General features: G+C 38.5%; 3 protein-coding genes across 9 annotated transcripts in view; 2 read left to right on the top strand and 1 right to left on the bottom strand.

Annotated features, from left to right (window-relative positions):
* The first annotated feature begins 22,736 nt into the window (after window positions 1-22,736).
* Window positions 22,737-23,169, top strand: LOC119246531 (40S ribosomal protein S15a-like). The gene has a single exon (XM_037512896.2). The coding sequence runs from the start codon at window positions 22,756-22,758 to the stop codon at window positions 23,137-23,139; it is 384 nt and encodes a 127-aa protein (XP_037368793.1). The 5' UTR covers window positions 22,737-22,755; the 3' UTR covers window positions 23,140-23,169.
* A 32,637-nt stretch (window positions 23,170-55,806) lies between these two features.
* Window positions 55,807-123,235, bottom strand: SMARCA1 (SWI/SNF related, matrix associated, actin dependent regulator of chromatin, subfamily a, member 1). 7 transcript variants are annotated; one of them, XM_037511973.2, is made up of 25 exons: window positions 122,934-123,235; window positions 117,831-117,917; window positions 115,846-116,012; window positions 115,261-115,361; window positions 115,064-115,164; window positions 112,119-112,298; window positions 108,848-109,003; window positions 107,601-107,732; window positions 106,430-106,498; window positions 101,213-101,322; window positions 99,312-99,538; window positions 98,348-98,469; window positions 95,726-95,761; window positions 94,644-94,796; window positions 92,836-92,968; window positions 92,070-92,218; window positions 90,006-90,125; window positions 83,849-83,959; window positions 83,477-83,590; window positions 76,132-76,254; window positions 73,442-73,574; window positions 70,380-70,498; window positions 70,035-70,247; window positions 57,624-57,734; window positions 55,807-56,608 (listed from the first exon to the last, which is right to left on the bottom strand). In XM_037511973.2, exons 1-25 carry the CDS (start codon window positions 123,114-123,116, stop codon window positions 56,603-56,605), a joined length of 3,156 nt encoding a protein of 1,051 aa, XP_037367870.1. In that variant the 5' UTR covers window positions 123,117-123,235; the 3' UTR covers window positions 55,807-56,602. The 7 variants fall into 7 exon arrangements, with proteins under 7 accessions (XP_037367870.1, XP_037367866.1, XP_037367875.1 ...); XM_037511969.2 differs by having other exon boundaries at window positions 55,807-56,539; XM_037511972.2 differs by having other exon boundaries at window positions 56,504-56,539; window positions 57,593-57,734; window positions 122,934-123,232.
* Window positions 123,236-139,192: 15,957 nt separating this feature from the next.
* OCRL (OCRL inositol polyphosphate-5-phosphatase) overlaps window positions 139,193-144,179 on the top strand; it is a 38,280-nt gene continuing 33,293 nt past the window's right edge. The window contains 4 exon segments of the mRNA XM_054695957.1: window positions 139,193-139,219; window positions 140,539-140,808; window positions 141,072-141,126; window positions 141,129-141,150. Of these exon segments, the coding sequence (XP_054551932.1) occupies window positions 139,193-139,219; window positions 140,539-140,808; window positions 141,072-141,126; window positions 141,129-141,150 (374 nt within the window).

Genomic DNA, 144,179 nt, shown 5'->3' with positions numbered 1-144,179 from the left:
CATGCAATGCTAGCTCAAATACCCACTTAAGAAAGTAGATTCAGCTTACCAGGTCCAGTGGAGGGCTTGAGAGGAGTTTTCATGAAGGACCTGGTCTTTCCTAAGGCTAATTGCCACAATTAGTAGTGACAATGAACTATGCTTGCATTTTTTTCTAAAGTGGCTTCCGTAAACTAGGCTGTATCTCAGCAGCAGGGGAACCTGGCCTTCCTCAGAGATTAAAAGGCAGGAATAGCAATGACAAAGGAAGGGCTGGCCTTCCTAGAGGCATTTCACTTTGCATCAGACTTGGAAGAACTGTTGACTCAGTCACTGGCCAATCCTAAAGTAGGCCTGAGTGTCACAGGACCATACTTGGACCAAGGGTAAGGGGTCTTAGCAGATGAGAAATGAACAAAAGCTGATCTAAAAAGAAAGGGACATGAGACAGTATTACTTGAAATCATTCTTTTATAGAGAAAACAAACAGTTGGGATGAATTGAAAAAACAGGTTTCTGGAAGCCAGTAGCTCTGATTCCAAGGTCAGCTTTGCTGCTGTTGTTCGACTTTATGGTCCTAGACTGAGCCCTGATCCCAGTCCTTCCTGAGTTCCCAACCAAGGCTATAGTCAAAGCCCTAACCCAAAAGTTACATCACAAAGTGAATGGGCGACCACAAGAGGGATGGCTAAAATTATGTAAAAGATGCAGAATAGACCAGTACTTCTCAGGCCTCCCCTGGTGGCGCAGCGGTTGAGTGCTGGGTTGCGAAGCTGCCCGCAGCCTCTGTAGTGCTGGTTGGATCCCAGGCTGCCGGCAAGGGTCCCACATGGTGGGCAGACCTCTCCTGTCATGCCCACTGGTCCCCTCAGCAGTGTATTTCATCAGTCTGCCTGTTCTGCTCCCCGCTCTGCCTCTGGTGAATCCTCTCACCCTCCCGCGCTTCTGACTGTAACCCAGTGCCTGTATAAATAAATAAATAAATCTTAAAAAAAAAAAAAAAGAATAGGCCAGTACTTCTCAACTTTAATATGCATTTGAGTCACCCTGTTACAATGAAGATTCTGACTCAATAGGTCTGGGGTGGGGCCCAAGACTCTGCATTTCTAATAAACACCCTGGCAGTACCTCAACCTACTGATCCAAAGATTACATATGAGTAGCACAGGTCTAGATCCAGACCTCTTCTTCCCAATGCTCACCTCCTGGTTTCACTCAATTTTGATTGCTCCTATGTGAGCCCTTGAGATTTCAAAGGAAAGGTGCAATTTGAATTTAAGGCAATCAATTTTTACTCCATGCTATCATTATACTTAAGTGCTTTTTATTGCGCACTACACACTACAAACAATCCTTTCTCCCTAGGCCTAAGAGAAATACATCTGGAGCAAAGAAATCAAGCTATAGGCAATAAAAACAATAACAATTTGGGCATAATATTACCTCCCATGTTACTAATGTTCTCTGGCCCAAGACACTAATACCCATATAACACAAGCCTGGAGAAGAAAAAAAGGAGTAAAATTTACACTATCTGCTATTGGAGATATCTGCAAGTGCTCCATTATGAACATTGACAAAGTTAGCTTAGTTAATACAACCACCAAGGGAGGTAAGTGAAAAGGCTCAAAGCATCCTTCCCAGCACACAGTAACTGTTCAATAAATACTAACTTCTCAATAAATCTTAAAACTGCCAGAGACAGTTTTCAGAAAGGCAAGACTGGTTTTGACAGAAACACAGATATCTAATGGGAGCCAGAAAACCTTAGAAATACAAGAGAAGACTATCTGTCAGGGTCCTCCAGAGAAACAGAACCAATAGTAGTATATACATACTACTTTAAAAAAAATTTATTTTAAGGAATTGGGTCTCGTGATCATGAGAGTTGACAAGTTCAAAATCTGTAGGGCAAGCTGGAAGACTTAAAGTGAACTTATTGTACATGTTAACAAATCTACCAAATACAGCAACACTTAGATTACTGTTTGATTAAATAATTGGATAAAATAAAACAAACTGACACATCAAATTAACCATCAGACCATCCTAGCTCATTGTGTCTGTCTTAGAAGACATGTGAATCACCTGAGGTGTTTTTGTTTTTGTTTTTTACTTTTTAAATACTTTTTTTTCAAATACTCCCAGGAGCCCCTTTTGCAGTCATTGCTGAAGCTCCAGCTGCCAAAATGAAGTTCAATCCCTTTGTGACTTCTGATTGGCACAAAAACCCTAAAAGGCACTCAATGCACCTTCCCACATTTGTAGGCACGTCATGTCCTCACCTCTTTCCATACAACTGAGACGGAAATGCAGTGCCCGATCCATGCCCATCCAGAAGGATGAAGAAGTTTGGATTGTTTGAGGACACTATAAGGGCAGCAAATTGGCAATGTATCCAGGTTTACAGGAAGAAATACATCATTTACATTGAACAATCACAGTAGGAGAAGGTGAATGGCACACCCTTTCATGTAGGCATTCACCCCAGCAAGGTGGTTATCACTAGTCTAAAACTGGACAAAGACCACACTTAAACACATAACCTGTCTCTAAAATAATAAATAAATATGCAAACAATACAAAAAGTAATCTCAATATCTCTATAAATGTTAGTAAGAAATGGAAAATTGCCTATTAAATAGAAGTACTGAAAAGTCAAATGCATAAAATAAGTTTGACCTTACCAAGTTGCAAAGCACTACAAAACAAGGCACCCAATATTAAGCATGAAAAGATTTTCCTGCTGTTGTTGGGTGGATTAATCTACAGATGTCACTTAGGCTAAATTGGTTGATAGTATTGTTCAGTCCTCTATAACCTTGTTGATTTTCTGCCTACTTGTTCTATCCATATATTGACATTTCCAAAAATTACTGTTGAATTTATCTATTTTTCACTTTAATTCTGTCATTTTTTGCTGGCTGTATTTTAGAGTTCTGTCGTTAGGTCTCCATATGTTTATATGTGTTTTATCTTCCTGATGGATTAACCTTTCTATCATAAAAACTTGACCCTCTGTCTCTAGCAATATTCTTTGTTTTAAATTCTATCTGTGATGTTGGTAAAGTCATTTCAACCATCTTATAATTCCAACTTTTTTTTGTGATTGATGTTTGAATGGTATTACTCTATCCATTCATTTACTTTCAATTTATTTGAATCTTTGAATCTAAAGGGTATTTTTTTTATAGTCAGCATATAGTTGGATCTTGTTTTTTTAATCTAGTTTAACAACTGAATTTTGGTTTAAAAGTTTAATTCATTTACATTTATTATAATTACTACCATATCACTACCAAATAAGTAATTACAATAAATATAAATGAACTAAACAATTCATCCAAAATTATGTCTACCATTTTGCTATTTGTTTTCTATGCTATGATTCTTTTTTTACTTTTTTTATTAATATTTTATTTATATAATTCTTACATCATTTTTCATTTTTGCACAATGTATGCATTATCATTTTGGTTATATTCCCCATACAATTGCACGCCCCCTTATTTTGACCCTAGTCCTTCCTCTCCCCTTCCCTCCCCCCCCCGTAGTGTTACGTATCTTTTTTATTGCTGTTACTCCCTTATACTGCCCTCTTCTGTCTTTTTTTTTTTTTTTTTTTTTTTTTTTTTTTTATAGAGGCATGCTTTTTATCTATGTATTTATTTGTTTGTTTGTTTGTTGCGTTTACACATGCACTGGGTACAGTCAGAAGCGCAGGAGGGTGAGAGAATTCACCAGAGCCAGAGCGGGGAGCAGAGCAGGCAGAAGGACCGAGGCACACTGCTGAGGGGAGCAGCGGGCGGCAGGAGAGGTCTGCGCGCCATGTGGGACCCTCCGCCGGTGACCGGGGAGCAGCTGGGGATCGAACCGGCGCCGCAGAGGCTGCAGGCAGCCTCGCAACCCAGCGCTCAACCGCTGCACCACTGGGGAGGCCCTGCCCTCTTCTGTCTTAAGCGAATATTTTCTAATATACCACTGTGACTCCTGTAATGATTTGTAACTATATTTTCAAGATATTAGTGGTTATTTTAGGGTTCGCAATATACATCTTAGTATAACAGAATCTACATAACTGATCTACACTAACTTAATTCCAGTAAAATTTAGAAACTTGTCCCCTCCTTCCTCTCTCATTTGTGCCGTTATTTTTGTATATATTATACCTATATGTAATAAACACAAGCATGTAGTTAATTATTTATTTAAATAATCTTTCTTTTTATTTAAGAAAATAAACAATATCTAAAAGAATAATAAAGGAGAAAAATATACTTGTAGTCTTTTTTTTTTTAAGATTTTTATTTATTTATTTGTACAAGTACTGGGTACAGTCAGAAGCATGGGAGGGTGAGAGAATTCACCAGAGTCAGAATGGAGAGCAGAATAGGCAGAAGGACATCAGTACACTGCTGAGGGGAGCAGCGTGCAGCAGGCGAGGTCTGCGCGCCTATACTTATAGTCTTTATATTAACCTTCATATATACCATTTCCATCATTCTCTTCATTTTTCCTGTGGATTTGAGTTATTGTCGGGTATCATTCCTTTGCTTCAATATAGATCTATTCCATCTCCTCTCCTTTGTGCTATTATTGTCATCTGCATCTTGATATGTTTCCAACAATACAATTTTTATAATTAGTATTTTATGCAATTATCTTTTAAACAAGATCTATATCTATATATGTATATATATACTTAGTTTGTGTTTTTGTTTGCATTTGAGCTAATTTTGGAATCATTTCCTTTCAGTCTTAAGGACTGTAAGGCAGGTTTTCTTGCAACAAAGTTTTAATTTGTTTTTATGGGAATGTCTTTATTGTACCTTCATTTTGAAGGAAAATTTGCTGGATATAGAGTTCTTCATTGATGACTTACTTTTCTTTGAGTACTTTGAAGATGTCAACTCCCTGCCTCACACTATTTCCTGGTAAGAAGTTAGCTATTAATCTTATTTTGATTTCCTTATTCATGTTAAGTCATTTTTCTGTTGCTTTTTTAAAGATTTTCCTCTTTGTCATTGGCATTCATCAACTTGAATATGTGTTTGGGTGTAACTTTTCCTGAATTCATCCTGGTGGAATTCATTGATAATTTTATTTCTTCAACTATTTATCTGCATTCCTTTGGTCAATTTCCAGGGTATTGTCATGGTTGTTTAGGAAACGTTGACCAGATTTTCATTCAAGGAGCAAGAATCATACAGATAGATTAATCCAATATATTCTTCAGAGACCATGGGATACAGACATATTCCATAGTGTCCCATGACATTTGAATGTCTAAAACTGTTTCCCAAAGAGTGATCCCTGGGCCTGTAGCATCACATACACCTGTCATGGCTTGATAAAAATGCAGACTCCTTGGTTTCACCTTCAAATATTCTGATCCCATAGTCTGCATACTACAGTTTGAGAACCAAAGACCTAAGGTGTTAAGACTTCAGAAGTTATAGTCTAAAGAGGAAATTTCTAAGACTGAAAATATATTACATCAAAATTAGTCACTACCACTTTATCATGAAAGGGTCTGTCACACTGATCAGGACTGTATATCTGATAGCCTACCTGGTCTGAACCAAAGCTCTGCTGTACCAAAAAGCAACCTCATATGGAATTTTTGAAGAGGTTTTTAAAGAGACAGATTTCATGCCATATTGCAGCTATTGCTTACCTCTCTCAGACCGCCACGGGACAAAGGACAGGCTCGCTCTCATGCGGAAAGGCACACTGCTAGAGAGGGCAGACGGGCACAAAGCATTGCCGGGGGGCGAGTGGGGGGGATGGCGAGGAATATGAGGCTGTTGGATATACAGTATGCACTTGATAATAATTACAGAAAGGAAAAGGCAAGACCTGAAGGAATATATACAGTCACTACTTACAAATTATATCAACAAATGGATATAATAATTCCTTATGTCTGTAGCCTTTCCCGGTTTTCAAAAATGCTTTCATCTCTTTTTTGTTGTTTGTTTCTTCTTCTCAAGCTTCCTATGAGTTGGGCAGGGCATGATTTGTTAGCAACAATAAAGACATTGGTAAGTAAAGTATAGTACATCTGCTTGTTAGCATATTCTGTACCATTAAAAGTTACAATATTAAAGGTATTACTGTCCATGGGAAATACCCTGTAACTAGATAGTGAGTGGTTTGTATAGTACAATTATAATTATGCTAGAAACAGATATTCCTGTTTTTGAAAAAATGGCTAGAGTGATTGAGATGACATGAAGGTTTACTTCTTTTACGCTATTTTCCTCACTATCTATTTTTAAAAAGACAGGTTTAAGCAGTGCTAATTCCTGTCTACATAACAAGCTTAGCGCGAGGATTAAAGGGGACCAGCGTAGAGGGAAGTGCTCGGTGAACACTCACAGAACGAGCTCATCTAAGGTGTTGTTATTCCACAGTGAGTTCTGTACAGTCCGTGCGGACCCCCACACACCAGAATAGCCCTCCCATGCAGCGCTTCCCACACTTCATATCAGAAAACACACAGAAAGTGAAAATGTTTGTTAGTACACTGCGGAAAATGGACCAGGCTGCTTGCAGGGTCCTGGCCACTCTGGGCATTGCCCTACCTGAGGGTAAGAGGACAAATACCTCTGCAAAGGATTTATAAGAAGCCAAGAAATCTGGAGTCCAGAGAGCCAACACTGTGTGACCTTGGACATTGCACTTCACCTCTTCTTTACAAATGGAGATAGCAAATTTCCTTTCCTGCCTGGCATCACAGTGTAAAGTAAGGATGCAATGGGATGATAGATGAGGGTGCTTTGCTGGAAATAAAGAAGATAAGGACACGTGCTAGCTGCTATGATTCTTTTCACATTTAAGCCCCAGGGAGGAGCTTCGATACTAGGTATGTCTGTTTTCAAAGGACACACATATGCCGCTCATTTAGTCTGCAAATGCTGACTGAGTGCTCCCTGCTTACAAAGCACTGCAGTAACACATCCCATTCTCCTAAATGAAGTCTGATTCATTCTTCGGCCATAGCAACAAGTCCCAGTCCCAGAACCAGCTTTTTTTTTTTTTATCTTATTTTATATATATTTTTACATCATTTTTCATTTTGCACAATGTATGCATTTTCATCTTGGTTATAGTCCCCATACAATTCCCACCCTCCTTGTTTTGATCCTACTCCCTTCTCCCCCCAACCTTGTAGTGTATCTCTGGTTTATAGTTGCTTGTTGATTTTGATTTTTACTTTATCATAATTAGGGATGGTCTCACTCATAGCAGGAATTTAGAAAACCTAAATAAGGGACCAGGAAAAAGACTAATTATAATAAAGTAAAAACCAGAACCAGCTTTAAACCCATTTCTTTGGTCAATGGCAGTTTGTATTAGTAATCATGCTCTTGAAAGCCAGCCAATCAGTGGTAGCCCCAGGCTCAAAGGTCAATCAGTAAACAGCAGACACACCCCAGTACCAAGTTGCCATAGCTAAAGATGTAAAGTCCCTAAGGCTTCTGCTTTTGAAGTTCCCCAATCCCTGAATTCCACATTTTCCAAAACCCTACACAGGACAAACTACACTATATAAGAGAAGCTCTCCCTTGTATAAGCCACAAAATAAATTCACCTTCTTTACTCAGTCACTGAATAGTAGCCTTTAACAGTTCGGGAAGATGTTATATAAATGAACCAACATGGTCTCTCTATTTTAGTCCTGTGTTGTTTTAGTCATTTAGAGCCTACCTGCTTTGCAGACCCTGAAAAACTGCCTCTAACCCCTGCCAGCCATAGAAAAGATAAACCTTGTCGTTATAAAAGATCACAAACCACAGCTGCCCTCCAGAGCTCTCAGTACCCAGAGGCTCCCATTCGTGCTGCCGAGCAATGTCACGCAGACATGTAAGCTTCTTTTCCACTTCCCTTTTCCCCTGGAAGTTCCCTGCCCTCCTGCCTTTCTGGGAGGTGGCCCTTGTATTACAGTCTTTGGAAGGTCTTGAAGGTAAGGAACATCTCCCCCGCCTCCCCCATGCAAACCTGTCAAATTAGCACCCAATTAAATTTTAAATTGTGTGTTACTGCCACCTTGTGGTCATATAAATTTTTTTCCTTAAGGAACCCCAATATGCTCTCAAACTAAACATACAAAGAGAATTAGCTTGGCTTGACTTTCTGCCGGCCAGAAGTTCTTGGGTTGATGGGGGAGTTATGACAAATCCATTCTGATTAGTGTCCAGTGCATGGATATAAGTTATTAGGTATCAGATTTGGGAGGAAGGAGGAGGTGACTGTGGGCGGGGTGCGCCAGGAACAGCTTCTAGGAAAAGGTGAAATTGAACTGGGTGGTAAAGATGTTGGGGGTGGGGGGTGGGGGGAGATATAGAAGTCACTCTTGAATGGAATGATTTTTTTAAAAATTTTAAGCCTTTCTCAAAGACCTAGTAGAATTAGTTTCCCTGGCACAGGCCAAATAGTGAAAACTCGTTTCTACCCAGTCAATCTGGATCTAAGTAGAATCTCAAAGTTTGGGGGGTTTTTCCAGAGTAAGAACACTGCACGTGAAAATGATTGCAAGCTAGTAATGTCCTCATTATGATACAGAATAGCTTGATGACCCACCTGTCCTTGGGTCTAAATAACCCAGAGAGAAGTGACCTTTATAAACACAGAGGAAAGATTACATCCCGCCGTGACTTTTCAAACACAAAAGAAATGCTCATAAATATTCTCTGAGTTCACTAGCAACAGCGGTGCTCACAGGAAAATAAAACCATCTTTTTTCGCTGTCCCCAGTCTTGCAAAGGCATCCCACTGCCCTGATCAGGTTATCCTTCTTGAAACAAAGTAACTTTTAATAAAATGGGTCTCTGGCAGGGAGAACCTGATATGATCACACACCTGTTATAATAGGATTTAATTCTGCTTCAGATGTGCTAGTTTTAATAAAAAAGGATTGAGCAAATCGAAAATAAATTACATCGAAAGGTCAGGCTTATTGTTTGTACAGTTATGTTAACTCCCCCACCGACACTTTTAGAGACTGTATTTATGAGACCTTTTGATTTGGGAAAGAGAGGTATAAAATACATCTACAATTTCCCCATTATTTGCAGCAGTATTTCATTTTCAAGTGTCAATTCCAAGCACTTAAGTATGGCATTCTTTAACAGGAGTAAATCTAAAAAGTACGAGTTGTTTACACAATGCTGTTATTCAATATATTAATAAAACAAGCTTTTCTATGCAGTGGAAAGTTAGCAAAACCCTTCCACCGTTTACGCAGCATGATAATGCACTTTAGTGCATGTGGATCCTTTATTAAGAAGGTAGCCTCCCGATTTGAATGGTTATTTTCCTGTGACACACAAAATCTCCTCTGCCAGAAGGGGAGACTGCTTAATTGACTAACTTGGTATGAATGGATCAATGACCCACACAAGATCATTTTCCAGATCTTTCTAGTGGGACATATAGTGAACTTGTTTCTTTGCTCAGCTTCAATGTAATTAGAAATGTTATCTGGTCATAGGTTGGTTTCATAATCCATCCACTAAACACAACAGAATATAGGAGACTTTTCCTATTTCCCTAAAATTGGTGACTATGTTCCCAAACTGAAGACAAGCAGTGATGATGACGATGATGATGAGGATGATGATAAACAATGAATACACATACATTTATTATGTACTAGGTGTACTAGTAAGCACTTTATAAATCTTAATCCAGTTAGTCCTCACACTAACCGTATCATGTAGATACTATTAGTAATGCCATTTTTGAGAGGAGGTGACTGAAGGACAGAAAATGTATGTGAGCTCCCCAGTGACACACAGTTTGTAAGTGAAGGGGTGGGGATTTGAACTCAGACACTCTAGATCCATGCTTGAAATAGTTTGTAGCCTAAAGTCTCCCATATTCTAGAGAGCCACCAACGAACAGGGCAAGATACTCTCCCCAGGACTTACTGGACATACTGTAGTCTACTATCCTCCACTGCTGCCCCCTCCCATCTATGTCCCAGAGGCCTGGAAGAAGGAAGAAGAGCAAGTTATTGGAGTTTTCAGCTGGTGGAAAGGAGGAAAAGGTTTTTCTCTCCTCTCCCCCTGCCACCAAAGCTAAGTGCAGTGTGGGGTGGGTCCCAAGAGAATCGCTTATAGATATTTGGAGAGCCTATAAGAAGAGGTGACTGGCATCTTGCTCCCCAGCAGAATGCTTGTACATCTGTAACCCTCCGCACTTACCCTTATATCTTTGAACAAAACAAGGTGAGTATCCTTAAGAGAATGTGATACAGGTTCTCTAAAGGTGGAGGGCGTGTGTGGATATTGAAGCAGGGACCTGCTCTTCATCTGGAGAATTTCTGAAGGTAGTCGATTCATTGGAGCAGCCCATTCCAATAGGACACAAAAGGATTATAGTGTAACATAACTTGCAGGAGGATGGGGTGAGATTCTGAGTCCATACCCCCCCCCCTTTGAAAGTCACTGAAAAGACTAAGCAGTCTGTGACTGCACGTGATGGAGAATGGAGCAGAAGACCAGCACAAGCCTTAGTGTTAACCAGGCAGCTTCAGAGCCAATGGCCATGACAACCCACCTATTCGAGAGGTTGGGCACATGGACTTCTGGACTGCAAGATACCAGGCCCCACTCTGGGAGAAGAACACAGGATGCTGCAATGAAGCTAGCTACCACTCCGATGGAAGCCACAAGTGCTGCCTGTGTACGCAGATGGTAGTCCAGCAACAGAAGCTACCAGCAAGAGCTAGCAGCAAGAGGGGAAAGAGCAAGGGGAAAGACCCCACCCCTAATAGTCAGCTAGAGAACAGTAACAGGCGAGCAAAACAACAAGCAGGAGAGGAGAAGAAGAATGGCAGAGAACACCATGCCTACTCCTAGTCTCCTCGCTACCCATCTAGACGGTAACAGAATAAGAAGTCTGTGAATCACATATGAGATTGGAATTTTTTTTAACAGATTGATTTTATTTACTGAAAGGGACCAAAAGATTATGAATAAAAAAGAGGAACTCAGGGCCTCCCTGGTGGTGCAAGTGGTTGAGATGCAACCTATGGGGCTACCCGCAGCCACTGCAGCACGAGTTTGATCCCCGGCCGGCCAGGGAGCTACCCACATGGTGCAGCAGACCTCTCCTGTCTCACCCGCTGTTCCCCTCAGCAGTATTTCAGTAGATCTGCCTGTTCTGCCCCCCACTCTGTCTCTGGTGAATCCTCTAACCCCCTGCATTTCTGGCCTGTACCCCAGTTCTTATATGCATAAATAAATCTTTAAAAAAATAAAGAGGAACTCAACAAATCAAGGTTGGAATCAAGGTGAGACCATTACAAGTTTCCACCCCTACAAACTTCACATTCCTCAGGGAACCAGTTGCATCAGAATTGCATTGGGAAGGGTAGCACGGTGCCTCTTTAGCAAGCTTTAGTAGTATGGAAATTTCTCTTCATGCCCTTCACTTCAAAAACGACAAGCCTACATCCTGACCTTCCATGCTCCCCTTACCTTGTCATCCCTGGACTTCCAAGAAACAGGTGCTGCCCAGACCCCCAGCCTAGGGCAGCACAGAATCACACACAAAGAAACAGGAACAAAATAGTCCTTCTCTGGCTCAGTTCCCACTTGCAGAATTGGAGGAATTCTAGGCCCATCCAAATTCTTCCTTCTGGCTCAGGTTAGCTATGGTGAAGGAGAGAGGAGAAAGAACACTTGGGGTGTTTTGCAGCTCTATCTTAGGTCTTTCCACAGGGTTCTTGGCAATCAGGTCCTAATCACTGCCTCCAAAGTCTATGACATGGCCCAGAGACTCTCGTACTGTTTGCTGTCACAGCTCTGCACCTCGGTGACACGGCAGCAGGCCTCTGTGCATTGGCATTCTCAGTCTCATACAGACAGATTACAATGTGCTGGTACATTCCAGACACTACACAGGACCCCCGGTCGGTCCCACAGACTATGACATTTGTCCCAAAGGAATATGCCAGCAACTTACATAAGTGTCTATCTACCACAATGATAATCTCCCTTGATATTATCAAGGGTCTATCAAGGATCTGTCTACCCTTGATAATCTCCACATCTTAGCACTGTCCTATACCAAGTTGGTGAACGCCAACTCTATTGCCAAGGTGAGCTCCTAATAGTGTTAGTATGTATTGTGTAAGTGCTCCGTGGTCAAGCACTGTGATAGTTGTATTATCACACAGGACCTTCAAAACCACTCAATTAGGCAATTCTTATTAGTATTGCCTGGAAAAATAAAATGATAAGAAACTGATAGTGACTTAAATACATGGGGCTCAGTTTCCTGTCATGTTCATGTCAGAGACCTAGACAGCTATTTTGTGCATTGCTTCCTTTCTCACTGTCATTTCATGGTTCCGCTTGACTGCTGGGGTCTTGACCATGACGATCCCATTTCTCCCAGCAGAAGAAGAACAAGAATGAGAAGGGCATTTCCTCCTTCCTTTAAGGACACTTCCTAGAAGTTACACATATGTCTTCTGCATATAATTCATTGACCAGAACTTAGTCACACGGTCATACTAACTGCAAGAGTGGCTGAGAAATGTAGTCCTTATTCTTGATTATCATATGGTTGGCTAAAGAACCAGGCTTCTGTTGCTGATGAAGAAAGGAGAATATATTTGGGGAACAATCAGCAATCTCTACCACGACATCTGATTGCGAAGTTTGGAGATGTAGAAAAGTTGAGAGAAAGAGAGATGAAACTTAGCCAGTGCCCACTACCTAAATCAGTGTGCTCGAGGCTCAGTGAGCCCAAGGTAAGGGTACCATTTTGTATTAGGTCAAAAAGGATGGAATATCAGCACTTATGACCACAGCAGTATGGTGAATGGGAAGGGGTCAGCACCTCTTATTCCCCAATGGCTAGATGCTAAATGTTTACCAACTTGTTCTCAGGGAGAAACCCTTCTTTATAGTATTTGCTAATTTCCATGGTACAAGTATTCACCCCTCGACCAATCTCAAACCTCCAACTTGACCTTACTGAACAGAGTTGGGAAAATACATGCAGTAGAACATCCACATATAAATAGAAGAAAATTATCTCAAGAGCATATATAAGTTAAATATAGTAAAATAATTAGGAAGTAATGAGTTTAATGGCTATGTGTAAAAATTAGCTTGCAATATTTCCTGAAAGTTAATAACTGATTCATGTGAGCCAGTTATTTGATTTTCCCAACAAACTCCTTGTTTCTTTCTGTAAACCAATACCTTGCCTCCACCTATCCAACCCTCGAGATGTGTGAGTTAACTGGATATTTATAGCTTGTCCTCCACCCTAGGATCTTTGTCCATATATCAGCACTTTTTTAAAACTTCTATTTATCTTTTCAGCCTACACTGCCCATTGGGGTAATGAAATCCTTATGTACTCCCTACTGGGTGACATCCATATTTCCTTATTTACTCTAACATGGTCTCATTAATCTTCCTACTTTAGAAAAGACCCCCTCCACAGCCTGTCTAGGAGTCAACAGAGACAACCCTTTTCCCCATCCCCCTTCACCTTCTTGATAACAGAAATCTCTATCCTGTTGGCCATACTTTCTCCACTTAGAGGAAGCCTAATATTTTGTTCTTGTGTCGAAAGCCTGGAATTAATGTGATTTTCAGCCCTTCTTTAGTTGATATAACTTTGACCTATGATCAGCTTCACACAGATGATTTTAAGAGGTTTCCAGAAGACTTGGTTTCAAATGTTTTCTCTGCCATACAGCCCAGGCATTAATTTAATGGGTTCAGAAAATTGTGTGTGTGTGTGTGTGAGTGTGTTGTCTAATCTCAACTTTTGGGCTGAAATTTATCCCATAATCTTTTTGGCCAATTCACCATGGGGTATATATTCAACATTTCAAAGTCCATATGAGACACTTCATGGAGTCCATATAAGTCCCTTTCCAGAGACTTCAATTTTTGTCACCTCCACCTCATATTTGAAATTTCAGCAACACTGAAAAGCCTGGACTTGCTTCTACTTTCCCACGTGTTTCTTGTCTTGTGCTGTTGCTTTTCTCATTGCCTGAAATGCCCTCTCCTCCTCTCCCCAACCCACACAATCAAGTTCGTCTGCCAAATGCCTATTCATCTCTCTTCACCTCCCTCATGAAGCCTTCCCTGATATCTTGAGACAGAAATCATTCATTTCTCCACCACACAGTTTCTCTACTATGTACAAATTCCTACTTCGTGTGACACAGAGATACCAGATATAACAAATAAAAATACAGCATACCCAATGAAGTTTGAATTTCAAATAAATAGTGAATAATTTTAATGGAAGTATATCTCATGTGATTTGGGGACAGATTTAGGCAACTATAAATCAGAGACATTCTGCAGGGGAGGGTGAAGGATCAAAACAGGAGAGGGAAGAGCACAAGGGACCATGGTGATGGTGCACGGGTGACTGGTGGTGGGAATTTGACAGGGACTACACTTGAGAGGAGAAAGCACACATTGTACATAAATAAAGAATGGTGTGAAATATGAATAAATAAAATAAATAAAAAAGAACAATGATGTAAAATAAACAGAAATAAATAAATTATATAAAAAATTAGGGCCTCCTCGGTGGTGCAGCAGGTTGAGCACAGCGCTGTGGGGCTGTTCGCATCCTATGCAGCGCGGGTTTGATTCCCAGCCAGCCAGGGAGATTCCCACATGGTGTGACAGACCTCTCCTGTCGCACCCACTGCTCCCCTCAGCAGTGCCTTCTGCCTGGCTGTTCTGTTCCCCACTCTGTCTTTGGTGAATCTGCTCACCCTCCCATGCCTCTAGCCTGTACCCCAGCTATTGTATAAATAAAAAATAAATCTTTAAAAAATATATTTATTATTCATCTCAAACTCAAACTTAAGTAACTGTCCTCTATTTTCTTGAACAACTCTTAGGACACTCCACAGGAGCATGTCCTGCAGCTCCATGATGGCTGGGGTTTGGACTAGTTCACTTACATAGTCTCAGCACCAGCAATCCCTACCACACGGTAAAAGCCCACTAAATGTTTTTTTAAAGATTTATTAATTTATGCATACAAGAACTGGGGTACAGGCCAGAGGTTTGTGGGGTGGGGAGGGTGAGAGGATTCACCACAGACAGAGGGGGGAACAGAACAGACAGATTGACTGAAATACACTGCTGAGGGGAGTAGCGGGCGAGACAGGAGAGGTCTGCTGCACCATATGGGTAGCTCCCTGGCTGGGGATCAAACTCATGCTGCAGTGGCTGCGGACAGCTTCATAGGTTACATCTTAACCCCTTGCACCACCAGGGAGACCCTCACTAAATGTTTTTGCTATTACATTTGAGTGCTTCCTGGTACTCATTGAACTATTTTATGTACACCATCTTATTGAATCTCACAAATATCCAGTGAGGTTAAAAATAAAACAAAAAACAATATCTTTATTGTGCTGATGATGCAACTGGGGGCCAGAGGAGAAGTGGCATACCCATGAGCATGCAGTGTGAACCCGGCAGAGCCAGAACTGAAACCAGATCCTCCTGAATCCCTGGGCCTCTCCACTAACCCACACTGCTGCTTTTCTGTATGTGACCACAGATTTTATGCAACTTTGCAATTTTCAGAACTACTTCTAAGCTTTAAATAAATGATCATACTTGCTTTGGTTTCAAATGATATTATGCCTCCATTGGTACAGCAGTGACTTTAATATAGCTTGAGGTGCTTGAAGTTGAGTCTAGTGAATTTTTAATTAGGTATCAATCACATTGAGAGACTGGTAATAAAGCATCATTTTCCAGTAAAGTCAGCAACATGGTAAATGATTTTATTGGTAAACCATGAGCTTTCTTTACATATTTATTATTATTATGTCAATACAGGTTTCCTCTATCTGCGTATGTATAGCAGTTGACAATATCAGCCACATTATTAGTTTGGTTTCCTCTGCTTGGCTAGCTTTTCAGTTGTGGTAAGTGAAGTCTGCATTCCCTGTCTCAGCACTTTTGAGGAAGTGGCAGTTACAGTAAAACTTATATTAACTTATACCCAAATAATGAGTCCTCTGTTAATTGAAAATTTTCTGCACTTAGCTCTTATGAAAAAAAAAGAGGCAATTACGCAAAGAAGGACTGACAAATATTTTCCCCCCGGAAATGTCTGACACTGCTCTGTTTTGTCCAATTTCCTGTAATACCCAGACAGTAATGGGAGATCAGCACCTTGACCCTTACCAAGGCCCCAGCTCTCTACTCCATGCTGTGTAGTAGATGTTAGTCTTTTTTGACTAACATTTATTAATTGACTACTAAGAGCATCTCAGAAAAGATTCTCAAGTAACTGGTGACAGGGGCTGTCTCCTGAGGAAACTGAGTGACTGACTGAAGGATGGAGTGAGGAGGTGGATTATTTTGCACTACATTCCCTTGTGTACATTTGAAATTTTTTATCATGCATTTGGTATTGCATAGTCAAACAATTAATTAAACATTGCTTTAAATGCCCACCATGTTCTTTGCATGATCTAGTATATTCTCACTATGACCCTTCTCACTATGACCCTTCGAGGTAAAAACTGCTATCTCTATTTTTACGGAGAGAGAACTGAGGTTCAGAGAATTTAGATCACTTGCCTCAGCTCATGCTAGTTAAGTGAGCAAACTAGAATCTGAACAATGGTTTGTCTTACTCCAAAGCTATCTAAATTATACTGCTCCCCAAAAGAAGATGAAAACCCCATATTTGTCCTCAATGGCAATCTTGTTGGAGTACTAAGATACAAAACTCATTAATTGCCTTATTTCACTGATTCTAAGAAGCACATTTTAAATTTTCTGAAATTAGGGTGTGTCTTCCAATGATATAATTGATGTTTTATTTGCCTCAGCAAGTCATAATGATGCAGTTTTTGTACCAGTGTATTCTTGAGAATCAATGAAATTTGGTGCCAGTATAAGGCAGACCATCAAAAAGTTCTAGCCCAGGCAGCAAATGAGTTCTGAGGAGTGAGCATCCTATTCAGTAAGAGTTAATTGGGGGGCCTCCCTAGGTGACCCACATGGCACAGCAGACCTCTCCTGTCTCGCCCGCTGCTCCCCTCAGCAGTGTTTTCAGGCTGTCTGCCTGTTCTGCTCCCCACTCTGTCTCTGGTGAGTCCTCTCACCCCCCCAACACCTCTGGCCTGTACCCCAGTTCTTGTATGCATAAATAAATAAATCTTTTTTAAAAAGTTTATTGGGAAGGCTTAGCACTGATTTATGCTAAGCTTCAGTGATTGGCTAATGTATCATTTATCTGTTGCCACAAAAATTCTGTGTAATAAACCACCCCCAAAATTCAGTGACTCAAAACAACCACCATTTATCTCTTATTGCTCTGGAGCCTACAGTTCAGCTGGGACTTTCTGATCATCTTGGCTGGACTTCGTGAATGCCTCTAGTCAGCAAGTCTTTCATGTCTGGGTATCAGCTAGCTATTGGCTGATCTAGCAGAGCCTCTACTTGAGAGAGGGGTGATGTGGATCTGCTCTGTGTGTTTCTAACTCACCTCCAGCAGGCTGGGCTAATCATGTTCTTATGGATGTGGCAAGGGAGCAAGAGCAGAGATGCAAGAAAGAGCAAAAGGAAATATGCAAGCATTCTCCAAGCCTTTGCCTGCTTAGTTACACCCTTTTGGGAAAGACGTGACATGACTGAATACAGGGCCCATTCCAGATAGAGATGCAGCAGAACAGACTTCCTACAATAGGAGAAGTAAAGTATTTGATTCATTAGTGCAATCAACCTGTGACAGTTAGATTTCAGATATGCAGGTTTAGGAAAGAAGGGCCTTAGTTGCTAGCTAAGAGAGACTCTGCAGGGAGAGAAGAATCAGCCAAATGGACTGTGTGTGTGTGTGTGTGCATTGTTACATCAGCAAAGACAGAACCAGGCTAGACTATTAGCTTTTTAAAAAAGATTTATTTATTTATGCATACAAGAGCTGGGGTACAGGCCAGAGGTGTGGGGGGGTGAGAAGATTCATCATAGACAGAACGGGAGCAGAACAGGCAGATTAACCAAAGTACACTGCTGAGGGGAGCAGCAGGAGAGTCAGGACAGGTCTGCTGTGCCATGTGGGTAGCTCCCTGGCTGGGAATCAAACTCCTGCTGCAGTGGCTGCGGACAGCTTCTTAGGTTGCCTCCCAACCCCTTGTGCCATCAGGGAGGCCCTAGACTATTAGTTTCTTTATGGACAATGTTTAAATGACAGCAAGGTCATTGTTTAAAGTAAGAATAGAGACAAACATGCCATAAACTCAGCCTCCCCTGCCTGTGTACCCAAAAACCTCTGAGGTTCATCCATGGAACCCTCAGTCTCTACCAAATACAGTTGGGAAATCGCCACATAGCATTGTCAGCAGGGCCAGGCTCTTCATCCAGTTTCCTAAGGGAAGTATAATAAGTTCATTTTGGAGTGAAGGTGCTCTAGTTCTGGAAAATTCACCCTCCAGCTCAGCCATCTTATGAAGCCAAAGAGTCTTCTTCACTGTCCATGGCACCATTCCACAGATTTAATTCCCTCCAAGGTCAGAAAGATACCCCAGCCTCAGCAGATGAACTTTAGAAATGACACGCAAACAACCTCCACTGGCCCTCCAATTTGCACCCTAATAATGTTTGCAGGGCTCTCTTCTCCATATTAGTGAATAATTAACCACCTTTGAGCTCTGAATCACACTAAGGATATCCACAGCACTGAGAATTTTTCTTTTGAAGACAAAGGAGAAATCAATTTCAGCCGATTCAGTTGTTGCCATTTTATGAAGTTAAGGTGTTCAATGTAAATTAATGTTTTGAAAATATGCCTTTGATCAATAGGTGTAATTATTGATTGGAATCACACAAAGCCAAAAGCAAACCAATCACTCCTGACACTGTAGGCTTTATATCATGCAGATAAATCCCAAATACAACTGCGTTGAGCTCAAGGCTTATAGGACCACCACCCCCCATGTTAGAAGTCAACTTTTAAAAAGAATGTGCAAACATGTTCACTCTTCACCTCTCTTCCTGTAAAAACTGCCCTAAATTTTAACTAAAAGAATCCATAGACCAGAGTAGGGGTTGTTTTCCTGATTGGCCACTTGTCCAGAAAGTGACTAATATAGTTCTTTATGCTGAACAGTCCTATAGATCCTAGGAAGTATAAATGAGCAGAATATTCTGATGCAGAGCCCTCAGGTATAGCTAGCCTGATTTTATTAGGGGAAGATCAATGCAGCCCCTCTCCCCAATCAAAAATGTGACTCCATGAATTTCTCACAGTGTCCAAAATTTTTACTATTTATCATTTTCGGGGTGCCCAAAGGCCTTTCTATGCTTAAGCCCCAGGTCAGTTTCCCATGCTCTCCCAGGACACTCACTGAATACTAACTTGTGTGCTAGGCATTCAGGTAAGCACTTCATATGCTTTATCTCACTAAACTTTTACAAAAATCTATGAATAAAAACAGACATATAGATCAATGGAACAGAATAGCAAGACAAAAACAAACCCATGTATAAGTAATAAATTCATTTATTAAAAAGGAAGCAAGAATACACAATAGAGAAAGGAAAGTCTCTTCAAAAAATGGTGCTGGCCTGCACCCCTATTTTACAGCAGCACAATTTACAGTAACTAAGCTTTCGAAACAACCCAAATGCCCAAAAATAGATGACTGGATCAAGAAGATGTGGTACATATACACAATGGAATATTACTCAGCAAACAAAAAAGAGAAACGCATGCAATTTGCAGCAACATGGATGGCGCTGGAAGGGATCATGCTCAGCGAAATAAGCCAGAAAGAAAAAGAAAAATACCAGATGGTCTCATTCATTACAGGAATCTAGAAAACCTAAATATGGACCAGGAAAAAGAATGACTATAAGAAAGTAAAAATCAAAATCAACAAACAACTATGAACCAGAGACACTTTTGGGGGAGAGGGAAAGGAGGGATTGGGGTCAAAATCGGGGTTGCAATTGTATGGGGAATATAAAAATAAAAAAATAATAAATGGTGCTGGGAAAACTGTACAATCACATGCAAAGGAATGAAAATGGACCACTATCTTATACTAACACAAAATTTAACTCAAAATGGATTAAATACTTGAATGTAAGACATGAAACTCTAAAACTCCTAAAAAATATAAATATAATTGATAAGTTACTTGACATTGGTCTTGGTGATGAGTCCTTAGATCTCAAAGCAAAAAATAAACAAGTGGGATTATAGCAAACCAATCAGTTTATGTACAGCAAAGGAAACCATAAACAAAATGAACAGGGAAGCTGAAAAATGGTAGATGAATTTGCAAATCATGTATCTGATATATAAAATATATAAAGAACTCATACAACTCAAGAGCAAAAACTAAACAATCCAATTAAAAAATGGGCAGAGGATCTGAATAGACATTTTTTCCAAAGTAGACAGATGGCCAAGAAGTACATGAAATGGGGTTCAATATCACTTACCAGGGAAAAGCAAATCAAAACCACAATGAGGTAACATCTCACATCTGTTAGAATGGTTATTATCAAATGACAAGGAGTAGCAAGTACTTGTGAGGATGCAGAAAGAAGGGAATGCTTGTGCACTGTTGGTGGGAAGGTAAATTGGTGTTGCCACTGTGGAAAACAGTATAAGAATAAGGAAATCTTGTCATTTGTGACAACATGGAGGGACCTTGCGGTCATTATGCAAAGTGAAATAAAAGACAGAGAAAGAAATAATGCATCATCTTATTTACACATTAAAATATAAAAAACTGAACTCCTAGATAAGGAGAAGAGATTGGTGATTGCCAGGGATGGGGGGTTGGGAGATGGGGGTAAAATGTACAAACTTACAGTTTAAAATACATAAGTTATGGGAATGTAATATGCAGCCTCGTGACTATAGTTGATAATATTGTATTATATGTTTGAATTGTTAAGACAGCAACTCTTAAAAGTTCTCATCACAAGAAAAAAACATTCGATACTAAGTATGGTGATTGGTGTTAATTAGACTTATTGTGGTGATCATTTCACAATATATACAATAATCAAATAATTATGTTGAACACCTGAAACTAATAGAATGTTATATCATTTATATCTCAAATTAAAAAAATTATGAAATAGGGAATATCAATAGTACCCTGGTGCTGAATCTAAGATGCCATAGACTTTAAGATTCACTATCCATTTTAAAAATCCTATATATTTCAGACATACTAAATAAAACATACATATCAACCACAGAAGGCTATTAAAGTGTTACAATCAGGAAATAGGTAATATCCCCATTTATGTAGGAGGAAACTGACGCCCAGAGAAATTAAATACCAGTGGAACATCACAAAGCTAGTAAGCGGTGAGTGGGCTTCAAAGCCAGATCACTGACTCCAGCGCCTAATCTGAGCTATAGAAAGACCATCTCTTTACTTCCTTTTCCACTGGCCTCAGACGCCTCTCTGCTGCCCTCCCCAGATGCCACCTTGCATTCTAGATTTATTTATTTATGCATGCAAGAACTGGGGTATAGGCCAGAGGTGTGGGGAATAAGAGGATTCACCAGAGACAGAGTGGGGAGCAGGACAGGCAGACTGACTGAAATACACTGCTAAGGGGAGCAGCAGGCGAGTCAGGAGAGGTCTGCTGTGCCAAGTGGGTAGCTCCCTGGCTGGGGAAGGAACTCATGCTCCAGCCTCTGTGCTACACCATGTGGTCACCCCCCTGGCGGGGATTGAACTCGTGCTGCAGTGGCTGCGGATAGCTTCATAGGTTGCCTATTAACTCCGTAAGCCACTGTTTCATGGAGTTCTGCTCAGTCCTAGAGCCCAGGTGTAGGGGGACACAAACTACCCTACTTCTTCCTACCAGAAGACATGGAACAATCACAAATTAATGGTCATGCCAGGAAGTAGAGCCAGTATAGCCTGATAGACAAAGGTGCAGAGGCACTGATTTCAAGACATAAGATATTTAAGACAGGCTGCAGTCTCTCTATCCATCACCGAAACCATTGAAGTACAGAGGGAGCATACAGAGGAAATATGAAGTAGGTGAGATAGTACTGAAGAGAAATTTCAAGCCCTGCACATAAGCAGTGAAACTCTGCTCTTAGAGTTGAGAGCAGAACAAAAGATGCTTCAAGCCCTCAGGTGGAGGAAACAGGAAGAGCTGAAGGATAACAAGATCAAACAAGGTAATGGCCTTGCATGCTTCCCTCCCTCACCCCCTCCACAGGCCTTTGTGGTAGCAACAACAGCAACAGAAGCCTCTCCCTCTGGTGGGAGAGGTGAGCATGAGAGATTGAATCAGAGACAGCAATCCTTTAAGTTTGAGATTGTCAAACAAAATACAGGAAACCCAGTTAAATTTGAATTTCAGATTAGCAATGAACCCTTTTTACAATAACTGTGTCCCATATATTACACGGAACATGCCAAAAAAATGATCTGTTGCTTGTCCAAATTGAAATTAAAAAGAAATTAAAATTTAAAAATTCTAACATTTTAAGATTTTGACAAGGAATATATAGGACATACTTACATGGAAAAAGTTCATTGCTAGTCCGAAATTCAAATTAAACTGAGAATTCTTTTATTTACCAAATCTGACAAATGTATTCAGGAGTCTAGCAGTCCCCAAAGGAAATAAAGAACACTACATACAGAAGAATAGACACCCACATACTCCAGCAAGTACTATGTTTTACTCTCCTTTAAAATAGTCACAGAACCTCTTTCCGCCATCTTTCCGTGCCGCCATAAAGGTGCGCATGAATGTCCTGGCTGATGCCCTCAAGAGCATCAGCAATGCCGAAAAAAGAGGCCAACACCAGGTTCGTATTAGACCGTGCTCCAAAGTTATCGTCCGGTTTCTAACTGTGATGATGAAGCATGGTTACATTGGTGAATTTGAAATCATTGATGATCACAGAGCTGGGAAAATTGTTGTGAACCTCACAGGCAGGTTAAACAAGTGTGGAGTGATCAGCCCCAGATTTGATGTGCAACTCAAAGATCTAGAAAAATGGCAGAATAATCTGCTTCCATCCCGTCAGTTTGGTTTCAATGTACTGACAATCCCAGCTGGCATCATGGACCATGAAGAAGCAAGACGAAAACACACAGGAGGGAAAATCCTGGGATTCTTTTTCTAGGGGTGCAAAACACATGTGGAAATAAAATGCCTCAATGGAAAAAATAAAATAGTCACAGTAAACAGTAGCAACTTCCATTTTGTCCCTCAAGCACATTACACAGAGGCAAGAAGTATCAAATATTTAAGGAAAATTCACACCATGGAAGGGAAACAACAAACTCAATAAATTAAAGAATATAATTTAGACAAAACTAAATTACTAGAAAACTCATAACAAGACTTACATGGGTTTTGGTTTACACACTCAGGGAGAAATGGAACCCTATCACATTCATAAAACAAGAATAAATATTCTGAATAAGAACTGAAGATTATTCTTTTTAAAAAAGATTTATTTATTTATGCATACAAGAACTGGGGTGTAAGCCAGAGGTGTGGTGGGGGCGGGGTGAGTGGATTCACCAGAGACAGAGTGGGGAACAGAACAGGCAGATCGACTGAAATACACTGCTAAGGGGTGCAGCGGGCGAGTCAGGAGAGGTCTGCTGCACCATGTGGGTAGCTCCCTGGCCTGGGATCGAACTCGTGCTGCAGTGGCTGCGAATAGCTTCAGAGGTTGTGTCTTAAACCCTTGCACCACCAAGGAGGCCAAAGAAATGAAGATTATTCTTAAAGCAAATTAGAGAACTTGAAAGTTGTGACTTTTAAAATAAACAGTTCAACAGATGGGCTAAATAACAGGTTAAGTTCAGGGAGAAAGCAAATAAGTCAGCTGCAAGATACTCTGAGAGATAAGGAGAGAATATTTCAATATAAAATACCCCGAATTTTCCTAGAATTAAAGAATGATAATGAGTCTGATTAAAAAGTCCCATCAAGTGCTTTTGGGATAAATCACACACACACCATTAGACACATGGTAGTACAATTTCAACAACCAAGCTAAAAGCAATTAGCAGAGAAGTCAGATCACTGGAAAGAAATGACAATCCATTTGATATCAGATGTCCATGGGATGCAAGAAAATAAGGAGCACTTCATAGTGTTAAGGAGAAATAATTCTGAGCCCTGAATGCTGGCAATCAAGAACTGGGGTAAAATAAAGACATTTTTAGCTATGCAACAAACTTCTGCCAACCACAAATTCATGCTGAAACAATTATTAGTGATTATAGGAAGAAGAAAATTGAATCCAAAAGGCAGTATTGAGACTCAAATACAATGCTATCAATATGAGAAGTGAGGATGAAGAGCAGAGATCGGAGAAAAATCCTGCTATGGTTATTATCTTTTCAAGAAGATGAATTAGATGCTAAATCAAGTGTTAGAAAAAATATAATGTTATGTGTATATTAAAAATGTCAGGGTGATCAATAAAACATGGAAGTGAAATATAAATTTCCAACTATATTGGGGAGAGAAAAATTAAAAATCTCAATCCATTCAACAAAAAGCAGAAAGGAAATAATTAACAAAGCGAAAGCATGGTTTTTAACAAGAAATAATAAAGCAGGAATAACTATATAGATCAGTAATCACAGTAAATGTAAATTAAACTTCTCTACTAAAAGACAATGAAAACTAGATGTTTTGTACAAGAGATATTTAGAACAAACTGAATCATGTAGACTTAAAGAGCTAGAGAAAAGAGACCAGACTAATGATAATAAAGAGAAATTATGTTACAGCAATATTAAAAACAGACAAAATATAAATTCAAGGTAAAAATAATTCCAAGAAAGATAGAAACATCATTTTGATAAAAAAAAAATACACCACCAAGAAGATATAACAGTTATGAACCTTTCTGTACTTATTAATACAAGATCAAAATAAATATAAACTGACAATTGTACAATAATAAGCCATACTCGATATAAAGTACAATCACAACAATTTACCACATCTCTCTAGGAAATTGGGAGATCAAACAGACAAAAATTAAGAATAAAGAAAATTTGAATGACAGAATTAATATAAAGAATTTTGTATTCAACAAATAGAAACTGTATTTTCTTTTTAAACACATACAAATATTCACCCCCAAAATGACCATTCAATCAAGAAGATGTGGTGTATATACACAATGGAATACAACTCAGCAATTAAAAAAGATAAATTCATGCCATTTGCAGCAACATGAGTGGAGCGGGAAGGGATCATGTTAAGTGAGATAAGTCAAAAGGAAAAAGATAAATATTGAATGGTTTCACTTATATGTGGCATATAGAGGAACTGAACAAAGGGTCAGGAAAAAGGCAAAACTTGCAAGCTGACCATAGATCTGAAGAATACAGAAGGGGCAGGGAGAGTTTAGGGTCAAAACATGGAAGGGAAGAGCACAAGGGACTATGGTGATGGGTCACAGGTGATAGGGTGGTGGAAGATGTACATTGACTACAAATCAAATACTGTCCAAAAATTAACAACGAGATAAGAAAATAAATTAATCTTTGAAAATGCTGGATAGGAAAAAAATGATCATTCATTGGACCTTAAGGAAATTTTAAAATCCAAGAACAATGTCCTATATACTGCGTTCACTGTTCTTACTATAATAAAATTAGTAATCACCTACAAAAAAGATAGTTTCTTAAAATCTTTACACCTGCATATTTTTAAGGAACACAATTCTAAATAACTCACGCTAAAGTACACGTAAAATTGGGAATTATAAACGATATAGAACAGAACTAATCTTAAAACTTTAAGGATGGGTGCTCCACTTCATTAATCATCATGGAAACATAAATCATAACAGCAACGTAATACCACTACATATTCACTGTAATAACTATAATGAAAAAAGGGAGAAAAATACCAGTGCAGTGAGGATGCAGAGCAAATATAAATCTCATACACAGCTGGGAGAAGTGTAAACACTTTGGGAAATTGACATGAGCTTCCAGAACTAAACACACGCATACCCTATGATCTGCTAAGTCCACACCTATGTATATACTGAACAGAAATGTGGCATATGTCTATTTGAATATATATCCAGGAAAGTTCAAAACAGCCTAATTTTTTATTGCTAAACCCTGAAAACTATTCAAATGTCCATTAATATTAGAATAGATAAGTAAATTAATTGCAGTATAGTCATGCAATAAACACTATGTTGCAAGAATAATGAACTGCCCACAACAATAAAGATGAATACAGAGATATGTTAAGTGAAAGAATCCAGATATCATCCCACTCACACAAAAATCAAAAATGGGCAACACTAATCTACCTGGTATTAAATTATGACTGTGGTTCCTCCTGTAAGGGGGTGGGTGATGACTAGAAAGAGGCCTAACGGGTGCTTGTAACATACTGTTTCTTGACAGAACATTCTAGTTGTGGTTACACAGATGTGAACAGGTGAAGACTAGATTTGAACTTTCAGAGATGAACTTGATGCAGTATATACACATGTTGATTCTCAATGATGAACACCTGAAACTTGTGTAATGCCAGCACTTCGATACTTGCATAACACTTCAATAAAAATAAGACCATGTGAAGAGACAGAGATGCACACGGGGAGAAGATCACATGAATATTGAAGTTTTGTCCCACAAGCCCTGGGACAAACGGGATACAAGAAATCCCTGGAAGAGACTCTTTTGCTAGCACCTTTAGAGGGAGCGTGGCGCTGCCAACACCTGGTTTTCAGACTTCTGGCCTCCAGAACCGAGACAATAAATTCCTGTGGCTCCAAGTCACCCAGTTTATGGTACTTTGTTACAACAGCACTAGGAAACAAATAGGTCACCTACTCAAGAAAATAGGACAGGGAAGTTTGAAGGGCAAAGGAGGGTTGATGGAATGTCCTAGTTTATTGTTCTGTGTACCAAGTTACTCAGGGTATAGGGCCCTTTTGGGAAGGTCAGCTTTGGTAGAGGACGTAAGTTGGGAGATACAGTCAGGGGTGTTGTGAAGCTCTTATGCTCCTGGAGGACTGAGGGTATCTCTCAATGTCAGCCCACTTACTGCCATTTTCCTAGTGTTTCCAAGGATTCTCTTTTGGGAGCTATCTGATGGTTCCCCAGTACCATGTGACCCACAATTTCTCCTGTTTGGTATTATTTTTTGATCCTCTAAAGAGACCCTCTTTGGGACACAAAAAGGTGCTTGAGGGGGACCATCAGAGGAAGGCAGGCTCTCCCATTTCTAAGTAACCCAGTCGCATCGTGAAGTACCGTCTAGTGTTCAGTTCACAGGGTATTTAACTGGAGGCTGATATCTGTCTTTTAAAGAGCAGCAGGCCCTTTAGGTAGGAGTTTTGGCATTTGGAATAAACAGGAATATTCAACCCACCTTTCCCAGACAGACGAGGCAGGGCTCACATCTGTCTGCCGTGGTGTGCCTTCTTTGCTGCAGACCACAAGCTTGGGGATCCAAGATCCTTCAGGCAGCAGCTGTTGTCTACAAGTTGGGCTGAGGCCATGGAGGCCTGACCGCAAAGTTACCCTGTGACCTGCTGACCTGCCTGGTGGTTGAAAAGGCAAGATTCTTGCTCAGGGTTTGAAATTGGCTCTTCCTTTTCATTAAAAATGAAATTCACAGAATTTGAAGTTCTTGAGGGTGAAATGTTCACTTGCTGAATTGGCCTCTAGTGGTCTCACTTCTCATCTATGTCTTCCTTGTTCCAGCCTCCTGCCAGCGTGCCCATAACGCAAAAGAAATGGCTCCTTCTCAGCAAAATACCTTGAGGTTTGTGAATGACAAATAGCTTAAAAGGGAAGGAGCCTGTGCCTTCGTTGGCTATATAAATTTAAAATGTTTCATCTTATTTTTAATTATCTTTTGCTTTTTAATTTCCCCAGTGAATCTTTGCAGAAGTTAGGTAACCATAATTACAAGTCAAAAGAAAGGCCTTCCCCACAGGATAATTGGCAAGATTTCCAGGCATAATCATCTTGACCAAATATCTAATCACCATATGCAATCATACCCTAGGCATTTGCAAATATTCTCCCAAGATCTAAAAGTATGTCCCTTTAAGAAGAATTAAATAAAAAAAAAAAATGAAGACAAAGGAATTACAGCAAAGTTTAGCATTGCCACTATATTTTGTCAACCTTTTCGAAAGGTAGCATAAGCTTTGATGTATGATGGGATGCATTCACTTGTTCAGCAGATATCTTTGAAGACCCTACTATAAGCGTAAGGACCATGCTACTGTGTTACAGTAGAACACAAGATGAACTGGACCCTGCCCTCATTGAGCTTAGAGGCTAACTAGGGAGATACACAAAGCAGACATCACAATAATGTGTGCTGTCTTCTGCCAGAAGCTAAACTCACTAGCAGCCAGGAGAGCGCAATGGAGGGAAATTCTGTGTGAACCTGGGAGTGTCAGTGGAGTTAGCAAGGCTCCCCAGGGCTGGTGAAATTTTCAGCTGTGACCAGGATGAGTTTGTCTTTCAGTATGCAGGCAGATGGGAGTTCCAGTCAGGAGGAACCCACACCACAGATTAAAGTCATGCAGCTGTGTGTAAGGCACAGGCAGGGAACTGAACCAAGATTTTTTTTTTTTTTTTTTCAGAATCAGAACTCAGAACAAGTGGACAAGTTATGGTATTTAACCTTCACAAGTTTAAGACTCCTCAAATAATGCAACCACCACACTGTCCACTTTCAAGCATTTTTACATACACCCCATCATCGCTATCTTGGTTCCAAGTGTCGTCCTCGTTCCCAGTGATGCCAAATCCATTGCTGTTTTTTTTTTTCTCATTAAGTTTTATTTTCCACTAGATCACACAACTGTGTGATTTGGGGAATACAACTTTACACCCTCACTCACCCTCCACCAAAGCTCTGATATCACAAATCTGTTGCCCTCCCACTTTCCCTCTGAAAAGCAGTATATGATTCACAGAGTCTAGGAATTATTCTGTTGTTCTCTGTGGTTTTTTACACCCCATAAGTGAGTGAGACATCTGGTAGCTGTTTTCACTTTCTGACTTATTTCCCTTAACACCATCACCTCAAATCCATCCACTTTACTATGGTGATGGACTGAGGGTGTCTTGGTGGTGGGTGTGATGGGGTAACAACACCTTGGGGGGAAATCTTGTACTTCTGATACAGAAACAATGATGTAAACCAGTGTTGTAGCAAAAATAAATTAGTTAATTAATATCCATCCATTTTATCCAAAAGAAATTATTTCATCTTTTCTAACAACTGAGTAATAGTCCATTGAGTATACATTCCATAATTTTTTTATCCAGTTATCAACAATTGGACATTTAGCTTGGTTCCATATCTTGGCTATTGTGAATAATGCTGCTATGAAATTGGAGTGCATTGATCTTTTTACATTAGTTTTTACTAATTGTGGTATTAGTAGTATTGCTGGATCACATCATATTTTTTTTTAGGAATCTCATACCACCTTCCATAGAGGCTTTCCCAAATTACATTCGTACCAACAATAGATGTACAGTTGGAGTAGCCATGTAACAGAGAGGTCTGGTAAAGAAAAAAAAAAAAGGAAGATTAGGTAAGTGGACAGATAGCAGATTTCAGATTTTCTGAAATGTGTTAAGACAATGGGAAGCCACTGAAAGTTGTTGAGCAGAGAAGTGACATAATCATATTTGTGCTTTAAAAAGTGCATTCCAGGGCCTCCTCTGGCGGCGCAGTGGTTGAGTGCTGGGCTGCAAAGCTGCCCGTAGCCTCTGCAGCGCCAGCTTGATCCCTGGCCACTGGCGAGGTTCCCACATGGCACAAGAGAACTCTCCTGCCGCGTCCGCTGCTCCCCTCAGCAGTGTATTTCATCAGTCTGCCTGTTCTGTTCCCCGCTGTGGCTCTGGTGAATTCTCTCACCCTCCTGCGCTTCTGACTGTACCCAGTGCTTGTATAAATAAATGAATAAATCTTTTTAAAAATTCTTTTTTTAAAAAAAGTGCATTCCAGCTGCAAAGCAAACTGGCTGGAGAAGGGAGAAAGAATAGGCAATCTAGATCGACTAGATGATTGCAGTAGTCCATGGACTACCATTCCCTTCCAAGCCAGAGAAATGATGGTAGCCTGGAAGGCAATGTTAGTCTACGGTGCAGCTATGGAAATGGAGAAGATTGGACAGATTCAAGAGCTACTGAGGAGATAAGATGACTAGGACTTGGTGAATGAATATAGGAAAGAAAAAAAATAAGATAGTGAGGATGATTCTTCAATTTGGGGCATAGGACACTGGGTGGTTGGTGATAGAATTCACTGAAATAAAGAGTCCAAAGGAAGGTCCAAACCTGAAGTGCTGTAGGAAAGAGAAAGAGATGTTTAGTTTCAGAATTGCCTCAAAGAGGAGGGGCTTGAGCTGGAAATTAACTTAAAGATCATCATTTAGATTATACTTGAAGCCAACAGGACAATAAGTAAAAAGGCTGAGGCGCAAGTCCTAATAATCCAACATTTAAAGTCCATGTGTAGGGCCTCCCCGGTGGCGCAGCGGTTGAGCGCTGGGTTGCGAAGCTGCGCGCGGCCTCTGAGGCGCCGGTTCGATCCCCGGCTGCTCCCCGGCCACCGGAGGAGGGTCCCACATGGCGCGCAGACCTCTCCTGCCGCCCGCTGCTCCCCTCAGCAGTGTACTTCGGTCCTTCTGCCTGCTCTGCTCCCCGCTTTGGCTCTCGTGAATTCTCTCGCCCTCCCGCGCTTCTGACTGTACCCAGTGCATGTATAAACAAAACAAACAAAGAAACCAGCAAACAAATAAATAAAGCATGCCTCTATATAAAAAAAAAAATAAATAAATAAATAAAGTCCATGTGTAGAAGAGTCAGTACCTAAATGATATTGCGAGGGAGAGGCCAGGAAGAAAACATTCATAAGAGTTGTATCACAGAAGACATGGAAAAAGCATGTGCTGAGCATGAGGGAGTAGCCAACAATGCATTATGCTGCTGAGAATCCAGGCAAGATGGGGACTAAGAAGCATCCAAGGGATTTAGTGACATGGAATAATTTTGGTGCTGGATTTTAGTTGTCTCGCTCCTAAAATACAAGGGTTTCGTTGACCTTGATCTCAAATTCACCAACATACTTTTGCTTTGTCTGATCTACATATAGGGCTTCTTTATATAAGATTCCATTTGAAGAAAAAAAAATTCCATGGATTAAAAAACCAATTTTAATGAAAACTATAGGAACTAGATACAGGACTGGGAATTCCAATCCCAGCTTTTTATATTAGCAACTTTCTTCCAGTTCTAATATTTTGTGATACAAAACACACCCCAATTTAAATGTATCCTACTTTGCCAATATTATCTCCAGGTGGTTCCTGGTATTGACCTAGCATGGACCTTCAACCATATCAGTCAGCCTCCTTACACTGTCAACTTCTGATTAGTTTCTTTGCATCCCTTTTACTACTCTGTCCATAAAAATTGTTCCAAGTCCAACTTAGGAGCGGACCCTATCTCAAAGGACTTCCCTCACCCCAGTTTACACTGATGGTATGTTCCTCTGCACTGTGCTAGCAATTACCACACACTTCCTCTAACTTAATAGTTCTGAGACATGCTACTCTTATCACCCCAGTGAGACAGTAGACTCCATAGAGCACCAACTATGCATTTGCTTGCCTATCCCTCTGTCCTTGCCTAACACAGGCTACGTGCTCAGCAAATGCTAACAAAAGACTTTTTTCCTGTGGAGAGTGGTATGCAGCCTGCCTTTTTAGCTGTTAAAGCAGCAAGACCCAAGCCCTACACTCTGTTATGTGTGGTATGCTTATTGCAAAGAATTCTAATTCTATGGCATTTGCCATATTAATGGGGTGGGGCAGGGATATGTCAATATTTTAGTTGCAATAAAATAAAAAATAAGCAAATGCCACAGTAAATAAAGCAACGTCACAGACCATGCTCAGGAACCTGGGACCTTTGTTTCAAACTTCAGCATGGGCTTGGCCTTGAGAATAAACATTTCACACTGAGAGGTACTCATTTTTTAAAGAAGGTTATGTTTGAGGTCATAGCTAGTAGACCGTATTGCTTTAATGGGGACAATATAAAAAGCATACATTTTCTAAACAAGGGTTGTGGGAGTGACTTTGCCTTGGCTTGTGATGCATTTACCCTGAAAGGAAACCAGGTAAACATAGTTGAGAGTTTCATTAAGCTATAAAAATTGATGGAGCCAATTATCTCCCTCTGAATCTCAGCCAATATCAGGCAGAGAAGAAAAGAAATGACTTGGAAATGGAAATGGGGCATTAACACAGGAATGAGTGGCATCCAGGCAATTTCTGATTTTCATAATGGCCCAGAAAGAAGAGGGGGTCCTTCCAGGAGGACAAAGTTCAACTGAAGTTGGTCTATTTTTATTAAGCATCTTCTGTGGCTACAAGTCTTTGTGTTGGGCCTTGTTGTGGATTGAATTACAACACAGGGTTCCTACTAAACCAAAACAAAGTCTAGAAATGACTGTATAATTGAGTCTGCTAGAGGGGGAGGGTGGGAGAGGAACAAAGTAGGGAGGTGGCCCAATGTGCTATGATAAAGGGACATGGGTGCCCTGGGGTTGGTGTGGCATGGTGATGCACATATGAGGAGGTGTGAGCCTATTCCTCTTAATCACATAAACCAAAGTCACCTCAATAAATAAATAAACAAAAAAATAGAATCAAGATTTTAAAAAATACAGTGTTCCTTACCCTTGCTCTGGATAAAACTAAACAATAGTTGGTAGAGCCAGGACAAGATACGTGAAAAAACAAACAAATACTTTCAAAACGGTATGAGCTGAAATAAAATGTAAATTAACTTCAAGCACCTAGGAAATAGGGGATCAGGGAATTGCATGGTGTGTGTGCGTTCACAGGTACATGTGTCTTTTGGGGAGGTGGTGGTGCAATAATCTGGAAAGCGTCTGAGCTCTATTGTAGGAAGAAATGGGGCATTCTCTGTAACCTCATGACCAATGAGTACAGAGGCAAGAATGAAGAAGGCATGCGGTAAAAAGGATTTTTAAAAATCAGGCTGTTAGGACTAGTGGGCCTTTTTGAGCAAGAATGGGATTATGGAGCTGGGCAATAGGTATGCAAAGGTTGTTGGAGGGAGAAAAATTGGTTAGAACAGTTGAGATCTGTTGAAAGAGAGCTTGGAAACTCATAGCTACCATCATATTAAAGGAAAAGATTGAAAACCTTTTCTCTCAAGTCAAGAACAAAACAAGAATGCTCACTTTCACCAGTTCAATTCCATATTGTAGTGGTAGTTCTAGCCCAGGCAATCAGATAACATAAAGAAATAAAAGGTATCTAGATGGAAAGAAGAAAACTATCTCTTTTCTAATTGGATGACATGATCTGTCACTAAAAAATCCAGTAAAAATCTGGACTTTGGATTTTATTTTTAACTAGTAAATTCAGCAAGGTTGTAGAATATAAGATTCAATATACAAAAATCAATTGTATTTCTATACACTTGTAATGAACAATCAAAAAATGTAATTAAGGAAACTATTACATTTATAATAGCACCAAAAAGAATAAAATACTTAGGAACAAATTTTAAAAGAACTGGAAAAACGTATACAGTTGATCATTAAACAACACAGGTTTGAACTGCGTGGGTCCACTTACATGTGGATTTTATCTTTCAGCGGGTTCCACATTCATGGATTCAATCAACACAGATATTGGTTGGTTGAATCCACAAACAGCAAATGTGTGGATATGGAGGACTGGCTATAAAGGACTTGAGCATCAGCAGATTTGGGTATGGAGGGTGTGTGTGTGTGTCTTGAACCCAATTCCCTTTAGATACCAAGTGTCAAATGTAGTTAAGTTTTTGGGGAGTCAAAAGTCATACGTGGACTTTCAGCTGATTGGGGCACCCTTAACCCCTGGGATGTTCAAGAGTCAACTGTACTATGAAAACTGCAAAGCATTGGTTTCAGATACTAACTTGCTAAATAAATGAAAAAATATCCTATGCTTTTGGGTTGGAAGATTTCATATTGTTAAAATGGCAATATTCCCCAAATTAATCTATAGATTCAACATAATCCCTATCAGAATCTCAGCTGACTTCTTTATAAAAATTGATAAGCTGATTCTAACATACATATGGAATCCTGATTTTCCCAGAACAGCCAAAACAACATCAAAAATAAGAACAAGGGGTCTCCCCTGGTGGCGCAGCAGTTGAGTGCTGGGCTGTGAGGCTGCCGGCAGCCTCTGCAGTGCCAGTTCGATCCCTGGCCACCAGCGAGGGCCCCACAAAAAAAATAAATAAGGGCCTCCCCGGTGGCACAGCGGTTGAGCACTGGGTTGCGAAGCTCCCCGCAGCTTCTGCAGCACTGGTTTGATCCCCGGCTGCTCCCCGGCCACCAGAGGAGGGTCCCACATGGCGCGCAGACCTCTCCTGCTGCCCCCTGCTCCCCTCAACAGTGTACGTCGGTCCTTCTGCCTGCTCTGCTCTCCGCTCTGGTTCTGGTGAATTCTCTCACCCTCCCGCGCTTCTGACTGTACCCAGTGCTTGCGTAAATAAATAAATAAATAAATAAATAAATAAATAAATAAATAAAAATCTAGGGAAAATAAATAAATAAATAAGAACAAAACAGGCCTCAAACTTTCCAACTTTAATACTTATTAAAAGCAACAGTGATCAGGGCCATATGGTGAGAGCACAGGATAGACAGATAGATCACGCAGAATAGAATCTGGATACCAGAAATAAAATTATGTGTCTAAGATCAAGGAATTTTAGACTAGAGTGCCAAGACCATTCAATTGGGGGACATATTCATTTCCATAAATGGAGCTGGGGCAGCTAGATAGCCACAGGCAAAAAAATGAAGTTGGACCCATTTCTCACAATTCTACACAAAAATTAATACAAAAGGATCAAAACTTGAATATAAAAGCTAAAACTATAAAACTCTTAGAACTATAAAACAGAGGTGACTCTTTATGACCTCGGATTTTGCAAAGGATTGTTAGATATTACAACAAAGGCATGAGCAGCAACAATAAAAAAATACATAATTTGAATTCATCAAATTTAAAACATGTATACTTCAAAGAATACCATGAAAAAATGACAAGAGAAACCAACAGAATGAAAGAAAATATTTGCAAACCATATGTCTGACAAGGGACTTGTACCCAGACTATATAAACTCTTACAACTCAACAATTAAAAAAAGACAAATAATTTAAAATAGGGTCTAAGGATCTGAATAGACATTTTTCCAAAGAAGATATACAAGTGCCCAATAAGCACATGAAAAGATACTCAACATCAGTAATCATTAGATAAATGCAAATTAAAATCACAATGAGATGCCATTTCACAGTCACTAGGATTGATATAATAAGAAAAATGATTAAAAATATATGTAGGAAAGTACCACATCTTCTTGATCCAGTCATCTATTTTTGGGCATCTGGGTTGTTTCCAAAGCTTAGCTATTGTAAACAGTGCTGCTATAAACATAGGGGTGCAGGTGCCCTTTGGAATTACTGTTTCTGTGTACATATACACCATGGAATATTGATCAGCATTCAAAAAAGATAAACACATGCAGTTTGCAGCAACATGGATGGAGCTGGAAGGGATCATGCTCAGCGAAATAAGTCAGAAAGAAAAAGAAAAATACAGGATGGTCTCACTCATAGCAGGAATTTAGAAAACCTAAATAAGAGACCAGGAAAAAGACTAATCAATGCAAAGTAATAATCAAAATCAACAAGCAACTATAAACCAGAGACACACTACAGGGGTGGGGGGATTAGGGAGCGGCAGGGAGAGGAAGAACTAGAGTCAAAATAAGGGGGGAGGTGCAATTGTGTGGGGAATATAGCCAAAATGAAAATGCATACATTGTACAAAGATGAAAATGATGTAAGAATTATATAAAATAAAATATTAAAAAATATACATGTAGGAAAGGATGTGGAGAAAAAGGGATCCCCATACATTTCTGGAGAGAATACAAATTGGTGCAGCTGTAATGAAAACCCCTACAATTCCTCAAATGTTTAAATGTAGTTACCATAGGACGCAGCAATTCCCCCATTCGTTAACATACCCAAGATAAACCAAAACATATACATACATTTGCAAAGAAATGTTCATAGTGGCATTATTCATATAGCCCAAAATTAGAAACAATTTAATTGTCCATCAACTCATGAAAGGGTAGATAATATATAGCATATACATACAATGGAATACTACTCAATCATAGAAAGAGAATGAACTACAGGTACACGCCCTACAACATGGATCAACTTTGAAAATATTTTTCCAAAATCAAAATCAACAGGCAACTATAAACCAGAGACACACTATAGTGGGGATAAGGGAGTAGGATCAAAACAAGTATGGTGGGAATTTTACCGGGACTATAACCAAGATGAAAATGCATACATTGTACAAAAATGAAAAATGATGTAAAAATATATAAAAGAAAAAAAGAAAATATTTTTCCAAATATTTTCTCAAATGAAAGAACAGTCACATTGGACCACGTGCTACTACAATTCCAGTTATATGAAATTTCCAGAGCAAACATATTTATAAGGACAAAAAAAGTGGATGAGTGATTGCTTAGGGCTAAGGCAACGGAAGGGGGAACTAAGAAATGACTTAATGGATATGAGGTTTCTTTTAGGGAGAATCTAAATTCTAAAATTACATTGTGGTGGTCATTGCACAACTCTGACTATGCTGAAAAAATCAGACTATACATTTCTAAATGAGACACAATATAGTTGTGGATTAAATTCCATTTGTCCTTCCTACCTTGTAAATGTAGAACTTTGTTTCCACCATTGTGCTAATATAAAACCCATGGGATGCCAACACTAAGCCTCATTTATCCAAAGAAAGAAAAATAGCATTGTCCCAGTTTTTGTTCTGCCTTGTATTCAAAGATGCTTTATGTAGTTTATAAACCATTGGTTTTGATGTACATTAAGGAAATCTTAAGCTGATCTCCCCTTTGTTATTAAAAAATATAACACAATGTTGCAGAACATAACAAGCACTCAAAATGGCTTCCCCTCCCCATTTCTACATTTTAAAGATTTGGAACATATTACTCTTCCCTTTATGTTCCCTTCCTGCTTTTTCTAAACATCCTTTTATCTTTCTTGCAGTCCTTTCTCTTTGTAAGAAAAATCACTTGACCCTTCTAACACTGGTAAACTCCACTGTAGCTCAAGAAATGGAGTATGCATCAATTGCTGAATTGTACACATGCCATAAAGATGTCTTTTATTTAATATATAGCCCCATGTGAAGTTTAAATTAACTTCCAAGATCACCACAAACCAGCAGAATGATTTTTCACAGGCTGAATATTCAGGAAGCAGTTTTATATTTAGCTTCACCATAATGAACTATTCTATCCTAAGTGCCAATCATTGGCTTTTTGGCAACTCATTATGGTTTCTATTTAATAGTTTCCCCTTTCACTTAAGATTTTCCAACTTACTATTGTTAATATGTATCGAAACTTTTTATCCTATAGGTTTTTATAAAATGGCATTTTCAATTTCATGCTACAGTAGTCAGTTCTACATTCATTCATTCATTCAGTCACTCATTCATTCAATACTAGCTGAGTACTATGCAAAGTTTTATGTGGGCTTAATTTTTACAAATTAAACCACATCAGTGCAATACATGACAGACTATTTTGAAGAAATATAAGTGGACCCTGTTGTAAATAAACAATTGGTAAAGAGATACACTTTGAACCTGATGTATGTTGCATTGAGTTTATTTGAAGTGGGGATGCTATTAGTTGAACATAGATGGAGAGAATTAGTGCTCCGTCTTGGACTAACACAAAACAGAATGTCAGAATTGAGACTCCTATTTAAAAGTAGGATTCTCAAAATCTACTCATTTTGTGTAAAGAAGAATAGGACTCTTTCACACATGATTTCAGGGTAACAATAACGACACTCTGGGCTATACTCAGGAGGATATGGATTGAAAATAAAGTTTTCCATAAGAAGGCATACTCTTAAGTCTGACACATTTCTATTTAGGAGTGTCTCTATCTACATTATTACATAGAATAAGACAATAAATTAACACAAAACTTGGTCCAGAAATGGTCAGATTCCTGCAGAATCAAAACCTATTGTGTAGTGATACTTCTATATCCTAGGGGGTATGGAACCCCCGCATAGAAAAGACAGCTCGAAGTTTGCAATAAAAACATAGAGACCACATGAGGAAATTAACCACTGTGAGGAAGAGCCAGCTGTCACAATAAACAAACAGCAGAATCATCATTTCAAAAACTGCACACAAGAAAAAGCAGTTGAAGATTATAAAATTGGTATGTTTAATATTATAAAAAGTTAAGAGTAAATTTCTAAGGAAAAAGAAGAATTTGAAGAAGCAAAAAGAACTTATAGAAATAAAACACATAGTCATTGAAATTAAAAAAACTGAATAGAGAAGTAAAAGTACAGACTAGACACAGCTGAATAGAGACCTGGAAACAATAGAAAATAACTGAGAAATCCACCAAAGAAGAAAATTCATCAAAACTCATTAGCTTCAGAAAAAGTATTTGATAAATTCAACACTGATCCCCATGATTATATAAAAAGAAAAAATAGTTAACTTAGAACAAAAAGAAACTTTCTAAACTTGACAAAAGGCAACTATCAAAAACTTTCAATAAACACTCTTAAATGGTGAAATATTAGAATTAAATTCTTTAGAATCAGAAGATCCTTATCATTCTTTATATTCCAAGACTGGAAGTACTTTTCAGGACAGTAAAATTAGAGAAATGAGAGAGGATAATTTAAAGAAAGAAAATTGCCATTATTTGCAAATGATATGATAAACTACAGGGAAAACCTAGAGAATTTGCACTATTTGGCAATGTTTATGGATATTAAATAAACATACAAAATTCAATGTATCAGCAATCATCAGTTAGAAAGTATACCATATTTTTCTAAATATCACTCAAAATGGAAACAAAAACCATATTTATGAATAAAATTAACCAAATATGTATGGAAACACAATGGAGAAAATTATTGTTTGATTCTATTCCAAACAAATTTCTAAACAGGTTTTATTTCACACACTTGACAAGTTGATTCTAAACTTAATAAGGAAGAGTAATAGGCCAAGGGTGGCTAAGAACCTTTTGAGAAGAAGGAGGGGTGATTGTTCCTACCAGATATCAATATAATATAAAACTATATTAATTTTGAAACAATGTGATATTAGCACAAAAATAATGAAATAGATCAGAGATTGGCAAACTTTTTCTATATAAAGGTTTAGGCTTTTCATGCTGAGGCAAAACTGAGGATATTGTGTAAGTACTTAGATAATAAGACACGACCTCCTACCCCATTTGCCTGAGGTGGACTATTCCAGGTGGGGAGAAAGGTTTGGGTCCTCTGTTGGAGAAATTCTGCAAATGAAGAGCGACCAGCTAGAGGGTATGGAGGGTTGATCAACCGTCCTGATTTGCCTGTGACTTGCCTTGTGTTAGCCCTGAAAGTCCCGTCCCTGGTAAATCCTCTCCATCTCCAGAAATCTGGGATAGTTGGTCTCTATCTGAAGAAGAAAGGCCTGGTGGTCTTGGATGATGGGAAGGAGGCAGCCTGCACAGTTTCAGCAACACCTGGACCCCAGCACACCCTTCTTTTTTTCCAGAAAGTTTGGCCATTTTAACTTGAGTAGGGCAAGAGGTGAAGGTGACTCACTAAGTTCCCAACTTTCAGATTGAGACACTACTGCTCCATGCTAGCACTTGCCAACAGCAGAGCCTCCAAGTAGGCAGAGACCAGAGCAGGCCCTGGGTATCAGAGAGATGTGGCCACTAGAGGGTGAGACAGGCAGCGGAGGCAGGTTGGCAATATGAGGGTATTTTGTCTTCATCACTTACATTACTAGCCAACTTGAGCAGTAACTGCAGTCCTGATTTCGCCTGAGGGACATAGTACACTGAAGCCTGAAATAGGTCAGTGGTTCAGATTAGAGTGACTAGAAACAGATTCACCTACATATGGGAACTGGATACATAACCAAGTTCCCATAAATTATAATATGATCAGTACCTAATTAGTAGGGAAGTACTGGTCAATAAATGGTGCTGGGTAAATTTGTCATCCCCAAATATTGGGGAAAATAAAACTAGATCCCTCACAACATACACAAACATAAACTCTAAGATGTACTAAAGGCGTAAATGTGAAAAGGAAAAAAAAATAAATTAGAATTAGAAATAGGAGAACATCTTCATAACTAAAGATAGAAAACTTCTTAAACAGGACACAAAGGAAGCGTGGGACAAAGAAGGGAGGGAGATAAAATACATCCAGACAAGAGATAAGCAAAATAAAAATCTTACAAATAGGTATTCTTTGGCAACATGGATGGTGTTCCACACATTAGGTCCATGTAAATATAAGCTATGGAAATTGATATTACAGGGAGTTCGCACCTTAGGCAATGTGATCAGGGGGAAAAACTACACACCTCAGTCTCCTCTGAAGATATGTATGTATGGATAGGGGGAGACAGGCAATAACATACAAATGGCACTTGTGGCTCCTGGAAGAGTGTTTTGACCTCTCTCTCCTTTTTCCACTTCTTGCCTGGAATATAGACATGATGGCTAGAACGCCAGCAGCCACCTTGTAACAATGAGGATGAAAGTCACCTACTAAACATGGCAAAGCAGGAAGATAGAATAAACTGGGTTCCTAGTGAGTTCATGGCATCCTGACAAATGCCTTGATGCCTACTTTCAGTCTTCTTTCAGGTGAGAGACTACACTCTTAGCAGTGTCTTGGTCACTAGAGTCAGTCTCTTTAACTGGCAGACAAACACAAATTCTAATCCATTCCTAGAACATGAAGTAAGTGTTATAAACCTTGACGATGTTATATACTATTTTATAAAACAAAAATTGGAAGGGGAGAACAAAATATATACACAATGTCTTCATCTTTCATAGCAGTAAGTCAATATTATTAAAATTAAAATGAGAAAAAATAGAATATACTAGCCCCAACACCTTAATGTTTTTCATCAGTTTTTCCCCTAGAAGCATCTATTAGAAACTGATGTTTTATGATGAATACATATTTCTCCCAAGTGTAGTCTCTCCTGTGTGACCTCATTTTCTTTTTATTACAGTAAATTTTACTAAAAATAAACTGAATAATTTTCATTAATATATATAATTTGATCTAAGTTTCATCAAATATTGGCTTTACTTGTCTATCACACATCTATATGTGTGCAATAAGATATCTAGTCAGCTAACTTCGTATCAATGGCGGCTGTATGCTGCTGGTGGCAACTGAGGTGGTTTAAGCTTTCCACTTTTTAATTTGCCTGAATTTTTAAATAATGAGCATGCAGCATTTTTAGAATAAAAAATAAAGTCATTTGGATATGAAGCAATTAGACTCAAAGGTCTCCAAAGATCTCCACACTCTAAAAGCCTATGATTTAATGCTCTATGAAACAAACACAGATTCATAATTTAGTGATAAAAGGTTCACATTCTCTTGTTAAAATAAAATCTCACTGAATGTTCTAGCCTCTTTTGATCAATGGTCTTTGTCTAGCCTCAGGGCCGGTTGGAAAAGCACTAGATGACCTCAAATAATTAACTTTAGAGGACAGTGTATCCTCATCAATCAAAAGTATTTTTTAATATAAATGGAAATTTTATGACAGGATGCATACTATCTATCAAGAACAATGGAGAAACATCAATTTACACATAAAGTACTTTTAATATTTAATTGTAGTGATGGTAAACTCTACTTAGAGAAGTTGTAAATATGACTTACATTGGTCTCCCTTTCTTTAAAATGAGTTCAAATACATTATCTGGTAGGAAAAAATACCATTTACACAGCAAGATACTGTGCCTCCCACCACTGCAGACCCATAGCACTGGGCATATACCTCTGTCATAACAGCTCCCAGGGCCACTGTGTGTAGTCATGCAGGTTGTGCACTGCGCAAAGATACCCAGATGATGGAACACTTGGAAGGTCAAGTCTGCCCAAACCAGGCTGTACTTGCCTAATTAAATTTGCACAAAAGCATCTGATAAGTTCATACCCACTTTTACAGTTATTTGGATTGAAATCAGAGTTTACTCAACTAATGTTCCTCCTAGACTGTGAATTAATCAAGGGGAGGGGCTGTGCATTATTCATCATTTTACTTTCAGCATGTCTCAGTGTCTGGCAGAGAGCAGACTCTCTTGTTTAATGAACCCTGAGTAAATATAACATATAAACAATCCCCTTCACCTCTAAACATCACAGTAAAAACAAGTGTCAGGCATTTTTATCCCCCCTAATGTAAATTGAAAAACATTTTTTAAGTTGTACAGAAAAACCAGGAGGAATTAAAACTAATACTTCATAAGTGGTAACTGTTTGTCAGGAACTTCACATGTATTATTTCATTTTATGCTCCCAATAACCCTACCCATTAAGTCTTATTAGGAATGATAGTCAAAATATTTAATAACCAATCAGAGTGGACACTGACCCAATCAGAGTGGACACTGACGCAGGGACAAACAACTGCTATGTCCATGCTGCTATCAGCTGAATGTCAGCCCTGAGCATATCACCCCCTCATTACAGATGGGCAATGAGCGATCACAGAGGTTCATGTGTTGAGTTCACATGGGAGAAGCTAGAACTAAATCCCAGATGACTTTGATTCCCCAAACCAGTGCTCCATCCACCATACCAACATTCCTGGCCTTCATCTCTTTAAGTCTTATTAGGAATGATAGTCAAAATATTTAACAACCAATCAGAGTGGACACTGACCCAATCAGAGTGGACACTGACACAGGTACAAACAACTGCTATGTCCATGCTGCTATCAGCTGAATGTCAGCCCTGAGCATATCACCCTCTCATTACAGATGGGCAATGAGCGATCACAGAGGTTCATGTGTTGAGCTCACATGGGAGAAATTAGAACTAAATCCCAGATGACTTTGATTCCCCAAACCAGTGCTCCATCCACCATACCAACATACCTGGCCTTTATCTCTAAAGCCCAGCAGGAGTGTGGGAAGTTGGGTGTAAGTTTCCTGACATCTAGTCCAATGGCTATTCAATAGACTACTTCATTCCCCAAAGTGGAATAACCATTGTTTACGACTCTAAAGTAATGACCCACATTCCACAAGTCATACAAAAGTAGACTTGTTGCTTTAGAGTCATACTTCCTATCTTAATAAATCTGAGTGGGACATTTTTATTACTTTATACATTAAAGGGGTTAGTAAAAGGAGACAATTCTTGAATAATTCTCCTGGCTCCCTTTGCATTTTTCAAAGTCTGTATTCTTTACGTCTGAACTACATAATGCAGTTCCTTTTCAGCAAATACATTACAACTGCTGAAAAATATACCAAATGTAATTGTGTTCTGTGGAAGTTCTGGGCAATACTTTGCATCCTACACATTTTACTATCGGTTGATGAATTCTAGCTTATTTCAAGACCTCATATGTTCTATGAACATATGTTCATTTCAGGATCCTGTTGTTTATTCAATCCCTGGATCAGCCATTGCATAGCACTATACCCAGACACTATACATCATGCCAAATCTCTACTGGGAATGAAAACATTCAACAATGTTTGTTTTGAGGTGGTTTTCCATTACAGCCCTGTAGGAGATTCTAATGAATTTGTTTCTGCTATGAAATCAGTTCTTTTCTCTAAAGGAAAGGGGATTTTCCCCCTCACTCATAGGTCAGTTTTACTGGAATAACCTACAGAAAATCAAAATTTCTTTTTCTGGCAAGAAAAGAGTGAACTTGAGGAAAGATTATCATTTTAAAAATCCATTTTTAAAGACGTGATTTCTTCTTTTATCACAGAAATAAACTGAGTGTTAAAAAATGCAAAATGTATAGAAACACATGCTGAAATCACTTTAGAAAATATCACCCAAACTATGGAATACATTATTTACAACTAAACAAATGGAAGTACAAATAGAAAATATTGTACATGTCTTCAGGAACATAGGTTTTGGATCCTCTTTCATGCAAGTCACAGAAGTGACTGAAACAGAACTCTGAGTCCTCTGCTAGGCCACAAATGGACTCTTTAGTGCTGGGTAGTAAGATGATCATGGGGCTTCCAGGGAGGGAGCATGTCTGCTGGGGAAAGGGGAGCCACTTAGGGCCTTCCAGAAAGTAACAATTTAAGGGCCTCCCTGGTGGCGCAAGGGGTTAAGCACAGCACTATGAAGCAATACGCAGCCTCTGCAACACGAGTTCGATCCCCAGTTGGCCAGAGAGAAACCCACATGGCCCAGCAGACCTCTCCTGTCTCCCCCGCAGCTCCCCTCAGCAGTGTATTTCAGTCAGTCTGCCTGTTCTGTTCCCCACTATGTCTCTAGTGAATCCTCTCACCCCTGCATCTCTGGCCTGTACCCCAGGTCTCATATGCATAAATAAAAATAAATCTTTAAAAAAAAAAGAAACAATTTACCAATCACTAAGAGATATTCAGTATCTCTAAGTAAAACATTTTCAGGTATATTGTATTTTAATTTTATGTTAAATAGCACCTGTAGGGTAAGTAAATGATAGCAGGCTTTTCTGCCCTCCCGTGTTAGGATAGAGGAGGGAACCCTGTGGTCCCAAATGCAAGCCTGATGGCGGGCACCTGGAGTAGGGTGTGGGCATGTGTAGATGGGATTCACCTGGGCTAAGACTAGACTTATAAGGGCAGCATCATGGGGATACCAGAAGAACCACAAGAGAAGCAGAGATGTCGAGCAGAGAGAAGAACCACGAGAAACAGAACCATGAGAAGAGTAGAGAGAGAACACAAGAGAAGGCTGGAGAGCCCAGATAGAGTGAAGGCTTGCTGGGGGCTGGGAGGCCTGCCAGCCTTCCGGTCCCCCAGCACCCCTGCCTGCCTTGAAACTGGTAAATCCCAATAAAAGCCTGAAAAGCCACCGAGGACTCTCTCTCTCCTCCTTTACCCGTCTGCTCGAGTCACAGAAAACCTGCACTGTGTTATCCTGCCATTACAACACCCTATTATTGAAAATAACCAATATGGCAGGTTATACCTGAAAATCAACCCTGCCAGTCAATACACTGTCCTCAAAATGTCCATCACTGTCTGCCAAGCCCCAGACCCTTTGACTACTCAGCCCTTGCTGCCCCACAGTCAACCTGCGTGCCACATGGCTCAGCCTTTCACTGACCACAGCCAACAAGACTCAGTGTAGACCCACAAGACACAAGCTGAAAATCCATAGGCCAGCCAGCAACCCTGGACTTGGCTTGACACAAAAAGATACCCGTTGCCAGCCAATCAGATTCCTAGTCTTAAGACTTTTGAGTTAGGAAACACAAAAAGACTGATGCAGGTAGCAGTGAGTCCTTACCTGGCAGGAAATGAGACTGGAAGGAGCTCCGGTTGGACACAGTGGCAGCAGTTAAACACAGAAGTGAGTACAGACATCACAGTCGGCCCGCCTGCATGCTCGACTGCTTGCGCCGCCGACTTTCTGATCGCTTTCCCTCAACCTCCAGCCACAGGCCTCCCCGACCCAGGTGCAGCCACGTCTGTCAAACCACTTACCTACAGCGGGCCGTGCTGCAGATGATCTGTACCCTTGTGATTCTCCCTCTCAAAAAATCTGGAGGCTGCAAGGGTTAGAAATGACAGCTAAAGCTTTTACCAAAACCTCCCTGAGGAAGTGAAGGCTCAGTGAAGTATCACGGCAAGGCAAAGGATCAACAAAAGCCAAGTGTATTGCCGCAGCCTGGGGTTCCAAGAAACAAAATCAGGATGCTATCCATTAAGGCCATAGACAAGTAGAGAAGCAGAATGCTGGTGGGAGTGACAGCGATGGGGACACTGAGAGAGACATCATGAAACCTGGCTTCCTGCTGGCAGGTGTCCTTACAATGTCTTAAATGTAAGAAATTACTTAGGTAGTCAGAGTGAGTTACCAGAATGCCCAAGGAGGGGGCTGTTTAAATTAGGTTTGAGTGTAAGAGCAGGTGAAGGTGAGTAACGAGATGAGAGACACAGAGTCAATGAGGGAGACAAAGACAATGAAAGGAAGAAATACACACAGATCAATGGGGACGGAAAGAAAGCCCTGAAGGATGCAAAGCGTGAAGGGTTTTCTGTCAGAGAAGGGGTCAGGCCCAAAACCTCTTCTCCCAAGGGTTTAACTTGAGGTCCAATTAAATGATGAAAGAATGAATGACTAATACATTTTTAAATGAAAAAAGTTAGTAACATTTGTCAGGGTGGAAAGAGGGCCTAACCAAGGCCCGGTGGCAGAAAAGGCAACACTTCTGAAATCAAATCACTATGAGAGTAAAAAGAGATGGCAGCGGTAGGCCAGGCCCTGCCTCATACTTGACAGCCTCATGCTAGTCCGAGCAGAAGGACTGGATCAGTTAGGCGGCAAACCCAGCAACCCTTCCCACCCCAGCACTTCTGGTGTCCTGAAGAAGTTAGTTAATGCTTCAACAGGACACCAGTGAATTCCAGACCAGTTTTTCCCGGAGCACCTTTGCAGGCTGATGTCCTGGTGGGGTTCCCGCTGAGGGGCCAGGAGGCGGTGGCGGCAGTGCTCGCCACCGGCACATCCGCACAGTCAAAGCCAGGGATGGCGGTGCAGTCCAAGCCAGCAATGGCAGCAGTGGCGGTCAAGGGCCACTGTTCTGGAGCAAACAGCTTAGGATGCCAAAGCCAGGAGTCCCTTCCATCTTGAAAGAACTTGTTTGCGTTCTGACCCAGGGTCAGGATTGGAGGACATGAAGTCCCCAATTACCATCCACTGGTTCCTGGAAACCACAACTTTAACCAAAAGGTGTGTATGGAAAGCAGGTTCTCAGATAATGTCACATCATCCATCATCAGTGGGGCCGTTTGATGCTCATCAGCATGACACAACTACACAACATCTAATGGAACAATGTTATTCAAGGGCCTGCTAGATGTAGTAGGAATGGCGCTGGACCCAAGTAATTAGGCCTGAATTTGGGGTAGTCCCAAAAAACCCAGGCCATTTTTGCTCAATATGCCTACTGTGACCCTGCCATTTTGACCCCAGGGATGGATATTTACATTTTGTATTTCGCTTTTTCCACCATAATCCACCACATATTTTTCTGCATATTCCTCCGAGAAGATGGACCATTCGGGTTACAAGAATTCAACTTTACTAGTTTACTTTAATACCTCTATTTCAACTTAGAAGAAATATCTTTGGATGTATAAATAGGGATTTGACACCTTGGAAGCAGATGAGTCGATGAATGGAATGACACTTGTGTGGATCTTCCTATTTATAGGGTTGGCACATGTTGTGTTAGGTTCTCTTAGACTATTCCTTCTTTACCAGTTTATTAGCAATGATCATCTTGAGCATGGTGCCCGAGAAAGGGCAGGAAAAAGGCAGCTTCTGAAATCCGAGGCCTGGTACAAAAACCTGGATCGCGTAATTCTATTGGACATTAACAATTCACCAAATACTAGCTTCAGACCAGGTTTGAGAACATGAGACTGTGAGACCAAAAAAGGCCACTTCATGGTTTTTGTCTTAAGCACAAAATCAAGATCACTGTGCTCCCACCTGGGCCCAATCCCAACAAACTTCCAAACGCTGCCCCCTCTCAGCTAAAATGAATAACTGCTACTTACAGCTTTTTCCTTTCTCTAGTCAAACCTCCATGTAAATTGTATTGACACAGCCGGCCTTAGAATTAGTGAATCTGATTTCTGACAGAAGTCAATATAGAACGAACCCTCGCTTTCCCCCAACTACCTAACCAAAGAACGGATCCTATAATAGCTTCTCTCTGATTTCACCTCCCTGTGAGATCCTGTGCTTCTCCATGATTTGCAACTTCCTCCTTGCAACAGATAATAAAACCAATTTGTGCCACTAAAGCTGTATTCCTGGTGAGCTGTTGCTGAAGGGCACTAGTACACCCCTAAAATGCATTTTAATTTCATTTCTCTTTTTTGTTGTTTGTGTTCATACTTGTATGTATGTATTATGCATTAAAGTTTGAAGGATGTACTTTTTCATAATAATAATTAAGATGTGGGGATATAAGGTAGTTTTATATGTTGAGTGTATAATAGCTACAAAGAGTTTAAGGATAACAGGTAAAGAACTATAATTTGTAAGGAGAAACTGCCAACTTCTACTTAGGTTGTATTGATAAGTAATGTTAATTACTAAACTACTTGAGTCTGTTTTAATGGAAATTTGGTGATGTTTTAACAAAGCGGATGTCAATTTGGGGGCTCAGGGATGCATAATCTTTTTCCCACTTAAAATAATGGTAATCTGCAATTCTGACTTAGGAGGATTTGCACTACAAAAAATTACCAGGAAGAAATCACAGGGAAAAAGAATGCATTGGAAATTACTGGGTGCACAATAATAGCAGATCCATCTTAATGCATGAGAAAATTCTGGAATACCTCAGTGGAGTTGCTCATAATGTCCTTTTGGAAGCACCAAGAAATTATCAATTTTTAAGTCCTATAAATATAACTGGCAGAACTAATCAACATGAAATAAAACGGTCAGTGTCTAAAACTGCACATGGCAAAATGTATTACAAACAAACAACGGAAAACCCCATGTCATTTGTAACATTGGAAACTGTGAAAACTAACCTGAGAAATTTTAGACTTGGTGGAAATAACCACTCCAGAAAAAATGACAAGCGGTGAAACTGCACAAGATAAAATTTGTTATAATTTTATCTATAATTTCACAGAAAAATGTTTTTGAAAACATTAGGTCTAAAATTTGACCTTAATAAAAGTAATGTCTACAAATAAAAATTTATAATGCAAAGTAAATTTTACTATGAAAAATATTGATAAAGCAAATTTTGACTGTAGAGCTAAAATGAAACTAATCAATCCAGATGGTCAAGGACTTTAGTAGGCTTAAAGGAATTTGTTTCAATAAAAATTTGCTCAATAAAAAAATCATCAGCATTAATGTACTAGGATACAGTTCCATATACTGATGGCAACAAAAGTAAAATGATCAGCTTAAAGAGATGGAGAGCGATTTCTCTCTTGAAATACAGACATGTCTGGGCCTCCCTAGTGATGCAAGTGGTTAAGATACAGCCTATGAAGCTGTCCGCAGACACTGCAGCAGGAGTTCAATCCCCGGCCAGGGAGCAACCCACATGGCGCAGCAGACCTCTCCTGACTCGCCCGCTGCTCCCCTCAGCAGTGTATTTCAGTCAATCTGTCTGTTCTGTTCCCCACTCTGTCTCTGGTGAATCCTCTCAGCCCCTACACCTCTGGCCTGTACCCCAGTTCTTGTATGTGTAAATAAATCTTTGAAAAAAAAAGAAAGACATGTCCAAGTAGGGGCAGCTCAGGACTGGGAAGGCAGTTCCACGGTCATGAGGACCCAGGTTCCTTCTACCCAGCTGCTATACCATCAGTGAAATGCACCCCATAATGCAGGATAGTTTTTTTGAAATCCAGCCATCAAGTCCACATTCCAACCAAAAAGGAAGTAGAAAGGATGAAGAAAACTATTCTTCTTAAGGTCAATTTAGAGAAGTTGCCATGTCATTTCTGTTTAAATCTAATTGGCGAAAACTTAGTGCATAGCCATACCTAGCAACAAAAGTAGCTGGATAATGTAGTCTTTTAGCCAAGCGACAATGAGTGCAGCTGAAAATAGGTGTTACTAAGCAAGAAGTAAAAGATATATATTAGGGACTTAAATGAGCAGTTCCTGCTAGATAATTGTGATATACATGCTTGTACTCACAAACAGTCCAATGCTCTTATAGCCAAAATAGATGGGGGGATTCAAACTGCAGCTGGATCAAAAGGTCCAGTAGTTCAAAACAGTAGTCAAAATGGCAGGTACAAAATATCTTTATACCCTTTACCAACATATCAGGCAGGAAGGCTGTAAATGACAAGATACTGAGCCAAGTACACGAGGATTCAAATGTTGTAATTTGAGACACTATTGGAAGACGGTTATTCACACACAAACTGTAAATCAGGATACCTCGACAGAAAGAGCTGTGGTGGATTTCCTTTCCCTCTCCCCCAGACTGAGTTCCCCTAAATCTTTTTTAAACCTGCATCCAGAAATAAAGTGATAATAGTGGTGATATAAAATTCAGGGGTGTCATATGCATTCTCTAAAATTTTCTGAGTCTCCTCTATATTATACGTTCTGGCATATAAAATTCCAATCTACAAATTTGTGGAGAAAAGATAACAAAAAATTATCCTTAATGATGTGTGAGGCCTAGCCAGGAGGCAAAGCATGCCTGGTAATGGCTTTCTTGCTCAGGAAGCTTCAGTGAGCACTGGCCAGGCATCTAATCACAGTGGTAGATTCCAGAGACTTCAGAGTATGCGCATAATCACTGCACAGAGGTAAAGTTCACTAATAGTAAACAATTGAGGCCTTTACTACATGGGGGAAGTAGTTTCTTGTAGTGAGGTGCAGAGGAAAATTTAATAAAAAAAAAAAGGCAAGTCCAAAAGTCAAAAAGACATTAAGTTATGCCTGTACCAAGAATGCCTTGGGTTTGAGAATCAAGTTGGCCTGGAAATGACGGGAGGTCCTTGTTCAGCAAGTAGAGTGACTAAAAGATATTTTAAGTGAACTAAAAACTCTCGTTTAGATGCTTTTGGCTTCAGGAATGATAGATAGGAGAAGAATTAAAAAATGAAGGGAGACAAGAAAAGAAAAAAAAATTGAGATCTTAGAAATCAGAAAAGACTGACGTGAAAGGAAAGGATATACCTACAAAGACATACTCAGGTCTAATTGCAATCAGTTTTCATGAAGGTAAGAGAGGTCATCTGCCCAAGTGTAAACAAAATATGGGACAACAGTGGGAAGAAGATCATGGCAATCTTAGTAGAAAATGGGCACATTCTATAATGGTAGTGCTCTGATATAACTAGTACAAAAACTAAACAGCATTTGGAGACTTAAGAGTTGTTTTAGGAGGGGCTCCCCGGTGGCCCAGCGGTTGAGCGCTGGGTTGCGAAGCTGCCCGCAGCCTCTGCAGCGCCGGTTCAATCCCGGGCCACCGGGCGAGGGTCCCACATGGCGCACAGACCTCTCCTGCCACCCGCTGCTCCCCCCAGCAGTGTACTTCGTCAGTCTGCCTGTTCCACTCTCCGCTCCAGCTCTGGTGAATTCTCTCACCCTCCCGCACTTCTGACTGTACCCAGTGCTTGTATAAATAAGTAAATAAATCTTAAAAAAAAAAAACACAGAGTTGTTTTAGGAGAGGGCTGAATAAGGTATAAGTTCCAACGATGGTGGTCACATACCAAATATTTTAGCAAAGGTGGAACCTTGTGCAAAGATCTTTTCTAAGATATAGCAAACAGACTTTGGTCTCTACCACTGAAGGAGAAATGTTAATTTAAAACTGTATTCATGATGAAAGGCAGACAGTCAGAGATGAATAATATTTGGACTCAGTCTCCCATAGATATATGGAGATCCACAAAAATAGACCACATAATTTGACGGATGGAATTTCTAAAGTTTGTAATACATGAAGAAGATCCGAAATTAACCAACATGTCTTGAGGGGAACACAAACGGCAAGGTTGAAAGGCAATGGAAAGATAGAGCTTGGATCTGATTACAATAGCCTAGATGAAAGTCTCCCCAGCAGGAAAGCAATGTATTAGGTGGGGGCAAATAATCAAATGAAAAAAAGTATGGCATCACCAACTTTTTGTAATATGACACGATAGCAAGATAGTGAACACCTGTTCCAGTCATCTAAACAAACCACTGGTACAGGGAGGGGGCACCAATGAGCATGGAGAACACTTAAAAAGACAGTAGCCTGAGCACCAGTTCTGGTCTTACAAAAACTTGGGAATCTTTTAACTTCTGCCTAATAATAATTCCTAATGCCATAAATATTGGTGGTATGCAGAAGCCTTGTTTGTTAATGGAGAAAATCTAAAGCCAATACTTTGCACCAGTGCAGAATATCCTGATCAAGTCACATCACCCACTAACTATGCACAGAGGGGTGGTACTGATGACTGTCCTTAAGCACCACATAGCTGATTATGAAATAACTAAGGGCTAAGAAGAGCTATGCATACAAGGTTAGTGCCTTAATATGGGTTTGCTCAGAGCAGATTGCAAGACAAAGGTTCCATTACAAGTAGTTTATTTAAAAGTCACCCCAGGAAATACCTATAAGGAGTGATGAAGTGATTCAGGGAAAAGAAAGCAGTGAATAAGAGTATGTTATCAAGACAGCTACTACTGTGCGTGACTGGAACTTAATCCTATGGGTAAACTCTGGGAAGCCATTTAAATCACATATATTATTAAAATGCCTTTGTTCAAGGAGTGAGAGAGCTGGGGTACTTACATACCAACTCCAATCAGTTTTTGATTCAGAGCCACTCTCAGAAGTGTTAACCCTTCACAACTCCAAACTATCATGAAATGGGTGGAAGAAACCTTCCAACGTCTCTGAGAAAGTCCTCAAAGAGATACTGGTAATCAGAAATCAGCTGGAGCACACAGAAATGGTAAGCTTGAGGGTTCTGAGACATGACAGATGGCATCAGCTACATGTATTTGAACCTCAGGAAAATCTTCCTCCTTATCTAATGGGAAGGATAGCTTAGGCAGACTACTTGAAAGCGACATGGGATGGAATACTTCAAAGAACTTGAGATTTGATGGCTACTTGTGGATTTCAGAAGTTGGTAGGAACACTTGGCGAGAAAGCAATGTGGACACCAGAATGACCACAGGCCTGAAAAACTGGCTGGGGGACCTGAGCTAGCTGTACTGGCTCCTGTACAACGGGGTGGGGGAGGGGTTGCGGGGGTATAGACCACAATGGGAAGCTTTGCCAATAACTGAGAAATAAGAGCATAATATTTTGATAGCGGTGGGCGGTTCCACCAGCTGGGTAAGGTTTTCCAAATTCCCAACAACTAAGATAACTGCAAAGGTTCTGGTTCAGTAACTTCTCTTAACTGGGAGGTCTCAAACAAAGAACCAAGTTTGGGGGCATAGCTCATGGTAATCTGACAAGTATCCAAGGTTTCCATAAAAACATAACCATTCGTAGGCCAGTGGGAACAAGGGGCTGCAATTAAGAGAGAGATACAAATAGCTATGATAAAGTAAGAGATTACTGAGTTCACAGCCTTGATTCTAAAGAAAATAAGGCCTGACTATGCAATGAATCAAGACAACGATTTTGGGGGGCCTTTGATGGAATGCCTTGTTGTTGGGAAACCTATTCATGCTTTGTCTTCTAGAAATAGAAGCTCTGAGTGAAAGAAACCACTCACGATTTCTGTTCTCACTTTCCTCCTTATATATTCTCCAAGCAGTTTGGGTGGGGTGCTATTTTTGCTGGTGGGCAGGACCATTGTGCATTTATGATTGTCCTCATGAATATAGCATTTTCTTCTGCTTTCTCTGGCATCGAGCAGTTGACACAGAAAAATGACTCTTGCTTTTTTTTCTCCCCAACATGGCAGCTAGGTATAGGATACAACCCACCCATCAAGCTTCTTCTTTGAAATGGGAGGTCTTTACTGGGACTTTAAAATTTTCTCTGTAGAAAATTGACAATAAGAGGGGTTTTGTATATAGGCTTGGAGCATTTTGTATCCCAGATGCTGTATTATTTGCACTGTGCTATCATCTGGTGTTCATTGTAGGGGCCGCCTTAGTAGGCTGCCTTCAACAATAAATCTGTACATAAGCTGAGCAATAGAAAAGGTGATAAAATTTTCACTAAATACAGTGTGGTCTTTAAATTTGCCTTCTGAATAAAACCATTTTACAAGTTCTGGAGGATAACATCAAAGGCATTCATTGCCCATCTTGGAGAGCTGAATTTCACATCTTTTTGGTCCAAGAAAGGCTTATAAGAACCATGCAAAGGATCAGGAAATGGCTCCAAGCTAAAAGAACTTACCTGCAGATTTTCTCCCCTAGAGTAGATAAGCACATAAAGCTTTGCAATTCACCCCTTCGGGTTAACAGAACAAGAACAGGAAGTAGACGTTATTAAATTTCCACGAAATTTAAAGTTCAAAGACCCTAATTATACCTGCTTCCATCCTCCATCTTCTCGCCTCCCTAAGAAATGCTGAACTGATTGATCAGAGTCCAGGAACCTTACTGGGCTGTTTTTAGTGTACGCAACTTGGACATTTCAATGAGATCCCCTCCAGTCTCATTTTCTCCAGCTCAGATGACTGTAGCTTTTAATCTTGTTGGAGAGGGAAATTCCAAGATTTGGTTTTGGACTTAAGAGTTCTAGATTGAAGTTTGGACCCAAAGTGCCAGCTAACCAAGCATTACTTTGCTTACCTTTACCTTCTTGGTGGATCTTACACAAAGGGCAGTTAAGCCAAGCTCAGATTTACATATCTGAGCCCCCTGATCTAGTATCATCCTTACCTCATCTCTTAATAGCACCCCAATTTCATCCCAATCACAAAGTATGAGTCTAAGTCTAATGGCAGAAACAGTGAAAGGACTCCCAAAGGGAGCATGACAGGAAGAAATATGAAATCAGGACAATGAATGAAGACTTGGAAGAGTCCAGCAGACAATGGGGTTTTCATTGTAAATGACTGTCCCACGTGGCTGCACTTCTGTGAGAAGGCTGAGGTTGTGAAAGTTGCTGATTTGCACTCAGGGCTACCCAGGATTTGCCAGTGGTACACTAGGGTCTGAGAGGTAATGCAAAAGGAGGATGAGGGCACAACTCTTTAGTGGTCCAGCCCTTGTTTTGATAATTAATACCACTACCCTATGTTCCCAGCTTTGCCTGTTTGCTGTGTTTCACACTAGATTTTGATCCATTTTTCTTACTCCCTTTTGTAACCTGACCTTGACTGAGATTAATCGCATACTAACATGTGTGCAATCCATGTGACTGACTGAGGTTCTTCCCTATACTGACAGCCCCTGTGGCAGAGGCAGTTATTAAAACATTCCATTTGGTCCCCTAGATTTGCCAGCTATCTTGCAGGTACACTAGACAGTGTGACTAGTTTTGAACAATGAACTTTGAGTGGATTTGACAGGTATCACTTTGGGCTGAGGCAATCAAGAGTCTACAGGCGATTCTCCGGCCTTTCTTTTCCTCCCACAACATCCGCTGAGAAGGCCACATTGTCCCAGATGGTGCAGCTACAAAAAGTGGAGCTTCAAAAAAAAAAAATAATAATAAAGTGGAGCTTCAGTCAGCCTGGAACTTTGAGTGGCTGTGTGGAGCAGATTCCCCTCTCATTCCCACATCCCCCTGACAGGCATGGGATACTGTAGTTTGAGCAAGAATTACACTCTTGGTGTGTCAAACCTCCAGCATGTTGAGACTGCTTGTTAAATGAGCACAACTGTTTTCCTATGGAAGCCAGCACCTCTTCTTCTGCATGCATAGTGCTTACTTCATACTCTTCTATCTCAGTTGTTAATAAATCTACCTGTTATACCCAGGCTCCTATGAACTAACTAGCGGACAGGAGATCATGCACAAGTCAGCAAGTAAAACCTGAATTTTCAACCAAGTACACAGCATCTGTATAGCAATACAGCAACAGTGTTAGCATTTCTAGCAATAGCATTGCATAAGAAAACAAAATTCAATAAATACAACTATTTTCTACCACACAAAAAACAGGAAATAATTAAATTTCTTATAGACATTTCTTTATTATATTTTCCCACTTGAATATTTAGAGAATAATTTAAATGTAACGCGTACTGACAGCAAGCACAGTATCAAATATTAGTATTTTTAATATTTTTCTTTTCTCACCCTTTATTCCTTTGGGAAAAAAATATTTAGATGACCTCAAAGAAACAATTATTATGCTAATCACAGTATGCAGTAACACATACAAACCCATACTCAATAGAAAAGAAAGCAACAAAGAAGTGAAAAAGTCTTTCTCCTCAAATCATTTTAATTCATTTTTCCACAGCCATATAAATTTAAAGTATGAAACAACAATAATACAGCTATAGAATCTAGGTTCTCTTTCAAAGCAGCGGCATATAAAACATAGAAAAGCTAAAACCTCAGCACAAGCTTCAAAAGAACAAGGACTGAGAGGATTCTGATGAAGACATGAAATGCACAAAATACAGTACACAAAAATACTAGAATGCATAAAATATAAAGCTACACATTTCAGGTAGAAAGCATTGTAAAATATATAAAATATGCAAGAAATCAAAACCAAAGAGATTTTTTTCTTAGAGTACCATGAATACACTGGAACTGGCAATTAGCATTTGAAGATGGGAACAAGAAAATAGCAGTTTCCCATTTAAAACTTATTTCTAGGCTTTAGGATTTCACCTTCTTGACATCCTTCTTTCCAGAGCTCTCAGAAGCTGACTCTGCTTTTCTTTTCTGTGACTAAAATGGAAACAGATTTAATGTTCTGCTCCAATATGCACATTTTTAAATGGCCCAACAATGTTAAATCTAGGATGTAAATGCATTAAAAAAAAATTTTAACATGAATATTCACTTAAATGTTATACTCACAGTTAATGTTCTATATAGCCCAACAAACTATATTACCCAACGTAAAATAACCTTCAAAGATGCTTCTTTTTAAGAAAAGACACAAAATATCCATCAAAAATAGTCAAGTGTCTACGAACACATGGCACTATAAATGTACTCTTAATGAACTACTTAATACTTGAAGTTTTCTTGGCAAAATTTTATTTATGAGTGTATTATTTTTAAAAACCTTATGTCGATGTTAAAATACCATATTTCATATATTCTATGATGCACGTTTCTTTCCCATTTTAGCATCTCTGAAATTAGGATGCATCTTACAGTTGATGACAAATTATAGCTACTTGGCAGCATTTTTTCTTAGTGGTACATAAAGTGATGCTGTGTCTTGAAAGGCATCTTAGATTTGACGAAATGTGGTAGTTTACTTAACCACACTCAAATAATATATTAGAGAGTATTTTAAATTATAGTTCTACACGGCAACCTGACTGGATTAAAATCAAGTTATCATAGTCAACAGTTAACTTATTACCAAGTAAAAGCTTTGCTGTCTGCTCAAAGTTATCATTTGTACTCATAGTTCCACAAAGATTGGATCAAATCAGAACTCCCAATTTCAACCTCAGCCCAGCCCAGCCCAGCCCAGCCCACCCTTCTCCTAGCCCCATGACAGCTTTAGTTTCAATTCAAAAGACTTAACTTGTATTATATTTTTGGTTAAAATCATTGAAGATTTTTAAAAAAATACTGAGTCCTGTTACTAGGGACTTCCTAACCGTATGTACTACAAACAAATAAGAAACATGTGGCTCTTGTGTCCATCTTTTTCTATCAAAAACAAATTAGCATTTTATAAAACCAGTTTTTATAATAGGTATCACTATGGCATTAAACATAATATAGGCATTTTAATTAGGTAAAAAAAATGGGATCTACCTAAAAGTTAGGAAAATGCTGAAAATTTTACCATTGGCGTTTTAGTTGCCCGTTTCTTCTTTTCTGCTCTCTCTTTTTCCTCAATTTCCATATTTTCTTTCTCAATCAATGAAATCAGAGTATTACAACGTCTCTGGAATTCCTAAACCAAATAAAAAGAGTTTTAATTTTTGCAACCCAGGCATAATCTTTCAAAGTGATCATTCTTTAATTGTATCATTTCTGTGATACAGTTTCTAAAACTGGCATTATTCAGACCAATATTCATACAGGGTATTTATAGATTCCACCATAAATAAGGGGAGAGGGTAAATGGCATTCAGTGGGTAAATGGTTAAACAAGTTGTGGTACAGCCATACCAAAAAACACTACACAGCAATAAAAAGGAAAATACAACTGATACATGCAACGACCTGGATGAATCTCAGGGCATTACACTGAGTGAAAAAAAAGTCAGTCTCAAAAGGGTACACATCATGTTATTTCATTTATATTACACACTTGAAATGGCAAAAGTACAGAAATGGAGACTATATTAATGGTTGCCAGAGGTTAGAATAGGGGGAGGGTAGGCGTGGCTATTCAGAGCTAGCACAGGGACACGCGTAGTGGTGCTGATTACATGATTCTACATGTGATAAGATTGCAGTGAACTACACAAACACACACACACAAATCAGTGCATGTATAACTGATGAAATCTAAGCTCTGTGGGTTGTACTCATGTCAGTATCTTGGTTGTAGCATTATGCCATAGTTACATAACATGTTACCATTGGGGGAAACTGGATGAAGGGTACATGGGAACTCCCTGTATATTTCTTTACAACTTCCTGTGAATCTGTGAATATTTCAAAATAAAAAGTTAAAAATCACATTACCAAAGTAAATTAAATTATTAAGGGATGTCCTGTGGTCAAAATAAGTTTTGGAAGTACTCAGTTTATGAACATCAGATTTCTTCACTCCAGGGCTTCTCAGAGCCTTTAAGCTCCTGTAAGCACTGGGAACCACTGCATGGGGAGAATGTAGGATGCAGCTGTTCCCAAGGCTATTTAAACAACAGAACTCTTGTTTCGCAGAACATCTTATGGGATCAGAGTTCTGAGGAGCATATCTGAGAAAATACTATTGTATTTGTTAATGCAGAGGAAATAATACCTGGAAAGGTTTCACAGTAACCTTGACACTATCTATATTTCGAGGCCAGCAACTCAATGCATCCAAACTAAAAACAATTTTTAAGGATCTATGGTGAGCGATGGAAACTCAGTACTTTGCTGTGTTTTCTTAAAAAAAAAAAATAGTAGCTTAATATCAAATGATAAATAGCTTCTAAAAATGATTCCTTTTCCATGCAAGCAAAAATATCTAATGAAATACAAAACAGCTCAACAGGCAAATGAAAATGTAGGTCTACTGGCAATTTAGACACCCAACAACAACAAAAAAGTAGTCTAAGAACCAAAATAGGAAATACACAAGATAAAAATGTCCAAATGTTATTTAAAAATTTCTCTCAAACTAATGATCAAAGAAATGCTAAGTAACACAATGCCATCTTCAAGTCAACAGTGATGTGTGCATGAATGTGTGTGTACCCAGTGTTGGCAGAAAAATGGTGATATAGACTGGATTGTGTCCCTTCCCAAAAGTCACAGGTTGAAATCTTAAGTCCCCACCCTCCAAGGTGACTGTGTTTGGAGTTTGTGCCTTTAAATAAGGAGGCAAACAGGGTCTCCCCTGGTGGTGCAGTGGCTGCAGCACCAGTTCAATCCCCCACCAGCAGGGAGGGTCCCACAAAAAAAAAAAAGGAGGCAAACAAAGGATAACTGAGGTCATAAGGACATTCTTAAAGGAAGAGGAAGAGATACACAGAGATGGCTTTGTCTCTCTGCACGCACAGAGGAAAGGCTATTTGAGAACATAGTCAGAGGTGCCATCTACAAGTCAGGGAGAAAGCTCTCACCAGAAGCCAGGCACCTTGATCTTGAACTTCCAGATCCCCCAAACAAGAGATTTTTCTGGAACCCAGTGGTTCTGTAGTTTAGCCATAGTGCTAGGAAGGACCGGGACCCAGGTTTAGGTAGGACCTAAGTTCAGGTCAGAGTTAGGCTTAGTCACAGGGCTAGTGGTAGGCTAGGGAGTAGGAAGGGGCTGCTCAGTAGGGGGGGGGGGGTTGGAATTCACATACCCTCTCCCAAAATACAGAGATTTTCTGTTGCTTAAGCCCCCACCCCCATCTGCTTTATGCTGTGATGGCAGCCCAAGCAGACTAACATACTACCATTCTAGAAAGCAATTTGTAAATATCATTGAAACATCTTAAAATTTATATATCCTTTGACCTAATAATTCCACTCTTAGAAATGTGCAAGGAAATAAGAGACATATAGAAAGATTTACGAAAGGACATTTAGAGTGGTGTTATTTTTAGCAGGAAAAATGCTGGGAAGTGAATTTTGACCATTTGAAAATAAGATCCACAGACAACTTATTATGTACATATACACACAGAATAGCCGAGACCGAGAGTGTCAGCTGCAGCATCACTAGTGGTGAACAGCAGCTATTTCTGAGAGTAGGCCCAATGGCGATTGTTACTTTCTTCTTTATACTAGCCTGTTATTTTCCAAATTTTCTGCACTGAACATTTAGATCTCGCGCAATCTGTATTTTTAAGAAATGACAAATGGCATTTTTAAATCAAAGTCAGAAAAATGGCATACAACATAGGAAATGCTACACATAACTATTATGAACTATCCAAGCATCCTCTACTCTCTCATTCATGCCCAAAAGGAAGCAGAAAACCAGACAATCTAGTCAGAAAAAAAATACACATTAAGAAATTATCATTTAGGTACTAAAAACAACCTTACAAAATACTGGTACATTCGGTTTGATTGCTACATGCCAGGCAATGAGCAGAGTCCTTACGTTCTCTGATTCATGCAAACCTTTAAAAAATTCTCAATATGTATATAAATACTTAGTCATTACAATGAACACCTAAAATGAAGACAATGTTATATGTCAGATCACAGGAAAGAAAAAGTGGGGGGTACTTCTAAGTAAACCTCACATAAGTTCCCATTTCCAAATGGGCAACCTGAGGTCCCAACAACTGGTAACTGAGCACCATGATGGGAACCAGTTCTGTCTGGTTTCAAATCCTGTGCTCTCCGCCCTTCAGAAGTGAGAATGCTCACACTGGGAAAGAGGTCACACCAGGACAGGCGGGCCCAGAAGGAAAAACTTAGTAAAATGCCTCAGAAAAGGTGTGAGAGACTAAGGTTTGATGCAAAGGAGGGAGAAGAGAGCCAGCCCCAGGGCACACTCACACCAGGTCAGGGTCCTGGCTGGGCTATGCGTAGGGCTAAGGCCTACGGGCACCTCTGCAGTAAGCACGAGTGTTCTTATTCAGCAGCCACAGCACTTCACCAGGTCACGTGGCTATTACAGTTCAGAACCAGGACTTGCACTCAGCTCATTCACATTATGCCATTTTTTTTGAGAGATCACGTCAGGTTTGGGGAGGCAAAAGGAGACTTTAGAAAATCTTTAGAGAGCATGTGACTTAAGGGGATACATGGAAAGAAAAAGAAAAAACCTAAATTTTGTTATATTCTAATTTCTAGTACATTCTCCATTACCCAAGGTTAAGTAACTTAGGAAAAATAACACTGGAATTTTCCTTACTTACCAAAGTGTAGTGGTATCTTTAATATGCAGACCAAATGTTCTTCATAGCTTCATTCAATAACACACATACAAATTAAACAGCATGTTATTCAATTTATCTATTATAGGAAGGGCTAAGTTGACCCTGATGAAATTTGATTGTCGGTTTCTAGGGAGACCAGATATAGTCTTTCTGTAAAGCTGATTCTTGAATCATTAAGCTATACCCTCTGGCTATTATTATTCTCAGTAAGTAACAGTTGCCTGTGACTGCACATATCTTGAGATACATATTCATGATTCATATGGGTGATTCAGGAAAAAATAATACTTTTGAGAATTATACAGGGAAGTTGAATGCCTCGAAATGATTATAAATAGACTGTATAATAAATTCTTACTTTCGTTTCTTTTAACCTGTCACTAACCACTCCAGACACAGAAAAATAATCTAAGTCTCCAGAGAAAGGCACCAAGGAATGGGCAAGGGTGGTCATTACATTCCTAGCATCGGTAATGCCACTTTCTCTAGAGATAACAAACCAATTTTTTATTCACAGGCTTAAGGACTGCCCAACTGAACAGATGGTATCATAAACAGGACACTAACTAAACCAGGAATTACAAGGAGAAAGGCCAGATGACCAATAAAACAGTGATTCCCTTTTTGAATAACTAAGTGACTATGTAATGACCATGAGAAATTTCATGTCAGAACACTTTCATTTTATAAACTTTCCCCTTGCACACACATATCAGCCTAGATTCTTATAACTCTTTCTCTCCCTGTTTTCCTGGGGTTACAGGGCATGCATGGTTCATGGGGTCTCAAACTATTTCCACACGAGGAAAACAGGAGATGTAAAAACAAGAGAGACATCAGCAGAGACCAGGTAAAGGACAAGTAGAATACTGTTCTGCAATGTTACTAGTGGAGGCAAAAGAGAAAAAGCATGGTGTTGGCGTGTGTGCAAATGATTTTTTTTTTTTTAAAGTTAAGCAAATCTCTTCATGGTAGGGTTTCTGCAAGCTTTTGTGCATTGTAACGTAGGTCATAAGTTTCTAGGGCAGGACTCCGTATGAGCACTTCCTAAATCTGAACACAGAACCTTATTCCTGCAAAATGTCTTTTTGGATATCCTGGAACACTGGTTGGGAGAAAACAACTTGGGAAGTACTGGGCTGAGTTAAGAGTGATAAGGTTAAGTTTGGATCAAATTTCAAAGAACCTAGAAACCAATAAGGAAGAAAGAACTAAGGAATTTTACTTAACCCAATTGACAAAAGGATTTCATCGATAATTTCTGAGCAGGAGTGATGTCATCAGAGGTGTATTTTTGTTCTCAGAAGTCTCCCCTGATACAGGTTTTTAATAGTGTGGGTTCATAAAATTGTAGACTCTCAAGATGAGAAAGGACCTTTAAAAATCATTCAAGTTGCTGCTAAATTCTTTCTACTAAGTCCTTCCTAATTAGCTGTCCAGTCTGTCTGAATTCTTCCAATGATGGGGTGTTCATTACTTGCCAAGGCTGTCTATTAAAATTAAAAATGGTCCGTATTCCCCTAAATAATATACAGTGTTGTAAACCAATGTTACTTTAATATAGGGAAAACAAACAAATAGGTCCCTTATGCAAAGCTACAATTTGCTACTGCTTAGATTTTCCAACAACTGGTTCTGGATCTAACTTTTGTAGTCACAGAGAACAAGTTGATTCCCTCTTCAGTATGACAAAACCTCCGATGTTATTAGGCCACAATCATACCTCCAGGACCATCACCACCTGACCCCCCTTCCAACAACCAAAGTATTTACAATATTTTTATCGATCCTTGGTTATATTCTTTCTCTCTTGCTACCCACCCTTCCCACATATTCTTTTAAACCAGAAATTAGCACATCTTTTCTGTACAGAACCAGAGTGTAAAATTTTGTAAATATTTTTAGCTTTGCAGACACGTGGGTCCTTTCACCGTTCCTCAGCTCTGCCACTGCAGCATGAAAGCAGCTGTAGACAATACATAAATGACTGTGTGGCTGTGTTCCCACAGAACCTCACTAACAGATACTAAAATATGAATTGTGTATAATCTTTACATGTCATGAAATAGTTTTTTGATTTTCTTTCAACCATTTGCAAATGTGAAAAATCATTCCTGGCTTGCTGGTCAGTTTGCCAACCCCTGTTTTAAACTATAGACTAGATTTATTTTAAACAAATTGTGCTGCTTGATTTTCCATACCTTTTTAAGAATTTATGATTGGGTTCCATGGTTTCAATGTTGGAACACTAGGATTGTACCTCTAACTTTAGTTAATAAATGATGCAATGTTTGCAGTGAGCAGTGCTGCCCCTAGTATGTGGTGAATATCAATCATGCTGGGCACTAAGTTCAAATATCCTTTGCCCCAATACTTAGCTTCAAAGCATCAATTCAAAAGGCACAGAAAGCATCAGTAGACTTGAAGTGACTTATTGAAAGAGATTAAAGAAGGCTCCACATTACATTTCCTATGTACTAAAATCCTAGACACTAAGCCTACCTAAGTCTGAATGACAGAAGGGCTGTGCCTGTTATGGCTGAATGTCAAAAGGCAGATGAATGAGCAGGGGCAGAAGCAGCCTGCACTCCACATTTGTGTCGAACTTTGTAGGCAGGTCTATCAAGTCAGAATTTTTCTCTACAATTCTTAGTAAAATGAAATGGCTGTTTCTTTCTCCTCTGCTCTGTAATAAATGACTCCACACTTCCTCTACTTGACTTCCAGAATCAGGATCTTCAACTATATATTCCTAGCTTCGTTGTCACTTTGGAGCCCTTACCATACCAACAAAAAGCAACAGTAGTCTGTACTTGGTTCTCAGGCCCAAGCACACTGGCAGTTAAACGGGAGTTAAAATTCTAATAAATATTTCTACATTTCTCAAACAAGTATCAAATGGTATGCTTTTACTTAACTGCTGCTGCTTAAGCTGCAGTACACACAATAATGGTGTTACATACATACCATCATTCGTAAAATGTTATCTCACCTCCTCGCAAGATATACTTATGAGTATAAATATCTAAAACTCCTAAAACATGTGTAAGTACCTAAAACAAACTCCTGTTAGCACTCTTATTGTATTTCAGATTGCTAGGACTGTTCAGTCTTAAATCATATACTATAGTTGCTAAGAAAACACATGATAATTATAACAGGTTATTCACACTTGTAAATAAATAAAAGTTGCAGGGATGATAGCCAAATAAAGTCGATCTTTATAAAAAGGTAGTTGAAGAGAGAAGAAAAACACAAACTCATTGGAACATTTCTTCACATTTTATCTAATTCTGAGCCAACTGTGGGAGTCTATGAAACAGATGAGGTATGAGAGTTCCCTGTTCATTTATTCATGCTAGATGCTGACCCCTTTCGATACAACCAGTGTGCTTGAAGGTTAGAAGAGGAGTAATAAAAAATGACTCTGGGATTGAGAGTATATGTTAGCCAAGGGGGAAACAAAAGATGAGGAACAGAGAAACCTCAAAAATATAAATTTGGGGATTATAATCAGTAGTTGGTGGCTGAAGTAGACATTTGCCCACTTCCACAGAGCAGTGTTTCTAAAATGTGAATCTGATCATGCCATTGCCCTGATAAACCCTTCAATGATTTCTCACTTCCTACAGACGAATGACCCAAAATCTCAGTAGAGCAGACAGGGCCCCTTTGTCACCTGGCCGCCAAAGAGCTCCTCAGCTTCCAGCGCTTCTCTGGCCAGTCTACCACACAAGCTACATCCAGCTCCTGAATGTGTTGTTTGTCTACTGTGCACAGGCTCTTTCCACAACCCCAGAACACAGTCCCAGGGCCAACTGCTTTGAGTTTCCAAGAAGGACCTCTTCTGTGAAGCCATTCCTCTGACCTGACCCTCAAGACAAAGATAAGCGCCACCTCCTCTGGACATGCCTCTATCCAGGACCCGCTTCTTTAAAATTCGGGTTGATAAGGGACACTTTAGTCTTTCCAGGCATGAGGGAATGATACATTCCTATAATATTTTAACAAATGCATAGCCAAGAACTCAACAATACATCTTACAGTGTATCAATTTTACCAGTAATGCATTCCTATTCGTAATTCATTAATACTCTAAAATAGCAGTATCAGCAGTTATCACACAATTAACTACAAACATATGAAATAAAAAAAATCATGAGTGAACTTCTTTATGAAATTTCCTAGATCATGCTGCAGATGCAACAAACATGCTACTGTTACCGGAGAATTAGGGATTTTTTTAATTTGACTTTCATTTTACTAAATTATAAAGAAAATCCTTGTTTGACGGGACAGATAGCTTATAAAATATCCTGTGCTGAACTAATAACATAATTAACATTTATTATCACTGATAAACCTATAAAAAAGAAGCAAGCTAATAAAAAATTAGAGTGATATTTTCTAAAAATATTTTAATATTTTTGCTCCTAAAATTCTAATAGGGCATGTCATTTGATTTTAAATAAGGAGCACTTTCATTAGTAATAAAGTTGTGGTTTGAAAACACACAGTAACAACATAAAATCTGTATTGTGTTGTGAACAACAGTGTGTGATTCACTTTGGGAGATGCTATCAGAAAAGTTCATTGAAACTCCACAAAAACAAGGTAATTGCAGTAACTAATTACTGCTACTTTCATTCAATTCCAACATACATGGCCACAGGCAATGCACACAGTTTCCAGAGCTGGCTAGATGAGGAAAGAAAAAAGCTTCCCAGAAGTTAAAAGCCACAGGTTTTTGTTTTCTTTTTTAAGGTAACATTGGTTTATACTGCCAGATATGATTTAGGGGAGTAATTTCACACCTTCATATCTATGTTACCACACTACAACTTTTTAGCCACAATTAAAGAGTCAAAGCAATGCTGCAAATAAAGTAATAAATGGTTACATGAAGAAATGTTCTTTTATCTCAGAAAGCTCAACTCTGTTTTTTCTCCTGTTAGTACTTAGAAGGACTTAAGAAGGTCTAAGGAATTACTAATTAAACAAGTACTTTCCACAAGTCCTCTGCAGTAAACTGAGACAAGTGCTGCATCATTTTGCTCCTCTCAGACACTTCTCAAATCTCCCAGTAACGTTAGTCTGTCACCAAATGAACGGAGATAGTACCCTGATGTCCATTCCCTACAAGGAATGGCAAGAAAATTAATGAGCTATCATTAGTAAAGGGATTGGCAAGGGCATATAAAGGGTATCATGTAAATGCAGCGTAGTATCATTTTCTCTTATAGCCATTTGGTAAAGCTCCTTTTAAGTCTCTTATTGAATGTCTTGAGACTACGACCCCCATTGTAAGATATTTTTCTTAGAAAAGATATTTTCTACCGAAAAGCTGGGCCATTCAAATGCTCTGAGCTTAAAAAATGTAACTTGATCATATCCTTCCTACTTGTTTATGTAGTTCAATAGAGACTGATTACTTACTTAAAGACCACACGAGTACTCAGAGAAAGAAATCACAATCTTTTTAGCACAGAGAAATGGAACTAAACCTCATTTTCTCTTTTGTATAGCCAGCATTTTTAAAAGGAGAAGAGCCTCAAAGAAATCTTCAAACCTTTACCTAAAGGCTTTCAAAGTTAGGCATATTTAAAAGTGGAGGTTCATGCCTTTAAGTACTTTAAGCCTGTTAGCTAAGTCAGAAGCCAGGAATTTTGTACTTGGAGACATCTGAATAAAATATAACCACTAAGGTATCTACTTTTCTCTCTTTTCTTCTAACACATTATTTTCTTGTGTCCCTGAGAAAGAAGAGTCATCTTTAAGTAATATTGTATTTTTACAGATAGATTCTTCAGCAAGCTAAATTTAAAGTTTAATCATTAGTACAATTTTCATTTCAACACAGTGACAAACTCACATAATGAATCAAATTACATCCCCTATATTTCTGAAGAGGGCACTTTTAATGAAACAAAGTATTTTAATTTTGGAAATCACAACTGCCTCTTTCAAGGGGGAAGTTTCTTATCCTTGACTGTGGATACGACTCACTGAAACAAGAACAATGATTTTAAAAGAGGGGAGAAAGAGATCATCCAGGAACATTAAAAATCCATTTCTTTAGTTCCTTTGTGATTAATATTATCATGAAATACTTTTAAAAGATGGTTCAAATATGTACATATCTTAAAATACATTACCTATATTCTAAATCCAGAAATGTAAGCAAAAATTATCCATTAACTAGGAGGGAAATAAAAATAGTGTGATTGAAAAAACAAACAAAAAAAAAAACATTGATTAAAATATTTAAATATGAAATAAACGTATTTTTTAAAATATTCTTTAGAAATCATAAATTCTCCCTTTCAGAAGGTGGTTAAGGGCAGAGGCATATCATTTTTTAACAGACAAAATAAAGGTTTTGTTTTACAATCAACTACATAACTAATATCTGCTCTTTGCCAAAATATACATTACAGATTTCTGTCTCGTGGTAACGAAAGAGGTAAACGTTTTATAGAAGAAGATGGAGGCAAAATTCTTTACAAGGGAGTTCAGAGACATCTAGTGGTTGTGAATAATACACCAGGGTTTTTCTTAGACAATAAAATAAGGTTATGTAGTTCCAGAGTCATATTCATATTATAGATAGTGTAAGATTTTCCTTGCACTTTCAAACCTATTTCTTCCTACCGCTTTCAGTTTAATGATTCCAGAAAACTGAAAACAGCATTAAACTTTCAACCTTTCTAAAAATTACTAAAATATCACTGAAATTATATTCAAATTTCAACAACTGTTCTATCACCTAAAAGGGCATGTATGATCTAAAACATTCATCGACAAATGCAGGGAAGCATTTGTCTCTTACAAGCTGTTAATACTGCTCTAAATTAGGGCATTATACATATAAAACCCAAATGGCTAAAAAAATTTAAATGCTTGGCCTTTCAAAGAAGTTCTCTACTAAACATGATCATACACTGAGCTAGAAGGCACCTTGAAAGGCCAACAAGCTCACTTCCAAAGTCTTCAGTCAAAACAGATTCCCATTTTCAAAGCCAATAGAAAAGCTATTCTACATTGTTTTTCAATAATCTATTTTAACTTCCCAAAGAACCCTATCAAATAACTCTTCCCTACATCCAACCTCCATCCTTCATCCCACAGATTTTTATCTTTTTTATTCTTTTCTCAATTCTTTGTATTATGTATTGCTAAGATAAATACGTTTTCATATTCCTTGGTACAAGTATAACACTTTACAAACCTCCCTATTCAACACTACGGTGCAAGATTCAATTGATTCATCATTCCAACTGCTCTATTTCCTTTTGAATCCTGGCTTGATCCAAAGTATTTGCTAGGTCTTCTAGTAGCATGTATTCCAGAAACTTCACAGGCACATTCTAATGACAATTCAAGAACACTCCAACTCTGTTACACTCTTAAGAAATACCTTCTAAAACATCCACCCAAATTAGTGTCTTCAATATATAGCAACTTCATTTTTTCTTTACTTTTTGTTCAACTTGAATCGAAAAGATAAAATGAGTAGACAAAATATTAAGCATTGCTTTGCACCTCTATGAACTTTTGGTCAATAGAATATTTATGATGGATGGGAATGCCTTAAGAAAACTGTTCAATGCTTGGGTTGTTGGTTTCTGGTTACTTTTAATTTTTAGACTGTATAAAACCATTTTGTCTAATTTCCTTGACTGACAAAAGGCTGATACTGTCAACATTAAATGTAGCACTTAATTCAAGCTCATCATAAACACTGTTAAGTAGCACTAGAATTTACCAGGAACACAACTCACACCTGAAAATAACAGTAAATTGATGAAGTTAAAATAAAATATCTCTTCTACTTAAATATTCCCAGTCTCTTAATAGTTTTAAAAAGACTCAACTTAAGCAGAGATTCCTTTTCATTAAAAATAAATCCTTAAGTCAGTCACACATTTTCAAGTACCACCTGACTAATTACAAAGGAGAAAATGTACATTTAAAATAGAAAGAGCTAGTGATCATCATATTAACAAAGAGATCAAACTTCAAATCGCCAAGAAAGGACAATCTGACCTAATGTACCTCCTGATTGCCTGATGTGATGTAATAAGTACGTCACATCACGTTCTTGCACAAAATGTTTAACCTGAGTTTGAACAATAAACAATGAGATAAATATGGTACATTCTACACAATAAGTAGTCTAGTCACTGTGGTGAAAAGTAAAAAGTTGGAGCTTGAAAGAGACTAGAGATTCACAACCAAATGCAATATGAGCCCCCTTACTAGATAGGCAATTTTAAAAAACAGCTGTGAAAGACACTTTGGGGGCAAGTGAAAGTTTTGTACATGAACTATATATTAGATGACATTCCAGAATTAATGTTAACATTTTCAGGTAGGATAACAGTATTGTGGTTATTTAGGAAAAAGTTCTTATTTCTAGGGAGGAATGCTGAAGAATTTGAGGTGAATGCTCATGTCTTCAACTTGGTCCAGAAACAAAGATACGCAATACTCAGGAATATTAAATCACCTATTTCTGAATATAGAAGATGTTTCTGTATTTCAAAATACAAAGCATATTATATAGAGAGATAATACAATATATGGGTAGGAGGAAACTAATGTGGTAAAATATTAACGAATTGGCAAAATACTAACAAGAGAATCTATGTGAAGACAGATGCTTGAAATTTTTCAAAATAAAAAGTTGGAACAAATTAGAAAGGAATACATACCATGGCAGTTCTAGACTTGATAAACCAGTCAAATCTAAACTGAGGAGCATTCCGCACACACTGTCTTAACTCTTCATACACGTTTTCTCTATCAAAGCCCATTTTGTGTAACATACAAATCAAGAATCTATCTTCTTCCTCAGTATAGTTCTTTCCTTTACTAGCTCCATATTGAATACGCAACTGATGAAATGGAGCCTTGTATCTTGCAATCTGTGGATTTAAGCAAAATAGTGCTTTTCACTAAATGTGCAACGATAAGTTAGCGCTAATCATCCTATCAATAAAAATAATCTAATAACAATTTGACAATTGGTAACAATTGACAATTATGAAACAAAGTACTTTGGCATCCAGGGCTTTCTTGATACTGATCCTCCGTTGAATTCTTGCTTCTCCACGTTCAATCTGAGCCATAATTTTCTCAATGTCCTGTAATTCATTGCAACGTTCCCAAAATACAGCTGGAAAACAGTTATTACTTTACAATATGATTGTCTTAAGCAAATGAAGTCAAAGAAGCGTAGAATAAAGAATTAACAGAAAAAGACAGAGAATTATACTGTTTAAAATTAAGATTCTGGTTCATTTGTGTATATCTCTATCTATATAATACCCCTAACTTTTCATTTAAAGCTCAAACCTGAACAAGAAGGCTTTAGGTTAGCAATTTTCCTTTTATTAAATTTTTAGTTATCCATCCCAATGACTAAGATGCCAAAGAATACCACAGATACTGATTTAAACTATGATTTTATTCAAACATAATATAAAAGGGACCACACACGTAAAAGTGAAACAGGAAAGAGGGTGGCCATTAAAAGTTATGGGAACACAGCTTCCCAGCAAGCAAAACCAACGATGACACCATTATCAACAGGTCATTCGACCTTTTCCTATGAAACAGCCATTTCTACTGAAACTGTTATTTCACTTGTGGAGCCGCTCACTGCTGTTAGAATATTTCCAATGACCTACACTTGTTTTTCAGAGTTTCTTGGAATAGCCTTTTCTCTTAAAAATAAAAAGTCATCCAAATTTTACAAACAAACCAAATAATCTAATTGCACTAATGTCACACTTTACGACTTCAGTGAAAGTTCTTTCAATGACATACTCTACTTCTCTAACTTTTCACTTTCAGAGGCTATCAAGAAAGGTCAGGTAGCACTCTCTGATTTTTGTAAGCACCTCTGTTCATTTCTCACTTATTCAGTAAACCTATATGAGTATCTGTAAATATAAAATAGTCACAAACAGCTAACTGTACACATTTCTTCTTTTATTGCAACCAACTATATACACCCATTCCAATCTCCTCATCCTCTGGCATGGCCCTAGCAAACATGTCCTAAGCTAGATATGCCATTTGGAGTCAAATTTGAGAGAACATATGACATGGTATCTTTTTGAATCACTTTTTTGTTGCAATGTTATACACGCTGATGCCATTTTGAAGGAAATTCAACTTCAGAAAATCTCTGTGCATATAGCCTTTTACACTCTTTGCATTCAACTGTTGCTGCTAAAATTTCTTTTCCCTATTTTCCCTTTCCTCATTCCCCAAATGCCCTAAACTTATGTAACAAAGTTTATCAAAATGACCAGAAACAACAAGTGCTGGTGAAGGTGTAAAGAAAAGGGAATCCTCTTACATTCCTGGTGTGAATGTGGACTGGTCTACCCCTTGTGGAAATTAGTGTGGAGGTCTCTCATACCACACAGCAATTCCACTCCTAGGTATCTACTAAAAAAACACTAATTAGAAAGAAAACCTGCACCCCTATGTTCACAGCAGCACTATTTACAATGGCTAAGATATGGAAACAACCTAAGTGTCCCAAAACAGATGAGTAGATCAAGAAGATATCAAGACACAATGGAATACTACTACTCAGTGATTAAAAAAGGTAAACTCATGACATTTGCAGCAACATGGAAGGAGTTGGAAGCGACAATCTTAAGTGAAATAAGTCAGAAGAAGAAAGATAAATACCAGCTGGTGTCACTAATATGTGGGACATAGAGAGACCAAATTAAGAACCAGAGAAAGACAACCCTAAAAGCTAATCCTTGAAAACTGACTACAGAACTGAAGCATCCAAAAGGGGGCAGGATGCGGGAGGAGTAGGAAGAGAGAGGGAAGGAAGGAAGCACAATGGACTGTGGTGAAGGACTATGGGTAATTTGGTGGCAGGTACCCTACAATGGTGATACCTGATGGGGAGAACCCTAATGTTACCACAATTAAAAGAAAAAACTATTAAAAATTTTTACAAATATTTTTTAAGAAGAGTATTAGTACTGTTATGCTAGATTCAAGGAAAAGGCAGTTCACAAACTTGATGTCACTATACAAAACAGAACCTCAATACAATCGACCTCCAAAGTGCCTATTACCATCCTTTCAGATTTCCCAAAGTGAAAAAAAGTACCTGTTCTCCAATTAAACTTGAATTTCTTCAACCACCAGCACTATAAATTAAAGCTATAAATAAATTAAAGCTGTTCCTAGCCTGTAATAGTTTTTATTTATTATTATGTTTCCTCCCCAATATTTTTCATTGCAAAACACAGAAATTCAGTTATTAAAACTAAACAAGCTTGGAGGTCTTAGCATAGAAACCTAAACCAACTTTGCAACATTATTCTTACAGGGAAAAAAATGTTCTACATTCTGAACAGCTGATATTCAGACAAAATATGAGAACTCAACCTATTTGGAAATTAGAAACTTTCTATGTTTAACCTAGAGAATTTATGGTGGACATATTTACCTATTTTTGACAAGATATTTCAGAGGCCTGAGGCGGAATGTGATGTAAGACTCAGTACTCACTACATACACTTCAATAGCTAATCTAGTTTTGGTAAAGATCAAAGACACAGATAAGTGAGAGAGGAAGATGATTCTAGGATCAAGCAACATGTGTATTCAAACAGTCTTTCTAGATCTACTGCAGCTTGCATCAAGTAAAGGAATCTACATGACCTGTCTGGGGTAGATTGGAACCTTGAGGGTGTTTGAGGATCTAAAAGTGTCTAATGGAAACTATTTCAAGAATGACCTAGAAAGGCACTAATTCAATCTGCTGAAACTGAAGTCTCATTTTGAGATTTAACTTGACCAAAAGAAGACCAAATTCCAGAGGTGCAAAAGGTAGAAATATATTTTGTCAATGTTCATCCAATAGCACCCTTGTTTTATGAGAGCTTTACAGACTTTGTAACTATTAGCGTTTTTCTTTATAAATCTTGTCATCTTTTCATGGAAATATAATTAGAATTTTACCTGCACCTATGTTTTATTCATAAATGTTTAGAAGATCTTTGAACAAAGGTACAATTAAGTTGACAGTAAAGAAATGAGGTTATAGTTAAATATCATATTTGAGGTTTAAACAAACCTGAATACTCCATGACCTCCTCAGGGGATTTGCCCTCCACCTCTCGAGCTATGTTATCTATGTCATCTCTCCCATACTTCTCATTAGCTTTAATAAACTGATTGAAATCTCGCTTAGTCCAGTTTGTGAATCCCTGTGAACAAAAATTAAGGATGATCAATAGAGGTTAAATGAATACATCCAAAATTTATTGTTCTACTAACTTCTATACAATGCTACTTTAAAAACAGTTTAAAAGACTTCAAATGTTCCTCCTTATAAAATCTCAGGTATTTTATGTGGCATCAAAAGTTGAGGGAGTTATCATAAAAATAACTGCTTTTCTATCATGAAGAGAATGCAGTTCTCTCCAAGTACTAAAACTGATTTATAGTTCCAAGATATTGTGTAAGTTTTTAATTTCATATTTTATAGATGCCTACCACATTAAAATACAAATGTTGATATAAATGCTTAAGTCCTCACATTCTCGTACTTCAATGGCTTTTCCCCCCACAGGTCTGTTCCCATGTAAACTAGGAGAGGAATGTAGGTGCATTAAATAAGAAAGTAGAGGGAAAAAAAAGAAAATGCAGGAAAATTTCTGTAGCTCTTTATATTACCTCAAAGTACTACAAATAATTTTTGTTCAAAATTGTATCCATAAATAGAATTTCCATAAACAGAATGTTAATGGGTCCACCCAATTTCTTTACTAAAGAATAGTTTAAACAATGAGTGTTTAAAATCTCTTTGATAGGATCTGCATGGAAGTCATAAGACCAAGAACTTGTTTCCCACTCCTCATGCCTCAACCCACAAAAGCGTGAAGCCCTAGACAGTGCAAAACTCTATCCTACCCTTTAGTTGATAAAGACTTCAGATGGCCCCACATCTTGCTCCTTTGTACTGCCATGACTTTTAAAAAATGTAATTTAGAGTAGGATCAAAAGATGATTAAAGGGCCTCCCCTGGTGGTGCAGCAGTTGAGCACTGGACTGCGAGGCTGCCCACAGCCTCTGCGGCGCTGGTTCGATCCGCAGCCACCAGCGAGGGTCCCACATGGCACGTAGACCTCTCCTGTCAAGCCCGCTGCTCCCCTCAGCAGTGTATTTCATCAGTCTGCCTGTTCTGTTCCCCGCTCTGGCCCTGGTGAATTCTCTCACCCTCCCGTGCTTCTGACTGTACCCAGTGCTTGTATAAATAAATAAATCTTAAAAAAAGAGCAAAGATTAAAGTTTCAAAAAATGATTAAAGATGAAACCACTATAGTAGAGGTAAAAAATGTATTCCTAATTACAAATTAAAGCAATTTATCAGTTGAGACTGCATACTCATCGTATTCTGTACACTCACAATATTCTGCAGGGCATGTAGCATTCTAGGACCATAATTTATTTTTGTGTTTAGGAATTAAAATTTGAAATAAAACACAAATATGTAATTTTTTTACATTATTTTGTATTTAAGTCCTAGTTCACCCAAGTGCAATTATAGTTTCAAACTAAACTTTGACTTACAAGCATTTGGCTCCAAAACTTATGTAATTTGTAAAAATGTATTCAATAAAATCACATGCTATAACAAAGACTCCGTGTAACAAGTAAGACAAAAATATATAAACTACTTTTTAGCAAAGAATGTGAAAAATTTCCCAGTACTATACCTTGCATATTGTTCAAAAAAAATTATTGAATAAGTAAATCTCGCTGACAACTTTCTATGCCAAGATGGTATTGTACAATACACATTTTTGTTTATTATTTTGCAAGGTGTCTTTGCCATAACATTTTTTTATCTTCTACAAATTATTTTGGAAGTATGGTACCCATAAAACTCACTGAAGCAAAAATGACTAAAAAGCATTACTATTTTCTTCAAATGGAAATGTCCCTTATTTAATAATGATTACTTTTAATTACACAATGATCACCCAGGAAAGTTTCAGAAATCTGATTATTGTATTAAAACTCTTTCTAGGAAAGGATAAATAACATTTTGAGATTTATAAAATTATTCCATAACTAAAAATTAGTATATAATAATTCCACAGGATAATTGTCATCAATAAATAAAATAAATTAAAAAATTTTAAAGTATGCTAGTACTGATTATCTATTGAATTCCTATGTGGATTAACTCACCTTACTAAAATTCATAAAATGTATGTCTCATTTCTAATAATTGACATTTATATTCTGAATTTATGCATTTTCTAGTATTTTTAAATATATTGCGTAAAAGAGATAATAAATGCAGATCTCTGATTTAAAAGTAAATTTACAAAATACCCTGAGTTTTGTTGGTCTGTTCAATCAGGGTACTAGGGCCATACAGTAAAACATAAGTGTGGTCAATATTTTCTACTTTGTTTTTTTTCAAAGATTTATTTTTATTTATGCATCCAAGAACTGGGGTATAGGCCAGATGTGCGAGAGGGTAAGAGGATTTACCAGAGACAGAGTGGGGAACAGAACAGGCGGATTGACTGAAATACACCACTGAGGGGAGCAGCGGGCGACACAGGAGAGGTCTGCTATGCCATGTGGGTCAGCTCCCTGGCTGGGGATCGAACTGTTTAACTCAAACCGCAGTGGCTGGTGATAGCTTGAGAGTGCTGAGACTTTAATCCCTGTGCCACCAGGGAGGCCCAATATTTTCTATTTTGTATTGGTTCACTATAAGTATTTCAGCCATGTAAAATATTTTACTTGTATGAGAAGCTTTTCCTTTTCTTCGGTCTCTTCTGATGTAAGAGGTTCAGCTCCATCAATCTTTTTTTGTTCCTCTCTTTGAGCCAGAGCTGGATTTGGAATATCAGGATTCCTTGGGACCTATAAATAAAGAGATGAGTAAACTGGTGACAAAAATTAATTAGGAGTATGTACACACATATTGATCTTTAGCATTCTGAGAACAACATACAATAGAAAGTCACACCAGGGCAACACAAGATCCTATCCACATTCTTACTATCAAGCTATTAGCACAATCATCCTTGAATGTGCTACATGGTATCTTAGAGATAAACCCATTGCTAAGTGCCACATTATATTCTAAATTTATACTGCATAGTCTCATCATTCCCAAAACCAACTACACAATAAAACCTCAAGTCCCAGAAGAAACAAAAAGTTCTGGCAGCACAAAAAGAGCTCCTAGTGACCTGCCAATACAGACGCCAGGGTGGAGAAGAGGCAACTCACCTTAAGATCGCTTCCAATGCTCCGGTTCTGATCAGTTCATTGTGCAAAAAGAAAGGATTGCTTTTAATTTTCCCCAGGATATGAAAAGGGAAAGCATTCACAAGTGCAAAGTATGGAAGAACAGGCAAGATAATGCAAAATTGTGAAGAGGTCAGGGAGAGAGAGGGAGCACGCATGAGAGAGAATGTATTTAAGTGGAAATGGAGAAGGGGAACAGAGCACAGAAACAGCTGTGATGGAGCCTGCAAAGACCAATGGACAGAATAAACAGATACAATGACAATGGAGAAGAGAGCTCAAGTTCAAAATATTAAGAGTTTAGCTCTTCAATGAAGCAAGCAGCCAATCACTTGCATCTCAAAACTGTAGCCCCAGGAGCCCCAGTGTGTCACCATGTACAAATACAACCAGAGTTTACACAACTAAAAAAAAAAAAAAAAAACAAAAACAAAGCAAACCATCCACTCAAAAAAATGGGCAGAAGAGGTAAAAAGACACTTGTTCACATAAGAAATGCAAATGGTCAACAGGTATATGAAAAAAAGGTATATCATTTATCATCAGGGAAATGCAAATCAAAACCACAATGAGACACCACCTCACACCGGTGAGAATGGTCCATATTAAAAAATGGCAACAAATGCTGGTGAGGATGTGGAGAAAATGGCACCCTCTCACACTGCTGGTGGGAATGCACACTGATCCAGCCACTATGGAAACTATGTGGAGGGTCCTCAAAACACTAAAACAGGACCTACCATATGACCCAGCAATTCCACTCCTAGGAATCTACCCAAAGGACACAAAAACATTAATTCAAGAGGAAACCTTCCATGTCCAACAAACCACGTTTTAATAAAATTAAATATTTCATTGTCATCTAATTTTATCACAGAAAATGAATAAAATAGCCACACACAAGATAAACTGTTTTATCATATGTAATTTCCTCATTACTAAACATATTCCCCTTTAATGTTATTAAAAACAAAATCAGGGCCTCCCTGGTGGCATAAGGGTTAAGTCTCAACCACTATCATTGTTATGGCCTGGAGCTGACCCACATATTATGCAAAAGACCTCTTCTCAGCATTGCATTTCAGTCCATCTGCCTGTTCTGCTCCTCACTCTGTCTCTGGTGAATCCTCTCACCCCCCAGACCTCTGGCCTACAACCCAGTTCTTCTATGCATAATTTTTTTTTTTAAAAAAGCAAAATCAGAATACAATACCCTACCATTACATTTTAGGATCCATAGCAGATCACTCCTTCCATATCAACTAACAATATTTTCAATACAGTAAAACTTCAGAAATACGCAATCAATGCTATTTTTATAATTTCCATTCTAGGAGTTACTCAACTACACAGCTACTAAAATTTTTAGAATATGAAATGACTTAAAATTCCTAAATTCTGCTATCTCCTTCTGCAAAAAAATTCTCTTCTTAATATTCATAAATTTTTTAAATAAATTCTTTTTTTACTTCATGAGATTCTTATCAGCAGTAAGCTTTTCAAAGTGATTTCAAAGTGCTAATAAGAATTCAGTACAGGGCCTCCCCGGTGGCATAGCGGTTGATTGCTGGGTTGCAAAGCTGCCGACAGCCTCTGAAGCGCCGGTTCGATCCCCAGCCACTGGGCGAGGGTCCCATATGGCGCGCAGTCCTCCCCTGCCGCCCGCTGTTCCCCTCAGCAGTGTACTTCATTAGTCTGCCTGTTCTGCCCTCCGCTCTGACTCTGGTGAATTCTCTCACCCTCCTGCGCTTCTGACTGTACCCAGTGCTTGTATAAATAAATAAATAAATCTTTAAAAAAAAAAAAAAAAGAATTCAGTACACAAATTACAGACCCGTAGTCCTAAACAGACACCTACAAGGTATCTTGGATACTCATATTGTCCTCCTGGGGACCCCCAGCCACTCTTCATAGAGTTACAATATACAAAAAGTTATCCTTCAAAAGGAAACATGTCAATTATTATTTGGACTTCTAGTCAGGCCCTAAGGGATTTGCGAATACGAGGTGTGCTTCATGGAGAGGTGAAAAACTTTTTTCAGTCTTGATTCTCAACGGGAGTTTTAACAACCATTTCATAGAAATATGGACTACTGAATTAAAAGTGACAGCACAGAAAATGAAAGCAGTAGCGTGCAATCAGCTCGCTGTTACTTAGTTCTACCAGGTGACCCACAATGACACAAGACTAAAACTGGCCGTGATTATAGAACTTCTCCACTTTGTCAAATGCCTGTATCTATCCCTAAACAATTCTTTGTTGAAGGTAAATGTTTGAATGTTCTATAGCTTTCTTTAGCTTCAAACATGGCAAAACCCTTCCACTCCAGGTGTTAGATTCACTGGAATTTCTAAGTATTCTGAATTTTTTTGATTCTATGATTAAAATTTCAATTAAGCCATTCTCTTCCAATGTAAAGATTTCAATGGTGTGACTGCTTAAATGTATTAAATCATTTAAGTCATAAAAGCCATGAAGCTTCTGAAAATGTCTAACTTGCAACATAGTCAAAGTTCAGATAATGGGGAGAATTGGCACAGCTATCCACCAAGTGGCCAGGGCAAAACAAAGAACTCTAACTCCAGATCTTATTATAGTGATACTGCCGTGACCTTGTTGTACTGAATATTAGAGGAGAAAAGCAAAATAGAAAATAAAAATGCAAATAAGAAGACCTGCAGGAAAAATGTGCTTTACTAACTGCTTCCGAACTGAGTCCCTCACCAGCCTCACCCCAAAGTCGTAACAGAAGATGACAAGGGACACTCCCAATGGACACAATGATGCCCTTACCAAAGTGCTTCCAATTACAGATACCTCTCTCCTCCAGACTATCATTTAAACACAAAGGGGGGAAAGCATCCCCTTCAGAGAAACTAGCAGGAACTTCCAGCTAGGCAACTCCACCAACAGCAGGAGAATCTACTATTGCTCCTTTCATTTTGTGGATCTGGTAAGTTTTCTGGGCTTTTGGGGAGGGGGTTGGAATCAATGTCAGAAGATACACCAAACAATGATCAGTATCACATCATTCTCCAAAGGAAATTTTTGTAGATGATTAACATGCCTTCCTCATCTGTCTACACTCTAAAGCCAAACACGAAACCCACCCAATTAAAGTGCCCCCCTTAGCTCAGGTCTGTAACTCCTGGAAAAGAATGAAGAGACAGGCTCAAAAAGAACCAACATCCAAAATGTATTCTTTTTTGTCTCATAAATACTCAGCTAAATGTGCACTGGGCGGATGACGGCAAATATTAAAAACAGTGCAGAAGCAATCCAGAATAAGGCCGAGGAGAGCACACGGTTAGGAGTAGAATGGTAAGGGGTCAATTTTCCCCACCACAACCACCACACCCCAAGCTACCACCATCTTGCGTCTTGATACTTCAACAGCCTCCTGGCTGGTTTCCCCTGGATCAAGATGCCATTCTCCACTTCGCAGCCAGAGTGATCTTTAAAAAATGTAAATTGGATCATGCACTACCACTCATAAGTTGTTGGTCTTTGAGCAAATTGCTAAGGGTAAATTATTCAACCTCTCTATGCCTCAGTTTCCCCACCTGTAAAATAGGATGTAGTTTCAAGGTTGTTATGAGGATGAGGGGTGAGAAGCTTATCTTTTTAAAGAACTCTGAACAATAAGCTACAGAGGTAAGGACTAAATAAGCATCTGTTACTATCTTTTCACCATCCACTCACCCCTCTGCCTGAAAAATAACTCAATGGTTTTACCTTACTCTAAAGTTGAAGTGCAGCCTCATTAATATGCCTTAGAAGTAATGCCTGATGCTCCACATGATCCAATACTATCCACTCATATCCACTCTCCTCACCTAGCAACACTGGCTCTCTTTCAGTTCCTCAAGGGGCCGACTTCCTTCTTACCGCAACGCCTTAGCACTTGGGTTTCTGTCTCCATAAGATCCTCTCTCCCACACCCCACTTGGCTAATTCCTGTGCATCTCTCTGGTCTCGGCTTTACCGACACTTCCTTAGGGACCACTTCCCCAATCTCCCTGCCACGTTAGGTACCCCACTGCACTCCTTTGTAGCATCCTTTGTAACACTGAAACAAGTAATAGTGTCATTATGCTGTGGTACCTGCTTCATGTCTGCCACCTCCATTAAAATACAAGTTCTGTGCACTGAGGAACCTTTTCTGTCTTATTCAGTCCCTTGTTTCTCCCCAGTGCTTGGCATAGGATCTGGCACCGAAGGGTACTTAATAAATATGTATTCAATGGAAAAGGTTCTCCTGTTGCTCATTTTCCCTCTCCTGTCACTTTTTTTGGGAGATGAGAGGAAGCGTAGGGTGGCAGAACATGGACAACAGGCCATGCCCCCTGCCTTCATTCATCCTTTTTCTCTCTTCTTATACCTTCCTCCTTTCTACTACCTTACACAGCTGTTGCTTCCTTCATCCCTCTTCTAAGGTTTCCTCTCTCCTCCATTTCCTTCAGTTGGCCATGGTCAACCAGCCATTTTAAGACCTCACCTCTAACCGCAAACTATAATGAAAGGCACTGTTTATGTTAAGGCCAGGCTGTGGTCAGAATGTGGTGGGCACTGTATTTTCACAGGGAACAGAATTTCAGTGTCTCCAAAGAAGGAGAATAAACAGTTATATCAGCAGAGATGATTTTTTTATTGCTACTACTTGACTACCATTTGTCTCACCTCCCAAACAACATGTTAAATCACTGTAAACACAGCCCTTATTTAGGACTGCAGAAAGCAGCAGGGTTATGTCACACGCCGAAACAGCCAGGAATGCCAGAGTGGAAACAGCATACCATCTGAACACTCTGACCCTGAATTTGAGACATCACCCTAGGTGACTGTTAACTACACAACCCTGAACAAACTGTTTAACCTCTCTGAACTTTACTTTCCTCCCATACCATATGGATGTGGTAGTAACACCCACCTCACAGGGTTATTAGAAATCAAATGAGTATGTGGTTAATAAAGCATTCTATAAATTATAAAATGCTCTTCACAGATATTTGGTTGATAACTAGCTGAAGTCTAATATTTCAACTAATTTTCCTTTCAAGTTGCACTAATAATAGTCGATTAAAAGTTTCAAAAAGAAATAACCCTTAGTGAAATATTATATGAAATCTTACTACTTTAGTAATTGTACTGCTTTTCTTTTACATTTTGTTCTTTTTAAATTATGCTTATTTGTGAGGTAACATTGAGTTACAACACCATACATGTTTTAGGTGCACAGTTTCATACACCTACAAATAAATGTTATCACACCACACACCACACCAAAGCACCAATAATCCTTCACCATAGTCCACTGAGCACTCTCCCTTATTTTACATTAGAAACCTATAAATTTCCCTGTTTCTTCTGCTATAACATTATTCTTAAATTTTGAAATTGCTTTGAGGCCTGGTTTGAATGTACAACCATGGTTATTCCTTTACTCCTTTACAACTGAGAAGGATTTTGTTCAGTACTGTTGCTTGAATACATTCAAATTTAATCACATTTCCCTAACTGTATTATAACTACTCACTTAGAATCATTTAAAATTTCTTGTTCCTAATTTATATCTATATACTTAACCTTTGGTAAATGAAGAGGAAGTTGCAAAGCTTTTTAGTTCTGTTTCAAATGGCAATGTTCCCGCTCTGGACAAATGGTAAAAACACTCTAGAGATTCCACTCCACTTCCAAAATATAAATAACCAAAAATATCTTATATATATGGAGCTTCTCTGCACACATTACGCCTACTAGTCAAGATATTAGGCCTTGTTCCACTTGTGATAAAATTTCACAAAATAAATTTCAAACACAGCTTCCAATTCATAAAACAGAACCCAGTAAAACTATAAGTGCTGATGTTTTTAAAATTTTGTTTCTACTACTAATGATTATAGGTCTGGTTACCCAGTTCCATCTACCAGGAAGTCACACAGAAATATTGTGGTATGATTAATCTCTCATTAAGGCATTTAGTGTGACAAACATTAAATTTTATTCACTAAAATGGGGTCCTTATATACATATATAAGAATTTTGAATTCCAAAGGGTCCCTTTAAAATGATGTAATTCATTATCAGGTTTATCCTTTTTTTGAGGTAACATTGGTTTATATCGTTATTTGTGTTTTAGACACAGCCTCTTGTCTTTCAAGTATTATTACTACACTGCACCCACCACCGAAGCACACACAGTCCATACATCTCCAAAGTCTGCTGTTCTCACACACCCCTCCTGCTATGGTAGCCTCAGTTCTATAGTCAGCTTTCTAGGATTTAAAAATCGAAGTCAGTCAGAAAGAGAAAGACAAATACCAAATAGTGTCCCTTCCATGCGGACTATAGAGATACCAAACAAAGGGTAATGTTTATCTTGAACACCTACATGATAACAATTTACTAACCACCAACAGGGCTTTCATCAACCTATGAGCAATAAACACAAAAATATTATTTGTTAGTCATATTAAGTAAAATGATCAAAAATGTCCTACTGTGTGCCACGCTTCCATTTCTAATTAAATATACTGTTGTACCAGCTATTTTCCTTACATATTTTCTGACTATACAAGCACTAATATTAGCTTGTTATTATTATTGCTGTTATTACTTGTTGAAATTTTACATATTTATCCACTAATTCCATCTAGTGATGACCCTACTGGTCACTCAGTAATTTCAGGTTTTACACCTAGTTAAACCTCCTTGATTTTAAAGATACCACTACTGTAATTTACTTTTATGTTTTCTTACAAGCATAGGATACAGTCTACTTTACTAGATTACAATAGCTTAAAAGATTGTATTTTACTAAGTAAAAATTACCTTATAGCCTATTGTCTTCCTGTAATAAAGAATTTCCTTTTCCAGGAGCTCAAATAAACGTGGTGGGAAAAACTGAAAATCCTGAACATTTGGCTGTTTTGGAGGTCGTGGAGCCTGTGGGGATGACATGCATTACATACACTTTGCTTTTAGCATACAAAGAAAACATATCTTTGGCTATTTATTTTATATTTAGAAAAATAAATACAACGGAATCCATTTAAGTGGGTGGACCATATCAATTATTTTCCTTGATTGTTAAAATCTGAGGGAATAGGATTTGGCACCAATGTAAGTAAGTGAATCTGCATCACAGACCACATTACAAGACATTCAATGATAGACAGAAAAGCTGGTCTTATCCAGTTTTACCTTTGGAACCTTTGGTTCGCTGACACGTAAAGCCTCTCTAAAGTAGGCGTCCACAGCGTAGTTCGCTTTGCGTTCTCGTTTAGGAGGTTCAATCCACTCCACCATTCCAAGCTACACACGACAAACAAGGATTTTAATTACTCCAAACTATTTTATAAAAATCAAGCACATCAAAGTTGCAGAAGCATGAGAAATCCAAAACCATGAGAAAATCAACACTTGCTTCATAAATCACAATTACACTGGGCCTCCCTGGTGGCACAGGGGTTAAAGTCTCAGTTCTGTCAAGCTATTGCCAGCCACTACAGCACAGCATAAGTTCGATCCCCAGCCAGGGAGCTGATCCACACGGCACAGCAGACCTCTCCTGTCTGGCCTGCTGCTCCCCTCAGCAATGTAGTTCAGTCAATCCACCTGCTCCTCTCCCCATTCTCTCTCTGGTGAATCTTCTCACCCCCACACCTCTGGCCTATACCCCAGTTCTAGTATACATAAATAAATAAATATTTTTTAAAAATCACAATTACACAACTGAAGTTCCAAAACCTGATACTTCTTTTAAATAATTATTTACTTATTTTCATCCCATTTGAGGCAAATGAAATATTCATTACTTAGAAAACATCTTCTCCATTACTATCATCTCATATTAATTCATCTGAGGGGGAAAAACAAAATTTACCTCACCCAAGTTTAAATACAAAATTTACTTTACCCAAGTTTAAATACAAAGATGATTTTCTTTCTTACTTGAAACTAGGTTTAAAACTTAGTTTATCCTTAGTAACTCAGACGAATTTGCGCAATCTGATTAGCATTTTATGTCTAAATAAATATACAGTATCTAACACAGAAGAAGATGGACATTGATTCTGGTAACAGGGTAAGTATATGAATTAGAAAATAGGTGAAAATGGTAAATGACAAAAATCAACAGCACAAGAATACAGCCATCCTAAATCAAGAGATATTTTAAAATGAGACCTCTTGGTAAGGTGTCTGTGGGAAAACTCAGTGAAATCAGAAATACCTGAATTTGAAACCAGGCTCTGTCACTTTTTCAGCTGTATAACTTTATAGAAATTATTTTCTGCTTCTGTCAAATGAAATAATAATCCCTGCCCGAGGATTAAATATGACCATATAGATGAAAGTATTGCATAAACTGCCAAGAGTTAAATATACATTATGAAACATCCAAAGGGAAGTGAACAATGATTTGGCAGCATCATAAAACTTTCCTCCAATACAGTCAGAAAATATAACTTAGTAGTCAACAGCCAGAACTGACAATACAAAATTCCGGAATCTGAAGGAATGATTTTCTACTTCAAGTATTTCTCTTTATTTTACAATGCATAGCCTAGTGCTTTTATACAAAAGAACTTAGTGGCTTAAAAGAGGCCATAAAACGGCCATGAATGGCCCCACTCTGTCTGATCTTACCTAAGGATTGAGTATGAACCTTCAGATCATATTTTAAGAGTGCTTTATAAACTCAGACAACTACGATGGCTAGGGAGGTGCACAATCTCACAGTGTCTGAAGAAGTAGAGACTACAGGTAAACAGAACAGTGGCAACCTCACATAGAGCAGTCTATCACACAGAAAAGAGGACAAGATTTAGTTGGTCCATAAAATTAAAACCAATGTGGAAAGTCAGAGGAAGGCATACTACTACTCAGTATAGTCTAACACATGTAAAGTACCGATTGTATTATTTGCAAGTCAATGTCAAAGATACAAAGATGAGTGAAATAAGATTTTCCATTAAGGATCGTTATGTCAAATAACACATTTTCTGAGAACCAGGAGGCTATATAAGACAATGAAATGAACTATCCTGACAGGAATAAGATCCCCAGTATGACCACATTCAAACTGTCCAAGATACTACACAGGATTTCTTAATTACAAAAAAAAAAAGTGAAACCTTTTTAAGCTCGCTTTTAAGGTCTCTTTTAACTCTGAACCTATGAGATATGGCTATAATAATGTGGGATTATGTGAAATGAGAAATACCCAGAGGAGTGAAGTAAATTTTGTTTTTCCCCCTCAGATGAATTAATATGAGATGATAGTAATGGAGAAGATGTTTTCTAAGTAATGAATATTTCATTTGCCTCAAATGGGATGAAAATAAGTCAATAATTATTTAAATTAACTTTCTAAAACTAATATATATTTTTTAAAGATTTATTTTTTTATGTATAAAAGAACTGGGGTACAAGCCAGAGGTGCAGGGAGTGAGAGGACTGACCAGAGACAGAGTGGGGAACAGAACAGGCGGATTGACTGAAATACACTGCTAAGGGGAGCAGCAGGCGAGACAGGAGAGGTCAGCTGCGCCATGTGGGTAGCTCTCTGGCCGGGGATCAAACTCATGCCACAGTGGCTGCCAATACCTTCATAGTGCTGAGATTTAACCCCTTGCACCACCAGGGAGGCCCAAAAATACTAATATATGTTGCTATTTAATCTACACTTGTTTAAATGTCTAGATATGCAAATATAAAATAGGCATTAAAAATCAATCCCTGAACTTTCGAAAGTAAAATAAATCACGCTGAGTTACTTTTTGTTAGAGATGAGAATATTAATACAAGTGCATTCAGGTTAATTTATTCAGGAACACTGTCAGTCATTATGACTTAATTTACCAGGTATGGTTGCTAAGTAATAAAACTGGGTCAACAAATCATACATGAAAATCTATCTCATTGTGTAATTCTCATGATTTATGTATAGACAACATTCTTAGAGGTTTTCAATTCTCTTCAAAGGATAATTCAAGCCTATTTTAAGAAACTATCTAAAAATACAAAAGATATTAAAATATAATTTTAATTCAGATTATTCTGAAAAAAGTCTGATTTTGGATAGAACAATTATGGCCAGATATTCAATCATAAAAACACAAGTCATCATAATTATATTAAAATTTCTCAATGCCTGTGCATCATTATTTTGCTAAGTTTAGAAGCACAGGAAAATGTGTTATATTAGAAATAAACAAGTATTTTACTAAGTTTAATTTTCCTCTAAGAATATAGATAAGAAGTTCCACTGATATTTAGACTCTTCACTGTTTAACATTTTTCCACATTATGAAACACTCAATACCAAAAAACCTGCAGCAATAATTGTAAAATTAATAAAATTTGTATCTCATAATGAGATCCAAAAAGTATGTTAAGAAGCAATTTCCACCCTGTGCATATAGGCCACCACCTCCACCTCATCAAAATAAAACATAAGCAGTCTGAATTAAGGTTACAGATATAACAACCACAGAGATTTGAGTCAAACTAAAAACCATAAGAAATAATGATAGCAACAAAGTATTATCAGCATTCTAGTTGCAATGGAAACGGAAATGGCTCATTTTTCAATGAAATCAATACCTAAGGATAAATTTTTTAATAAAATTCACTTCTGTCAGCTACAAAATATGACTTTATGGAACACTGACTAATAAAATTAATAATAGAATTGTAATATAACTCAAAGCATAAAATAAATATCCATGCTTATGTAAATTAATAGGAGAAGGGCAAGCTCTTCGTTAGAAAAAAATCACAATTAACAAATGTAGAAAGAGCAAAGGAAATACAAATTATCATTAGGCAAACACACAGTGATAACTGGTGCAAGCAAATTCCATCAATAGATGCTAAAGTCAATGGGTAAAAGTTTGAGAAATATTTCTCCCAAAATTTTTATCAATTGCAAAGGGGAAAATCACACCTCTATAGAAGAGAAATCCAGCAAATACCGCCTTAACAATGTGATCAAAGTTAACATCTCCAGTAACAACACAGCAACATGAAACGTTCCCTTCTATGATGCACTGGGGATGTAACACCCCTTCCAGGGCATCCTTGACAAAAATGTGTCATCTCAATTAAATCATGACAACATGTCAGACAACTCCCAAGTGAGAGAGAAGCTATGAAATAACTGACCAATGTGATTCAAAAAGTGTCAAGGTCATACAAGACAAAGGAAGACTGAGAACTCTCACAGATTAGAAGAGACTAAGGAAATAAAGCAATGAAAATGTAATGTGGGTCAAGAGAATGACAAGAAAAGTTACAAACTGGGAGAAAATCTTGTTAGACACATTCTGATAAAGGATTGTTATACAAAATGCACAAAGAACTCTTTAAACTCAGCAGTAAAAACACCAGCAACCTGATCTAAAAAATGGGCCAAAGACCTGAACAGACACTTCCCCAAAATGATAAACAGATGGCAAATAAGAATGCTGCAGCACCCAGAGCTGGTGGGGATGTGGGGCAATAGAATAGTTTCCTTCACTGCCGGTGCCAGTGCAAAATAGTACAGCTACTTGAAGGACAGGTTGGCAATTTCTTACAGAACTAAACAACTCTTACCATATGATCAAGCAATTACGCTCTTTGGTACTTAATCAAAGGAGCTGATAATCTGTGCCCACACAAAACCTGCACAGGGATGTTTGTGGCAGTTTTATTCCTAGTTGCCAAAATCTGGAAGTGATCAAGAAGTCTTTCAGTAGGCAAATGGATACATAAGCTATGGTACATCCAGAAAATGGAATATTATTTGGCCATGAAAAGACATGGAGGAACCTTAAAAGCATATTATTAAGTAAAAGACATCAAGGTGCAACATCTACCTGTTGTGTGATTCCAACTAAATAACATTCTCATAAAGGTAAGACTATGGAGATGGTAAAAAGATCAATGCTTTCCAGGGTTGGGAGAGAGGGGAATAACTATAGCACTGAGGATTTTAGGGCAGTGAAACTATTGTGTATGACACTGTTATGGTAGATGTATGTCATCATGCATTTAGACAAAGCCAGTGAACGTACAACACCAAGAGTAAACACTAATGTAATCAATGGGTCATTTACATTGTTCACAACAATGATAATGATGTATTAGTGTAGGCTTGGTTGTGACAAATGCACCACTCAGTGCAGGATGCTGGTAGTTGAGGAGAATATTTGGGGGTAGGAGGTATATGGAACTTTCTGTATTTTTCACTTGATGTTGCTATGAACCTAAAAATGCTCTTAAAAATAAACTTTTCTTTTAAAAACTGTGATGTGAGATTCAGGGTTGTACCCCCTAGAACAGGGAAAGAACATTAGGGGGAAAATGTGTTAATTTCTTGGATTTGATAATTTTACTGTAACTATATAAGTTGTCACCATTAGGGGAAGCCGAGTGAAGGATATCTTTTGTAATAAAGTCTAAAGTCATTTCCAAATAAAACACTTTATAGCTTTAATTTCTGTTTAAACAAACAAATAAAACTCCATTTCTTCAAAGGACTCTTGCTTTCCATGCAGTATAAGGTATCATTTCATAAGAGAGATCACCTATAACAAAGTCCTTTTGGCACTTCAGTAACTACACCTTAATAAGAATATTATTACTAATATAGCTAATATTAAGTGTCAAGCATTGTCCTAATTACTTTTGATTGTTAACTCCTTTAATCCTCAGAATCCCTCTGTGATGTAATTACCATAACGTCCACTTGATAGGTGAGAAAAGTGAGTACCCAAAGTCAATTAATGACAGTGAGGATTTCAGCTTCAAAGTCCAGAAATTCAACCATAATCCTTATATTGCCTCTCAAGAATAAGACTAGTGGGCCTCCCCAGTGGCGCAGTGGTTGAGCGCTGGGTTGCAAAGCTGCCCGCAGCCTCTCCAGCACCAGTTTGATCCCCAGCTGCTCCCCGGCCACTGGAGGAGGGTCCCACATGGCGCGCAGACCTCTCCTGCCGCCTGCTGCTCCCCTCAGCAGTGTACTTCGGTCCCTCTGCCTGCTCTGCTCCCCGCTCTGGCTCTGGTGAATTCTCTCACCCTCCCGTGCTTCTGACTGTACCCAGTGCTTGTATAAATAAATAAATAAATCAAAAAATAATTTAAAAAAGATTTTACTTATTTAAAAAAAAAAGAAGACGACTAGTAGAAGCAGCAGCAATAGTAGCAGCCAAAATAATGAAAATAATAATACATCAGCATGAATTCTTTTGTTCTACATCAAATATCACTCTATAGCAGACAATTGTAAAAGGTAAGTAGCAGTGTTATTTTATAATTGTTATGAGGAGCAATTCTAATTTGAGAGTCTAATGGTTAAGGGTTAAAAAGTTACCTTCTGTTTTTCTCTATAATCCTCTCCTTCAAACTTGTACAAACTTTGTTCAGTGTCCATTCTAAAATTCCTCAGAGAAGACTCTCCCATTTTCTGCATGCGTTCATTCATCTCTGCAGTCTAAAGTTGAATGCATCAAATTAGAAAATTATCACTGAATTACCTATAAAAATCTGTGGATTCTCAATCTTTCTAAAATCAGGCTTTGATGAAATATCCAATATACTAACTTACAAGGTGATGATGTAATACTAACATCAAATTTGAATATAAATTTAAGTTGCTCCAAGTATATTAAATACGTACATGTTCTTCTGAGATATTCTCTTTATTAGGCATACTTAGGTTTTCGTTACAATCTTTTATCATTGAAGATGTAGCCATATTATAATTTCTATTGCATTATTTTCATGGGACAAATAGCTAATGCTAAAATAAAGGGAGACATGAACTAAAACAACACATTTTGCATAGTAAGATGACACATACTAACACAACATTGCTCAAAATTCAAGATATGACCTCCTATACATGAAAAGGTGCTTAAGATCACTAGTCATCGGAAATGCAAGCTAAATCCACAGTATGCTATCACCTCACACCCATTAGGATGGCTATTATCAAAAGGACAAGAAATAATAAGTGTCAGTAAGGATATAGAAGAAAGGGAATCTTTATGCTCTTTTGCTGGGCATGTAAACTGGACTAGCCACTGCGGAAACCAGTATGCAAGCTTCTCCCAAGATGAAAATGCATATATTGTGCAAAAATGAAAAATGATGTAACAAATACATAAAATAAAAATTGAAAAAATTGAAAATAGAACTTACACATGATCCAGCAATCCACCTCTGGGTATTTATGCAAAAGAAATTAAAATGCTAACTTAAAAAGATATCACACCCCCACGTTCACTGTAGCATTGTTTACAACAGCTGAGGCAAGGAAATAAGTGTCCATCAACAGATAAATGACTAAATAAATACACAGTGGAATATTATTCTTCCACAACAAAGAAGGAAATCCTGCTGTTTGTGACAACATGGGACAGACCTTAAGGGTATTATGCTCAGTGAAATAAGTCAGTCAGAGAAAGACAAACACTACATAATGTCACTGATAGGTGGAATCTAAAAAAACCCACCAAACTCATAGACACAGAGAACACATTTAGAGCTGCCAGAGGTGGGGATTGGCTGGAGTCAGTTATAAAATAAGTCAGTCCTGGGGATGTAACGTAAAAATTAGGACCTCAGAAATATAAATTGTCCAAAAAGTAATTTATCCAATTTATAGGAAATATAGTAAATAGGTGAACATGTTAAAATGCCCCTAGAGAAAAGAATGGGCAAAATCCAGATTGTGAGCAACTCCAAAGAAAAACAACCCAGTTTTTTCAGCAAACTATAAAGGAAAGAACACAGAAATGGGGGGAGACCCTATGGATTAAAAAAGATGCAGATGACATATCAACCAATGGCAATGTGTTCAATTCAAAAAGATCCCAAAAAAGGAAAATGAATTGGGGTGTGAATGGGACAGGACTGGTTAATGGCTGTCAGAAACGGTCGACAAGTAGATCGGGGGTTTACTACACGCTCTACTTTTGCTTGTGTTTGTAATTATCCCTAATTTGTGTCAAAAAGTAAACAACATAAAATCACAATATTCTGAAACGGCTTATTATACTTTAATAAATGCTTTAATATCGCATAAACTGTTCACAGAAGATACTCAGTTAATATAAAGTATCAGTAGATGATTTCTAATCCAGTACCAAAAATAGGTGATAAAATGCAGTCCTGATACAAGTGATTAAACACAAAATGCATTTGGCTTTCAAGTAAATACCAACATTTTCAATAAGCAATAGGTCAAAGGTCATTCAACATTAAACCCTGGCTCTTAGTCTTTCCCATCAAAAATCCAACTAAAAAGCCTAAATCATCCCTGGAAACAAAACTATAAATTCTTAGAGAAAACACAAGACATTTGAAACAGCATGCTGAAGTATGCTGAGTTAAAAGCAATCCATTATGAAAACAGAATGCCATTTTAACACACCTTCTTTTCCCCTCTTTCTAGAAGAGTTGTGATATCCTCATCTGTCAGTTCACTTTCTTTAGAAGCAAAAACATGGGTGGCTCCATGACGTATCATTTGTAACATTTCTTCTTTTGCCAGCTTGTTAGACTGTTGGTCAATGAGTCGTCCTAATAAAAAAAAAATAAAACTGCTTATATAAGAATATAACATGTCCCATTATATTCCAGAGAAAGCACAGCATAATAGTGCTAATCAGACACTATTGCATCTAACCATAAGTAAACCTTTAAAATATTATACGGAAAATTAGTGAGCTTTAAAACCATTATTTTTAATGAACAACCCTATAAGTTTTTCTTTGACCAGACCTTCTACCTCAATATACATTTCCTTTTGTAAAATTCAGTTAACTCAGTAGGACAGAAACATTTTTCGCATGTTCAAACTCCAGCTTTCAGATCAAATCTCTCTATACAGAAAAGCACCCTCCAACACCAGTTTTAATTTTTTTAACTAGACATTTTATCTGCTAAGTCAGGTACTACAAAAAAAACAGGCCACTTACATTATACTGTAAGCTAGTGATGTTAAACCATCTACTATGTATATTGAGTACAAGGTTTTAAATTAGTAAGATTTAAATCTTTAGCTATTTTTTGCTTCTTTTTTCCTTCTCACTAACTCTGCAAATCTCAGTGCATTTCCATTGAAAGTAATCTCCTTTTAAGAAAATTGCATGTGTTTTTGGAGAAAAACACCTATTGAAGCTGATACATAGAAATACCTTGTTGTATAACAATTGAGTCAAGTCTCAGTTTTATCTCAGCTCTTTCTACAATCCTTTCTTCAACAGTGTTGTCAGTAATGAGACGGAACACACGTACTGGCTTCTTCTGACCAATACGATGTGCTCGATCCTAGTAGAAAGAATACTAATATAAGACATTGGGTATTCTGGATAAGATATACAGTATAGCCATCATATGCTACAAAATTCTGAAAATAAAATTAGTTCCCAATCTCGCTACACCTGCTACTTTTTAAAAGAAGATGCTGCATACAAAGAATATCTACAGACTCCTAGGAACAAAGCAATCTGCACATATTCTACAGCAGCATTAATGGAAAACTTTCAAAAGGACATCAGGTAAAGCCCCTTTAAAATGAGGACTCAAGGGAGCTGAAAACTTGTAGATTAAGTTACTGAGTAACTTTAAGCCACTAAATATAAACATCTTCCAAACCAGCAAGGATTTTTGCAAATGAGGGGCAAGGTAGTTAGCAAGCGTTGCTATGGTGACAAAAAGCAGCTTTATCTCATCATCTAGCAGTTCTTTCTGCTTACTGAGGCAATTCAGGCATCTGTAGTGGAGGGGGTCATAAAAATTAATGGGATATTAATACTCTTATGATAGCGTCCTCTAGAATCAGTCCCATGGTTTACAGTTGGTAAAAGGTGACAGGTGGTAGATTCTGATAATGTAAAAACAGATAGGGAGAGTGTTTTTAAAACACAGACGCTGCTAAAGCAAACAGGTGAAGTGAGGTAGGTAGTAGAGAGAAAAATTAAAGAAACAATGTTCAAAATAAACTTTGTGATGAATATAAAAATACTAGAGCCCAGTAAAACAGTTTCAACATAACATAATCAAAAGGAAATATAGCACCCTGTACATATTTAAAATTTCAATGTCAAATAGTGTATCTTAAAAAATCAGCTATACCTAACACTTAGGGAAATGAAGTGCAGTCATCAATAAGTTTTCCAGTTCAGTAACACTGTAACTTATTGGGCTGACTCCTACTTTATCATCACAAACAGGTAGTTCAGTACCATTCTAAAGGAATAATAATTAAGCCAAAGCATGATGATTTTAAAATGTCCCAATGCTCAAAATTTTTCAACTCTTTATTATAAAAGGAAGGACTATAACATTTCACTGCTTCCAAAGACAGCCAATTGTCCCACATTTTGGAATTTTGAATGCATAGCTATTTTGCATCTTTTTACTTCTGAAATTACATTTTTTTATCTTAAAATGTGAGTCACATTGAGGAAAAGCATAACTAGCTCAATGGATGATATGATGATGAAAGGGACGAGAAATGGCTCCCTGAAAATTAAAAACAGGGTGGAATAGTTTCTGGTGGTGTCCTTAAGTAACAAATGGTTTCCTGGAATGTTTTTCCTTGCTATCTTTTTACTTTCTCTTCCCACCTTCTGTATCAAAAAAGTTAAAATCTTACCTCTCCCAATGTAAGAACCAAGGATTTTAATATACTCAACTGTTAAGCAAAAAATATTAACTAACCTTTAACCTCCATCAAAATCCATCTTATATCTTCAGACATACCTGAAAAACTAATCTGTTTCATCACAAAAGCCAAAATTGATACACAAGCGATAAACTTGGACTTGAGGGTTTGTTTTCTTTTTCTGCAATTATCACAGCAATTCGGTTTTCTAGGATAACCTATTTTAACATTTTTAAACACTCTCCAGAATTATTACCCTTCTGTCATAAATTACCCTTGAATAACTAAGTATTCTGAGCTAAGATAAAATTTCTGATACCATTTAAGATTACTAACCATAGCTTGTAGATCAACCTGTGGATTCCAGTCTGAATCATATAGTATAACCACATCAGCACTCGCCAAGTTAATTCCGAGACCTCCAGCCCTGGTACTCAGCATAAAGATGAATTTGCTACTATTAGGAGCATTAAAGGCCTCTATTGCTTCCTTTTTTAATTGATAAAGGAGATGGAAGAAAAGGAGAAAAAAATCAAATTATATTACCAGAGTCCTTAAGACACAAACATTTTAACATGCATACTCAAAACCCCACTTTATAATATTCTTCCACCTTGAAAAATATTAAACATCTGTCTATATACTGCATTGTGTAAACTGTTGTAGAAAGTATACAACATAAGGTTCCTAATCTTTAAAAGCTTACATCAGTAGAGACAAACTTAGAATAATCACATGGTAAAATTTAACCAGAAAGGTAATAAAACATTTAAGTTATTTTAAAAGAATAGTGAAGTGTTTGAGTGGAAGCTGAAATATATTTAGGGGAGAAATGCCAGATATCTCAACTTCATTCCTATTAGTTTATCAAGGATTGATAAAGAAGGTACAGGTGAGAAGATCAACCAAAAGAGAAAAAGCTTTAGAAATGGGAACGAGGAACAAGGGGTATAAGGGAAAGATACATAGATTTATTTCCATTTGGTGAAAAGGGGTAAACAAAAAGTGATGAGGAAAATCAGAAAGGTAATCCAGGACTGGCTAAAGAGTCTTAAAAAGTAATGGTATGTTAACATCCTTACTAAATAAAGATCCCACACAAATTAATTAGAATAAACACTGAGACCCCAATAGAAAAATGAGCCCAAAAAAATGAAAATAGAACAGACAATTCACAGAACAAATACAAATGGCTAATAAACACAAGAAAAATGTTCAGTCTCACTAGTAATCAAATAAATGCAAACTAAAACAACATAATACCATTTTTTGAAGATAAAAAAATGATAATACTCAATGTTGACGAGGGGGCGGTGAGACGGGCACTCTCATACATTGCTGCTGGGAGTGTAAATTGGTACAACCTTTCTGGAAAGCAATTTGGCAATATGCATCAAGAGTCTTAAAAATGTTCATACCCTTTGACCCAGTAATTCCACTTCTAGGAATTTATCCTAAGGAAATAATCAGAGATGTGCACAAAGATTTATGTATAAGGACCTTCATTTCAGCATTATTTATAATAGCGAAAAATTGGAAACAACCTAAATGATCAACATAGAGGGATAAATTACTTCTAGTACATCCACAGGATGAAATATTATACTAAAATTATTTTTACGGTGTTTTTTTTTTAACTGGTATCAAAAAGTACTACATAATGTGAGTAAAAAATATTAGGATACTGAACTTTATAGAGAGTGTAGATAGAATAATATTAATGATATATATTATATATACATAAAAAGCTCAGCCATAAATACTTTTTCTAGTCTCCAAATTTCCTTCAGCAATCATATATTACTTTCATAATCACAAAATACAGGAAGTATTATTTTTAATGAATGGAATGGCATGGTCAAAAGTTGCAGGCAGAGGTGACCGTCACTGCCACAGTGGGTACAGCATGTAGAGGGGCAGTACAGAAAAGCAGCATGGTGTAGTGAGAGGCAATTAAGTGTAGAGGAAATAGCAAAAACCTGGGCATGAATCATAACTACCATTTAGTAGATATGTGGTGCTAAGCAAGCATTTAACCTCTCTGAGACACAGTTTCCAGTGGAGAAAATTACACCAATACTTTACTGGGCTGCTGGGAGAGTTCAATTGGAACTATAAGCTACCTAGCTTATCGTAGTTGCTTGACAAGTGTTAGTTCCTTTCCTTCTAAAGGTGAGGCGGCCAATTTAGTAAAGGTTACAGGAGCTGAGTCACAGCAGACCAGAGACTTCTTAGCTGAATTTAGCTGTAGCAATGGAGAAAGGGCAAATCTGAGAGCTATCAAGAAAGAACTGCTTGCGAACAGCTAGCACACAGAGTAAGGAATCAAATATGATCTTCCCCTTCTTATTGGGGACACAGATGAAATGATTGTGTAGAAAACGACATAATGGGAAAGTAGGGCAGCTCCAAGTAAAAACAGCTGTAGCTAAAGTCAATGCATGCAATTCAAAGTCAGTAAAGGGAGAACATTACTTTAAATTTTAAGAAACCAGAGATTTGGGGCATAACTGGATAAATTGCACATCACTCATGACAGAGAAATCAGTCAGAAATGTAAATTGGCTATTGAGGTCAGCAAAGACTTACTCTTCTGTCTTAGTATCATCTTTATTCCAGGGAGAAGGGTTATCTTGAAGGGTAATACTACATGGCCTGGCCTTCATGTGGATTAGAGAAACCCACTTCCAGGAACAAATCAGTAAAGGCCCCAAACAGCTTCAATTTACCATTTTGGAGAGAGTAAAAACCACAGAGCATGGAACAGAGTAAGTTCTGAAATGTCCCCATATTTGTAAAATGTTGTGACAATTGTTTCCCCATGATGGGTAGCAATAAATGCTTAACAATAAAAGGGACTGTGTGTCTGTTGTGGCCACTATGCTGTGCATCAGCCAGGCTTCAGTAAGGTGGCACACAAGGGATGGAGTGCCTGCCACAACTATGGGGGGAGAGGAACCCAGGGTGAGAGCCTCTGTGGCCTGAGAAGGGGCCCTAAGGCTGAGAGGAAAAAGGCTTGTGTGCAACATGATAATGTGGTATGCACTGTACTGCACAGCTAAAACTCTATTCACACCTGTTCTAGCCACTGATCCTCACAATGCTGTCAGATAAAGAGTCTACGCATGAATATTAACCTTATAATACAGTTAAAGACACTGAGGCTCAGAGAATTAAATGGCTTGCATGTACTACAAAGTGGCGGAGTAGGTACTAAAATTCAGGTCTTCTAAAACCAAGTTCGATGCGTTTTCCACTATACCATAAAATCACGATCTTTGCCCAGAGCATGAATATAGACTTAAAACAGAGGCCAAAGAGAGTCCTGAAGGATCACAGAAAAGAGAAGATAAATTAGCAAAGCCCTCCCCCCCACAAAAAGTGCTTTAAAGCATTTAAAATGCATTCGACCCAAGGCATTCGTGAGAGATAATTTAAAGAATTATTAAATTTTCCAAATCTGAGAAAGACACAGGGTGCTAGGCAGGCTGCCTCACTCTCAATAGCTAAGTGACTCATTCCTGCACGCTGTGTCTATAGTATTCCAAGATCTAAATGCGTGATAAGCACCTATAGCTGTGCAGTCCCATTTCAGTTTCATGCAATCTCTATAAAACTAGGATTATTCTCTTTACAAATTACTGTTTCCTGGGTCTTCAGGATTGCTCATAAACTGGAAAAATCTCAACTGTTAAACTTCACGAATGGCGAGGGTCTACCATAGGAGGCAAAGAAAGAAAAGATGTGACACAAAATCAGAAGTCAAAGAATAAGCTGAGAAACAGTAATCAAACAGCAGCGGTTAGATGAGGATGTAATGGTGGTGTCCATTAAATAAATGAAGATGTCTCTGAAGACCTTGGAAAGGATGATTTGTAGAGAGTTGGAGTAATGGAAGCCAAATTGACAATCTCAAAGAGAAAGAAATGGTAGTGAGAAATTCCATGCACCTAGCTACAGTGAAAAACTACCTAATGATGAAATACATTGCCTAATTGAATTCTGATATTTAAAATCTTGTTTTATATTCTCTTCCTCACCTCTCTTTCTTCATGTGGGGTTTGTCCATCCAGGCGACAATACTCATAACCACGCCACATACAATAATCCTCCAAAATGTCCAGCAAGCGGGTCATCTGGCTAAAAATGAGAACCCTTGAACCTGAAACATTTCACAAAAAAGCAAGTTATTCAACTGCTATAAAACTTGAAAGTTACAAAAATAAAATTAAATGTTATACGCAATATAAACAATAAAGCATGTGAACATGCCACTACATACACACAAACCTTCCAGGGATGCTACACAAAATCATGCATTTGTTGAGTTATGCATTTTTAAGGGCTTCAAAATCCTCCACACATATTGAGATGATCTAAAGCTTGCCTTTACTCTGTCCTGAGGATGAGTGACAGGTCCACACAACCTCTCACTGTGTTACTGCAGTAGCCTCCTAACTAGTCTCCTGCTTTTCAGTCCCATAGATACCTCAGACTGCTTCCTAGCATTCTGCTTCCAAAGGTCTCTTCCCAACATACAAATCTGATGGCGTCTCTCTCCACAGCTAAATTGTCTATGACCCCACATCCCCACTGGCCTCTTCAAAATGGCCCTAACTCCCTAAAGCATGATTTAAAAGGTCTTTTATACTTTGGCCCAACCATCTTCCCAAATTCATTAACTACCACACTACTTAAATCCCATAAACTCCACTTTACTTTCTTTCACACCTGTCTGGAGACTTTCCCAACTCCCAGTTTTTCAACCTACCACAACACTTCTCACAACGAATTGCAACTACCCCTTCTCAATACTCTACGAGTTGTTCCGCCAAGGCAGAGCTTGCTGTCTTACATATCCTAGCCTGTAGGACAATTTCTGGCAACTAGCAAATCCTGGGTATGTCAGTTGACCAAATGGCTGAGTGATCATGTGATGTGCTACCCCGATACAAGTCATTAGCATTAAGGTATTTCAGGTTCATTTAAAGATTTGCAACTCACCCTGTTCTTTGAGTTTGGCTAACAGTTTATCAAGGACTACCATTTTACCACTGTTGCTGACAATGTGCTCATCAGTGGTATAAGGTGGACCAGGTTCAGCACCATCAAATAGGTAAGGATGATTACAACACTTTCGAAGCTGCATCAAAATGTTTAAGAGTCGCATCTTGTCCATCTTGCCAGCAGAGTTTAAAACATCAATATCTTTCATCAGAATTTTTGTATACCTAAAATTTTAAACTATAATTAATCATGCTGTTAAGAAAAGTTTAATACCACCAAGAAATGTCCCTGTGGTGATCAGCTTAGATTCTCATTTAGAGATAAGCAAGATCTGATTCGAGGCCAGTGAAGATTTAAACATTTTAACTTGTACACCACCTATAAACCTGTTTTCACCTGCTTTATCCAACACTAGAAATTGCTATCAGCTGATAACTACATCTGATAATTATTCAGTAACTATAATATTTGATAGAAATTGGCATCCAACTTTTGTTTGAGCTAAAAACAAGTCACATTTCTTATACCTGACTCCATAAGTCTTTTCCTTTTTCTGATCCTGTAAACATTATCCATTATCTTTTCTAGACCTTCACCCAGACAAAAATAGACCTACATATCCACCTCAACAATATTTCATTATAATAAGTCAACCTGTACTGAGGTGAAGTGCCAGGTATCATGACAAGGATTTTATATGAATCATCTTGTTAAGTCTGTACAACTCAGAGGTATGTACTGGTATCCCCATTTTACAGATGGAAACTGTAGGGTAAGGTAAAAAGTATCAGGCTTTTCTGCCCTCCGCCATTAGGATAGATGACAGAACCCTGTGGTCATGAATGCATGCCTGATGGCGGGCACCTGGAGTAGGGTGTGGGCATATGTAGATGGGATTCACCTGGGCTAAGACTGGGCTTTTAAGTGCGGCGTCACGGGGACGCCAGCAGAAGCAGAGAAGCCAAGAGAGAGGGAGAGAGAAGGCCCGAGAGCCCAGAAAGAGTGAAGACTTGCTGGGGGCTGGGAGGCCTGCCAGCCTCCTGGCCCCCCAGCACCCCTACCTGCCATGTACCCAGTAAATCCCAATAAAAGCCTGCAAAAGCCACTGAGGACCCTGACTCCTCCTTTACCCGGTCTGCTGGATCAGAAAACCTGCGCAGTGTCATTCCTGCCCTTACAGAAATTCAGGCACCTAAGAGAAGTGAAACAATGTACTCAAGGCCACAGGAAGTGACAAAGCCAGGTTTCGATCTTATGTCTGAGTCAAAAAAAAAAAAAAATACACTCTTCATCAGTACTCTATACTGGCCTCAAAAGTAAAGAAGTCATACATGATCTAATTTTATTTACAGAAGCAACATTTTGCTTCTCTTAGCAGCATTATCACACTATTAAAATGTCTAATTTATCATTCCTTGTGACTGTCCTTGTCAATTTCTTGCCTTGTTTGTATCTACCAAACAAATTCCAGCTTTTGTTTTTATAATATCCACCATCACAGATATTTTCATCCATCTTATTACTACTTATTATTTGGTTATGACTACTTCACTGTCAAATATGCCAGTAGCACTGTCCCCTTTAACCTTGATATCATTCTCAGAGACTAAGCATTATTAACCCCATTTTATAAAAGAAGCAGAGGTTTTTTAACTTGCCAAGGTATTAAGAGATAAAGCACAGGATGCAAATGCAGGTCCACTAACCTTTCCAAGGGTTAGATAAAATATTCATCAATTTTATATTAAAATATTTGAACAACATAGTTTGCCATTTAACCATAAAATGTAATTTATGAACTAAAGTTATTACATAAATGTAATAACTGAACCACTACAATGCTAATTTTAATAAATTCTTATACATAAAGAAATTCTATCGGAAACAAAACAGCTCACCATTCTCGCTGCATTTTACTTAGTCCCAAGTAAATCTTTATTTCCTTTTTAGGTGGCAGGCTCTTCTCTACATCAGTTTTTATACGACGTAGCAAAAATGGTTTTAAGACCTAAAAAGTAATAGTGTTTAAAAAGTTCTCAAAATATTTAATATTATAAACCATATATTTCATTGACAGCAACTTTATGTGAAATTGACTTCCTACTATGTAATCTGGAAAATAGTGACACAGATTGCTAACTTTCTCAGTAAAAACAGAACCAAGTAAGACCCTCTAGAAAGTCAGAAAAGGGGGTCTAAATTTTACAGTCATGATTTAAAGGTTTAAAGCACACTAAAAATGACTGTCAGGTGATTGACTATCAACTAAAAAAACCAAAGGGGGAAGAAAAAAATAAAGCTGTCGTGATACAAGATTTTCAAACTTTAAAAGAAATCTGAAATCAGAGTATGGATCAGTCTCTACTTGAAATAAAAATGCAAGCCACTTCAAAATGGCTAAATATATGAATGAGGAAAAAATGGTTCAATGTTAAGGAATGGATGAATACAGAAAAAACTGGAATAACCAGCATATACCTTTAGAAGACAGACTCTATCTCGAGAAAATGACAGTGTTACTGTCTACAGAGTACCCGCCATGTGTCAAACATTGCACTATGAACTTCACATAGTGTATTGAATCCCAACTAAAAATCTTTGAAAGAAATATGATTATTTTAATTTTAGTGACATCAACAAAGCCACTTTGCTAGTAAATGGTAGAAATGAATTCAAACTCAAATCAAGCTGATTCTACAATCAGCTCATTCCCAGTTTGCCTGTTGTGAGTCTTCGAAAGTTCCTTAACTTTTTTCTGAGACTGTTTCCTCATTCATTCCTCTAAAAAATATGTACTGATGTGCAGTGTTATTTACAATAGCTAAGCTATACAAGCAATCTGAGTGCAGGATAAAGTCAATGTGGTCTGTCTACACAATGGAACATGATTCAGCTTTAAGCAAAGATGAAATGTTGCCATTCATAACAAAATGGAAGGAACCCTAGTTTAAAAATGCTCAGCATATAGATGTACCATAAATACATATATTTTAAAAGATATATATGTAATTTTAAAATTAAGCTCACCTCTTACTTCCCAAGTAATGACTTCATTTTAAGCATGACTTTAGACTCTAATCTCTTTTTTGTTTCCATAGCCTTGTCTGATTTCACCTGACCTTTTCCCCTTCCTCCCTCACCTTTACCTTCTGAAACCTGAGTTTGGCTATCAGTGTCTGCTGGTTTATAATTATTTTACTGTCACTTCATCCACTGTGTTTCCATTTGATACTCATATGTGTGAACTTGTTCTATATTTGTCTTTGTCTTTCTGGCTTGGCCTTGCACCATCCCCTCAGATTCCTTCCATTTTGTTATAAACGGCAACATTTCATCTTTGGGTAGTACTAAAGAGCTTCATCCCAGTAGACATCAGTAGACTGTGGCTATCATGGTTAGAGGTCTGTGGGTACTAAGGAAAAGATAAGAGTAAGAGAAGACACAGTCTCTGCTTTGGGTCTCCTAAACTTGTCTAAGAGATAGGTTTTTTTAATATTTTATTTTATATAATTCTTACACCATTTTTCATTTTTGCACAATGTATGCATTTTCATTTTGGTTATATTCCCCATACAATTGCACCCCCCCCTTATTTTGACCCTAATCCTTCCTCTCCCTGCCACCACCCCCCCCCCACAGTGTGTCTCTGGTTTATAGTTGCTTGTTGATTTTGATTTTTATTTTATATTAATTAGTCTTTTTCCTGGTCCCTTATTTAGGTTTTCTGAATTCCTGCTATGAGTGAGACCATCCGGTATTTTTCTTTTTCTTTCTGGCTTATTTCGCTGAGCACGAGCCCTTCCAGCTCCATCCATGTTGCTGCAAATTGCATGAGTTTATCTTTTTTGATTGCTGAGTAATATTCCATTGTGTGTATATATACCACATCTTTTTGATCCAGTCATCTTTTTGGGGGCATTTGGGTTGATTCCATAGCTTACTTATTGTAAATAGTGCTGCTATAAACATAGGGGTGCAGGTGCCCTTTGGAATTAATGTTTCTATGTCATTTAGGTAAATACCTAGGAGTGGAATTGCTAGATCATATGGAAGCTCTATCTTTAGCAGGTTGAGGAATCTCCACACAGCTTTCCATAGAGTGGTTGGACCAGTTTGCACTCCCACCAGCAGTGCAGGAAGTTCCTTTTTTTCCACATCCTCGCCAACATTTGTTGTTGCTAGTTCTTTTAATATGTGTCATTCTCACTGGGGTGAGATGGTATCTCATGGTAGTTTTGATTTGCATTTCACTGATTACAAGTGATGTTGAACATTTTTTCAAATGCCTGTTAGCCATCTGCATTTTCTCTTTGGAGAAGTTTCTTTTTAGCTCTTCTGCCCATTTTTTGACCGGATTATTTTCTTTGTTTTGTTGGTAGTCTTAAGAGTTAAAACTGCCAGAGAGACATTTAGGCAGAAGGTCTCAGAAGGCAATCGGATATGTTTAAGTCTAGAGCTTGGAAGAGAATTACAGAGAGATAAATTGTTCCATTACGAGCATGCAGGTAGGAGCTGAAACCATGGGAATAGATTCCTAGTGAGAGCATGCATGAAAAAGAAAGTCAAAGACAAAGACTGCTGAATACTAAACTTTCAGAAACAGACAGATAAAGTCCATAGAGGGAACTGATAGACAGTCAAAGAGGTAAGAGGAAAAACATCCTGTACCCCATAAAACAAGCAGGAAAGAATCTCAAGAAGGAATGGTTAGAGGTGCTAAATAGTGCAGAGAAGCCAAGACATTGGCCAAAAGGTGTACTCAGAATTCAGCAATTGAAAAATCACTGAAGGCCTTCCAAGGTAAATTTCAGTTATTTGGAATGGATAAAAGCCAGTGGTCAACAGATTCAAGAGTAGACAGGACATTATGTAGCAGAGATGGAAAGGATAAACTGCTCTTTAAAGGTGAGCTATCAGAGGAAGAAAAGAGAATCACAATGTTTGAGGAATAAAAAAGAAGTCTGTGGTCACCATGAGTGAGTGAGCAAGGGAAGAATAGGTAGGAGGGTATGGAGCAAGAGGTGACCAGGTCCGGTTGGGACTTTTGACCGTCATTAGGAGTGTTTTTTACTCTAAGTGAAGAGTCACTGCGGGGTTTGAGGAAATGAGAGACACAACCTGACATATGTGTTAATAAAATAATCATTCTGATCAAGCAAAAAAGAAAAAAAGAGACTCACAACTAGAATGAGACACAATGTTGAGGAAGTACCATGTGTGAGTATAGGTTGCGCTATAATAAGGGAGATACTGACCATGTTTACACATTAAGGGAAAAGAGCCAAGGGCCTCCCCGATGGCGCAGCAGTTGAGCGCTGGGTTGCGAAGCTGCCCACAGCCTCTGCAGCGCCGGTTCGATCCCCGGCTGCTCCCCGGCCACCGGAGGAGGGTCCCACATGGCGCTCAGACCTCTCCTGCCACCCGCTGCTCCCCTCAGCAGTGTACTTCGGTCCTTCTGCCTGCTCTGCTCCCCCCTCTGTCTCTGGTGAATTCTCTCACCCTCCCGCGCTTCTGACTGTACCCAGTGCTTGTATAAATAAATAAAATAAATAAATAAATCTTTAATTAAAAAAAGGGGGGGGAAAGAGCCAATATGGGGCCTTCCCTGGTGGCACAGTGGTTAAGCACTGGGCTGCGAAGCTGCCCGCAGCCTCTGCAGCTCTGCAGTGCCAGTTCGATCCCCGGCCACCGGCAAGGGTCCCACATGGCCTGACAGACCTCTCCTGCCGCCCGCTGCTCCCCTCAGCAGTGTACTTCGTCAGTCTGCCTGTTCTGTTCCCCACTCTGGCTCTGGTGAATTCTCCACCCTCCTGCACTTCTGACTGTGCCCAGTGCTTGTATAAATAAATAAATAAATCTTTAAAAAAAAACAAAAAAGAGCCAATATGGAAGGACACGTGAAAGAATTATTCAATAAAAAGGAAATGTGCACAAGGAAAAAGGAAGAAATGAGATCCGGGGTTCACACTGGCAGAATTAGTCACTGACCAGAAAAAGCACACCTCTCCCACTCAGAGAGAAAGAGTGACACAGATGCAGAGACCCATGGAGGATGGCTAACCTCGAATTAGTTCATGGGAAATGACATCTGTTTTCTGTTTGAGAAAGGAATGACTCTACCTGCTGACAGAGGAGGAGGACAGGGATCCCTGGAATAGGAGGCTTGGGGAAGATGGGGAAAGCCTGACACAGCTCCGGTAGGACATGGGAAAGAATGCTATAGAACCCCACCTGAAGGATGCCCAGCATCATCAAATCCCAGTTTATGTTACAAACCATGAAATTACAAGTGGTGAAACCCTGGGCAGCTGGATCATCCTCTATAGAAGTGTTGCACAGTCTAGTATAAAGCAGGGCACTGTTCAAGCAAGTAGCAGAAGAGTGTTGAAATCCAGCAGAGACACAGTTCCATTATTCCAATGTAGCATTTCAGGACAAAAGGCGGGCAAGAGAGGAAGGGAGTTTGGGATTACTGGCTAAAGAATGGGTCCAGAGATACAAAATGAGCTCACTGCCAGATAGAGAAAAAAGTAACAACAGAAATGAGCTAAAGGATGGGGAGGGAAAGCAAGGGCTCAAGGATGGGAGATCGCTGTAAAGTTTAACATAATCAGTGTGAGAGGAGTAACATGAATGGAAGAGCTAGAAGGATATAAGAGGCTGTTATCAAAGAATGGAAAGCTGGTGGCCCATGAATGTGAGAGTCACCTTGTAATGAGTAGATGACAGAAAAGAGTGGGTGGACAGGCAAGATTACTTGAGCCTCAAAGGAAGAGTTCTCTCCATGACTATGGGGAACAGAGTCCTAGAAGTGGTGCTGGGGAACCAGGAGAATATAGATGCCATCTGGAAAATCTGTGGGCTGAGAAAGTGAACAGCCTGTATGGGAGAGGACTGCATTATCCACGGGGGACACCCAAGGCAAAGACACTGTTTCACACAGAGGCTGAGGCTACAGGGGGGTTTGTTTCCCAAAGAGGCTGGCAGGAAGGTTGGAAGGGAGAAGCACGAAGACTGAGCCAAAAGACACATCCACAAGCCCACACAGATTTCAGGGCAGTTTTCTGGCTCAGTTCTATACATTTAACCACGAAATTTTCTTGCCCATTACTTACCGCATGAAGTCTTTCCACAAGTTTTTGATCACCGAGACAATTTTTAGTGTCAAACCAAGAATCGAAGTCCTGTGAAGGGGTGAAAGAAAATTCCATAATAAGTGCAGTTTTTTAAATGAATGTGGTATTCTACAAATTCTTACAGAATTGATACAGTAACCATCTATTTTATTTATCTATCTATTTATTTATGCTACATTTCAACATGGCAGGTTTATTAGGAAAAAGAGAAAGAATAAAAAGAGAGGCTCCCGCACAGGCACAAATGGGCAGTCTTGGAGGAGAGCTGCCATAATAATCTATTTTAAGAGCACTTTTAAACATGTTACCTGTGATGGTCGGAATTATTTACTTGTGAAAATAAATAAAATACTGGGGTAAGTGACAAAATTTAAATCCCAGTATACAAAACTCCCTTAGTGGTTTTTCCTAAAGGGCTTTCCTTAGACGTGCCCCAGACCACATTAGCATCATATGCAATTAGGAGGAATGAGAGTAAGAATGTAAAATGAAAGACTTATAATGCTAATAAAAACGTTAATCAAAGAGTCAGAATGAACAAAAGGAAGATAAGGTGTACAAATCAATGGAGAACTGAACTTGGTACTTTCTATTATCAATTAATATCAGTAATGAGGAAAATCAAGCTCCGAAGTCCTTGAATCATTCGATTCAGTTTGCAGTACTAGCATAATCTTACATTAATAAGAACAACAATATAAATGATACATTCACAAAATGCAGTTCTTATACACATTATGAGCTCTTTAGCATCACCAAGTGTAAATGCCTACAATAGTCAAAGATCATTTTAAAGATTCCCCCACACACAAGCTCAATGGATACAAAATGTTTCAAGCCCTTCTGACTTCAAGAAACGGCAACAGTGAAGAAGAGATTCTGAACTAGCCAATCTTTTATCAAAAGTTATGGTAGCAAAGTGATCTGAACAAAGGTTTAAGAGGCAGGATAATCTCAAAGAAAAGAAACATTATTTCTCTTGATGTTCCCGTTTGGAAAATTCGTACTTGAGTTCATTCCCCAGAAAGTAAAGACACAGATTTAAAAATTGCATATGAAAAGGAACTATACATTTCCCTCTATGTTCTTTTTTGAAAATAGATGTCTGGGCACATAGTAAAAGTATACTTAAGACATGGCTTCAACTTACATCTGCAGAATTAAAGACATCAGGCAATAAAAAGTTGAGCAATGCCCAGAGTTCGTGCAGGTTGTTCTGCAAAGGTGTTCCAGTTAACAGCAAGCGGTTAGTGGACTTGAACTCACGAACAATCTCTGAAAGCTAGAAAAAGAAGTTATGCTAACACTCTTTTATTTATTACAATGCTCAACATTCAGCTTTCTCCAACAATACATTTACTGAATAAAATACAACTTAAAACTTAATTTTCCATGGAAGAATATCCTAATTCAGATGCCATGGCTGTAGTGAGACACAACTGAACAAAATATTTTAGGCATGTCTACACTTACAAGAATGCAGATCACACTCATACCTGAGGCCCCTCCCCCATTTAAAAGTGTATTGTCTCTACTTAGGGTACACAAAAAACATCAGAATGTCTCCATGGAATCCAGGCTAATCACTTCACACAATAATATTTCCTCCTTCCCACCAATCACCTTCATCTATATCCCTAGCCAAATTCTATCTTGGCCTGGTCACTGAATTAAAGCACCGAAGTCAAGCCTGTTCTTGATATCTTACATTAACTTTAATAAGACCACAAAAATTAAGGCACGAAAGCATAAAAGAACAAAAATTTTATCAATAAAAGTGCACATTTTTAGAATGCTCTTAAATAATTATTCTCTAACATGCGTCCTCTTATCAGGTATTAGTTGCAATTTGAAATAAGTATGATCCACCTGGTTTTGCTCCAGTTCTGTCCCTGTTTCTCCCAAAGTAGCCCAGTGATCCAAAGAGAGGTTCATCATAATAACTGAAGCTTTTCCTACTGTTAATGGAGTTGAATGGTAAGAAATACTGATATTTTTCCAGGTTAACACTATACTCTAATTCACACAAGTCATATAATTCCAGTAAATGCTTCTTTCCAATCCATCCACACATCAGGTAGCTCCTCAATAAAAACTAAGCCAATGCAAATGATATTTTACACTGAATACTACCAAAATATTCAAATACGTAGCACAACAGTTAAGCTGCAACAGGGACTATAACAAATGAATGCAATTGTCTTTACATTAAAAACTGTGCCAAATTTTCATTTGTCTTGTCTTCAATAATTTAATCTCTAAAACCATTTTTTAAAACTGGTTTTCATTCACATTCCATAAGTAAAATCAAAATCTTCCAACACTTTTTTATTTTGAATACAGAGTAGCAGACACAGTAGTTAGAAGAAAACTTGAAGATATTACTAACTGGCTTACCTTAGATTTCTCATTCTTGATTCGGTGAGCCTCATCAATGACTAAGTATCGCCAATGAAACTTTTTGAATACAGATTTTTCTTTAATTACCATCTCATAAGAAGTAACACAAACATCCCACTCTCCTGGCATCATTTCATCACGAATGAAAGCAGCCTAATGCAAAATATATTTTCTTATATTAGAATGTGTTAACAAGATGATCACAGGATTAAAGCATGAAGAAAATATGCTTTAGAAAGAATTCTAAGAGACAGAAATCCACTTGGTTTCATCCATTGTACAGATAGGAAAACTGAGGCTCAAAGATACCTTTGTAGGGACTCGCTGGTGGTGCAGGGGTTAAAGTCTCAGTGCTCTCAAGCTGTGCCAACCACAGGGATCACTTGAGTTCAATCCCTGGCAGGGAGCTAATAACCCACATGGTACAGTAGACCTCTCCTGTCTGCCCGCTGCTCCCCTTAGCAGTGTATTTCAGTCGATCTGCCTGTTCTGCTCCCCACTATGTCTCTGGTGAATCCTCTCACTTCCCCACCTCTGGCCTGTACCCCAGTTCTTATATGCATAAATAAATAAAATAAATCTTTTTTAAAAAGGTACCCCTGTTGGGTATTTGGATGACACTGCTATGAGGCTCAGAATATGATTTTATAAAGAGGTCTTAAGTCTATCATAGTCCAAGAGGATCATTTTTAACTTGTGAGAACTGAATTCCAGATGTTATGGGTCAAAATAAAACCCAAAAGTTAACAGGGAGCAGCAAAATGTAAACTGAGAAGGGGTTGAGTAGCACTATAAATATGAAATTATGGTGCATAAATAAAATTAACTGTTTACTGAAAAGTTTTTATTTCATAAATTCGTAGTTCTGCACCATACTGTGGACTCATTCAACTAACATTCAGAGTGCCTGCAATTTCAGTCCAGGATTGCCTGGGCTGAAGTAAAGGACAGAAAAAAAAGGTCTTAGTAGAGTCCGATTACACCCTGGGAAGTGGTTATATTTAAAAAGTTAATTAAAACATTAGAGAACTGGAGACAAAATGAAGAGAACCAGGGTGCCGAACTCCATTTGTCCTGCAAAACCTTAACCTTGTTTGATTTTGGGAAACATTCAGTTAAATGGGTCCTCCTACTGTTTCCTGGAACACAGACACATTTCAGTTTAAATCAGCTCTGCTTTGAAATTTATGTAACTACTTGATAGATTTTAGAGTTAAATACCTTCACAGAACACTAGAGATCAGATAATCCAAAAGTCTCATTTTGTAGTTGAGAAAATTAAAGCCATTTGAGGTTCACTCAACATGACACAACTCAGCAGCAAAACCACAAGTAAAACCACAACTACTTCCATGCCCATTGTCTTTGATCCCTCCAGCACACAAAAGAAGGGTTTGCAAAACTAGGTCTGGGAGTCACCCCTCTATATGCCTTAGTCCTACATTAGCATCAGACATGATCAAGAGTATCTCTAATAATTTCCCAACTCAACTAAAATACCTACTGTTTTCTATGTCTAAATTTTTATTACTAAAATATTGACCTCGTAAAATGTTTATAGACTAGGAAAATAGATGTAATATATTTATCCAATGGGTAGCAAGAGTCAAATCTGTCTATAAATAATGACCTGGATTTTCTCTATACATACTGACATCAATCTCTAAGTGTTAAGCATGGCACATTTTTTATGTAATTAATAATCACAGGTTTTCCGACTCTTGACCATGGTCCCCAGTAAAATTACATTTTAGGCTGCAATCCAGTATACATATACATGTTTGTGAGCATGTTTATAGAAAGAAGCAACTTAAAATTTTCTCAAAGTGATACACCCCCCTCACTATATATGAAACACTCTGCTATTTTCTATTCTATCTTAAACGTGTTTTTAAAAGTTGTTGTCACCACCTACTAAGCTGAATTCCCAACCCATCCCATCTAAGAGTGGCAATTTGAATAACACTGACTTTGCAGATTAGTCTTCAAGAATAAGAAACTTTTGAAGCCACCAGAAGCATCCCAACCTTCTGGAGATAAGGCAGTCATAAATTAAATACATCCACTCTTTCTTTAAAACTCCTAGAGATACTTGATGAAACCCTGGGAATTCCAAAGTTGAAAACCACCAACATACATTTTTACTGCGACATTATGAAAACAAAAGGCTAGATATTTCTCTTTAGTGTATGATCTCCAAAAACTAATTTCAGCAAAGAAGCAATACTTTAGAAATTGCAAAGTTTTATAAAAAATGGTGTCACATTAACTAATAGGAGTAATCAGAAAGAGTTCTAAGTGAATAATTTGCTACTCGAAAATATTAGGCATAGGAAAGGATCAGGCCTGAAATTCTAAATTTATGAGTGCAGTATTTCACTATTTAAATTATTTATCAGTTAAATTTAAATAAATTTAAGTAATTTTTCTTCAAGCAAAATGATAAGAATAAAATTACATAATTCATTACGCTACTATTCTTTTGAGGATATCTTTTGATAACATAGCTAAATATGCAAAATAGAATAAATCTTTACTCTAAACTGTGTTCTCTGGAGGCAAAATAAAGACAAAGTTTAATAATATGCTTTCTAAGCTGATTATTCATTCTGGTATTTTTGCATAATTTATTATTTTTAGATTAATTCTATAGTCCTAAAACGATTGCAGCCTACTAGATTGACAAATGGCTAATTTAAACAAGAGCCCAGAGTTTCTATCATTATCTAAGAATATATGCAGACGTGTATTTTTCTGTTCAAAGACCAAAACTGAAGACTGTGTCTATGCATAAACACAAAACACAAAACTCTATAGACACAAAAAGTTCCATATGCATGTGTGTGCGTGTTTACCAAGTCAGTATTCAAAAATTTCAACCAGTTAAGTCATGCAAATTTACACATTTCTGGTGTCAAAATAACCCAAATGATAAAGTCACTGATAAGATAAACCATCGATAAGATTTTTTTATGAAAAGTCACTTAAAAGTGCAATTCAAAACCACTTAGGTTAATGAGATAGTTAAAAGTGAATGCAGATAGCATAATAATGGATTATATGTTAACAATAAGTAACATACATCTACCTCATCAGACTGTTCTAAGAATTTAACAGATGAAAAGCATTCACACAGAGCCTAGCATCAACACAATGAGTTACTTAGTAGTAGTGGTAGTCAACTTAAATATCTGTTATGGCAACTATATCCAACTTAACCCAAGAAATGTTATTCTTGCTTGCCTTTTTAAATCTATTTCTCACTTACTCTTGAATCCTTGTCTCCAACGAAACAAATAACACGAAGAGATGGAACCCATCGTTTAAATTCATTCATCCAGTTGTGTAAAGTAGACTTCGGAACTAAAACCATGTGAGGTCCAGGAATGTTTCGGTAATGTTTCAGGTAACCAAGCAAAGCAATCGTTTGTAAAGTTTTACCAAGACCCTGCATTATCATCACAAGGGGGAAACAATCCATAAACATTTTTAACTGAATGCAACATTTTATCATAAACATCACAAAAGATACTTGCTAACTATCTCACTTCCAGGTAACTTTAAAAGCTGTTTAAGTGAATAACCATTCCATTTCAGTACTTACTGTGAGCACAAAAAAACCAAGAACTTGCAGTTAAAAAGTTACATAATTTGCTATGTAGGAAACTTTTACTCCAAAAGGAGCAAGTAATCTACTACATAGTTTTTTTCTTCTAGTTGCAAAATTAAGAATTTAGTGTATTTCACAAGGACACATTTCCTTTCCCAGCTTGCTTAGACACGGTCTTTCTTTCCCATTGTCCCCAACATCATCACAGCCCAGGCATGAAAAAGAGTCAAGGCCATGCATCTCAAGGGGCTTGTGGTTCTGTACTTGCATCTCACACCCTTGAAATCCTAAGGAACCATGAAAGAACAGGACATCAAGGAACCGTGCACAGAAAGGACCTTACAGATCATCTTGTCCAGTGAACTTTTTAATATATTGAATATCATGAACCTACTACATAACCCATGGAAAAGAGAACTATGTTCTGTGCTGTGTGGCCTTTTAAAAACTGTTCCTGGGACTCAGCTCTAAAAAAAGATGAACTCTTGCCATTTGAGACATCACGGATGGAAATGGAGGGGATTATGTTAAGTGAGATAAATCATAAGGAGGAAGACCAATACCAGATGGTTTCACTCAGATGTGGAATATAGAATAACAAAAGAATTGACTAAACTAAACTCCAGAAATATGACTGCAGAAGTGAGGTTACTAGAGGGGGAGGAAAGCTGGAGGTGGGATCAGAGGAGGAAGGGGGTGCAGCGGTACTTGGTAAAGGACTGTGGGTGCATTGGTGGTGGGTGTGGCAGGGTGACATACATCTGAGAGGTGTGAACCAATTCCCCTAAATCATATACAGTGTTGTTTATCAATGTTATCCCAATTAAGACTTACATTAACTTTTAAAAAGCAATTCTGGAAAAACATGGCAAAAATAAAAACTTGTGACTTTATCCTATGCAAGATATAGAATTTCTTTTATAAACCTAAGCTTAAAATAATTTTATAAGGTTTATTTCATTTAATGAATGGGTTTTGTGGATGCTATGCATGAACATCTTAAAATGTTTAAACTCTTTAACCAAGTAATGCCACTTCTAGAAATCTTATGGAAATAATCTGAGATGTGAAGAAAAATTAAATTATAAGGATTCTCAATACAGCATTATTTATACTTATACATCAACCAATACAAATGACCAGCAATAGGTAAGCAATGAATAAAAATCATGGTACCGCCCTAGAATTATTATGCAATAATTAAGTTATTTTTATAAAAATGTATCAATCATGTGGAAAACATGTATGTGAACAAATCAGAATATCAAATTAAACGTACTATATGATCTCAACTATGTGAAATAAATACATCTAGAGGAGAGAGACTAGAAAGAAATATGCCAAAAAGTTAACTGATTATTTCTAGGTGACAAAATTATAATTAATCTTCAATTTTTTCTTTATTTTTTTCAAAATTTTCTATATTCCTTAAAGTGTTTCCCTTTTTAGTGATTAAAATATATCTGGTATGATGTTTAGATAAGTTACAGTCCAGAGGAATTTGAGGCAAATAATCCTGGTCCTTTCTGTGTCCAATTAACCAAGTTCCTTCCCTCCGTGCTGGATGTCTGTCTCCAACCCAAAACACTTAAATGTAAGGAGTTACATACAGACCCACGAGTTAAAGGACCTCTGGCAACACACCTACCATTTGTTCAACCAGGGCTGAGTACTGTGGGATTGACTACTATACTACTATACTGGTGATTACAAATGTGGCTCCAGAGTCACATAAATATGAGTATCACTAGGTCACAGAGATCTGGAACTTGGCCTCTCTCAAATTCCATCTCACTCTTTGGTCTTAAAATACCAATTCAGACTTTCATATAGGCAAATATGCTAAATTAGCATCTTAAATGGGCTTACTTTTGCTCTCTGTTCATCTTACTTACATGCCCTTCATCCCTTAGCTTATTTCCAAGGTCCCCTGTGACACTGCATCAAGACTCAGCATTGCTCTTTACTCTGTTTTTCATTCCATCTGTTTTCTTGCTGACTGCTTGCACACTGAAGTATTTATATTCATTCAGGCATGCACACATTCATTTATTGTTTGGCTCATTTGTCCATTCATGCATTTACTGTGTGGTTTATATACCCTACCTCATTCCCAAAGGATTTCAGGTAGGCCACAATGAAGCCATATTTCTGGTGGCCTATAATGAAAATATGACACACAAACTAATGGTAAAGTAGAAATAAAATGGTGAAATGGCCAAGGAAAGTGAACCTAGAAGGTAAAGATGAGGAAAAGACACAAAGGACACGATGGGCCTACCATTAAAAGTCATTATACAGATACTCTGTTTTGGCAGTCATTTTGGCTCTGAGATGTCTGGATGTCAACATGCAAACAAAAACACAACCACAAGGTTGTTTTTGTATACCTGAGGACATCTCAGTAAGGATTTTGCTGCCTATGAAAGTATATGTTCTAGAGGTTACTCAAAGATGTTAGTCTAGACTTTCCAAATACCTTTTATGTTATACCTAATAAAGCAATTAGCACCAGGCCTCAGGGGGACAGTTCAGTTCAGGTATTTCCAATATACATTAAAATTACAAATAACTGAGAATGTGTTTAGTTACCAACTCCTTACCATTTCATCCGCCAAAATACCATTGACTCCATTTTCATACAAAGAGATCAACCAGTTTAGTCCTCGAATTTGATAATCCCTCAGTGCTCCTCCTTTCACATCTAAAAGAAAATCAAGGTCTCATATTTTTATTAATAAATCCAGTAAAATTTTTCTAGAACCAACTTGAAAAATCACCAACATGATGAAGTACTTACATGAAGGTGATACCTCAAATCTAATACACACATTAGATGTTTTCCGACTCTCAGAGAGTAGCTCTTCGTCTTCTTCTTGTTCTGTGCGCCTGTGGCGGTAGCTGAAATGCAAAAAAAAAAAAAAAAATGCAGTTGATGCATCCAGGCATACAAGCCACCAACATGCAAGGTTGGTTGAATCCCTGAATGAAGAACTGAAGACTGAAAAAAAAAAGGTGCATAAGTGAACCTGCTTGTTTCCAACCCATGCTGTCCAAGGGTCAACTATATCTTCATTTCCAATGGAAATGCTCAAGTGTCAAATCAGTATACGTTGCTAGTATCTTTTATGGAAAAAAAAATTATCTAGGGACTTGTTCAGAAGTTGGTAGAACCAGGCTAGATATTAACTGATTAAGTTTTAATGAGAAATAGTTTCCTCCAAGACATATTTACACTTATATACCTTATTTATGTACCTTATTTTTAATATGAAACTACACTGCATAATTACAGAAGGAAACAGTGTGAAGAGAGGGAAATGGGTGGGGGGGGGCAAGAGAAAAGGAGGGAAATAAAGCAGGGAGCAAAGAGACGCCAACATACTCTCCAGCAGAAATTAAGCTCTGCTTGTCATCTTTCTTCATTCGAGGACGGCCCAATTTCATGTTCAGAGGAGATGTTGGAGATTTCTGTGCTGAAGGTTGAATGAAATGTGCAAAAAGTTCTGTCTGCTTCAGTAAAAATTCAAATCTCTTTGCTCGATCTGCTTTCTAATTTACAAAACAAAAGAAAAGTAATGATTTTCCTTTTTATTACTTTGAAGATCTTTAACACTCATATTTATACGATGTTCTCACCACTTTAAGCAGCCTCACCCATTTCATTACCTTAACACATGGAAGTTTTATCTTTATCCCCATTTTACAGATAATAAAAAGGAGATTCAGAATGGGTAAATAACTTGCTCAAACTCCCACAGGTAGTAAGTAGCAGAATTTGACAATGGTGTTTTTAGATCATTTGACCATAAAGCCAAGCAATACGACAAACAGTAAAGGGCCCAAAAACAAGTACCCTGCTTAATAAATCAGTTCAAAAAGCCACTCCTCTTTTCAAATCATAATCATTTTCTCTTCCTAAATAATCAAAATTGAGCACAATAATATATAACATATCCCAACTACAGAAATATAAATTAACATTTATACCATAAACTGATGTAAGAATTTCTAAGCTGCATGCAGAAAAAAATGAAACTATAGAATACAGTGTCATTTTGTCTCAAAATATTTTCAACGTCATGATACAATAATAAACACTTCTCCCTTCAATTCCAGTGGATTTTATGATGACAGTATATAAATTTTCTCCCCAAGTAAGCAAGATTTGAGAAAAAATATATGCACACACACATAAATAAGGCCAATAGTTAACATAATATGTATTCAAATTTATTTTTTACAACTGCTTGATAAACTGTAAAAGGTCGTGTCATTTGTACCATATAAACGCAGTAAAAAGATACATTATTCTAGATAAAGAGAGAAAAATTAAGATGATTTTTTAAATTCTCAGTCATTTCTGACCACAGGGAAAAGAATATCTGATTGCTAATGAAGGCTGCATAATTAATAACACCAGAAACTTACAGGAGTTCATTAACATAAGTACAAGAATTAGACAAATATATTCAGACCAGCAGCTGGAAGGAGGCCAAAACCTTTCCATTTTATGTTATCCTCACTGGAATGTTGTTTTCAGAGCTGTTAAAACATTAACTATCTACATTCGATGTGGCCTTAAACATTTAGGCATAGAGTTTTATAAAAACGTCACTATGAACCACCAAATATATACTTTATCTCTATTTATTTTTATAATATTACTATAAAAACAACCCCTCAACAAGAAAATTCAGTTCCAACCACTTGTTAACTTCTCTTTTATATTAACCAAGTTTACTGGTTTTGAAAGACCCCAGGGCATAAGATCTGGCATAAAAGTCTAGTTAAAATTAAAGCTGAAATATGGATTTTAGTGACTAAACATTAAATGATTAAATGTACAGCAAAGCAGTAGGTGGGCAAAACACAGATTATAGCTTAAATATGTAACATTTTCATACATTGGGCAAATATTCTTCCCTCAAGAAAATGTATTACCATATTACATACTTCATAATGTTTAGCATTCATATTTCTACCCAAAGCAAAGAGAGACAGAGAAAAATCTTTCATTCTGGCTTTGTAACCTGCTTTCTCTCAATCATATTGGCATGTTCACCTAGTGGATAAACTATTTCTAGCCTAAAACACCTTATTGTGGGGACAAGAGCACGGAACAAAAGTGAAGAGTGTAGCAGATGCCCACTATTCTATATAGTTTCTCCGATCCTTTATTTCTGAAAATGAGCAGACTCATTTACTCAACAAAATATATTATGATGTATTATAAATTAAATTACTTTCCAGTTCTAAAATCTATGATTCCATATTAATAATATATGCAAGTATTTTTTTAATCTTTCATATCTCCTCTACAAAAATAAACTAAAATATTCACTATCCTACCCCCAAGAATATATTTACCATTTTCTCTTCATATTCAGGGTCCATTTCCTTTTCAGATTTAGGAGTTTTAGCAGCAAGTTTGAGTTGAAATGGAGAAATGTTTTTCTAGAATTTCAAAGAAAATAAATCATCAAATTGCAAAGCGAGGTCTTAAAAGTGGTCAACATTCTCATTTGAAAAAAATAAAAGGTAATTAAATACTAAATAAATAAATCAATGTGGGCCGTACGTGGACCAGTGATGAGAGCATGTCATGAAGCAGGGCTTATAATTAATCCAGTCTGTGCACCTGAGGTCCAGTGGAAAAAAAAAAAAACCCAAAGAATCATGAAAGCCAGAGAAATAACATTAATTAAAATAAAACCCAAAAGGTGAAACATTGAGCCTTTTCATCTATTTTTTAATTTAAATCATAAGACAGTGTATAACCATTGACTAGGAGATAGATTTAAAATCTAGAATATGCTAATACTATCAACCACAAACCAAAGAATTCAAGGAAAGTAAATATTAATTCTCAGAAACAGGTCTTTATGTAATGGAAACAAGCCAGAGTTTCAGAAGAAAAGACTGTGGTTTCTTTTCCTGAAAAGACACTTTTTTAAAATTGTTTTCATACTCTAATTAGAACATTAAAAGTTTTTAATGCAATACAATTCATTTATATTTAAAAATTAAAAAGTAATTTCAATTTTTTGATTCATGTTAATTTTCACAACTGGAAAAAATACTGTTTTAAACTATGCTACATAAATATTTCGTAAAAGCAGTTTCTCAGGGCTATTAACTATTAACCTTTGATATTTAAAAAGTTGTAATTTACTGAAAATTAACATCAGTCAACTACTTATAAATACTAAAATTATCTGCAGTGATTATACATCTACACTTTGTAAAGACGAGTTTGTACTCGTAAATATAAATCAGTACATAGACTTTACCTCTTTCCTTGTAAGGAAATAATAAAAAACATAACTATCCATTAAATACCAAAGCCAAGAGTATTTGCACAAGTCAAAACACAGATCTGTTTGTGGAAACTAAAGAAATTATGCTCATTTTGTCATAACTTTATCAATTATTTCTGAAAACTTAGGTCATAAATCAACACCAGAATGTGACCTTAAAACTAAGAAAAACATGGCTCCAATAGCTAATGTCTTCCAAGATTTATTAAAATTTCTATTTTGAGGGAATCCAAAGTAAGATTATGGAATATGACCCCAGTCCCGGTTCTACTTTGGAGCACTGATCAGATATGTTCAGTTATTCTCAGGCCAAATAACAACCCCCATATTTTACCATGTCATGTGTATATAACATCTATGTGGGATGTTTTGCATATAATCCTGGATGAATGAGAACACAAAACTGCTAAAATTCCTTCAATCCCACACTTTCAAACTGTCACATGTATTGTAAATCCCATTTTATTTTCAAAGCAACAGGTAAAGGAAAATTGGGTAACAAAATCCCCATCATTATTATTCCTTGAAAAATTACAGAGTCTAGCTTTCAAGTTTCAAAACAATTACCAAAGTGAAAATGACTTTGCCTTCTAATAGTATGGAACTAAAGTTCACTTACAGAAAATTGAAATTTTATATTAGAAAAAAAACATTTGACTAATTACTTTTTTGCTTAACGTATGGTAGAATACCGTAAAAATTTAATTGTATGCTAATTAAAATTCCCATTCTTGAGCAGTGCTATTAAAAGCTGTAGGTAATTACTTAATTGGCACTCTCTTCCACAACAAATTTTAAAATACCTACCTTCTAAACCTGCTCATTGGTATATATATATATACATATATATGTTTCCTGAAATACACTTCTTATACAAGGAAAGATAAAAGGTGACTGAGGTATTTCAACGAATTCCTTTATGGGTTTTATCCCCTGGTGATCTGTATGTCATGAGAATGGGGCACAAGGTCATCAAGATGCCTTGTCTTAAAGACTATGACCTTTTCCTTGATGTTTTCATTACCCAAAAATACCAACTCTGATTCCACAATGTTAGGTTGTCCAACAGCCACTTAAATTAAGTAAGAACCAGAAGGTTCTGTAGCTAAATGTTGCAAACCAATCCCCCTAAATCTCATCTACTGTATGCATCCTGAAAGTATCCACATTCAGAGACTATTTTCTTTGATTTGATCTATAATGCAAAAAAGTTTGATAGTCTAATTTCCTATATTACAGAGAATAAAAGCAGTGGCAAAAGATATGGGAAACACTACTAGAAGAAACGTACCCTGGCAATAGTAAGAGGGATGGTAAAAATCCAGGACTAAGAAAACCTGCCTTCCATTGCAAGACCATCCCACTTCCTTGCTGTTCAGGTGTAATTATTTCCCTCTCCCTGCAATATCGCTTGTGTTTTGTAATTTACATTTGTTTTAAATGATTGATGACTTTCTTACAGCCATGTCCTTTATCATAACCTCTAATGAAAGTAGACTGTTTTAAAAGTGATAGCTAACATGGGCCTCCCTGGTGGTGCAAGGGGTTAAGATGCAATCTATGAAGCTTCCCCAGCCTTGGCAGCACAAGTTCGATCCCTGGGCAGGGAGCTACCCACATGGCACAGCAGACCTCTCCTGTCTCCCCTGCTGTTCCCTTCAGCAGTGTATTTCAGTCAGTCTACCTGTTCTGTTCCCCACTCTGTCTCTGGTGAATCCTCTCCCCCACCACACCTCAGGCCTGTACCCTAGTTCTTGTATGCATAAATAAATAAATCTTAAAAAAAAATGATAGCTAACAGCCTGACAAAAAATTAGTTAAAAATCAACACAATACCGCAACAGAGATAACTACTTAATGGAAAGAACTGAGATTCTACTTCTAGATCGCAAATGCTTTTGGATCACTGGCATAGCACAATCACTGATAAACATAAGGAAAAGGTACAAAACATTTTACCACACTATTTAAAGAGTCAAATTAGTGTGTAATATATTTAGATTTTTTTAAGAGTACCACCAAATCACTGTATTTGGAGAAATCATATGACTGAAAGAACTTAAAAAGATGATTTGGTACTACTGGGATTTTTAAGGAAAAAAAAAAAGATGTAGTGATTAAAGTAGTAAACCTCACATATCCAGAAAATTTCTGCATGTAGCACCTATTTCCTGGTGCTGAGGGGACAAATGAGATAACAGTAAGACAATTTCTTTTTTCCTTTTTCTTTATTCTTTTTCTTTTGACGGTTTAAAAAAACAGAAATGTATTGCCTCTCAGTTCTAGCGATCAGAAGTCTGAAATTAAGGTGTCAACAGTCATGTTCCCCCTGAAGGGGCTAAGGAAGGATCTGTTCGAGGCCTTTCTCCTAGCTTCTGGAAGCTTGTTAGCATGTGTAGGGGGAGTATAACAGTCTTCACATGGTGTTCCTCTGTGCCCTATCTCTGCGTTCTTTCCCCATTAGGGCAATTTCTGTTGATATTACAGAATTCATGATTGTATTTATCAACTCAGGGCTTATTACATAGTTTTTTTTTTTTTTTTTTTAGCTGATTGCCAGTATATTTGCACAATTCAAAAAATTTCTGCCAACTGGAAATTTGTGCCATACAAAAAAAAGTTTAGCACTTATATTTATTTGTCTTGCCTAAGGGATAAAGGGTACGTCGATAAATTTCTGAATTTTCCAACATTTGATTTAAATTGATGCTAGGTACATGGGGGAGCTTTAATCATCAATATTGTCTTACTGCAGATACCTTAAAACGTTGAATGTTTTCTAGGTTTTCACTTAACACTACAGTTACCTTTTTGTTTAGTCAACCTCGTAAGAGTAAAATATATTACGTAAGCAATCGCTGAATTTAAAATTACTCTAATTTCCCCCAAAAGCTTTTCATGTGGTGGTACAGTATCACATAATGATCCAGACAAAGCCACTTGAGATCGCTAAAGCATGATTTTAATTACCTACCATTTTTTAAATTGGGATATGTCTACTAGGAATCGAGGAAAAATGCACCTATAAACAATCCATTCAATAATTTTATTATATATCCAAAATCCTTTGGCTCCCACCTAGTTTTTATTCTCAATTTTTTTCGACGCATTCCAATTTTATTTGCAAGGATTCCGTTTATATGCTATATGCCTCGTAGAGAGAATACATATTTTCTGGATTTGCCCTTCATAGGTGTCGGAACCGTACGCTTCTGCACATTAGCAGCAGCTCATGCTGGAGACTCTGGGTTAAAAATTTTTTAAAAAAAAAAAAACCTGCGTGTGTCCAGGAGCCAGCAGCGCCCACTAGGAGAGGGAGGTGGAAGCCTGGAAGGCTTGGGGCCAGATTGAGGGACCATTTGGGTGGCCCTGGAGTGAAATACTATACCGTCGGGGGCGGGGCAGGAGCGGGTGAGGGTGCACACGTTGGAAATTTTCCTAAACCAGCGTCCACGGTTCCTCCGCGGGGGGGTTTGGCGGGGAAAAGGGGTACGACGCGGGGAGCTGATTTTCTCGGGGTGACACCCCCGCCTCGGCAGGCGAGGACCAAAGGAACAAGGGATGATTTTTTTCCCCCCTGCCAGGCCAAGGCCGACCTTGCCAGTGCAAGAAATAAAAGTCCCTGCTATGGTCCTCCGCCTCCCCACCACCGGCACCTGGAAATTCAAATTTAAAAAATAAGCCTCAGCCAAGCCCCTTGTGCGCGAGTGTGGGATTGAAGGGCCCAGATTTCCCAGGCAGAGGCCGACGGGAAGGGGGGGGAGAGGGAGCGAGCGAGAGGCGCGGGAGGGGCGGAGGCTTTTCCTGCACGGCCCCATCCCCCACCCCATTACCCCAGTTCCGGGAAGGCGAAGGGGGTCGGGGGCGGCCGAGGGTTCCCCAAAGCCCCACGCCCCGGGATAACGGGCCCCCGCCACCTCTCGCCGCGCCCGCGCCCCGCCCCCGCCCTCCTGGCGGCGAGAAGGAAAGGGGGAGGGGAGCGCAGGCGAGACTGTTCCGCCGCCCCCCCGCCCCGCGCCCGCGCCCGCGCCCCCCAGCCCAGCGGAGCTCCGCGGTACCTGTCGGGCGCCCGCCGAAAGGTTAGGGTTTTGGCGCCTGGGGGGGAGCCCGGCACACGATTCGTCCACCGCACACACACCCCCTTCCTCTTTACCTCCTTCTTCTTCTCGCCCTTCTCCGTGGCCGCCGTGGCTTCGGTGGCCGCCGTGGCCGCGGCGGCCGCTCCCTCTTCCCGAGAGGTGGACGGCTCCGGCTGCTTGTCCTCCAGGACCGCGATCGCGGCGGGCGCATCAGCGGCTGCCACGGTGGCTGCCACTGCGGCGGTGTCCGGCTCCATGGCGTTGGAGCGGGAACGCGAAGGGGGACGAGGAACGGGACGAGGGCTCCTGGGCGGCGGCAGGGGCGGCACTGGAAAGAGCTAGATGGAGCACGGGTGGGGAATCACTCCGCTTCCACCCCCTCGCTCGGCCCCCCTTCTTTAAATAACCCTCAACCCTGCCCCACTTCCGTCCACCCACCCTACGTCATGGCCTCCCCCCGTCACCCTCCCCCTTCCTCCACCCCCCTCAACGATCGCGAGACTCCCCCTCCCCACCCAGAGCCCGGGCCGGCCCCGCACGACCAACTGTTGCCTGAGTGTGGGGCGCCGAGAGGGTTGGAGGCGGGAAGCCGCAGCCCGTGGCCCCCTAAAAATCTCCTTTCCCACACGCCCCAACAGTCAGCCTGAGCTCCCCTCGCAGATGTGTGCAGAAGGAATCCTATTTCCCTTAAATTTGCTCTTTGTACCTCGGGGCGCTCGCCCCTTCTTGCACAAAGAACTTTTCCTGGGCTTATAACTGGACGGTCCAAGGTCTTTCTCACCATTTGCAAAGCCCAGAACCCCTCTGGGGACTGCCCTTCCCCAGGTCCCTAAAGGGGGTGTTGATGGTGCTGTTCCCACCTTCGGAAATTTCTGCAGAAGCCCTTGCTCGAATCTCTCCGTTGCAGCTGCAAACGTTGACTTACTAGGCAAACCCTGACTCTTGGGTTTTATGTACCTTGACTCTTTTTATCTCTGATACCTCTCAGAGGACCAATGTGCAGGAGCCCTTCTTTTGCCTTCACCAATGAATTTGAAAACTCCCAGGGGCCAAGGTCAAGGTCTCCAAAGAACCTGGGGTAACTCACGGTATGTACCTAATATTAGTAATTGAATTGGAGTACTGTGATTTGCGGGTGAGGGGGGGTTGCTGGTCCAGTGCTTTATTATTTCCTAGAAATTCAACACCAAAATGCTCATAGATATAAAAGCATTTTCCAAAGGTGGCAACCATATGCAAATGCCAGTTACTAAATATTTCCATTTCTTCTTATCATTTATTTTGATCAATACCTGAAACATTTACATCCTAGATTTTAAATTTCAGCAGGCTAGGGACCAAAAAAACTTAAAATATGTATGAAACAATATCAAACGGTAATTACAAAACGTGCAGTTTCCAAAATGAAGCACATAACTTTCCAAAGTATGAAGAACTCTTGATTAATCTCTCTCCACAAACCTTCTTCAATTACCAATCTCAGATGAAGTGTGATTTCTGTGGATAGCCAGAAGGCAAATAATTGCCCCCCAATATACCCCTTTTTCCTAGGGATAATACCCTAAATTCCATTCTGTTTTAAAGTCGTGACTCCTTAATATGCGGAAGGCTTTTGACATTTTAGCTATTATTGGTCATTTACATATTAGTGTGAATGAGTGTGAGATCCTACCCAGGGACTAGTTTTCAACTGAGAAAAAGACAAAGAGCAGGACACTGTTAACTGAAGGAGAATGCCACTGGGAGCAGAAAGGAAGGTGGGCTAGCTTTGCTTTGATTTTACTTTCATTATGTCCTTTTCATTTACTTTAGATGTATCCCCCAGTGCACACCACTCATCCTGAAGTACATGTATGTGTACTAGCCAATGGGCATAGGAAGGCTCAGAATAAAGGCAGCTCATACGTCTGGAGCATTAACTTTAGTCACAAAGAGGGATAAGATTAAGTCACTTAACTGATTATTTAAAACATGATTTTTTCCTACTAAAATATGTGGGTGGATTAAGAAATGAGCTGCAGAGTTTGAAGTGTCTCCAAGTAACTATTTGAGACTTCCAGGTAGACGTCAACTCACCACTACCTGTTTAGTCTCCTCAATCCTTACGGGTTCCTTGGTGGGAAAATTCAAGAAACTGAAAGAGAAGGATGCAATATGTTGTGTCCGCCTGGCTTGAGAAGAATCCTTCCAGACAAGAACAGTGGAGGATTTCTTTTTCACCACATGCAGCTGTGGTAGGCTAAAATTCCCCTCATGGCCTGGGACCATGAGGCTCAAAAAGGCAAAAGGCTCAAGAAATATTTGTGCATTGATGTCTCCTGCTTGCAAGGCTACTTTATTTCAGTGTATTACTCATTGCCAGTGTACAGTATTTCAGTTTTGTCGTGGGTTAAATACACTTTTGTGAGGAAATCTGGGAAACTCACATCCCTTTATAACACCTTTTTTTTGTGGGAACATGTGTTCCCAGTTCCAAAAAAAGAATTTAGAAATTAATTTGGGGGACAGAACATATTTATACATTGGCAGTTTTCCATGTATGTATAATGTGATCCTCCTTTTTAAGATGGCACTGCTGAGAGTACTACCAAGTACATGAATTTGGCTGGAAAGGTCAATGCTTGGTCAATAGACCTTGCTGCAGGATTCATGTAAATATTGCCCTTTGGCTTGTGGCAACAGCTGTTCTTTACAGAGCATGTTCCATGCTTATTTGCAAATCTGCCTAAAATTCATGATCTGTAAAGTTGTGTTCAACAAGAGTCACCATGTTTTCTGATCCTACTCAACACCTTGCTCTCTCTGCTACTACTCTCCCCTGTTATGTCTTTACATTTGAAATGGTTTTCAATTGCCTGATGCACAGAGGCTGGAGAACAAAGCAAACTTTTGTAAAGAACCCTGGGGCCAAATTTGGGAACTTCAAAATGAATCCTTGTCTACTGAACAATAGGTCCATTTTGGCAGATTGTGAAAATTATAAAAGGTATCCAATAGTCATTTTTGCATAGCCATATTTATTTAGTAGACACCAGAATGTGTGTCCAATGGTGGTATTAAATACTTTCTTACATTTCATAAATGCAAGGTCGAGCATTTGGTGTTCCTTCCCTTATCCTGTATCTGAAATTTATCACTGAAACCACACTAGGACTTGAAACCACATTGTGATCCCTCTGGTCAGTGTTCTTCAGGAGCTGATACGGAGGATGCTGGACCTTGCAAAGCAAATTGCTTACAACTATAATTACCATTTTCTTCATATCCGTGAGCTTTCTTGCCAATCTTCTTAAAGACATTTGTAATATTACGCAGTGATCAAAAAAGATAAACTCATGCCATTTGCGGCAACATGTATGGAACTGGAAGGGATCATGATAAGTGACATAAGTCAGAAGCAGAAAGAGAAATACTAGATGGTGTCACTAGTATGTAGAATATAAAGTGACTAAAGTAAGAGTCAGATATAGACAAGCTTAAAAACTAGCCCTTGATAGCTGACGACAGGACTGAAGCACCAAAGAGGGGGTTAAGAACAAAGAAGGTTGGGCCTCCCCGGAGGCGCAGCGGTTGAGTGCTGGGTTGCAAAGCTGCCCACAGCCTCTGCAGCGCCGGTTCGATCCCTGGCTGCTCCCTGGCCACCAGAAGAGGGTCCCACATGGCGTGCAGACCTCTCCTGCCGCCCGCTGCTCCCCTCAGCAGTGTACTTGGGTCCTTCTGCCTGCTCTGCTCCCTGCTCTGGCTCTGGTGAATTCTCTCACCCTCCCGCGCTTCTGACTGTACCCAGTGCTTGTATAAATAAATAAATAAATAAATAAATAAATCTTTAAAAAAAAAAAAAAGTTAAAAAAAAAAGAACAAAGAGGGAAGGAAGCTCAATGGTCTATGGTGGTGGACTATGGGTGAGTTGGAGGTGGGTGCACTACAGTGGTGATACTTGATGAGGGTATCCAAATATTACCTTAATTCAAAATAAATAAAAATTTAAAAAACATTTGCAATAGCGGCATTTTTGAAAATCTGGTATTTCTTCAATGCTCTGTACACTGAGGGAAAGGTAATGGTAATACCTGGTATATGACTGCCATGTCCTGAACTTCCACTATTGTCTCAGGCACCATGCCAGGTCCTTGACATATGATATTGCTAATCCTTCTAGTAATTTTATGAAATAAATGTTATCCTTACTTTACAGATCAGAAAACAGAAATTTAGCAAGACCAAATAATTCATTTACACTTTCAGAGTGCCACAAAGCCAGATTCTAATTCCAGACTATCTGGCTCCAAACTTCATCTTCCCACTTTCCCTTTAAAGTTCTTCACAGGACTTCTTCCTTGATGCTAAAAATCCCATTGAGAAAATGATTGAAAAATATTTTTGCCATCTGTCTTTATGGTGTTCCGTTCTAATTTATGAGGAGACACTGTCACTCTTTAGCTCTGGTAATATATGCAGCCAGATAATATCTCTAGCTTTATGTGAAAGTTCTTGTATAGTGGAAATAGGAGGGAAAAAATGGGATTCTTCGATATGTGTATCCAAAGTAAATTCTCAGAAATGTAATGGGACACAGGACAGATAAGAGTACAAGAAGGCAGGGAAACAACTTAGGTTTCCAGGAAGAGATGTTTGGTAAAACGTTGTATGATGCATTCATAAATGGAATACTATGCAGTCATTATGAATGATATATGTAAGTGTCGCGAGTGTGAGAGATAAGCTTCAGTCAGAAGTTGGCTGTCAAAGAGAATTTTATTCCTCTATTGGTCACACACACACTTAAGTTCATATTGGCAAGCCAACCCCAAGTTCTCAAAGTACTTTTGACTGAAGACAGTAGCCGCGACATGTCTTAGCCGGGCCTTCCACCTAGGTGGAAGTCCTTAGGCTGTGGAAGTCTCTAGACTCAAGGGCCCGCAGTGCACATGGTCGTGTGCAGGATGGTGAGCTGATAGGCCGCTTGTGCCGCTGTCAGGGAGCAGACCCCCGGGTTGCTGGGAGCAGAGCCGGGGAGTGCAGGTCGGTTCGGGGCTGTGCGGAATGGGAGCGAGGAGCAAAGGAGGAGGAGAGGTTTCGGCTGGAGAGCAAGTCTGAGTCCAAAGGGAGGCAGTGAGCAGGACTCAGAAAGAGTAGCCTCCGGCGAGTCCTTTGCTCCAAGGCAGTTGTTGGGACTGCTGAGTCTGCTTCAGGTAGCTGCTACTTTTATACCTTCTTATCAGGTTTAGGCTCAGGCACCGTCTGCTTTATCAGTCTTTAACACTCAGTATGTGGCTTCAGCTACTTTCACTCACAGTGCTCGCAGGCACCTTAATATTTTCAGTTTTGCTTGTAAGTTTTATATGTTTGTTTTATATGTTTGTACATTAAGTATATGTGAGTGTATGTGTGTGCATGTGTTAAGAGGTAAATACCATACTATTTTGATTACCATCACTCCAATACCTTACTGTTTTGATTACTATCACTTTGGTATAGCTTGAAGTCAGGGAGCATAATACCTCTAATTTTCTTTTTTCTCAGCATTGCTTTAACTATTTGGAGACTTTTGTGGTTCTGCACAAATTTATTAAGAAGTGAAGGGGGGCTTCCCTGGTGGCACAGCGGTTGAGCGCTGGGTTGCAAAGCTTCCCACAGCCTTTGCAGTGCCGGTTCGATCCCCGGCTGCTCCCAGGCCACCGGAGGAGGGTCCCACATGGCGCGCAGACCTCTCCTGCCACCCGCTGCTCCCCTCAGCAGTGTACTTCGGTCCTTCTGCCTGCTCTGCTCCCAGCTCTGGCTCTGGTGAATTCTCTCACCCTCCTGCACTTCTGACTGTACCCAGTGTTTGTATAAATAAATAAATAAATAAATCTTTTAAAAAAAAAAAGTGAAGGGAAGCTGTAATCCTAAAACTTAACACAATTTTGTAAACCAAATTAAAAAAAAAAATTTTAAAAAGGAAAGCAAAAAAATAGACACATCCCATTTTTGCAAAAAAAAAAAAAAAAAACCCACAACTGCATAAATAGATTTCCACAAAGGAAAAAGTTCTGGAAGGTTCTGCTTCAAATGTTAACAGTAGTTACAACAAGGTGTTAGAATTATGGGTAAACTTTTTCCCTTATTTTTGCTTTTCTATTACTTCAATTTTTTTTCTTGATGAAGGTGTTTATACTAATACTTTTTTCTTTTTGTTTTTTTTGAAATATTGTTGCATTATAACTATATAAATTTCAAGTGCTCATTGTTGAGAAACAACAATGTGTGTTAAGTTCACCTCTAAAAGTCTAAGTCTGTCCTTTACAACACCAATGTTCCCTTTTTCCTGATTTGCCCACCTCCCTTCCTCCTTCTCTTCTGATAACCACTACTTGGTCTTATAGTCCAAAGGTTTTTTTTTCTTTTATTTAGTTCATCTGTTTGAATTTTCTATTTGCCACACAAATGAAATCAAAAGATGTTTTTCTCTGTCTGAATTATTTTACTAAGCATAATTTCCTCTAGATCCATCCACATAGTTGCAAATGGCAGGATTTTATCTTTTTTATAGCTGAGTAATATTCCATTGTATGTATTTACCACATCTTCTTTATCCATTGATTGATGGGCACTTAGGTTGTTTTCAGTTCTTGGTTTGTAAATAGTTCTGCAATAAACATGTGGGTCTATATATCAATTTGAATTAGTGTTTTTGTATTTTTCAGGTAAATACCCAGAAGTGGAGTAAATGGATTGTGTGGAATTTCAGTTTTTAATTTTTTGAGGAATCTCCATACTGATCTCCATAATGGCTGCAATTTACATTCCCATCAACAGCATCTGAGGGTTCCATTCTCTCACATCCTCTCCAACACTTGTTCTTTCTTGTCCTTTGGACAATAGCCATTCTTACAGGTGTGAGGTGATATCTCATTATTGTTTTGATCTGCATTTCTCTATTAAGGAATGATGAACATCTTTTCATAGGTCTGTTGGCCATCTGTATGTTTTCTTTGGAAAAGTGTCTATTCAGATCTTCTGACCATTTATAAATAAATAACATTTTAAAAGATGAATTGAAAAATAGTGCTCAAGACTAGAGACTGAAATCATCCCTAACAGAAGGATTAGGAGCTAGTAGAAAGAGTCAAAAAAAAGGATAAGAACAATTTAATACTAAGGAGACAATGCAGTTACTTAATGTGTAATGTAACAGAAGAAGTATAAATTACTGTGCTGTTTACAATAACGATTCCTGATTAAGGACATGTTTTTGACATTATCATTTTAAGTTGTATGTAAAAGAATTTTTCTACTTTAAAAAAATTATCACACAAAACCTAGCTCATCCTGAAATATTACATACCCATACAACATGAAGCACATACTAAGTAATCTGAATTGGATTTGTTAAAAGCAAATGATGACTAGAGGCAGAATAGCCCAATTATTACCACCTTGGGCCCTAGAGTGGGGGAGACAAGGAGTTTGAATTTGATCAGATTATTTAACCTCTCTTAGCTTCAGATTTGCATCTGTAAAATGGATAGAATACTTAAAGTGACTTTGGAAGTATTTAATGTAGATGTATACATAAAACATTGAGTATGATCTTGGCATGTGATACACACTCATGTGGATGGCAGTTATCAAAAAGAAAAAGCCAGTTGATGCTTTGAGCTTCAGGTTGAGCTCAGTAAAAAGCCAAGGCATGACTGAGTCCGGCTTGGAAATGAGACTAAGGTAGAATTGTTAGCCTAGTTCATTTTCTCTGTTCATTTTCATTGATTAGGGTCAGCAATTCGGTGCAATTACACTCCTTCAAGGGTAAGTTCTGAATAAAGGCAGTAAATGAGGAAGGAGAGGATCAGATCACTTCCTTACTTAGAATGTGACCCCCTTGAGGACAGGAATCATGTCTCATTCATCTTTGTTAAAAGGCTGCATGAAATGAAGGGGAGGGAAGGGAGTCAGGGGCCTTGTCCTCCAACTACCACACATACCCTTCTGATTTGGGGCTGCCCTCTGCAGTTTCTCTGATTTCTACTCATTCAGTTTTGTCCTAGGTGTTCATATTGGCCATATTTCACATGCATAATAACATAGAACACTTTTTAAGGCTCATTTAGATCTCCCTCAACACATGTAGAACAAGCTATCAAAGGCTATGATGACTGGCAAAGAAAAAAAAATGGATTAGGTCCTTGTCCTGGGCCTAGGCCAGTGGCCTCAAATTTAGCACATTAGCATCACTAATATTAAAACACAGATCGCTGGCCCCACTCCCAATATCTCTAATTTGGTAGGTCTGTACAGGGTGGGGCTAGGGATTTGCCTTTCTAACAAGTTCCCAGGTCACATTGATGCTGCTGGTCCAGGGGGCAAACTTTAGAACCAATGACCTAGAACTCTTTCAGCAAACATTTTCTATAAGGGTTTGGAAACTGTAAGATCTTTGTCACAATGACTAAACTCTGCCGTTGTTGCGCGAAGGCAGCCGTGGACAACAGGGAAGCATATGAGTGTGTTCTTTTAATTTTTTCCAACAATTTAAAATTTTAAAAACCATTCTTAAGATCAAGGCTATACAAACATAGGTGTCAGACTGTTTGCTGCCTCTTGCCTGAAAGACACTAATGACCTAGGGAAATCAAAATAACACAATTCAAAAAAGAGACATCACAAAGCAATAACCACATGAGAAGGTGTTTAACCTCAATAGTTACCAGGGTAATGTGAACTAAAACCACAATGTGATACTGCTACACATCGCTAGAGTGGCTGAAATTTTTGCAAGGTTAACAATACCAAAAGTTGGTGAGAAAAAGGCACAATGGGAACTCACCTACTGCATGTTAGAGTGTATATTGTACAATCACTTTGGAAACTAGTTTGGCATTATTTACCAGAGCTGAACACACACGTACCCTCTTGTGCTAGAGAAACAGGGACGTGCCACCCAGATTCTCCTTCAAGGAAGGGCATTCTATGTAGATATGGGGAGTGCAGTCAGCAGATAGCCTGCAGCTGCCAGCTCCTTGAGGGTCTGCGTTAGCTGCAGAGAGTTGTTGTACCCAAGATCAACTTCAAGGTGACTGAGCAAGGCAGAAGAGTCAATGAGCGAGGTCTTATGTAGAACATACTGATGGGCACAACGTGTTCCAGAATTCCATGCCAAGTTGAATCAAGCTTTGTCAGACTTGTGTTGCAGTTCATCTTCTTCCTCTGCCCAATCTCTCTCTCACCGGTGTTGGTCATTAATGAACATCTTGTGCTCTAGCTCAGTTTTTGGTTTTTGTTTCTAGGGATCCCAACCTGCAAAGTTTCAGTTATTTCATTAGGTTAATATACACTAAAAATTATTCATATGTGCACCAAAACCCACATTAGAAGAATTCTCATAGCATCTTTTATTTATAATAGGGAAAGACTGGAAATTACCAGAATATTCCTCAACAGGAGAATGAATGGAATGTGGTATGTTCACACTATGGAATATTATGCATCAAAGAAAAGGAATGGCAGTTACATGCCACAAGCATGTCTGACATAATATTGAGGGAAATAAACATATAAAAGAGTATATACTGTATGAGGGCTTTCATATAAATTTCAAAGACTGCCAAAACTGTGTATGGCTTCATTCATAAGTGATAGCATTATAAAGAAAAAGAAATAAATGACTATCATAGAAGTTGAGATAGTTGTTAAGTCAAAGATGATCTTCAAATCTTTTCAAAGCCAGTATGACACACATCTTGACTTATACGGCAGACAGACACTGATACTTCTTCAGAGTATGCTGATTCACTACCAGCCCTGGTATAATTCTGGCTGAGGGGGGGAGTCAAAGAGAGAGGCATCTGGTTTGTGGATGTCTTCCATGGTGCTAACAATATTCAATTTCTTGAGCTGGATGGAGGTTACATGGGCATTTGCTTTATAATTATGTCAAACTGCACATATATATTTTATGTACATTAAAAGGAAAAATGGACATATTATAAGGAAACAGAAATAAATGTTTTATAAACTTTTACTTTAAAGGAAGTATAGAAGTTCTGAGGAGGTGGTGGGTGAGTGTGAAGATAAGAAGAGTGAGCTCATCATGTACTTACTGGTTCTGTAACAATATGATACAAGACAACCTTGAGAAGTTCTAAAAAGTTCTGACAGAGGTACACAGAGACACTTTTGTTCAGAAGAGGGAGCATTCTTTTCCAGCTGAGAGGTGACTAGTGAAGTTTCAGTCAGGAAGGACCGTTTGAGGTGAGCATTGAAGAATGGAGAGGATTCCAGCAGGTACAGTTGCAGAGGGGATTGGAGATAAAAATGGAATTAAGGAGATGGAAGTAAGAATAAGTAATGTGATCAAGAAATTAGCCAAATGAATCAGAGCAGCATTTCCCAACATTTTTGCTGCTTAAAACCATTAGGAAAATTCTAAATCATTCATTATTTTCTACAAAGGATAATTATATGTTCTTCAGATACTTATCAGACCTAGTATAGTAACTAGCCATTGTATACAGCAAAGCAGACAAGCTTATGGAGTTTACACTGCCTCGATCTGAACTGAAATTCTTTGAGAGCAGAAAACAATCTAGACTCATTCATGTAAACTCAATCAAGTCAATGTTGTTTTGTGTATGTCATTTCATGTTAAAACTTAATCCTTCCCAACTCTCATGTTGATTTTGTACCCCAGAGTTTATGTAAGACTGAAATAGCAATCTTGGGGAGAAAGTATCCACTTCTTGGGCTCTTGATATATTCTGCACTGACTTTCCCTGAAATGTATACCCTATCATCCATCCCCACTGTCATCCTATAAGATGGCCACCTCACCATCACGCCTCAATTGGCATGGTCCCTACTGCCACCCGACACTGCTTCTTGTCATGACCACAAGACCCAGCTTCTTATATCTCTTCTTTTCCTACTCACCTCCTTCTTCCAGTTCTGAGGCTCTTATCCACTAAAGGTGGTGGCATGGCATAACATAACACATCTTGCCCAGCAAGTATTCTTCCCAAATCTTTCTATCTTACACCCTGAACTGAGACATGAAACAATAATCTAAGAACCAAGAGTAGGTTCTGCCTGCCTTTGTGACAGCTGGACATTAGAGGTGAGACCAGCCTTGTGTCCACTGCCTGCAGGAGAAGGGTCATAGCATTGACAGTAGGAGCTCAGGTAACGTTCATAGATAATCCCATTGGATCTGTCACAGTGTAAATTTAACTTCGCAAATAGATCAAAACTGTTTTCAACACCTGATACTTGGAAGTCTTGAATTTTGTGCTTTAAAAAATATCAGCTTGCTTACTTCATTAATTCTTGTGTTATGTTTCTAAATGATGAGATTAGGGAGACCATTTTACTTTGCAGATGTCAATAATTTCTATTCCCAGTAAACAAAATATAGAATTGAGCTGTAACTGTTTTCACTTTTAGGACTTCTGAATTACTAGAGAAATTTTTATGTGCTGAATTTAAGAATTTGATCAGAAAAATGCAACTTATGGGTCTGATGAGGATCACTTGAGGATTTGTAGAATTTCTTTCATTATTAGAGTATGTTTTTAACATCAGCATGTCTTTGATTCTTTGTGGATATATATTTAACAGCTTATGACCATTTTTAAAAAAATAAACACTCTATAAAGGTCAAGATCAAGATGACAAGTTAGCTGGATGATTAAATGGTACATGAGTCATGAGCACACCCATCCGCCACTAACCTCTCTGCTCGTGTTCAATTCCTAAGGGAAGTGCCAGGTATATCATAAAGTTTGTAAAGAGTAGTCTTGGTAGCTAACTCTGGAAATCCATGTTCAGAACAGATCCTTGGGGCCTTAAATGCCAGGCTGACTCCATGTTCTTTCAACTAAGCATCCCCAGTTTCTGATGGGAGGAGGAAAGTAGGCCTGGGCAATTTCAGACATGCCACCGGAGAGCCCAGCCCAGTAGAACAAAATAGGAGTGGTGGACAAAAGGAATGAAGAAACTGGCCAGAGTAGAATAAGGTAGCAAAGGAAAGGTGAGATTTAGAGGGGACAAGGAGGGGCTGAATGGCTTCCTGAGCAAAAGGAGGCCAGTTTCTCCTGTCTGCTGTGCCTCTCAACAGTTAACGAGCCTTTCTCACCCCAAATTCTGTAAGGAATAAAAATTATACACAGAAACCTGTATATGAAAATGAGCTCTCTTTTGTGCTGTTCTTTGTGGAAAGCAATATCTATGTTGGATTTGTGTTTATGAAAAGTCAGGCTTTTCAACTAGTGGTGATTTATTAAAATCAATGAATCATTTATGCTTCTGCTCAGCCGGCCTTCCAGCCTTTGGCTGCTGACTCACCTATGCGAAATCTTCCTCCCAGTCTCATCTGCGTTAGGCAGGCCTGTTTTTGCCTTTGCAAGCCCTCAACTCTCTCATTTGTGAAGACTTCAGCCAGCATCATATTAAGCATATTAAAATGCATCCACATTCCACATTAAATATTTATATTTTTGCTATAAATTTTTGAAAGGGCTTTTGTAATCTTATTCTTGAAATTATTTTGTCTGTGCATAACTAATTTAATTTATAATGGCTGTGATTTCTCCATAATCATTAGGCATATTTGGAAAGTCTTGGGAAATATGAAGATCCAAACTAAAAATTGCTTTCAAAGACCATGGATTTATTAATAAATATTAAATTTAATATTAACAACCTTGATATGTTTTAGGTATAACCATTTAATTAAATTGTTTTTTTTCACTTTACCATTTAATATTTTATAGTCTCTTTTTAAGATCTACTTTTAGTATTTTCTCTCTAAAAACCTGTAAGTCCTAAACACTGATGGTCATCTAATGGATAAGAGATAGGCAATGTCAGATAAAGATGAGCTTAAAAACTAACCCTTGAAAGCTGACTACAGGATGGCAGCACCCAGGAGGGGAGGAGGTGGGGGAGGGGTGAAACAAAGCTGGAAGGAATCACAATGGACTATGGTGGTGGATTATGGATGAGTTGGCGGTAGTGCATTGTGCTACGATGGTAATACATGATGGGGGTATCCTAATCTTACGCCAATTAAAACTTAATTAATTCAAAAATATCCTCTGCCTAACGAATTGCCACATTACTAATTTTAATAAAAGTTTTTAAGTAAATAGTAAACAGAACTAAGCACTCAGTGGCCATTTAATTGTATGGGGGGATGAAGGTTGTGAGACTTGTGTTTTCTTGAAGTTAGACTTTTATTTGAATTTTGTTCAATGACCATTTAACCGTTTGCATCAGATGTCTCCTACATACAAATGCGAATATGGAACATAAGACCTTTATTCAATCAGGCAAAACGCCATCTGATAATGATGACTGAGAATGGCCAGAACTATACATTAGGGAAGTTTCTGTGGAATTGACAAAGCTTCAGTTATTGGATGTCACAGGTGAACAAGAAGAGTTCCTGGATAAACCTGAAGTTTCAAACTTGGGTGACTAGTTAAACAGTGACATCATTAACAACCAAAGGTAGGTCAGAAGGCGACTGTGCATAAAATAATCATTTTAGCTAACTTGCAAAAATTACTTGACACACACAAAAGCACATAAGTAAGCAGAGTTCCTGAAGTGATTCCCCCAAAAGAAGATATGACAATTTACCACAGGATCAAGCCTAGTGAAATGATTCTATTCGTAAACTTGCTTTCATCCACTCTGCTGGCCCTAGGATGAGGAGATACGTATCTTTACCCAGTTTGATTCCAGGGTCAGCTATTTCAATGCACCCTAAACACCGCTGATTCCCTCACCACATGGCCTCTGCTCTGCCTGCTCTATTAGTTCCCAAGCCTAATGCACCGTCTTGCTAGATTTTCGCTACTCCTGCTTCCTATTTGACAAGCATTGCCAGAGAAACTTACAGACTTGTGCTGATTTGGACCACTGTAGAAATGTATGCACTCTGCCTCCTGCTGCATTATCTTCATCACCCTAAAACCTTTTGTTCACTTCTCGGGATTTGCTATTACTCTCAAACAGTGCCCATACCCCTCCTTCTCTGCCTTATTCAAGTACCCAAATGCTTTACTCTCAACTTCATTTTCATCAGATTAAATGCTGTAGTTCAGGCAGAACAGTTAGCATAGTGCTGGCACATAGAAGGTTCTGAATAAAGTCTGTTATTACTATTAATATGGAATACACAGCAGAGTGTGTTGATTAAAAGCCTCGGACTTTGGAATCAGACACATGTACGTTTGCAGCCTGAGTCTGCCATTTACTAGCTAATGGGCAAGTTGTCAAACCTTTGAATCTCAATGTTCTCATCTTTAAAGTATAGATAATAATACTACTTCATAGGGCTTTCATGAGAATTAAGTGAAAGTTTGCATGTAAAGCTATGAGGAGAGTGTCACACGGGCATTCAGTGTAAACCTCCACAATTACTGTTGTCATTACTAGTACGATTCTACTTACCATTTTTTAAAAAAGAAAAGCATCATCTCCACTGTGACCACAATTTTTAGTGTCCTTACCTCAATACACTTCCATTTTCTACTCAACCAAAATATTTGAGCCCCCTACAATATGCTCGGCACTGATTTAGGTGCTGGGGAGATTGTCGATTTGGAGGAAGAAGTATCTCACCTCTTCTGTAAGGTCAATTTCTCCATCTCCACCTTGGATCCTTGTGCTTCTTAATTACTGAGGGATGCTTCTTGCAACCTTTCTGCCTCCTCCTAAATGTCTTCACTAGCACCACCTTTGCTTTAAAGTGGCTTTGGGTTTTGTCAGCAATTTCTGTTTGACCGTCTAACTAATTAAAATTGTATTTTGTTCCTTTTTGTTTCCAAACTTCTTCAATACATGCTCACTCATCTCCATTTTCTCAGGCGACAGTCTCTTCTCAATTCCCTGTAATTTTATAGCTCCCCTCACCATTTATTGAAACTACTTATGTAGTAGTTTCCAGCGAACATCTTGACACATCCAAAGAAAGTCAATCCTCATTTTCCTTGTCCTATTTTTAGCACCAGACACTGCCAACCCTCATTAATTCTTTGCTTTAAATGTTCACTCACTGCAAACAATTTCAAATGCAAGAAACACATGGAATAATGTAACAAATATACGTACCCATCACCTAGTTCTATCAAATCTTGCAACATCAACTTTCAGATTGTGTTTAAAGAAATAAATACTACAAATATAGTTGCCATTCCTTGCATGCCTGTCCCTGTCTCAATTATTTCCCTGCCTTGAATTTGGTGATGACCATGCCCTTTCATGTTTATATATTATTAAATATTATATCATGTTTTTACATTATATATTATCTGTTCTATGTTCTAGCTATGTAGCAATAAGCAGATAATATTTTCAGGCTTCATATAAAAAGTCCACTGTACATGTTTTACAATTTGTTCTTTATACTCAATAGTGTGTTTTTGATATTTATGTTAGTACATATAGCTCAAGTTATTCACTTTAATTTCAAAATAGTATACAATTCCATGAATACCATGATTTATTTATTCACTTGCTGATGGACTTCTAATTTGGTTCAGTTATTTTTTGAGATTACAAATAATGCTGCAATGAACATTCTTTTACATGTCTTCTTGTGTACAAAGGTTAGAGTTTGCCCAAGTGTATAGCTAGAATTGGAATTTTCTGGGTTGAAGGGCAATACATATTCAACGAGATGATGTGAAATTACTCTTCACAGCAGTTCTACGACTTACACTCCTAGCAGTGGATCAGCGTTTTCTCTGTTTTATATCCTTGACTCAATGTTATCTGAATTTTTTTTTTTAATATTTGCAAAGTTAATGGTTGTGAACTAGTATCTCATGGTTTTCATCTTCAGTTTCCCTGAAGAGTGATGAAATGAAGCATCCTTTCATGTCTTTATTGGTCATTTGTTTTTTCTTGACTATGAATTGTTTATTCATGTATTTTGACAATTTTTCTACTAGGTTTCTTTCGTTTCCTCGATGGCTTACATAGGGGTTCTTACACATTCTAGAAACTATTTCATTCATTTAAGCAATATTTTCTAGCACCTAGTTTGTTCCAGGAATGTTTGTAGGCACTGGGGATGCAGCTATGAACAAAACAGACAAAGATCCCTGCCTTGTGGAACTTGTATTCTGGTGAGGGAAGGTAAACTATACACAAGATTGATAAAGTAAAATAGAATAATGGATAGTGATATATCCTATGGAGAAAAACAAACAGAGGAGGGATAGGAAGCATGTGTATGGGTGGAGGAAAAGAGATTGTTGCAGTGCAATTTTAAATAAAGTCTAAAGAAGTTCTCACTGAGACAGTGACATTTGAGCAAAATCCTGAAGGAGATGAAAGTGCAGGCAGAATGAACAGCAGGTGCAAAAACCCTGAGGTAAGAGTGTGTTTGGTAAATTCTGAGAATAGCAAGGAATAGTATGAACAGGTCGAGTTGTAGTGGTGGGAGAAGTCAGAAAGATGATAACAGCTGGAAATATAGAATCTCACAGATTATCCTTTGTAAGTTATATGCATTGATAACCTCTTCTCCCAGCCTGTGCCTTGTCTTTTAGCATATGTCATCTTGAGGTACATGCATTTTTGAAATTTAATGTAGTTAAATGTATCAGTCAATTCCTTTATTGTTTGTGCTTTAGTAGTTTTTCAAATTTTTTATTGCATGGTCATAGAGATAGTCTCCTATTCTGGAAGTTGAAAAGTGTTGCTTTTCACATTTACACATTTAATCCATCTGTAATTGATTTTTCCCTTTATGGCGTGAGGAGGGGATCTAATTTTATAATTTTCCATCTGGACGGTCATTAGTTCCAGCACCCTTTAGTGGCTAATCCATTCTCTCCCCACTGATTTGAGATGTCACATATGCTGAATATAAACCATCCATATATGTTTGTGTCTGTTTTCGAGCTCTGCATTCTAGTGCATTGGTCTACCTCCAATGGAATATACCACACTATCTTAATGACTACAGGTTTAAAATAGTTAGTTAGATATAGATATAGGTATAGATATAGATATAGTGTGGATAGTTAGTCCCCTATAGATTCTTGAGCAAATGAATACCACAATGAAAACATTACTCTGGGAAGAATATTATTATCAATGAAAAAAATGATTAAAGGAGAGAACACAAGTACTTACAATAAATTGATGACAGTGCAAATGGGGAGAAAGCAAGGAATCTAAAAGTGATTCCAAAGAAAATATTCACAAGGTTTGTTGAGAACTTTCAAGTCCTAGTGGCCATGTGAAATGAGCGAGTTTGTTTTGTCATTCAGTCTTGTGTTGACAATGGGGCATATTAGATAAGGGGCCCGGGTCAGCGATCTACATTTGGTCGTTACTGTTTAGAGGTGACCTTGAGGGGACGAAAAGGGGATCAAAGGTCTGAGACGTGGGAGTTTTTCGGACTTAGGGGGTGGAAGAAAGAAGGGAGAAGGGAGAACATCTGAGAGGTGGGCTACCCAGCACGGTGCGGCGCGTTATAGCTGTAAGAAGTATTCTTGGACAGGACGATGTGGGTCCTACTGACTCAACACTTTTGAGTTCCGCCAGGACCATGTTTTGTTTCTGTGGCAACCTTCAAAGCCCGCAGAACAATTCTGGTGTCACAGGCAGTATCTAAAGCATATTCTTGGCTGGACGTGGTAGAGGCGCTTCCAGCCCGTCGGGTCCCTACTTGCACTTCGGCAGGTTGGCCGCAGGGGGCGGAATCTGCGGCGGCCTGGAAAACTGGTGGGGGCGCGAGGCGCCGCTCTCTCTCGGGTCAGGCTCGGCTCCCGGCTCCCGGCTCCCGGCGCCTGGCGCGGAGCCGTTTCGCGAACGACTCGCCGCCAAGGCTGGTGGGTGGGTGTTGGGACGCGGGAGGCCGTGTCGTCGGATCCACCCGCAGTCCACAGCCCCGCCGAGCCCGGAGGCCGCCCGGATGGAGCCGCCGCTCCCGTCGGAGCCCAGCCCCTGGCCGTATCCGCCTGAGAAAAGGGGGAGGGGGGCAGCGCAGAGCTGGGGGTGCGGGTCGGGGGAACTGCGGAACGCGGCGGCGGGGGAGCGGGAGGGCGGCCAGCCCTGGAGGCCGAGCTGAGCGGGGGAGGGGACCTGGCGCAGAAGGTGATGCCCCCGGCCCCCGGGAGGACTGCAGGGAGAGGGGTGGGCGACCCCCTCCAGCCAGCCTGCCCCACGCCTGGCTGGCCGCGCTTCTGGAGGAGACCCTTGACTTGCGCCCGCATACTATCGAGGGTATGGAGATGAAGGGTCCTAACCGGGAGCCCTGCACCCTGACCTTAGCCAAAGGAACGGGCTATATGAGTAAGTAACCACCTGATTCCCACACTGGAGGGGAGCCTACCGTTACCTCCCAACCCCAAACCGCGATGAGCACCCACTCTCCTCCCAGCGAGGCCGCGAGGGCAACAGGTTCAGGGCCAGGTGCGAAGTGCGAGTGCTCTCTAGCCACAGGGCTTTGCCCCAACTTCCAAGCCCTAAGCTTGCGCCTGCAGTGTCGCTGAGTGGAAGGACTGAATGGGTGGGGAAGCAGGAAGCCTGGGTTCTTAGTTCCTGCCCCTGCAACTGACAAGAATTGTGTAACCATCGGGCAAGTCAATAAAGCTTTCTGGGACTTAGTGTCCTCATCAGTTAAATAAAAACATTAATTGCCTTACCTTATGGCCTTTGGAGTTGTGACTGGGAGAATAATAAATGTAAAAGTGGTTTACAAAAAGTAAAAGTGCTACAGCAACACCTCTTTGTTAACCTTACCAAAGTGCCTTTTCTTAACCCCATTCAACTGGTTCCTCCAGTCTCCCCACCCCTTTATTCCACTTGCTTGAAGGCATATTCGTTAATTAAGTAATGGTTTGGTGTAGGCCAGTAACTGCCTCACTTATTGACTTGACACAAAAAGTAATGAAATATCTAGAAATATAAAAGACATTTGGCAATTTACCAGTTCCTGTTACCTTCCATTCCACCCTGCAGAGACCTCATTAAATGCTGTTGGGTGATTGATCAAAAGATTGTTTTTGATAAGCTATCACTGTACCTGCTGATCGCACTCTCTTGCCACTAAAACCGCCTCAGAGTATCCATGGCAACCATTACATATCTTAGGCCTCTATCATGTGTGCCCAGGCCACCTCCTTTTGGTTCTCTGGTTTCTTGACATCAGAGTTTAAAAGGTGTTGATCACTTCAGTCCTGCTCTCTCCCAACCGTGAATTCTACCTAAAAACAATTTTCCCAGTCTCTTCATTTAGATTGTTCAACTGATTCTGTGTCTAGGCTGTCTAATTTATGCGGTGGAAATTCCCACCGGCCTGTCTGCCCCCTTGTCTAAGGTTCTTCGTGCCACTCTAAATGGACATCACATAGTTTTATAAAGTAGCCCTTGACTAGAACCTACTTGGCCAGTTCTGTCCCTATGGGTGATTCATGTTATTTTACCCAAATTTGATCAAATCCTGCAACACCAGTTTGAAAAATAATTTCCACAGAAAAATTAATGAAAAGTGGACTACCACTGCCACTGCCTTATAAGGCTGGGATGGGGTGGAGAGATGTGACCCTTGGGTAAATCAGTGCCTTGGTTTCTTCTATAAAAACAAAATTATGATTAAATAAAAATGAGCACACTCCCTTGGTTAGGTGAACTTAGAACTCTGTTCAGGTAATAAAGAAGTGAACAGTTGGCTTTGAGAGAAAGGCCTGATTGTATCTGGGCTCTTGTATTAGAAGAACTTATTTATTTATATTTTTACATCATTGTTCATTTTTAAACAATATTTGCTTCCCCCCACCCCCTCAGGTGTAGTCCCCGTAGAGTTTCCTTCACCAATGCACCTGTGCACCATCACCTCAATCCCCTGTGCTTCTCCCTCCCTCCTGCTGATCCCTCTCCCGTCTCCTCCCCTACAGGATGTCTCTGATTTATAATTGTCCATTTTTGCATTGTTGTGTCAGCAATCAAAAAATATAAACTCATGCCATTTGCAGCAATGTAGATGGAACTAGATGGAATTATGCTCAGTGAAATAAGCCAGAAGGAAAAAGAAAAATAACGGATGGTTTCACTTATAGCAGGAATATAGGGGAACCAAATAATACATCAGTGTAGAAGAACTTTTCAACATGCAATGATAGCTCTCCTGACTGTTCACCCCACAGAGAAGTCAGATTCTTGTGTCCTGATTCTGTATAAGTCATCACTTATACGAACAGCTTAGTCACACTTAGTGACTTCATTATGTCCAGGTCTTGTTCCAAGCACTTCTCATGAATTATTTCATTTAACCCTCATGTGAGAGTTACTATAAAATAGTAATATCATCATGATCCCCCTTTCTAGATACAGAAATTGCACAGAGAGGTTGTCAATTGTTCACAGTTAGGCAGTATTATAGCTGAGATTTGAACCCAGGTGCACCTCAGAATTACATTCTCTAAGATGCTTTTCTGACATCATTTATTAAAGACAACTAATACTGTAATACCATTGATAATCCTCAAATTCTTGTCTTTTGAGTGCATTCTCTTACTTAGGTGTCCAGAACATTTTTACTTTTGGCCTTTTAATCCTAGAATTTGAAACCTAGTTAATCTTTACTTTTGTAATCCCTGTTATCTGCCATAGGAGGCATTTCCTTGAAAGACCTAAATTACAATTAAAAATGACGTTTTTGAAGTGGGATCAAATACTAAGATTATTTTTTTTTTCCAGGGATAACAGATTATGCTGGTTTCATCTTGAACCTTGAAAAATCAAAGTATTTCCTAGGGATAATGCTGAGTCTGCATTCACAATTTGTCATTGCTGTTGAACAACTCAAATTTTGATTTCTGTTGTTTGGTCCTATACCTATTATTTGTCATCTTTCAGTTCTGAAATGACTGGTTACATTTAGGTAGAATTTTACACTTATTCTTAGCCCTATTTTCTTGCTACAACTTACTGAGTAACACATAGTAGATATTCAATAAATATTTGTGGAATGACTTAAATTCCCAGTTTATATTTGTTTTGTGATGGTTTTTAACAGTACAGTCCACTTGAAACTTTACGGCTGATGTTCCACACCATTTCTTGTCTTATATGGCTTTGAGATTATATTGGTTTATGTCCATTTTGCTCCAAGTCAGCTTTTCCTCCTTCACCCTTGCTTTGTCAGCCTTTTATCTAGTTTTAGCTGTACTCAGGAACTTTGCAGATTCGCTCCATATTCTTCTTGTCACCTTAAAATACAAACCCATGCAAATTAGGCAGGTAAGATCAGCACAGAAAGTGTTAATACTTAGTCTATTGCAAAGTTATCACATTGGGGGGCAGGGGGAATTAAAAAAGCT

The sequence above is a fragment of the Talpa occidentalis genome, unplaced genomic scaffold, assembly GCF_014898055.3.
Source record: "Talpa occidentalis isolate TD23 unplaced genomic scaffold, MPIMG_talOcc4v2.1 talOcc4.15, whole genome shotgun sequence".
Classification (NCBI taxonomy): domain Eukaryota; kingdom Metazoa; phylum Chordata; class Mammalia; order Eulipotyphla; family Talpidae; genus Talpa; species Talpa occidentalis.
This window is presented reverse-complemented; position numbering and strand designations above follow the sequence as displayed.

Coding starts and splice junctions, on each gene's coding strand:
- SMARCA1 (XM_037511969.2), bottom strand. CDS start 123,116: ATGGAGCCGGACACCGCCGCAGTGGCAGCCACCGTGGCAGCCGCTGAT. Junction 117,918..122,933: donor AGGGCGAGAAGAAGAAGGAG/GTAAAGAGGAAG, acceptor TTGAAATTCTAG/AAAAACATTTCTCCATTTCA. Junction 92,969..94,643: donor AGGTTGATCTACAAGCTATG/GTTAGTAATCTT, acceptor TCTTTCTACTAG/GATCGAGCACATCGTATTGG.
- LOC119246531 (XM_037512896.2), top strand. CDS start 22,756: ATGAATGTCCTGGCTGATGCCCTCAAGAGCATCAGCAATGCCGAAAAA.